The sequence below is a fragment of the Lethenteron reissneri genome, chromosome 26 (genome assembly GCF_015708825.2).
Source record: "Lethenteron reissneri isolate LAM-NWPU_2019-01 chromosome 26, ASM1570882v1, whole genome shotgun sequence".
NCBI lineage: Eukaryota > Metazoa > Chordata > Hyperoartia > Petromyzontiformes > Petromyzontidae > Lethenteron > Lethenteron reissneri.
In genome coordinates, this window is record NC_083804.1 from 19444473 (window position 1) to 19566368 (window position 121896).

The following is a 121896-nucleotide window of genomic DNA, read 5'->3' on the forward strand; positions in this document are numbered from 1 at the left end:
GAAGACCAGGTCTGTCGGGGAGACAGCGTCTGAATGACATTTATTCATTTATTATTTCCCTTCTACGTGACTTTACCGAAAGAACCAAGAAGAAAAAAGTGAAACGAAGTTGTCGCGCGAACGAACGTGGTCAATGTGTCACTGCCTCGGGCAGCATCACCGCTGCGATGGTCGAGATCAATCCGCACACGTTAACAACTGGGCAGTCTGACGTTTCTCTCGTCCGTTTGATTGTTGTTGCCAATCCTTGCCAAGGTGACGTAGCTCCTAATTCTTAGGTTTTTTTCGGTAAAGTCACGTAGGTAAAACATAAATTAAAAAAGTAAAAATCACGGCGTTTCGGAGGCAACACAAGCCTCCGAAACGTCGTGATTTTTATTTTTTATTTTATTTTACTTTTATTAATTTTAATGTTTTACCTACGTGACTTTACCGAAAAAACCTAAGAATATGAATCCTTGCAGTCACGAAAGCTTCAAATCTAGAATTAATGACGTAGCTCCTCTCACCATCACCACCATCCTCTTCATCATCACCATCATCCAATTGATCTTCATTAAGCATCCTGGGTACATAAACTAAACACAAGACCTGATACTTATCATTATTGCCCGTCTGGGTGAGGGTGGACGAAACATAAAATGTTAAGGATGCATCATTATCATCATTTCACTGGGGCAGGTAAACTGACTAAGGTGCGATGAGGTCGTGCTGCTGTGAAGTGAAAAGGACAGTTACGACATTTTAATGGCAGATAAATACACCGGACACGCGGTTGTTGAACACCTTCCACTTAACCAATCACTATTCACACCACGGCGTGCAAAGAATTAGCCTCAGGCCCCCCCCAAGGTCGTCCGCTTGGCCTTCCAAACCATGTGCTAAGATGTTATTCAAACGCACTTGAGCAAGAGGGCCCTGTTTAATTACGGCACGTACACAAATTTAACATCCATTCATTTATTCATTCTAATCACTCAGAGCTACAGCTATTGTTCGTTGGCAGTCTGTTGGACGTAATTACTCCCATGATGGAGTGGAAGATGGCAGCAGCCTTCGCGATGCCCCACTCTTGTTTTTGCGTGAGAAATCACGACCAATGGCATCAGCGACCCGGCGACCGAACATCGATCAACGATCATCCGGCCCTCCCAAAACACCAATTACTCAGGCCACCGTAAACACCCTCATATCCGAAGGGTCCAAGCGACACGCTCTCAGATACGGCCCTGGAACGAGGACCGCCCCCCCCCCCCAACTCAACATTGAGGGGGACTCAGCCGCCAGACGAGGTACGAATATTTCACGATCATGTTGAAGACGCGTAACATCGGCGTCCTCACGCCTCCGGGAGAAGCCCACGTCCCCACCGACCAACAGGCCCAGTCGCGACCGTGTCCATGGATAACAATCGAACGACTGTATAGCCACTAACACCCGAAATATGGCCTGGCCACATGCGTACGACTTACTGCATCGTGGTTAATTATATCCGTGTATTTGTGCTTGTGGCGATTTTTGCGTATGCTCAAGACTAATTCAGCATGTTCTTTGGTTCTTTCGGTAAAAGTCACGTAGATAGAAAAAAATAAAATTAAAATAAAGTTAAGAAAAAATATCACGACGTTTCGGTCGCGATAGAAGCGCTCGTTATCAGGCAAATGATGACGAGCGCTTGTGTTGCGATCGAAACGTCGTGATGTTTTTATTCACTTTATTTCATTTTTTTCTATCTACGTGATATTTACCGAAAGAACCAAAGAATATGAATTCCTGCGGTCACGAAAGTCTTAAGTCTAAACGAATTCAGCATTTACCACGACTGTTATACGACTGCTATTGCTCGTAACTGCGTTCAATGAATGAATGGGACTGTAGAAGTGGCACGAGTTGTTCCAAGCCGAACACGGATTTATCCTGGGGTCGTCGAGCCCAGAGAGTGCCTTTATTCATTGTGATCCAATCACTGATGTAGACTACCCCTCGTGACTATGCTCACAGTTGCCGTCAACGACATCAGTGATCGCAATCCAAGATTAGATTTGCGCTGCGATTTGATACGAATTTAAGTAAAAACATTTTTATTTCCACCAGGTGGCTCAGGGATCAGAGAGCCCCGCGACGAATCCGAGTTCCGATCTCTCGTCAATGAGCTGGGTTCCAAAGCGGAGTAAATGGATAATCCCAGCCCGCTCACCCATGACTACTCTGAAATATTTCTATAACATTTACAACGCCAGTTCGACTGCTACCCGTGACGAACATTTCTCTGCAGCAGGTCATGTAGGAAAGTGTACTTCTTGGTGTATCGATTAAAACAAGGTCACTTGAAGGTGTCTCTGAATTAGTTCTGTGAACTTACCTTCTGCGGGCTGTTCTCCTACACAGCGTGATGGACGCACCGCTCTGTGAGCTCACTGTTCATCTCGTGTCCCCGATAGGAGCGATGTGCGACACCCATCTACATTTGGCGAGCCAAAGCAATCGGTGAAAAGGACACATTGCTATGGCAGAAACCCGCCTGCTTATCCCAGGTAAGTCGATCTGCTATCACAGGGGTTTCAGCTCACTCCCCACTGAGGGTGCTTGCAGCTGGGAGCAGAGTCTCTTGATCCCGCGCTTTCAAGGCAATGGGTTTTCGTGGATCACAGACAGATTTGTGAAACTCTCAAAACCTTCTGGGCTGCGAGATGGCCAAGAGGCGAGAGTGCAGCAAAACGGGATCTTGCATCAATTTGCGCGGAGCAGATCGTTGGCTGTGACCCTATCGTTTCCATGGTGTGTTTCTTAGACATGGCCAAACACTACATTGCAGGACCTTCCTGACACCCAGAGGGGCTTGATTGGATTAATAAATGATATGAATGTTATCATCATCATCATCATTATTATTAGGAAACAATCTCTCAGCTGGATATGAATATATACCAGGGTCATCACAGTCCGACTCGTGATCGATGTGAATCTTTTACCGTATTTTAAAGCGTAAGAGTCACTCATCTATGTTTGTGGGGTCATTGCGTGAATTTACCTCTTCCACGTAAGTCACATGCGTGGAGCCATGAACAATCGGTTGCTTAAAGCGTCAACCTAAGTGCATAACAAATATGAATAGAGTACAGGTTTTACCCTGTAACCATACAGTACGTCTCCATTTACGTCGTTCCGCATATACGTCGTCATTTGATTAAAACTACGACCTGGTTTGCGTCGCTTCAACCCACACTTTCGCTGACAGCATCGTCCGTACTTTTGCGTATCCATCGTCTCGGCTTTCACCTCCCCTAGTAAATTGCGTTGATTTGCGTCGTTTCGATATACGTCCTCGCATCTTTCAGGAACGCATCCCTGACGTAAACCGGGGAATTACATTTAAAAAGTTTCAGTTTGTTGGGTTTCTCGTTAAAGCAAACTAAGGCCACGCTGTGTAAATTACACGAGTCGCTCTCCCTGGCCACAGCCTTAGTCCACTGCAGATTATATGTCTGTTAAACACACAGTGTTTCACGATGAGGATTTTTAATAATACCATCGTCAAAATATATAAATACCTTCCCCCCCCCTCCTCGATTCCCACCCCTCGTGAATTAACTTCATGAAAATGTCAGTCATTGCAATAAAATCCCAACAATAAAATCTGTAAATAACGACGCTACGAACCATAACGCCGGGTAGTATGTTTATTGTTGCAATGTGTCATCCGTCATAAATGTGAATTAATAAAATCTAAAATAACAAAACTGTTAGCATTGTGAATACACAGTGAATGAACACGGCAGTTTTTTAATGAATTATTTTAATCGGATTTTACCAGGCAAGGCCCACTGAGCTACATAGCCATTTTTCAGAAGCGACCTGCCCACAAATGGTTCCTCGGCGACGTGGCTTATCATGTGGAACTTTATATCGGCCAAATAATATAAATGCATGATTCTAAACGTGGAGGGAAAACCCGGGGGAGCCTGAGCAAAATCAATGCGACCACGGGGAGAACATGCAAGCTACAAATATATATCGGCATCAGGGTCGAGATCAAACCCATAACCTCCTGGAGACCCGGCGAGGTAGTTAACATCTCACAAGTCGCGTAGGTGTTGGAAACAGAATCCGCAGATATTCGTTCCAAGCGATGTCCCCCAGCTGTCGTGGATTTCAGCGATGGTGTGCGTCGACAGGCACTCATTTACCAATCCCAACTCATTCCTCACATTTACACCATGGTCCGACGTTTCAAATCACCATGCCCATGTCAATCTGAACTCTTGGCTTAACAACGAGTTTCATATGGTGAAATAAAGTAAATTCAATCTTTTTATTTTTAATTCGCAACGAGTAAACATTTCCGCCTAAAAAGAATAATCCAAGTGACGTTTACAACTTGTATCAAGACTAAATATAATCTTAGGTAAAACAAATTTTATCAGGTCTCCAATAAATATTTGTTGCATTTGAGATGCTGCTACTGTTGCTGCCGATGGTGACAACGATAGCGACGAAGGCTGTTGCAGAGTCAGGTGACACGAATGATGGTTTTATTCCAGAGCAATCTCTCGTTTGAATGGACTCAAGTGACAGTGTCACCGTGAAAATGCGAGTTTATCTCTTCTCCATCGCGCATGCCTTCACCCCCACGTCCCTCGCCCGTCTCGCGCCTGTCTCTGCACACAATACGCGACTTCAGCGCTCGCTAAACGCTCCCGCCTACGTTTCGCCCCGAGCCAAGTCCGTACCCTGCCATTAGGGATATCATCCCTCTCTCTCTCGGATGCCCCGTGTGACAGCGCGACACGCCTACCGCAAAGCACGAATACACGCGCGGCGTTTGTCTAAAACATCACGTATGTTACACCACGAGTTTGGGTACGATGTGAAGTATTTTGAATAAAGTTCGACGCAAAGGCCTTGAGCTTGCCCGGCGAACAGGCAGGCCGATCGCCCCGTGGTGAGACAGGTCTGGAAGACTGCAAGTTGGGGTCGTCCCATGCTCGGCCCGCACGGAGGATGAACGATGAATCTCATTCTCTCTCTATGTGAGCCGTGTCCTTTCTCAAAGACATCAGCGGTCATGAGCTCCCTTCCATTTAGCTATGTCCACGTGATTACTTCATAACGTTGCATTAGATGCTCCCGGTTGCATCCAATTGTTCATATTCCTTGCCACTTAATTCCCCGGATTCTTGTGTGCACCTATAATGTTCCTGGTAAAAACACAATTTATATGCTCGCTCTCTTGCTCTCTCGTTACGTGTCCAAGCAATCTGACTTGTCTTTCTATAAGTATACATCGATTCACCAATATATAAGTTTACGGCCACGATAATATGGTGTCGAATTGTACAACTAAGAATCACGATATGTGCAAAGGTTATATTTGAATTGTTATACTGTCACATTTAGACATTAATAGGGGGAGGAGTGGAGAGAGAAAAAAACTGCAACCGAGTCACAACGAAACTGAGAAGCGGTACAGCCGAGAATGTAACAACAAGACAGAGCAACATTGATTGTTGACTCAAATAGAGATCCCAAATTGTGACCATCGGGAATGGGATGTCGCGTCCTGGCCATCGTGAGTGGCGTGCCTACAATTTAAATAATTTGCCGACTGACGCCGAGGCGTATGTGATTCTCTCGGCTCGTCTGACTGTGTGAATGACTGGTGGCCCCAAGCCTAGTCCAACCCTGTTTAACAAGAAACAAGTATTTAAAAATATATCTTTTTGAAAACTTTCCAACTAAGTTTGAATTCGCTTATGCCTTGGGATAATCGGCCCGTCGGTTCATCCGTAGCGGGTGGGAGCACGACGCCGCTTCGTAAAGATGACCTAATATGAACAAAGTATAACGAGTTTTATTTTTTCTTTCAGTGGCTAACCCTATATATATCTTTTAAATATTTTTTATAAAATACTTGTTTCTTGAAAAAAAATATTTTTTTATAAAATCTGGAGAAATATAGCAGCGCTATAAAAAAAAGACCCGCGTCAGAGTCCCAGCCCTGCCGGCAAAGGCGCTCCCTCACCGGCAGAGCCGCTATCCGAGCCCCGTGGTCTCGTTATGGATGGAGTGGTGGAAGCCACCTCGACAACGACTGCCACGATGATGATGTGGCGACTGCAATACTTCCAAGGACAAACGCGTATTGTTAAGGGTTACATAATCCATGCATATGCACGCTTTTTTGCCCATAGATTTTTACACGAATCACCCAAGAATTGCACCACAGCATATTGTTATCTTCGGCACATGTTTTGGTGATACTGAACTGGCAGTGGTGCACAATTAAAATAAACCTCAACACATTCATGCAATGCTATGAAGAAGGGCAAGTGCTTGAAACGTCGCCGATTATATATATATTTTTAAGGTCACAGTTTTATTGTTAGGCTTATTATGCTTGGATGGTTATGAGCAAGGCAGTCCAGACTTTAATAAAGTTGTCTTTGTATCTATTTGTTTTGTTACGGAGACAATAACAAAAATTGATGTTTCTCCTGATATTCTGAGAACGATCTTAACTTTGGAGCTTTCGTGACTGCAGGACGTATTCTTTGGTTCTTTCGGTAAAGTCACGTATAAAGAAAAAATAATAAATTAATTAATAGCATACGACGTTTCGATTTTATGTCGCTATTTCATTATACCTGATGATGATTGCTTGTGTTGCAATCGAAACGTCGTATGCTATTATTTAATTTATTATTTTTTCTTTATATGTGACTTTACCGAAAGAACCAAAGAATAATTCTGAGAAGGTTCAATCGCTTGGCGGAGTTTAGCTCTTCCACCAATGGGCGTTTCCTCTGAATGTATGTTGAACTTTTTTTCTACCCAGTGCTGGATAAACGCCTTCGCGCATTCGTCTCGCGGTGCTGTGCTTAGAGATGGCCTCGTCGCTCCATCTCTACGGCGGTCATCCCTCTTGCAGGCCCTTGCTCCCGCTTATGGCTGACATTCCAACTCTAGGCTCGTCCACCGTTCTCGTGGTGTGTTCCACTTTAGTTCCCAAACATGTCTCTCACATTTTTCGATTTAAAGCTTTCGTAACTGCAGGGATTCATCTTCTTGGTTCTTTCGGTAAAGTCACGTAGAAGGGAAGTAATAAAATAATAAAAATAAAACATAATAAAATAAAATAATATAATAATATAATATATTTTCTTTTATTATGTTTTATTTTTATTATTTTATTACTTCCCTTCTACGTGACTTTACCGAAAGAACCAAGAAGATGTCTCTCACATGACATCAACATGCTTCTAATTTGTGCTTGTTTTATGGTCCAAGCGTTCCTAATTATGTCTCTCACTGTTATTCCCAGCATGCACTTCTCCATACGTCCATCATCGCAGACTTTTCAGGTTTTTCTACCATGTTCCTTGTAAGAGGCCCTACAGTATTTCTGATCCATATGGCAAGTAATATGCACTGATTGAAAGTTATTTTTCAGGCACATCAGTATGTTTAAAACAGTATGTTCCAACCCGTTTTAGGCTCCATTTCATTCCAATTTCCTCTAATAGTCGCCCAAGAGATTTGCAAACACTGTGTTTCTGCCAGTCACGTCTCTCAAGATAACTTATTGTGCACGACTTCTGTTGGTTCTTTAGATTTCTGTGTGTTCTATATTTTGTTTAGAATTTTCAGCCGTTTACATACTTGACCTTTTCTTCAGCATACTCAGCGATTTCAGATAACTTGTCCTGTTTTTAAAAAATAGTTTACCACTCACGTTTAGTACATTGTCCAATTCAATGATATAGTTATCTGATTACAGTGGTGAGATGCATTCAATATTTATTTTCTTCTCCCGTGTCCCTGGGTTGTAACAATCCACCGAACACCTGTGCACGAGCTGATTTCATTGCTCCATCTCCTCGACAGGTGTACTCTCCGACGCGTTCAATTCCTTGGCTGTTGCCTGTCACTCCATCATCATTCTTGACCATCGGTCATCATACCTTGGAGCGACAGTGTCCGCTGAAACTCGTGTACCTTTGTAAACAGTTTGAGTCGTGTGGTCAAAAGTATTATTGTCCGCTGTCCACAAGGTCAGTGTCGACGTAACTCCAGTCCGCGTGAACCAGCAACGGGCTGTCTGCCTGTCCCCTCTTTTCCAGTATTCTACCTTTAAACACAAATGAGGTTGTTATATTTCGATTTAAAGCTTTCGTGACTGCAGGGATTCATCTTCTTGGTTCTTTCGGTAAAGTCACGTAGAAGGGAAATAATAAAATAATAAAAATAAAACATAAATAAAACATAATAAAATAAAAATAATAAAATACAAGTAATAAAAATAAAACGTAATAAAATTGTATTTTATTATGGGTTGGAAGGGGGGGAAAGGGCGCTCCGACCAACTCGCTCTCGTCAAGGGAGAGAGGGAAACGACGCGGAGGGGCGAGGAGGAACCACAGGCGAGGCGGAAGGCAGCCGGCACGACCAAGTGGCACTCTTTCTCTACTTCTGGGGCCTCCCTGTTTTCGAATTGCCACGTGACCTGTACGCCACTTACAACGCAGCAGCATCACCGAGCGATGCGTTCTCATCGCCAGGTTCATTTCCATGATGAACCTGAAGTTTTCCCAAACCACTCTTCCGATTTGCTTGCCTCTTTTTAAATCCTTTATATTAAGTTTGCTTGCTTGCTTGCGTGCTTGCTTGCTTGCTTACGACCGTGCAAATCTTTCGGTCGTTTTTTAACCCACTTCCCGTGATCCAATCGAGCTGACATTTTGCACACAGACTCGTTGTCCGAGACAATTAATGTTCGTGAAAATGTTTTCCAAAATTTTACACTGTTTAGGGAAAACAAATTAAATATTTAATTACCAATTGATTAATACTGGCAGACAATCATCTGACCCATAGGTGGCAGCCATCTCAAGCCAGAGGACGAGAGGACTCTAGCCGCCACGCATATAAAGGATTTAGAGTGAAAAACTTTGTTTTTACGGGTTATACTTTTATTCAAACCGCCTTGATCCCTGTCCCCTATCAGCGGCTCCACCAGTGCACACGTTGATGTGTTACCAGCTACGCGCATGTCACGGATACATCCCGTTGTCTGACAAACTTGTGACGTACGCAACTTTAATTTTTCCGATATTCATCCCAAAAGCCCATTTGTTTGTAGCCTTCTTTACTAAGTTGATCAATCTTCTTGGTTCTTTCGGTAAAGTCACGTAAAAGGGACTTTACCGAAAGAACCAAGAAGATGAATCCCTGCAGTCACGAAAGCTTTAGATCGAAATTTAAGTTGATCAATGTTTTTTTTCTCTCCGTCGTTCAAATGCACCCACCGCTTGTTATAACGACTCATCGTTGGCAACAGCCAGAAACATCAACACAATATATATTTTGATGTAAAGCTTTCGTGACTGCAGGGATTGCTTGTGTTGCAATCGAAATGTCGTGAGAATTTAATTGTTTTATATTTTTATTATTTTACTGTTTCCCTTCTACGTGACTTTACCGAAAGAACCAAGAAAACAATATATTTATTTATTTATTATTGTAAGTTGGTGATGTCAAATGTCCTGCAGGGGATTTGTTTTATATTTGTTTAATTGAACCCTGACTCCGACAGCCCCTTACCTGGGTTTACCCTGCACACCTAAAATACCCTTAAAACACACATCTGGGCCGTCAAGCGAAGCCGTTCGACTTCAGTGTAACAGCTGCTGTTGCTTTCAGTTGCCTAAACGCATCTTTCCTGCTATGGTTACACGGAGCATTTTTGTAGTTGTGGAATTTTTTAAACATGCGTGGTATCTGACACATATGCACGTACACAGACACACACACACACACAAACACGCAAAGACAAAGATCACACGTATAGCCTAGAAACACTGTTCGGGAAAGTGCTGTTAGCGAGCACCAGTGCCACACTCAGTCGCCTTGTTTTCTCCATAGTGACGATGTTTACACACTGCAACAGGTACTCATTTGAGGCGAAGTCGACCTAGGGGGGGTTCAGGACCAGGTTTGTTGCGCAGCGCACTCACCGCTGCACTACACAACAAGACAAAGATTCCCCGTATAGCCTAAACAGACGACTTGGGGGAAAGTGCTGTTAGCGAGCACCTACTAAAGGCAGTATATTACTGTTAATGAGAACCTCATGAGGTTCACCTGTGATATGGGAGTGTGGCCACCAGTACCGGATTAAGCTAGTCCGGGGCCTGTAGTATGTGTTATAAAGGGGCCCTAAATAATAAAAAAATCACGTAAATATGAAAATACTAATGCTTTTTACCTGCATAGTAAAGTAATTGTATGTTTTCATTTGCCATACAGCCATATGCTACGACAAATCGCTAACCTTAAACACCCAGTCGTTCATAAAAGTTGAAGGCGGTATAGTACTATAGTAATAGAGCAAGTGCAGAATCACTGAATCCGGAATTGATAGCTGGAAAGCATTTAGCGCGGGGCCCTTGAAAGTGCGGGGCCCGTGGAATATATGTCGCTACTTTTGCTACTGGGGTAATTCGGTACTGGTGGAAACCACGTCGCAGGACCTGCCTAATTTGCCGCTCCATAATTACCGAACCAGGCACTCATATTAGGCTGAGTCGATCGAGATGAATCCCAATAATCAAATGCCATTTGGCAAGGTTTAGATGGCACAAGCGACTGATGTTGCCTTACTCACTGCTGGGAACAAAGCCCAGGTTGCCATGATCGCGAGCGCGGTGTGTGAACCACTGTGCACCAGCGCTCCGCACGCGAACACGCACACACACACACACGCGAGCTCATGCATTCCTCGTAATCTGGCCAAGTCTTGAACTCCAAAATATTTACCTCCCTATCGCATTTCCAAGGTAACCGGCTTCGACATCGACAGCGTTGTCACCCACGCGGGAGCCACGGACTGGGCTATGGTCGCAGTCCCAAATTATCCGTCACCTGACCACGCGCTCCCCTCTATCCGGAATCCACAATTTACACAGTCGATAATTCGTAGCCTCATATCGCGCGTGACCTGATTACCTTGAGACTTCTAATTATAGAACAGATGATTTCTAAGCATACATCACAGCCTATTCGTGTGTACGCACCCTCAGCACTATCACAGAGTCGATTATCCATAACCCGAAATCACAAACTCTTGTGTTGCTTTGTGTCTTATTATAATTCGCGGTAACTAATGAGAAATCCAGTGGCTGCCTCCCCACATCGCGTCGGTGATGATGTTCTACTGATCATCCGTAACCACTCTGATCTGTGCGGTTCAGGTGTCACTCGCCACTGATGTCAGAGTCGTGAGCGGGAATCGAACTCAGGAGACCAGGTTTCATAGGGCAGGTGCGCTAACCACTTGCCCCACGGTGCCATCCCAAGTGTGTGTGTGTGTACAGCAATTACCACGTCTAAATAAACAGTCGCAGCCTCACGCCTTAAACAAACAGTTGTGTCATCAAACGTCACATTTTCTTGGCGTTTTAAATGAAAATGATCCGCGTCATGCAACCAACGCTTAATCCGTTAATACCACGCCCGAGTTGATTATACGTTTAGGTGGAATGGCCTTTCTGAAGACACAAGTATATTAATTCAGCGACAACATTACTATCCCAAGGCACTATATAAATTACTTTTTTACTAAGAAATCAGAATGTTTATTGAGACTGGAGGAGGAATCCGATGAGCTATGAAGCTCTTTTCCACAGCTGTCCAGTATTCGATACACGGCTAGCACTTGTATTCTTATTCGTATTATTGGTTGCGATGTAAGCAGTAATTAATATTCGATTCCATTATCGTTTTGTCCAAACAATGCAACTTTACGTGCGCGGAGAACACGTGGCCGTATTGTAATCGCGTCACGTGGGCCAATTCAAGCGACTAAACTGACTCAAGTGACGAAGCCGCTTCACGGAGCCTGCGAGTAATCCTCCTCTCCAGTGAGGAGCTCGCATCTGGCTCCAAACTCCACGTGGCTCACGTGGCTCACGTGGCTCACGTGGCTCACGTGGCGGAGACTCAACAGACTGAGAGTGGGTTTCGGCAGATGCAACTTTCTCATGAAATCATGGGGTCACGTAGGTAAAACATTAAAATTAATAAAAGTAAAATAAGTAAAAAAATAATTTGAATGTTTTACCTACGTGACTTTACCGAAAAAAACCTAAGAATATGAATCCTTGCAGTCACGAAAGCTTAAAATCTAGAAATCATCGGGGTTTTGCTCAACTGAACAATGTGCATTTCAGGAGAAACAAGGCATGGGTCATCTCCTGAGATGCACCGCAGCTCCACATTGCACTCCCTCACTATTTGTAAATGCCAACACCAGAAGCGATGGCCTGTGCAGAATATTGGGGAGATACGAAATATTAATCTTCTAGCGGGACCCTTATGACGGGACGTCATTTTATGTCTGTTGAAGGTGAACGACAAGGCGAGATATTCCTCTCGACGAGCTCGATACGATGCGCTCATCAAAGTTTTGTTTCTTCTGCGCATTCGTCCTCGCTGCTGCTGCGCTTGGACACGACATAACAGAACGAATGTGCGCGGTGGGACGGAGTCACCAAAATAAATACATTTATTACGATTTTGACTTCCGTTTATTCGGGATCCCGGGGTCCCGCCACAAGTTTCATGTGTTGGATAGGAGACACGAAGAAGAAAATACATTTTCTAATTCAATAACTCGTATGCCAACAAGTTAGGTGCGCACTGCACTCATCTGTGCAATTATCCAAGCATCCCGATGAAGGATCCTCGAATAATTAAAAGACATGTGTATATACAGTGCTTGTCCGCTATGTTTATCCAGGATTGCCCTCGAGTTTTTAAAATGAATGTGTTATAGGAGAGTGCTGCGTTGGAGCTGTTTGGCCATTTCCATGGGGGTTTGGCACGCGGCACGAATCTGGAAATTTTCCACAGAAAACCCTCTCCTCTAAGGTGATAACAAGCACACATCCGTACAGATGGATTCAAGAATCAGCTGTTATCTCCCTGGTCATCCAGCAGTTGAAGCTAATGTTGTACTCATGAGTTCTAACGAGGCTGAACGCTGCAATTCCATTATTGCTCATGATGGCAGCAAGCAGCAACAGCAACAATATGTTCAGGCGCTAAATGCCGTTGTCGAGGCCTGCTAACCGCGACGAAGAGGGCTTCGCGTATCATTAGAGGTCGTGTAGCTTTGCCATTTCCATCTCTGTTGAAGGAGGGCAAACTCCAGTGGTTTGCAATGTCGTCCATAGTTTGGGTTGCGTGGCCACAGCCGCACCGTGGCTTGTGTCTTTATTGTTCTATTCACGAAGAAGATGTGAGCATCGAGCCTGTTGATGTCCCAATGCGGTTGATGGTTCCACCAGCAGTGGCGTCGAGGAGGAGGAATATCAAAGGCAGTAGGTGAACGACTTCTGGGTCCCGAGCGAGGTGTTTATTCCCGACGTTCGCGTTGTTCCACTGCTGTGGATAACGGCCGGTACTATTGTTTTCACGAAGTGAAATCAACACAGTTATTCTCGCAGCGAGGTGTGCGGTCACTCGTGGCGCATCGGGGCGCTGCCCGTGACCCCGAACGAGCGAGCAAGAAGCCTCATCCGGCGTGAGGCCTCGCCCTAGTAGGTGACGGGTGACCCCCACCCCTCTCCACCCCCCCCCCAATCGACGAGAGGTTTAAAAAAAAGAGTTGGTTGTGACCGCCGTGGGTGCATAAACACTTAATATGTCAAAACTACTCACACTCAACAATGCTCTATTTGTTGTTCTTGCCAAAAGTGCGGTCAGTAAAGTTGCAAGCAAGTCTTCTTGGTTCTTTCGGTAAAGTCACGTAGAAGGGAAGTAATAAAATAATAAACATAAAACATAATAAAATAATTCTCACGACGTTTCGGCTACAACGCAAGCAGCCGTCTTCAGGTGATTCTTCACCTACAACGCAAGCAGCCGTCTTCAGGTGATTCTTCACCTGAAGACGGCTGCTTGCGTTGTAGCCGAAACGTCGTGAGAATTATTTATTATGTTTTATTTTTATTATTTTATTACTTCCCTTCTACGTGACTTTACCGAAAGAACCAAGAAGATGAATCCGTGCAGTCAAGTGTCAACTTACTTTTATACCACTACAAACAAGTAGTCCGCTAGGGTTATACGCGCGTGGCAGTGATTCAGTCGTACAATGTGAAGGCAACGTCACTGGGAAAACATGTGACAATTAATAAAACTGGGTCAGATCAGCTCAACCTTAACGACAGGAGGATGCTGGATTTATGTGCAGCCTAGGGCCGTTTTGTTAACAGCATCCTATAGTCTTTCGTTGTTTCGGTAAAGTCGCGTAGGTATAAAATAAAATAAATCACGACTTTTCGGGCGCAACACAAGCGTCTGCTTGTGAAACGTCGTGATTGATTATATTTCATACCAACGTGACTTTACCGAAAGAACCAAAGAGAATGTATTCCTGCAGTCACGAAAGCTTCAAATCAAGGTAGCATCCTGTTGCATATTCGGTACATCCACGGCGTGTCGGGTCCAAGCTAAATCATCTGCAGGTGCTCTATAGTGAAGGAATAAAGAATCCGTGGTCTATGTCCTTGACACCAGCACCTACCATGGAGCTGATCCGCCCACAGGCAATTGGTTGCCGTTATTGCACCGTGGCAGCAGATATAGTCTCCTTGCTTCCAATTCAACCTCACAATAAGCCCGCTCTCAGCCAGCCGTGGCAAGACGGAAGTGAGATCGCGATCACTGATGCTGAGCGGAAAATGGCGAGGTTTTAGGACCGTGGCTTTTGATGCTGCTGCTGCTGCTATGTCAGCTCATTCAAAGACAAAGACGCACCCATTCATGCATGCGCACAGATAATATCACTCGTATAGCCGCATTGAACGAATGGGACAAGCGCTGTTCTGAAGCGCATGCCACGGTCGCAAAAGCGCACAGGGGCACAGTGTGGTCAACACCCATATGCCTGGCTGCTCTCGTTTAAGAATGGATCCACCGAGACTCGGGTCTTGTTCAGTTGTTACATTCCCACTGATGTCAGCCGTGTCTGCGAATTCAACTCGGGTGTCTCGGTTTGTGCCACTCGGTACTCGTTTGAGGCTGAGTCGACCTAGAGGAGGTCCGGAGCCGGTTCAGATAATCGTCACTGGTGTTGGCCGTGAGCAGGAATCGAACCCGGGTAGCCAAGATCGTAGCACAGCGCGCTAATCGCTACACCACCGCACCCCCCGGCAACACACACACAGTTACACAAAGACAAAGATCCCCCCGTATAGCCTTAACAGACTGTAGGGGCAAGTGCTGTTATAGCGAGCACCACGCCCGACCGCCTTTGTCTCCCTAGTGGCGATGTTTACACACCGCACCAGGTACTCATTTGAGGCTGAGTCGACCTAGGGGAGGCCCAAGACCGGTTCAGATAATCGTCACTGGTGTTTGCCGTGAGCGGGAATCGAACCCGGTCGCCAGGTTCGTAGTGCACACACAGTAACACACACACACACAGTAACACACGCACACACAGTTACACACAAAGATAAAGATCCCCCGTATAGCCTGAACAGACTGTAGGGGCAAGTGCTGTTAGCGAGCACCTATGAAGGCCGGAACGGTACACGAGGGGGTGGGTGGTCAGCACCACGCCCGACCGCCTTTGTCTCCCTAGTGGCGATGTTTACACACCGCACCAGGTACTCATTTAAGGCTGAGTCGACCTAGGGGAGGCCCAGGACCGGTTCAGATAATCGTCACTGGTGTTAGCCGTGAGCGGGAATCGAACCCGGGTCGCCAGGTTCATAGCGCAGCGCGCTAACCGCTACACTACCGCTCCCCACTCAGTAACACACACAGTTACACACACACAGTAACACACACACACACACAGTTACACACGCACACTCAGTAACACACACACAGTAACACACACAGTTACACACACACAGTAACACACACACAGTTACACACGCACACTCAGTAACACACACACAGTAACACACACAGTTACACACACACAGTAACACACACGCACACACATTAACACACGCAGTAACACACACACACAGTAACACACACACACACAGTAACACACACAGTTACACACGCACACACAGTAACACACACAGTTACACACACAGTTACACACACACACAGTAACACACACGCACACACAGTTACACACGCAGTAACACACACACACAGTAACACACACACAGTAACACACGCACACGCAGTATCACACACACAGTAACACACACACACAGTTACACACGCACAGTAACACACCACAACACGTGAGGCACCGGGGCCCGTGAGGGATAGGTTTTAATGTAAACTCGACTCAACAACGGGAGCCTCTCGCTGGCTCGCAATAAAAGAGACGCGCAAGCTTCAGTCGCCTCGATTCCATGTCATCGAATAATCCTCCCCCCCCCACCACCACCACGACGACGACACCGCCGCCCACGACGACGCATCACGAGTGTGCGGCACAACTTTACGCTGAACGCGGTGGGACCCTTCGTGACAGCTGGAAAACACCAGCAGCATCGCTCAAACAGGACGGGCCGCTCACAAGTCGAGTTCAGTCCAGAGATTCCCTGCCAGAACAGACTCTGCGAGATCTTAAATTTGGAGCTTTCGTGACTGCAGGAATTATTCTTTGGCTCTTTCGGTAGAGTCACGTATAAAGATAATATAATAAATTAAATACTAGCATACTTCGGTAAGGTCACGTATAAAGATAAAGTAATAAATTAAATAACAGCATGCATGTATGTATGCTATTATTTAATTAGATTATTTAATTTTGGAGCTTTCGTGACTACCGAAAGAACCAAAGAATAATCCTGCAAAGTCACGTATAAAGATAAAATAATAAATTAAACATAGCATACTTCGGTAAAGTCACGTATAAAGATAAAATAATAAATTAAATAACAGCATACATGTATGTATGCTGTTATTGAATAAAATTATTTAATTTATTATTTTATCTTTTATACGTGACTTTACCGAAAGAACCAGAGAATAAGACTCTGCGAGATCATGCATTTGGCCCATGAGGCCACTTGGCTGACGGGTTACAATATCTACTTTGGCTACGCGGAGACCGAATCGTATCGATTACTTGGCTATTTTCAGTAACGCCGTCTTCAAAGTTCAATCGACGGCGTGGCGTCTCCTCGCGAGGCCTCGAAGTACATCGCCTCCGGGTCGGATCCACACAAGTTGCGGCCGCCAGTCATCAACAGACAGCTCTCGCACAGATGTGCACGCACACACGAGCAAAGACATCACAAACGTGTTTCCGAGAAGATCGCTTGATAGTCGAGTCACGGTCGTCCCGAGACAAAGACGCACGCAAAGCGTTCAGACTTTGTGCAGTACGCGAAAAACCATCAGCTAATTCCTGCGTAAGTGCTTCGTGGTCGCCTCTTGTCTGAGGTCACCATCACAGTAAATGTAAAGCACATGATGACAGACAGACTGACTGACAGGCAGAGGTGACACGGCGCGAGGCAACATGCGGGGCTGGTGTTGTCCTTATTGGGACTCATCGGTGGAGTTCTGGTCACCAATGTTCAGAGGCTACGATGTCTGCCTCCGAGATCCATACACCGCACGTGCAGTGCTCACACCGACACCACGGTGCCCATCAGCTCGGCTAATGCCAACGATAATGATCTGTTACGTTGAGTTGGCTCGTCGTGTACACATTTGACGATTGTTTTGCGTGGCAGGTGGCTTCAGCTCTCATTTCACTGACCAAGCGGCGGTGGTGATGGTGGAGGAGGAACGGGTCTGATGGTTTAGCCGCCTGCCGGGCAGGATGCTCGTGTTGGTGGGGTCAAGTTAGGGGCACGCGTGGCGGCCTCTCCCGTGACGCTGTCCACAGCATGGGGACAGAACAACACCAGCAACTAATGTCGAGCACAACACCGTGGTGATCGCTTTAATCGGTCTCAGGAGCAGAGTCATTCCGATTGGGGGTGGTGATGGTGATGATGATTTGATTAGCGAGGATGAATACGATGATTGTTTTACGACTGATGGCTACGTGACTTTACCGAAAAAAAACCTAAGAATATGAATCCTTGCAGTCACGAAAGCTTCAAATCTAGAATTGATGGCTATTATCATAATGATGGTTATGGCCTATTTATTGCGATGATGGTGACAATTATGTTGCTTTACTCAATGCGCTGATAAAACGCCTCCTCGTCAAGTACCAAAACGAGACAAAGATCTTTTTCCCGCCATCCTCGTAGCCTCAAGGGTGCACCGCTGATAGCGAGCGCCGATTACAGGCGGCACACGAAGCACGTGGAGGTCTTGCGACCGAGCCACTTCCGGCTGCCTTTGTACCCCAAACCAAGTACTCATTTAAGGCCGAGTCGATCTAGGATATGCTCAGGGCAGTTTCAGACACTATTTTATCTCCGATGTTCTGCGTTGTAGGGAATGTAACCCTGTAATTGCTGGTGCGTAACGAATTAGACAAAAATCACTGCGTCACCATTCCCGACACGCACGCTGGTGCATGGTGCATGTCTCATCTCGGAGAGCTTTACCGAGACTCAAGACTCGTGTTCAGGAGGGCCCCATACTAGGAAGTGGCCCATTTTTTATTTTTCTTATTATTATTACACGCTTTCATTCAACTCACTATCTGTTGTTGTTGTATCCTCAAATCTTGTAACTCAATTTTAACCCACTTCCCAATGTGGTATCGACTGCAAACTTGGTATACTTATGTCATACTGATGACAATACTATATTATATCAATTTTTTTTAAGCATTCATTTTATATGTTATGTTTCGGTTTGGGTCTAATTATCCACGGTCAACTGACGTTGCCTGTAATTGGCCACGGCACCTTTACGTTATGGAAAGCTTCGGGGCCATTTCTTGGAGTCGTGGAGTTCTTCCATTACTAGTACATTTCATAAAAGCGTGTTTTAAAAAAGTTATTTTTATATTACTTATTTAAGTTTCTTTTCTTTTCGTAGGAGGAAACCAGACTGCCCGGAGCTGTCCACACATGAGCGGAGATCGCTCAACCATCACTTCACGCAGATATTTTAACACGCCGGCTGCATCCAAGAGACAGAAACCACCCTGGCCCTGCATGGCGATGATGTCCCCCTTTCCATACGATCCACCCAACCCTCAAAGAATTAGTAGTCTGCATCACTGCCATACTCAATACACGTACTGTATATACTCATACAAAGTTGTCAGTATAACAGACAAGAGTATGTTTCATCGCCTACAAAAATAAACTCGCGTTTTATTCCATCACCCTATGCCTTTCTCGACAAGTGTTGTTCAGCAGCAACATTTAAGCAAACACCCACCCTCTGGACTGGTTTTAACTTCTTCTACGAGTTCGAGATTTGAAGCTTTCGTGACTGCAAGGATTCATATTCTTAGGTTTTTTCGGTAAAGTCACGTAGGTAAAAAAATAAAATTAATAAAAGTAAAATAAAAATAAAATAAAAATCACGACTTTTCGGAGGCAACACAAGCTTCCGTCTTCAGGTGGAACCGTCACAGCACAGTACGTGACTTTACCGAAAAAACCTAAGAATATTCTTCTACGCGTCTCATCCGCAGGGAGTGACCAGTTGAACAAATGCCTCCGCGTTGCGTATTCTGCCTCGGCAAGAGTCCTCCGTGATCACCATGGGGCACACATTCAAGGTCAGTGTGTTGGACAAACATGTGGTCCAGAACAGCGACGCAGCGTGAGTGGCATGGCACCCCGTGTCCAAATTTGTGTCCTCTTCACAATCTGGCGCTTAGGCGACCCTCCACTCTGGTTGGGCCCGTGCAGTTGTACCGTGCTCTTGGTAAGCGGACTGAATTTTGTTGAAGTTACTATTGGCGCTAAAATAGACCTCTGTGATTATGTGTTTATACATTTTGCTGCCCGCAATCCGCCAGGACGCGGCACACAGCGAGTTGGTGGAGGATTGTCACGTCGCCTGGTAGCCCACAAGGCCACCAGTAACTGCACAATAATTATGCATATATATACACACACGTTATACTTTAGAATAAGGCACGTGGGTTTCATTAAAGTCATCTCCGCGCGCCGCTCTTCTCGGCGCGTGCGGAGAGGGGGGCCCGCCACCCGGGGGGGGGGGGGTTCCCGCTGGGGTGAGATCTCACCCCGTCCATCTCCAAGCCCCGCTTTAGAGACGGACGCTGTAGAATAGGCCGACGTTTTGGGCAACGATGAGCCCGCAGCACAAAGAGGAAGACAGAACGATTGTAACCGTTCGTCGCTCCCTGCTCTCTGCGCTCTGAAACGAAACGTTTCTGGTACCGACGTGTATCCACTCATGGATGGGGGGGGGGGGGGGGGGGGGGCGCTTCCCCACGCCATTCGGGTCGTGGGGGTTGTTTGACCATACTTCACCACGCATCGTCAGTGCGCATTGGTGACGTCGGAGAGTACAGAAGTGCAATACAACGAATGCTGTTGCTGCCCGCCGGTCTTCTGCGTCCGACAAAGTAGCCCGACAGACTCGAATTAAACGTTGCCCCGACCGATGCGCTATGACGGTGCAATACAACGAATGCTGTTGCTGCCCGCCGATCTTCTGCGTCCGACAATGTAGCCCGACAGACTCGAATGAAACGTTGCCCCGACCGATGCGCTATGACGAAGGCCACTTGTCTTCTTCATCTGTGACCTACGATACATGTGTTGGTGCCCAGTTTTTAGGCAGTGCTATATTGAAGAACGTATTGGCGAGCGATTGTTCACAATACAGTTTTGTTGGGTTAGATCGCGTAAATAAACACACACGCGTCGCAAATAAATATTTACACGATTTAGCACGGAAAAAAAAACACCTGTACGATGGGTATTGGTCGCGAAAGCCGACTGACTACCTGTGAAACTGAGTAATTGTTGATTTGAAGCTTTCGTGACTGCAGGAATCCATACCCTTTAGTTCTTTCGGTAAAGTCACGTCGGTAGAAAATTAATAGATCACGACGTTTCGATCGCAACACAAGTAATCGTCATCAGGTGGGACAACCACAGCAATGGAACATTCAAGACACAAGCGGTGCGATGGTGGCCATGCGACCCAAACTATGCTCCCGTATAGTGAACAACTGCTGTCGGCGCTCCTTTAACAGAGGAAACGCAGAAACTAGAACTCTCTCTCTCGGTCTCGTCTCTGCTACTGCAGCACGCTTCCCCTGCAGAGGCGACCTCAACGTTGGCATTTAGCTCCTGAACGCGTTTGCCCATCGTGAGTAAAAGCAATAATTAGGCGACGGTTCTGCTAAACTGTGCGCCAGCCCAACTCGTGAATGATTATTCATCCATTCTTCACACTGCGGACGGCTGTGTGGGGGGCGACGCCCAGACTGGCTCTGCCTGCAGGCATTATCCACGGGGGGGTGGGGGGGGGGGGTGATTTACCGATGTTCCCCTCTCATCACCAGCGGCGCCACGCCATGCCGCCGAGACCAATTGGCCCGGGGTTTCCCCGCATAGCACCCACGGTCCTGGCGACCTCAACCACGGTCCGTCCACCTACTCGTGCCTGACCAACCGTGTCGGTTCAAATGCAAACCAAGCCAACGCGAGCTACGGGTCTGCGATGATTACAAAGCACGCGCCACGTGACGGTATAGAGAGCGAAGGTGTACAATGAAGTACTCCCGATTTTACCCACACGCACATAAAGTGTTACATACACAATATCGCTCTCTTAAATCGAGGGAGCGCTCCCCTCCACGTCGCACGTGACAAAAAACACAAAGATCCCCCAGATAGCCTTTAACAGACTTGGAGCAAGTGCTGTTAGCGAGCACCATACGAAGGCTGGGACGGTGTGGGACGTGCTGATGTTTACACACCCGACCGGGTACTCGTTTTAAAAGGCTGCCTCGACTTATGGGAGGGCCCGCGAACGGTTCAGATCTCACTCGCCACTTAGATTAGCCTTGGCCAGGAGTCAAACTCAATGTGCTGGGTTTGCTAGTGCAGTGCGTGAACTGCAGCGCCTCTGCTCCCTACATCACATGTTATACAATCATCAACACGATTTGTGTCTGAACGGCAGAATATACGTAACATGAAAAATAAGTACCAGGGTAGGGAAAAAAAACATCGTTTAAAATGTGGTGAAATACAATGTGAGAAATCTATAAATATATACAGGCAAACCCCGAATAACGTCGGGGATGCGTTCCTGAAAGGTGCGACGACGAGTATGGAAACGACGTCAATCGAAACGATAACAGGGTAGGAGAATGCGAAGGCTGAGAGGCGACGGATAACAGACAGGACGGATGGCGTCAGCAACGTAAGTGTGGGTTTAGGCGACGCAAACCAGGTAGTGGTCTTAATAAAGTGACGACTTATTTGCCAAATGACGTAAAAGGGGGAGACGTAATGAAATGTGGGAAGTGGTAGTGTAGCGGCTAGCGCGCTGCGCTACGAACCCGGCAACCCGAGTTCGATTTCCTCTCACCGCCAACGCCAGTGACGATTATCTGAACCGGTCCTGGGCCTCCGCTAGATCCACTCGGCCTCAAATGAGTATCTGGTGCGGCGTGTAAAATCATCGCCACTAGGGAAACAAAGACGACCGGGCGTGTTGCTGGCCACCCACCCCCTCGTGCACCGTTTTAGCCTTCAAAGGGCGCTCGCAAAAAGCACTTGCCCCAACAGTCTGTTCGGCTATACAGGGAATCTTTGTCTTTGTCCCTTCTAATCAATGCGGCCCCGTTGGTAGATGTGGTTACTCCCGCAGTAGACAACGCTGCTGCCCTAAGCTAGACGCTGCTGCTGCCCGCTCGGGTGCCGCTGAAGAGCCTGGAGCGCGAGCAACTGCCCTGGTGGTCACGACTGCGGCTCGACATGGCAGCGCCCCTCCCCTCGAGGCGTCGTCGTCGCATGTGGCTGAAGCTGGTGATGACAGAGTCGGATTTGTGGCTGGAGTTGAGGCTGCAGCGGGAGAAGTAGCACCACCAGCAGCAGCAGCAGCACCAGGCTCCCTGGCTCCAGGAGACGACGCAGTTGAAGAAGCTTGAGACGCAACTGAGGACACATCTCCGGAGAGTGATGTCGATGCAGCAGGAGATGATGCTGCTGCTGCTGCTGCTGCGGCTGCGTCAGGAGATGGAGAGCTGGGATGGCTTTGGTCCGTGGGCGTTGGGCTGGGGAGGAGGGGAGAGCTGAGCTCCACCTCCTGCTCCATCTGCTGCAACCTCTCCAGCTGCTCCAGGTCTCGGCTGGACGGAATTGAGTCCTTACGGGGTCGACCCTTGGGCTTCGTGGGGGAAAGCAAGCCGCTGCCTACCACCTGTAGAGGCACACGAAGGGGAGACTCACTCAAGGAATCCCTCGGCAGATTGCGAGCCCAGTTGCGCGACCACTTATGCATGCATGGATGTACTGAATGTTGAACTTCTTTCGCACCGTACGTAGTCAACCATGGTAACACTCACTAACACAATTTGTTTTCCTGGGTACTAAGTGTTATGTTTTATTGCTTATGCCTAAAAAGTACATAAAATGGCTATGATTCCCCACAAAAATTGCTTTTGTGACCAGGACTTTATGTTAAAATAGGTAAACTTCTAAATAACAATGTCCTGGTCACAAAAGCAAAGTTTGTGGGAAATAATAGCCATTTTCTGTACTTTTGAGGCATTAGCAATTAGGAAATTTCACTTACTACCCAGGAACAAACATCGTTTTTTTTGTTACACAGTGTTATCGGACGTGTGGAGGAAGGACGAGAAACGAACTCACTCGTTCAGCTACACACTCGCTAGCTCCAAACAGCCTCATGTCTAGACTTGGTGCATGCCAAGCCGTGGCTGCGAGTGTTTATTCGGCCTGTACACTCGCCAGACATTGTGTCATCACGCCTGCTGTGTGCTTAAGGATCATCGCGTCTCACTGGAAGATTAATTCCTGTCCGAGGAGTTGCCCTTCCTGGGGATATTAAGCGAGGGATCAGAAGATATCTGCCGGTACTTTTATGAGCAGTCAAGATGTACCCCAGTTGCGTGTTGATCACCGACACGGCTGGCTGTGATGCAGCCCCGCACATCTGTCTGATCCACCACCGTGTAACGAGGACCATGATAGCATCCACACTTCCTGCCATTGAACAAACTGTGGATTAAAACGCGGGATTCATCGGCCATCGCACTGATTGTGGCCTCATTTGTAGTCCTGGAAGTCTGTGCTGTACTCGATTCAATCTCCACTTAATTAATTGTCCCTATTAAATTGCTTCGCTGTAAAGATCTGCGTGCTATTTTCCCACTGGTCTCGGGATTCTGTCTCTATCAATGCCAACATTTGCTAACATATCTATCTTGGCAATAACCAAGCTTCCTGTAAATACGTATACAGGAAATCAGTTATGCGAAGGTGAGATTTTATCAGTGAAATGATGAAGGAATAGTCCTTACAATTTTCTTCCATTTCATGCGCCGATTCTGGTACCAGGTTTTCACCTGAAGTTGAGTCAGGCCCAGACATCCGGCCAAATCAATCCTGTAGGGAGACACGACAACACCAAACAACAATACTCGCAAACACAACAACACTCAAACACAACCATCAACTCATAAAAATAATCACCACAACAACACTCCAACTGTTGTGGCAGTTATTGGGACTATTTCTAACTCGTGCATTATCTCGCGGATGGTGGGGTACATGGCGGACACGTGAACTCTCATAAAGACAATGCGCATGAACGAAACCCGAGTAAAGAATTGCCTCTCTATTTGGGGACGTTACGCCATCGTAACACAGCAGCCAAATTAATCAAAGGGTTTGCCCAAAACGTAAAACCATTCAAAACAAAACCGATGTTATCATGCTTCCGAGAACTGGCGCACGCTGGAACGCATTACAAGAAGAGCCATTTGCCGTGACCCGTGATCCCGTGCACCCCGTGATCTCGTGCACCCCGTGCACCCCGTGATCTCGTGCACCCCGTGATCTCGTCCCCCCCGTGATCTCGTGCACCCCGTGATCTCGTGCACCCCGTGATCTCGTGCACCCCGTGATCTCGTGTACCCCGTGATCTCGTGCACCCCCCTTGCTGGTGCCAGTGGCTCCCCCCCGCCACGCGCGTCCTGCACGGCACGCGGGCGGTTTCATCGCAGCTCGATTCGGCAAATGCTGCTCGAATATTCGCTTAGGGGCCGTCCATAAATGACGTCACGCGATTTTGGACGATTTTTTTACCCCCCCCCCTCCCCTTGTCACATGGCGTCACAAATAGTCAGACCCCCCCCCCCTCAAATATGACGTCACAAAGCTCTGCCCTATATAATGGAAGGGCCAAGTACGGCACAATTTTTTAAAAAAAAGTGTGCCGTACTTGGCCCTTCCCGTCTTCAACCATTATGCATACGGAGTAGTAACTCTTGCAATCTCTCATTTACTTGATACAGCTGTCGTGGCTGTGACGGTTCCACTTTTATTAATTAAAAATTTTTAGCTACGTGACTTTACCGAAAAAAACCCTAAGAATATGAATCCTTGCAGTCACGAAAGCTTCAAATCTAGAATGAATGATCATCCCGTCGTCGCTGTCGCCCTAAACTCGTCTTGCCGCGGTGACGAGATGTGATCTCCCTCTGGCCTGCTATGCAGAAGGGGGGGGGGGGGCGTGTGGTTCGATACTGAATGGATTTTAATACCGGGAGCAAGTGGAGGGCTTCACCATTGTGGAAAATTGCCCGATGACGCTGGATTGTAATTACCAGCGAAAACGTCGTACTCAAAATTGTAAATGATGTTGATTCACTCTTCAACACACAGGTGGAGCTAAACTAGTGAACTATTTGTCTTTTGTAAACGTGACATTTTTTACCGTTTGGCCGTGTCGGGTAGTGGAGGCTTACGACACATTTATAAAAAGACGCGATCGGACCCAAACACCTTTATTATGAATAACATTGCTCGCGAAAGCCTACGTGTTAAACTGGGTCTAAATGTTAGTGTTGTTATTTGATATTGGCACATTCATTCACCAATGATAGAATTTCACACGTTTATAAATCACTTCACGTACCCCCGGTCACGTGGCTACGTACCACCTGGGGTCCGCGTCCCCCCCCCCCGTTGAGAACCACCAGTTTAACCCCTGCTGAACTCAAGAAACGTATCAACTCTCACCAATTTCATCTTTCAATGCTGCTATTTGTCCCGAGCCGTTGAGCATTTTTTTTGTCCTTTTGGCAACGTGTTAAGCAATTGTGTTAAAAAAAAATGTTCACCGCCACCACACGCGCTCCGACTCACCTGTCGGGCGTGGAGAGGTACTTCTGCTTCTCGAACTTGGTCTCGAGGCACGCGAGCTGCGACTCGGTGAACACCGTCCGGTTCCTGCGGAGCCGCTTCGCACAACGGTCCCGCGGGAACGGCGGGGACACGGCGGGCACCGCAGCACCCCCCCCGGGGACCACCGCACCCCCCACGGGGCCCACCGCACCCCCCACGGGGCCCACCGCACTCCCCCCGGCTCCGGCCTGGGCCCTGGGACCTGGGTCCGAGGAAGTCGCCGATCCCCGAGGAATGGCGGGGATCACCCAGCGCGGCACGGGGGACAGGAAGGTGAAGGGTGCTGAGAGGGAGAGCGGATCGGGGTAACGGGCCGTGGGGGAGGAGGAGAGAGCGGGGGGGGGGGGGGAGTGAATTACGGAGACAGATGATGAAAAGAGAATGGAGAGATTCAACAGACGAGGGATGATGAGGGGGTGATAGCGAGTCGCGCCACGACAGATGTGAGTAGAGACAGGGAAATCACGAGACAGATGGAGAGAGAGACAAAGGCAGGGAGAAAGTGACAGGCACACATCGGGAAAGACAAGCAGAAACGGTGACAGGGAGTGACAGGGGGAGGCATGGAGAGGGCAGGGAGTGACAGGGAGAGGGCAGGGAGAGGCAGGGAGTGACAGGGAGTGACAGGGAGTGACAGGGAGTGACAGGGAGTGACAGGGAGTGACAGGAGAGGAAGGGAGTGACAGTGCAGAGGTGACAGGACGAGGCAGGATTGACAGGGAGAAGTGCAGGGAGATGACAGGAGAGTGCCAGGGAGAGTCCAGGGAAGGGAAGGATGGACAGGATGGAGAGTGCAGGGAAGTGACAGGGAGAGGACAGGGAGATGACAGGGAGAGTTGACAGGGAGTGACAGGGAGATAGGGACAGGGAGGTGACAGGGAGTGACAGGAGAGGACAGGGAGTGACAGGGGAGGGACAGGGCGATGGCAGGGAGTCAGTTAGTGACAGGGAGTGACAGGGAGTGACAGGGAGTGACAGGGCAGTGACAGGAGAGGAAGGGAGGGCAGGGAGAAGTGACAGGAGTGACACGGAGTGACAGGGAGTGACAGGGAGAGACATTGGAGTGACAGGATGAGTCAGGGAGAGGGCAGGGACGTGACAGGGAGAGACAGGGAGTGACAGGAGAGGAGGAGTCGACCGGGAGAGGGCAGGGAGATGGCAGGAGGCAGGAGACAGGGAGATGACAGGAGCTGTCACGGGAGCTGGCCAGGGAGTGACAGGAGAGGAAGGGAGTGACAGGGAGAGGGCAGGGAGAGGCAGGGAGTGACAGGGAGTGACAGGGAGTGACAGGGAGTGACAGGGAGTGACAGGGAGTGACAGGGAGAGTGACAGGGAGTGACAGGGAGTGACAGGGAGTGACAGGGAGTGACAGGGAGTGACAGGGAGTGACAGGAGAGGAAGGGAGAGGGCAGGGAGTGACAGAAGAAGAAGGGAGTGACAGTGACAGGGAGTGACAGGGAGTGACAGGAGAGTGACAGGGAGTGGCAGGGAGAGGCGGGAAGAGAGTTAGGAGCACTCGCGGAGAATGGGCAATCACCACAACGATGACCACGCGCATCTCTTCCGCGGCTCTCGATTCGTTGAAGCGCTTCCACGCTGAATGTGACGTCAGATGGTCACAATCGAGTTTCTATTGCGTTGTTATAAATACATTTTACAATTAAAGGCCATTAAATTATACCAACTATCAGGGACAGACACACATCCATCGGTGAAATGTAAATGACCGTGCAAATGACCTGTAGTGAACGGCACGGCAATTCGTCGCGATGCGTCACGATTTCGTGACCATGTCTGGCGGTTTTGTTACGAGCCGCTGAGTCGAGGCTCGTGCTGCTGCATCGCTAACGTCACCCGGCGGCTCGCTGCGTCTAACAACGTCGCCGTTGCCCTCTTTAAACGCGGTGGTCACTTGGGTGAGCATCAACTCACCGTCCCTCGGGTCAAAGTTGAACTCCACCATGACGTCGTGATTCTCCGCATCCCTCGTGAGGAGGGGTCGCTTCTGCCTGAAGTCAGACGAGCAAGTCGCGGTCACAGCAATGCCGACTGCAATCGTCGCGGACACGGACTGCAAGGGTGGAACGATAGACCCGCTTCTCCGCGCAGAGACTTCATTGACACGGTTTAAACACGTGCGCTTTCGCGAGCCAATATTATCCACGAGGTGTTTTTTTTAAGGATTGATCGCGTTAATATAAATGCGTCGTTAAATCTGCCAACACCCGACACAGCCAGTTAGTAAGTTTGTCACGTAACCAACACATGCCAATTCGTTGCTCGTATAGCACGCCGCAATTATTGATTGACGCTGCACGGCACCGCCACCACAATTTTGTTCAAGAACCGCTTCTCTTTCTCCTCGTTTCTATCGTTTGCTCTGTTCCCTCCATTGGCTAAAATGTAGCAATTGCAGATGGCATGCGTATCCAGAATCAGGATCTTTCTTTTATTTTGGAGGAATCCGATGGAGCTGTAAAGCTCGTCTTCACAGATGTCCAGTCGGGGCGGGTCATTAAGTGACAACAAACAGTACAGCAACAAACAGTACATCAACAAACAAACAGTACAACAACAACAGTACAGCAACAAACAAACAGTACAGCAACAAACAAACAGTACAGCAACAAACAAACAGTACAGCAACAAACAAACAGTACAACAACAAACAAACAGTACAACAACAAACAAACAGTACAACAACAAACAAACAGTACAACAACAAACAAACAGTACAACAACAAACAAACAGTACAACAACAAACAGTACATCAAGAAACAGTACAACAAACAAACAAACAGTACAACAACAACAAACAGTACAACAACAAACAAACAGTACAACAACAACAAACAGTACAACAAACAAACAAACAGTACAGCAACAAACAAACAGTACAACAAACAAACAAACAGTACAGCAACAAACAAACAGTACAACAACAAACAAACAGTACAGCAACAAACAAACAGTACAACAACAAACAAACAGTACAACAACAAACATACAGTACAGCAACAAACAAACAGTACAACAACAACAAAAAGTACAACAACATAACAGGAGTGCAAAGGATAAGAAAGGTAAGCAAATCACCAAAAAAAGTTTTTATTTTTTATTTTTTTAAGTTTGTATGCTTACCTTGCCTATACTTTGCACTCCTATCGTGTTTTATTTTAATAAAATAAAAAATAAACTTTTTTTTACATCTTACCAGAAAAAGCTCACTTTAGCGATTAATTTTTTTTTTACAGAAGCAACTTGGCCACAAATGGTAACTCAACGAAGCGGCTCATCGCGTGCGAATGTTTCGCAGAAAAATAATCGAAATAATCTAAAACGCATGTTTCGAAATGTGAAGGGGAAAAAGCGGAGGAGCCTTGAGAAAAAAATCCACGCGACCACGGTGAGAGCAGCCGTCGGGGTCGGGATCAAACCACCGACCTCCTGAGTAGCAGGCGAGGAAGGTGACGTCACCTCACCGTGGCCGCCCCGTGAGTAGAGGAATATTATTTGACGATTTGTGTACTTAGCAAATAATAATTTCCTACACGAACGGAGCTTGGGAACAGATTCACGAGCATTATCTCTCTTCAGGTCTTCTTGGTTCTTTCGGTAAAGTCACGTAGAAGGGAAGTAATAAAATAATAAAAATAAAACATACGTGACTTTAGGGAAGTAATAAAATAATAAAATAATAAAAATAAAACATAATATTTTTATTTTTATTATTCTATTACTTCCCTTCTACGTGACTTTACCGAAAGAACCAAGAAGATGAATCTCTGGAGCGGTGGTGCAGCGGTTAGCGTGCCGCACTACGAACCCAGCGACCCAAGTTCTAAGCCCGCTCACGACCAACGCCAGTGACGTTTATCTGAACCGACCCTGAGCCTCCCCTAGGTTGACTCATCCTCAAATGAGTACCTGGTATGATGTGTAAATATCGCCACTAAAGGAGACAAAGGCGGTCGGGCGTGGGGTGTTGGCCACCATCGTGTGTCGTTCACGCCTTAATAGGTGCTCGCGATGAGCACTTGCCCAAAAAGTCTGTTTAGGCTAGACGGGGGATCTGTGTATTTGTCTTTGGTGAGTAACTGGAACGAACAGAGCATGGCTCTGTTCTGGGGGTGGGGCTTAGTCTTCAGGGGGCGGGGCTTAGGCTTCAGGGGGCGGGGCTTAGTCGTCAGGGGGCGGGGCTTAGTCTTCAGGGTGCGGGGCTCAGTCTTCAGGGGCGGGGCTTAGTCGTCAGGGCTTAGGCTTCAGGGGCGGGGCTTAGTCGTCAGGGGGTGGGGCTTAGTCTTCAGGGGGCGGGGCTTAGTCTTCAGGGGGCGGGGCTTAGTCGTCAGGGGGCGGGGCTTAGTCGGCAGGAGCAGGGGCTTAGTCTTCAGGGGGCGGGGCTTAGTCTTCAGGGGGTGGAGCATCGCCACCTCTGCCCCTCCCCCTTACCTCCCCGTTACCATTTAAACCCCGCCAATGCATTATTTATTGGCGTTTCTCGATCCGCCTCTGTAAAGCCGTGAATTACAAACGAGCGTCTGATAATGTTCAACAACGACCCGTGTCCTTCACTGATCTCAAGGCTTCTTTCAAGAGGGTCCTGCATGGGGATGTTTGTCCAATTCCTTTTTAAAAACGAGGAATTCGTTTTTTTGCCCATTTGTCGGAGGACACTGAAGCGAGTGTTCGGAGAAATCCCGCCAATGCTACACGATGAGATAACAACACTAACGGGCTCGGCTTGCTGTACTGCCGCCTTCTATCAACCTCGCACACCCAGCGGGGTTTGTGAGTTTCACAAATCTTTACGTGATCCATCAAACCTCTCGCCTCCAAAGCGCTGACTTGCAGCCCCGCAGAGACCCCCCCCCCATCGTTAGCCCCGCGGCACCCGTGTTTCTGCTGTTATTGTGTTGTCATTGCCGTCCCTGTATTGTTTGTTGTTGTTGTCGTACTTGCGTCTGTCCGATGTCGCCAAGTCCACGAAGGAGTCGTCCTCGCTCTCCCGTCCGTCGCTGTCGCCCTTCAGGATCTCCTCCACCATGAACGATATGTAGCGGCGCCTCGGGGCCCCAAGGGCACCTGGGAAGCGCGGGGGCACGCCGGCACCGACGCTGCCCGAGGGAGGAAAGAGACCATGGGTGCCCGAGGGGTAGAAGAGGTCTGGGATCTCGTCGGGATGGAAGTGCCCTGGCGGCGCGAGGAGGCCTCGCTTCTCCAGGGTGGCGAGCGCTCCGCCCAGGTGTCCTCCTCTCATCGCTCGCCCCGGGGGCGTCAGCCGCAGGTCCATGGGGGAGTGCTGCAGGTCACGTGACATGTTGGGGGCTGCGAGCGCAAAGAGTGAAAAGGGTTGTGGGGGGGGGATTTAGCAACCACGGAACGGCTCATCCCTCTACCGTACCCTCACCCCATCCCATACAGAACTCTCACCCCATCCCATACAGAACTCTCACCCCATCCCATACAGAACCCTCACCCCATCCCATACAGAACTCTCACCCCATCCCATACAGTACCCTCACCCCATCCCATACAGAACTCTCACCCCATCCCATATAGAACTCTCCTCTCACCCCATACAGAATTCTCATCCCCTCCCATACAGAACCCTCCTCTCATCCTAAAAATAACCTTCCTTCCATCCCAAACAAAAACATCCTCTCATTCTAAACAGAACCGTCGTCTTACCCGATACAAATGACCATCTAATAGTTATGAGGCATGTGCAGCGTGTAGCGGCGACCTTGCATGTGAACGCAGACGACGAGTGCACCTGGTTAGGCGAGCGGTGGTGACGGAGTTTGGGAGACCCTGGCAAGATCATCCCGCATGCACTAAGCGGCCACGCGTGGCGTGTATCGCCTCTGCTCAATCGATGATGATATATCATTGTACATTTTTTTTAACAATGTTTGTTTTACCTTTGTGTTAATGATGGGTGCATTAACATTGGATTACAGCGTTTCCAGATGTCCGTTCAATTAAATGAAATGCGGAAGGGATTGTTTGGACACAGTTAGGTAGTAAATCACACACATGCAACTATGTTTTTTTGTTGACCGGATTAATGATTAGAAACATTCGCGTTGGGTGCCCAAATGTTCACCCCCGCGGCGTGCAGCCAGCGCAGGTAACACACAGCTCGGTCTGCCGGAGCCGTGCGTGAGTTCCCAGCCACGTGTGCACCTGTGCCCTGGTTGGTGGATCGTGCAAAGATTGATCCTGGGTGATGCAATTCCTGTATCGGGCCCTGCATGAGGTCGCGCATCTCAGAGCGCGCGGTGATCTTTGCACGATCCACCCACCCGGGTGTCCCGGGGAGTATTTAAAGCCGAGATAAAGACCCACATTTATAGCCCAAACAGGGACTAATGAGGCAAGTGCTATCTTAAATTTGGAGCTTTCGTGACTGCAGGAATTACTGTTTGGTTCTTTCGGTAAAGTCACGCATAAAGATAAAATAATAAATTAAATAATAGCATACGACGTTTCGATTGCAACACAAGCAATCATCATCAGGAATAAATGAAATAGTAACAAAAATCTAACCATAAAACTATAGACAGACATGTTACTCTCGCTCTCTCTATGTATCTTGGTGATATCTGTCTGCTTATATGCCTGTCTATAGTTTTCTGGTTAGATTTTTGTTGCTATTTCATTTATACCCGAAGTTGATTGCTTGTGTTGCAATCGAAACGTCGTATGCTATTATTTAATTTATTATTTTATCTTTATACGCGACTTTACCGAAAGAACCAAAGAGTAGAGGCAAGTGCTGTTAACGAGCACCTATGAAGGCCAGCACGGCACAGTGAGCATTGGGCGATGTTTACTTGCCGCTAATAATGCCCTTCCTTCGTTGCGTGATCCTCGAGATCTGTTCAGGAGGAGGGTGCTGCCTGCATTCGGGAGGCTTGGACAAATTACATTTGTGCGTAGTTGGTAAATGTGGGAGGAATTTGGAATTCCCGGAGAAATCCACGCGATACGGAGCGATAACCACTCGGGCGCACAAACGGAACTTACTTTGTGCTGCCAAACCGCACATGCGTATGATGCGGACGATTTGCATAATCGTGTGACTGTATGCGTATATTCTCGGTGTAGTGTGTGCGCCAGTAAATTAGGCATATATACACAGACACACACTTTAGGTGCACATTGCACCGCTACGTGGCCTGTATAGCGAATTTGTATAAACTGCAAGAGAAACAAAAATAACGCTGATAATTATACAAACCACCACCACAATCGTAAGAGGCCAATTCGAATTGCACCTTTGTTTTCACAAGGGAGAGCTGGCCGAGATAACACGGGTACCGCCATCACGGTCACTCTACGGACAGAGCAGCGAGTTCAACGCAGCGCACCTTGAATCAGAGGCAAACTCAAACTTCGCGTTTAACACGTCGGCTTTCGCGACCAATATTATTCATCTTCTTGGTTCTTTCGGTAAAGTCACGTAGAAGGGAAATAATAAAGTAATAATAAAACATAATAAAATTCTCACGACGTTTCGGCCACAATGTAAGCAGCCGTCCTCTGGTGAAGAACAGGGCTGTTGGAAAGACAGCGTGTCATTTGGACGCTGTCTTTTTACCGAAAGAACCAAGAAGATGAAACCCTGCAATCGAAATATTATTCATAATAAAGGTGTTTTGGGTAAGATCGCGTGAGTATAAATGTGTTGTCTTCTTCTTCTGTCGTATGGCATTGTGAAATGCAACAGTTTACAATTTTTCTTTTTGATCGCCATAAATGAATGCAAAGGTTCCTCATCCAGTCCAATGATGTGATTGACGCAGTGTGGATTTCAGTGATACTGCCACGATGTGCATGGATGGAGCATTCATTGGTGACGTGCTTGATGGTTTTGACTTCTCCACAGTCGCAGTTGGGCGATTATTTGATCTTCCATTCATGTAAAGTGTTCGCACATCTGCCGTGTCGTGTTCGAGCGCGGTTCAGTGTGGCCCCGCTGAAGCAATTGTTTCTTGCTGTGGTTGTCCCACCTGATGACGGACGCTTGTGTTGCGCCCGAAACGTCGTGATTTAATTTATTGTATTGTATACCCACGTGACTTTACCGAAATAACCAAAGAGTTCCTTTAGATCTTGATGGAGCGGCAGAGTGAAGTTCTTCATGATCTCGTTGTTGTACTCCGGTGTCGTCGCCAGCACAGCAAGCCACGGGAGTGGAGTAGACTTGAGGCAACCGCTGATGATACGAAGCGCCTTGTTAATTTCGGCGTCGACAAGGTTCGTGGGGGGGGGGGGGGGGGGGGGCTTGCACCCCACACCGGGGCACAGAACTCCGCAGTGGAGTGAACAAGGGTCTGCGCATCGATAATCTTCAACGTGCTGGCATTGCTTCCCCAGGTTTTTCCTGCCAAGTTTTTGAATAATATTCACTCGTGCTTTCAGTTCACCTTTAGCTTGTTTGAGGTGGTGGTGGTGGCAGTTAAGCGTCCGATCCAGGGTAACTCCTAGATACACCGAGGGTGTTTCGTCATGCCTTAGCTTCGCCCCGCAGAAGTTAACGTTCACCGTTTTCGAAACTTGTCTGTTGTTCAGGTGGAAGGCGGAGACGACACTCCGCCATTAAATCACGTGGAAATCACGTTACATCACATTTACTCAGTCACATCCCACGACTGGATGAGGACCCGCAACCGCCCAGCCCCCTCCCCTCCCCCGCTCCCCACCGGTGCCGGATAATCCTCGTAGCAAAAGTAGATACATATGTAGTAAGTAGTAGCGACACGTGTAGTAGCTACGGGTTCCGCACTTTCAAGGGCCCCGCGCTAAATTATTTCAAACGATCAATTCCGGTTTAGTGATTCTGCACTTGATCTATTGCTATAGTACAATACTGCCTTCAACTTTTATGAACAACTGGGTGTTTAAGGTTAGCGATTTGTCATATTATCTGGCTGTATAGCAAATGAAAACATGCAATTACTTAACTATGCAAGTAAAAAAAGTACGTGTTTTAATATTTACGTTTTTTAAATTTAGGGCCCTTTATAACATATGTTACAGGCCCCGCACTAGCTTAATCGGGCACTGCCCCCTCGTGCCGTACGGATTGTGTGGGGTTGGCGAAGGCAGGGAACATAGACGCGGTAACAGAGGTAAAGTACGTAAATCTATTGTCGCTACGATGCCATTAACTCCTCGTAAGCCCGCGAGCTCTATGGGCAACCTGTGTGTGCGCGCGAAGTGGCCACTCGACTGAATCCGCTGCGCACAAGTGACGCACACGCGGTGATCGAGATGCGAGTGGCACTTCAACAGAGCCCGGCGTGAGAATGGCTAATTACAGGCCGACATCAAACATCGAGCCCAGGAGGTATGACAATGCGGACTGCGTCTTAAGCGTATTTAATGTGGCGCTGCACTCTGATGTTGTAGGAGAACACGTTTATTTAAAAAAAAGTATATTTAATTAAGTAGAACGTGTTGTCTATATTTATTTAAAGTTGCGGATTTGGATGCGACGTCACATTTCTCAAATAACCCCCCCCCCCCCTCGTCACACATCGTCACAAATGTCTGACCACCCCCACCCCCCCCCCCAGGTGCGTGACGTCATTTATGGACGGCCCTTTATCCGGTTATCTGGTTCGATCAAAGGAGAAGTCCTTTCTCACAAAGCATCGCGAGCGCACGTGCGGCGTCGCTAGCGCACCCACAGTGTCGCACTGCTCGACATTGGAATGAATGACGGCCCCGAACTGTAACCCGAGAACGGACACGAGATTACACAAAGCGCAATTAAAGATGCCACGGAGACAACAGGCCCGTGAACAGGGCAGCAGCAACAGCGGAGAGAATCACTGATTGGTCAATGACAGCGGTGGCCTTAGCAGCGCGAAGAGGAACCACGGTGGGTGGACGGGTGGAGCAGGAAGATTCCATTGCAGATCGCAACAGCGACGACAAAAACGCATCGTCGGGAGGAGAGCCGTCTCTCTCTTCTCTCTCTCTCGAGACGAGAGCGAGGGGGTATTCAAGTTGTGACACAAACAGAAGCAGCTGCTGCCCTCCGCGAGACGGAACGCGTGGAGAGGTCTCGGAGCAGAAGGATTAAGCGAGTCAAGCTGTAGGGAACACAAGCGAACCGATTTGATAATACCTCAATCGTGGAATTATATCTCTCAATCATACTGTTTAAAACGGGGGAGGATACCGATTTGAATAATGAAAGACCCGTTCGCCTCATACAGCGAGAATATAAATGCTTCACCACGATCAAAGAGAGGCGAATTATTAACCGTTTCGAGGCAACCGATGTAACAAAGCAGGGTTTAGAAAATAGCGTCTACCATTTAACGCGAACATACCCTCCGAGAATACAGGTAATTAACTGCATAGTATTCTCTGTTCTTTCGGTAAAGTCACGTAGACGGGAAACAAAAAAATTATAAAAATATAAAACATTACAATTCTCACGACGTTTCGACTGCAACACACAAGCAATCGTCGTCAGGTGTGATTTTTTTTTTTTGAAAAAAGTGGCGTTTTTTTCTTAACGTTTAAATCAAATTTTAACTGCATAGCATTGCAGGCCAATGACAAGTGTCGACTTCTATTTCAGGAGGCTCTTGCGTTTGGGCGATTTGGCCAACTCCACGTGAATGACGAGCGCGAGTTTGCGTTGCGGTGGAAGCGCCGGTACCCAGAGGGACCACGACGCACAGACGAATTCATGAAACGACGTGACGTTCGCAAATAGAGTAGCGTGCGTAAGAACAACTCTTACACTAGGAGACGTCCTTTACCAGTGGCAAAATATAGGTGATAGGTTTTTTTTTTTTACCCTTTCAACTGGTAACAATTATAAAGGTGTCAGTTTTTGTAACAGTTGAAAAGGTAAAAACCCTATCACGACAAATCTTACGTTATACTCGCAGGCGGGCATGACGAGAACGAAGCCTGTGCGGTCACGATCACGCGTTCCGCTCCATGAACCTGCAAGCTTCTACATCTTGGACGACACCCCGTGACTTCGAGTGTGACTCGAATGAACGATGAAGACTTCGCCCAGAGGCTGGCACTCGTCGTCTTTCAGGTGGCACTGACATGAAAACACGATGGACCACACATGCAGTAAAACACTGTGCTCTGGGCTCCTACAACGGAGGAGGAGGAACAGCAGAACCACACGAACTGGAAGTCCTGTAGTTCTTTCTAGATTTGAAGTTGTCGTGACTGCAATGATCCATACTCTTTGGGTTCTTTCGGTAAAGTCACGTGGGTGAAAATAAAATAAAATAAAACATTCTAAATTCACATGGTTGACAGGCCTCGACATTGGCATTCAGCTCATTTTGCCATCATGCGCGAGAACAGAATGGGATTTATATATATATATTTTTTTTATAGAATGGGATTTGATCATTGTAGTGGTGGTGGTGGTAAATGAAGTGCAGATGCGACGCGTATAGCCCCTGCAATTGTTGTATCGAGGTTGAATTTGTCTCTATTGTTGACTCGGCTCTCACGCAAAGACGTTGGCAACAGTCTCCTTCTCAACGCGTATTTGTTGCCGATTCTGCGAATATCACCATTGGCTATTTTGTTAAGATAGCCAAGCACGCGTGGTTATCGATTTTCATTGTGTGTACGGTGGACTTCCTTCGCACCGTACGTGGCTAGCTGTGCTAATTAGAGGTGCGGGAATTTTTTTTTCGGTAGTATCGTGGGTTGTATATTAATAACATCAGTTTGATTTGTAATTAACCGGTACGTCGTGCTATGTCACAATATTTGATGATAATAATAACAATTACATTAATCGGTTTTAGCGTCACACTCTACAGGAGACGAACTCCTCTGTTGACCGACGATGTCGGCATGTTGGAATACGCGAGAGACTTCGAGAAATGCGAGACCTTTAGGGTGACTCCTTGTCTTGCGGGTGATACCAGTCAACCCCAAGGCTCAAGTGTCTGGGAGCCCCACATTCGGATTGGGTGGTTTTAGGATTTATTTTTTAGACATGAGCGCAGACTGGACTACATTGCTTGTCACAGATGTCAGCTGTCTAACGCTTCCAGAATAGCATTAGAATTTACATCAATCAGCCACGATCGTCTGAAATGCATTATGCATCGCTCAAAAAAAAATTAAAGACGGATGCATACGCTCTATATAAACTCACATATATATATATATAAAATATGGAGTGGATACACGTCATCGTCAACTTTCCTTGGTCGGTGAATTGCACACCAGCGCGAGAGAGATTATTGTGTGTCGTAGTGGACACTATATCTCATCTCTCTAGGCCGACTCGCTGGTCCTCACCGGTGAACCAAGCGATTCGTCTTGCGCGCAGTGTGACCCTGAAGCCGACATAAAGCGAGGAAAGCCCTTGCCATCTGTTCCTATAGCAGGACAAGACCAAATATAAAGTTTCCCCGTCTCGCATTGACAGACTTTTTGGAGCAAGTGCCGTTAGCGAGTACTATTGAAGGCCGTCATGGAACACGAGGGGGGCGAGTGGCCAGCACCACCCATGACCGCCTTTGTCTCTCCAGTGGCGATGTTAACACACCGATCCAGGAACTCATATGAGACCGAGTCGACCGAGGAGAGGCCCAGAACCCGGTTGAGATAATCGTCACTGATGTTGGCTGGAGGCGGGAATCGAACTGGGGTTGCCAGATTCATAGATCAGCGCGCTAACCGCTACACGACCACTCACCACAAGACGCACATGCGCGCGCACGTACACACGCGCACACACACACAAACACGCGCAACCACGCACAACCACGCATCCACACACACAACCACGCACACACACACACAACCACGCACGCACACACACACACCACGCACGCACACACACACACAACCACGCACGCACACACACACACACACAACCACGCACGCACACACAACCACGCATCCACACACACAACCACGCACCCACACACACAACCACGCACACGCTCTGGCTTGTAGCAGTTTAGACAAACGCGATTCGCACCGAGGCACGGCCATTTAGAGTGTTTAGATTGAATTGTTGATGTTGGACTACGGTACATTTTACATTTTGTACCTTATATGATCATACGAGTCACGGTTAATTTTAACAAAATAAATATAACAAATGTAATTTCATAACATGATAAAGGACAACACATACGGTGTATGCACAATATTGGCCAATTATTGTTTTAAGTATGTTCCTGTTACACGTCGGAATAAATCCGGAACAGCCGGAGAAACCCCACGGCCACGCACACGAAACTGGGGCACTCAAAACCTCACACAGATCTCTTTAAGAACCCACCGTCCTGCAATCCCGGCCGAGGCCACCTCGCATCCTAACGAGGTTGGGAGTTTCACAGATCTCTACGTGACCCACCAACCCATGCATCCAGACAGCCGCCGGCTCACACGGGTACACCGATCCATCGCGCCCGACCACTCTCCACCCGCAGTCTGTAGAACAGTTCCAACGACTACCCCCCCTTCCGAAATTCTGGACATTTGCCAAAAACGATCATTTTAACTAACTGTTTAACAACTTACGAACAAGCAACTTTGTTTTTATTAGACCAGGTAAGGCCCACTGAGCTATATCGATATTTTTCAGAAGCAACATGGCCAACAAGTGACCGGCTTATCACGTCGAAATTCAAAGCAGCCAAATACTCTACACGCATGTTTATAATTGTGGAGGGAAACCCCGAAGGACGCCGAGAGAAAAATCCACGCGAACACGGGGAGAACATGCAAACTTAAAATAAACAAGCGTCACGGTTGGGATCGAACCCATGTTCTCCTGCATACCTGGCGAGGGAATTAACATCTCGCCACCGCTTGCATATCCCATAATTGCCTGGGTTTATCATTGTTTACTTACTGAGTAAAATAAACCCACGGTGATAATTCACTCGAAAGGAATTGGGGTGGAGTTGGTGGCGCAACGGTGATATAATTAAGCGATCTGCGCGATAAATCCGGCCAAGTTCGATTCCCGGGCCATGTCCGAGGCGTTGCTGGGTCTCCCCGTCATCACCATCCTGGCGAAGTGTGACCACACAACTCCCACGACCGACACAGCCAGCGTGGCGAGAGGCCTCCATCCAGCAGTAGATTCACCAAGGGCTCTCTCAGCTATCGTGCCATTATTAGTTTGTGAAAATAGACTGGGAAGAGTGTGACTGGGCCAGTTTCTCCCGGTGAAGGTGCATCCACCCCCCCTTCCCGAGAGAGGCGGCGATCTACCTCCCACTCGCTTCACGAGGTCACCCCCCGTGTCGTCGTGCGCTACACTCTGGGCTCGCAATCGGGAGCGGGATTTTCCCGACGTCGCGCCTCGTAAAAGGCCAATTATATGGTTCACCGATGACGATGGTATGTGTCTATGTACACGTGGCGAACACGAGACGGAGTGCGATGTAGCTCCAGGTAGAGACTGACCCTGCCCTGTGATTTGAAGCCGTTCATTCTCTCTCTGGGGCCGTCATTTCTTTGGGGGCCTCGAATTTGTTAGAAAAAAAATAAACTCAGTTTAATTGTATTCATAACGATGGACTCGATTATGTTTGTCCTATGTTTCAGCGCTCTGTAGCTTCGAGAATGCCACTAAAATCAGCGCCGGTAACAGTCGTCTATGCGTTCTGTAAATGACAATATTTAGATATTGTATGCGAGTGAGGTATTCGATATCCCCGATGATATGTACGATATTGTGATTGTAAAAAAAAAAAACTTTAAAAACACGAGTTTGGCCTATTGGACCACGTGAAGGTATCTCGCTTGAGACCAGGCCGAACGGGTCTCTGGGAAGAGTGATGCCAAGTCCCGAGTGCTCGGTTGTAACGTGGAATTGCCCACCAATACGGTCGATGGTGTCACACGAGCGCACTTGGTAATCAATGCCATTAGCGAATAGTATGGTTACCTTTACAGACATGACTGAACGATGCGTACATACATACATACAGACGTACGTACCTACACGGACACATGCATCCAGACACACACACGCACGCACTCCAATACATTACACACATGTGCAGACACTTACATACAGACACAGATCCCCCGTATTGCCTTCACAGACTTGTGGGATAGGTGCTGTTCGCGAGCACCAATGAAGGCCGTAACGGCACACGGGATGGTAGGTGGCCAGCACCACGCCCGGCCGTCCTTGTCTCGGTGTTGGCGACGTTTACAAACAGCACCAGGTTCTCATTTTCGGATAAGTCGACCTAGGGGAGTTCCCAGGACCGTTTCAAATGTTCGTCACGGTTGCTATTGGTCGTGAGCGGGAATCGAACTCGGACCACCGGGATCCTGTAGCCAGTGCGCTCACCACAACTACCGCTCCCCGCACACCCACACGGACTCGCACACCCACACGGACTCGCACACCCACACGGACTCGCACACCCACACGGACTCACACGGACTCACACGGACCCACACGGACCCACACGGACTCACACGGACCCACACAGACTCACACAGACTCACACGGACTCACACGGACTCACACGGACCCACACGGACCCACACACGGACTCACACACCTACACAGACTCACACGGACTCACGGACACAGATGTCGATGCACTCGGCACGCTCAGCGATGCCACGCGAACACAACTTTTCGCAACTCTTCTAATGCGCACTTAAACGAGTGACACACAAACCTCGACACTGATATTAGTTATTAGCCCCATCACCTTTTCATGAAAGGTCCTTCCAATAACCAAAGTACAGCCACGGCGTACTTCAGTACAACCACCGCACATTCCTACTAGCACAAACATTTCGTCGTTTAAATAAACCGCCCATTTCTAAAAACCCACGCATTTTTTTATCTAGCATTTAAAACGACATCGATTAACTTAACACACCGCGCAAAGAAATAAATACATGCAAGTACAAGCCAAGAGGAATGAGAGGTAGAGAGAGAAAAAAATCCGAGTTGAGAGACGCGAAAGAGCTTGATGATGGTGTCGGAGAAGTGAGTGAGTGAGAGAGAGAGAGAAGGCGGGCACCCACCGTACGCGAGTCGGGACCGTCTGTGAGTCTCTCTCCTCGCCGCTCTCTTCCTCGCTCGCTCCTTCACCCAGGTGAGCTCACCTGCGCAGCTCCCCCGCCCACAGCCCAGCCCCGCCCTGCAAGCGGTTTGCCCGCCCACGAGAAGTTACGTGCGGGGTCCGTGTCGTCGTGACGTCTCGCGCAGGTCACGCTTAGGAGATTTCGATGAGTGGTGCGGAGTGTAATCACGATTCTCAATCATCGCCAGCAGCACCAGTAGCACCAGCAGCAGCTGCAGCAGCCATGATCCATCCCCTGCTGGGTGACGGCCTCCCCTAGCCGCCACCCTTCACGATCTTGCCACATGCGAACAATCCGTTGCAGCCAGCGCGTGCACAAAAACAGATGTTATCGCTACATCTCCCTCGGGGGACATCCCTCTCGGACGCGTTGGCTGCCACTCCATCATTCATCTCGACCATCGTCCATCATCCTTCCTAGCCGCGTGTCCTGCCCAAGCGCGCTTACTTTTATTTCGGACGATTTCATTCACCGGCGCACGTTCTCAAATCCGTGTGTTCTTCTCCCTGTCTCTCAAACGCAATTCCAATCACGCATCTCGCCATGCTTCTCTGCACACGCTCAAGCCTGAGTTCCGTATGGCTCTTTGGTGACCGCGTTTGTCATGATTCGTAGATTTAAATCAGGTGCTGGCCTTCATCATGCGCGAGGCATCAAAGTGCACGGTTGATAATCGATTCTATATCCGATTCGCATACAGTACAGTACGTTGTTTTCATGCTAGGCATGGGTGCACAGAGCGACGTGGAGCAAGGCGGCTTCCACCCGCACCTGCGATGGTCACGGTTCAACATGCATCTCCTCGAGGTGTGGGCAGGTTTCTCTCCATGCTGACACTGGGTGTGACTGCACTAATCGAGCAATGTCTCGCTGTCCGGGGCACTCATTGGCGAGAGACGCATGCGCGGCAGTCAATTGGGTGCGACTGAGCAGTGTGATTGGCTGAACTTGCACGTGTCGGGAAGCGGACGATCACTCGCAGAGCAGCAGAACGGACACCTTACTCGCGATTGGTGGTGGGACTCGCACGTGCGATCGAGGAATGAGTCATTCCCCACGTGGCGCTGAGTCGACGTTGCACTGCCTCCAGCGAAACCACCGACTTCGATACCTACTTCGACAGTGCTCGTTATGGCACGTGTGGCGTGTTTACCAAGCATCAGGCGCGTGCCGCGTGTTACAGCTTGCGTATTGAGCGAGAAGATTGGTAGCGAGGGGGTGGCAAGGGCTGGAGTCAGGGTTAATCTGACCTCCTGACTTAAGCTCATACTGTTTTGAACAAGTCACCTAAGCTGAAAAGCTGGTGGACTACAGCTTAAAACAATTTAAATACTAATACGGCCATGTTCCCCCTTCAAGTGTTGCGATTATTTCGGATCATTGTGTATGCACACACCAGGTTGTGTGCTGGAGCGCACCACAATTAGTCCCCATACACACACTTGTGCACACACACACAAGGCCGTTCATCTTCTTGGTTCTTTCGGTAAAGTCACGTAAATTTTATTTTATATTATTTTATTACTTCCCTTCTACGTGACTTTACCGAAAGAACCAAGAAGATGAATCCCTGCAGTCACGAAAGCTTTAAATCGAAATAATAAAATAATAAGTAGAAAACTATTTTATTGTTTAAATTTTATTATTTTACTATTTTCCTTCTACGTGACTTTACCGAAAGAACCAAGAAGATGAATCCCTGCCGTCACGAAAGCTTTAAATCGAAATATAACACGCCCGTTCTTGCATCTCGCAGCGTCCTCGCAATCCTGACTGGAAGCGTTGGGGTCGGTGTGCAGAGTGGACCCCGCGCAGGCGTTTTGGTTTAACTGACAGACGAGGCTGGGAGAGGCACCCACCTGTGCTCCCTTGCAGTGCCACCTTGCTGTCTTGGCCACCCGGCACTCTGCTCGATCTTAATTTTGGAGCTTTCGTGACTGCAGAAATTATTCTTTGGTTCTTTCGGTTAAGTCACGTCTAAAGATAAAATAATAAATTAAATAATAGCATATTACGACGTTGGTGTTGCAATCGAAACGTCGTAATATGCTATTATTTAATTTAAAATTTTATCTTTAGACGTGACTTAACCGAAAGAACCAAAAAATAACTCTGCTCGATGTTGTGAGCAACACTCCTCTGCCTCCCGTTGTTGCTGGAAGGTAGCTGCCGTCAAATGCCCCCAATGCCCCAATTCAGCAATTTGCAACATACGCCCTCCACAGAGGCCAATCCTGACACCGCTGGTACCGAATCATCCGAAAGCCACTTTAACTCAACTTCAAGTCTATCTCTTATTTCTCCCATGCTGCATCTGTTCAGACCACTCTACCCAATTCGAGATTTGAAGCTTTCGTGACTGCAAGTATTCATATTCTTAGGTTGTTTCGGTAAAGTCACGTAGGTAAAAAAAATCTAAATTAATAAAAGTATTATATTATTTTATTTTTATTTTAGTTTTATTAATTTTGATTTTTTTACTCTACCCAAGTCAAATAGCTGCTGTTTGGGTACAGGGCCGTATTATTCAACATGCACAGTAGCTACTGTGCGTGCCTAGGGCCTACTAACAAAAACGTTAGCAGGTCTTTGTTTGTATGATAAAAAATGTAGGCAAGATATCTTATTGAAGAAATATATTTAATTACATTTGAGTAAATTATTCGAAATAAGAAATACACAAAGCAAGAAGCCAATAAGAATATCTGAACAGCTAGACCTAAACAGGAATATAAGACAGAGACTTCTAAGAAAGGAAACATTATACTAGAATTCTATTAAGTAGAGACCTAAGGGCTAAGGCGCTGAAAATGTTTTCTCATTTATTCTAGATTTGAAGCTTTCGTGACTGCAAGGATTCATATTCGTAGGTTTTTTCGGTAAAGTCACATAGGTATAACATCAAAATTAATGAAAATAAAATAAAATATTTTTATTGATTTTTATTTTATTTTATTTTCATTAATTTTGATGTTTTCTCATTTAGCCTAAAAGAGCAGTCAAGTCGCCATAGTCCCTGATACTTCTGAAATGATCATATATAAGGTAAGCTGGGCGAATATGGCAACTTATTTTTCTATACAGTAATTTTGACAAAATGTTGTAGTTTAGAATAAACGAATGAAATGTTTCGTTTCATTCTTTTTGCCACTTAATGTTGGCTGCTCGTTGCAATTTCTTTGTCGTGGTAACATGTCGTTGACTCCTTGTAAATTAGGCATATTACACCTAAAATAACATTGAAACAAATCGTTAATCTTATACTAAAGTAAACCAGCATTACGCTCGCCACGCGGTCATGTCAGAACACTGAATTTGTTATCGATGAAAATAAACGGCATCCTTTTAAAGCTGCGTCATCCGATATGATAATCATAGTCAAACTAGTTTAATCAATTTTCGCTTATAATATTTTTAGGGTTACCTTGTTTTTCTCTGTCATTAATTTCATCCCTGTCTCAACTCAAGGTGAGCAGGGTAATAGCTTTGACTGACCGCCAGATATCTTGACTTGGGCCTGCACACTCTCATGAAGGCCCTTCATGATCGTGAGTGGAATATCAGACACCGCAGAATGATGAAGCCAACCTAAAACTCTGGGCTCCTGATAGTATTGGAGGCCAACTTAACACCGCAATATTCTCTCACACACACCACACTCACTGACAAAGATCCCCCGTATAGGCTTGACATACTGTTGGGCAAGTGCTATTAGCGAGACTTTATTAAGGCGTGGGTGACCAACACAACACCCGGCCGCCTTTATCTCCCTCGTACTGATGTGTAGACAATCACATCAGCTACTCATTTAAGGCCGAGTCGACCCAAGGGGGGCACAGGACCGGTTCAAATATTCACCACTGTCATCGGCCGTTATTGGCAATCGAATTCGGCTCGCAGGTTTTGCAAGTGCAGTGCACCAGACCACGACGCTACCGCTCCCCCACTCGCTGACACGGCTCACACTCTCGCACAAACACTCGCGCACAAACACTCGGCTCACACTCGCGCACAAACACTCGGCTCACACTCGCGCACAAACACTCGGCTCACACTCGCGCACAAACACTCGGCTCACACTCGCGCACAAACACTCGGCTCACACTCGGCGCACAAACACTCGGCTCACACTCGCGCACAAACACTCGGCTCACACTCGCGCACAAACACTCGGCTCACACTCGCGCACAAACACTCGGCTCACACTCGCGCACAAACATTCTGCTCACACTCGCGCACAAACACTCGGCTCACACTCGCGCACAAACACTCGGCTCACACTCGCGCACAAACACTCGGCTCACACTCGCGCACAAACACTCGGCTCACACTCGCGCACAAACACTCGGCTCACACTCGCGCACAAACACTCGGCTCACACTCGCGCACAAACACTCGGCTCACACTCGCGCACAAACACTCGGCTCACACTCGCGCACAAACACTCGGCTCACACTCGCGCACAAACACTCGGCTCACACTCGCGCACAAACACTCGGCTCACACTCGCGCACAAACACTCGGCTCACACTCGCGCACAAACACTCGGCTCACACTCGGCGCACAAACACTCGGCTCACACTCGCGCACAAACACTCGGCTCACACTCGCGCACAAACACTCGGCTCACACTCGGCGCACAAACACTCGGCTCACACTCGGCGCACAAACACTCGGCTCACACTCGCGCACAAACATTCTGCTCACACTCGCGCACAAACACTCGGCTCACACTCGCGCACAAAACACTCGGCTCACACTCGCGCACAAACCACTCGGGCTCAACACTCGCGCACAAACACTCGGCTCACACTCGCGCACAAAACACTCGGTCCTCACCACTCGCGCACAACACTCGGCTCACACTCGCGCACAACACTCGGCTCACACTCGGCGCAACAAACACTTCGGCTCACACTCGCGCACAAACACTCGGCTCACACTCGCGCACAAACACTCGGCTCCACTCTGCGCACAAAACACCTCGGCTTCACACTCGGCGCACAAACACGTCGGCGCAACACTCGGCACAACTCGCGCACAAACACTCGGCTCACACGCGCGCACAAACACTCGGCTCACACTCGCGCACAAACACTCGCGCACAAACACTCGGCTCACACTCGCGCACAAACACTCGCGCACAAACACTCGGCTCACACTCGCGCACAAACACTCGGCTCACACTCGGCGCACAAACACTCGGCTCACACTCGCGCACAACATCGCCACAAACCTCGGCCCGCACAAACACTCGGCTCAACACTCGCGCACACACTCGCGCACAAACACTCGGCTCACACTCGGCGCACAAACACTCGGCTCACACTCGCGCACAAACACTCGCGCACAACACTCGGCTACAACACTCGCGCACAAACACTCGGCTCACACTCGGCGCACAAACACTCGGCTCATACTCGCGCACAAACACTCGGCTCACACTCGCGCACAAACACTCGGGCTCACACTCGCGCACAAACACTCGGCTCACACTCGCGCACAAACACTCGGCTCACACTCGGCGCACAAACACTCGGCTCACACTCGCGCACAAAACACTCGGCTCACACTCGCGCACAAACACTCGGCATCACACTCGCGCACAAACACTCGGCTCACACTCGGCGCACAAACACTCGGCTCACACTCGCGCACAAACACTCGGCTCACACTCGCGCACAAACACTCGGCTCACACTCGCGCACAAACACTCGCGCACAAACACTCGGCTCACACTCGCGCACAAACACTCGGCTCACACTCGGCGCACAAACACTCGGCTCACACTCGCGCACAAACACTCGGCTCACACTCGCGCACAAACACTCGGCTCACACTCGGCGCACCACACCACTCGGCTCACACTCGCGCACAAACACTCGGCTCACACTCGGCGCACAAACACTCGGCTCACACTCGCGCACAACACTCGGCTCACACTCGCGCACAAACACTCGGCTCACACTCGCGCACAAACACTCGGCTCACACTCGCGCACAAACACTCGGCTCACACTCGCGCACAAACACTCGGCTCACACTCGCGCACAAACACTCGGCTCACACTCGCGCACAAACACTCGGCTCACACTCGCGCACAAACCCTCGGCTCACACTCGCGCACAAACACTCGGCGCACCGCTCGCGCACAAACACTCGGCTCACACTCGCGCACAAACACTCGGCTCACACTCGCGCACAAACACTCGGGTCACACTCGCGCACAAACACTCGGCTCACACTCGCGCACAAACACTCGGCGCACCGCTCGCGCTCGGCTCACACTCGCGCACCGCTCGCGCTCGGCTCACACTCGCGCACAAACACTCGGCTCACACTCGGCGCACCGCTCGCGCTCGGCACCCACGGAGGGTCGCGAGTGAACCACAGCGGCGGGGCCCAACATGAGCAGCCGTGCGTGCGATGGGGATTACGTGGCGCATGATCGATTCGTGACGAGCGCGCGCTCTTCGCCCGATTGTTCGGTGCGAGTGGGGGAGGGGGGCGGTAATTGCTCTGTAATGGCGATGCGGCGCTATTATCGGGATCATTAGCCGGGTCAGGCGAATAAGGGGAGTCCCACTCCCGCTTCCAAAACATGAATTATCTCCTCCCTCCCTCTCGTTGTTCTCCATTATCCATCTTTCACTCCCTTGCCCTTCAAATGCCTCCATCCACCTCTCCCTCCTCCACGGACCCCCCCCCCCGCCCCCCATCTTATCAATTTCTCTCATCGCCCATTCTCCTCCCTCTCTGTCAGCTTGCTTTTGGGATGGACCTTCCCGTCATCGAATTGAGAGGCCAAACTCAAGTGTCACGCTGGCTCGTGGGTGCGAGCACACAGGAACTCGCTGTCAAACTCCACTGTCAGGCCACAAGCGAAGCTCACAAAAACGCGCGCGCGCACACAATCATTCTCATCGAGATAATTCTCCTCCAATTACGCTCTAATTATATCGCTCGCATTGCGTCACGATACGAGGACACCGACTGTTTTGATCTTTGGCCACTGAAGCGAGCGTAGCGTGGCCCTGGAAGATGACATCACAGAACTACAAAAACATTGTTATCCAAGCGAGGCACACCTTTTCATGTCCCGCACTGCGTGTTCACAGCACGTCAAACTGGAATTGTCAAGTGTCACAGCTGGATTAATCCAAATTAAGGGGGGAGGGGCGAATTTAATGCGATGGCTTTTTTAGTACAGTTATTGGTAACCAACTCGCTGGTGGTGAGAACCTGGTTTCATCATAGGGGGGGGGGGGGGGGGTCTGGATGTTAACCCCCAGGGTCTTCGTGGTGCCAGCTGCGGTTTGACCTCTGCCGAAATGATCGTCTATTAAAAAAAAACCGTAACATTAAATACATAACATACAACTTACAACAATCGATCCCCAGAGTAGTACAGACCGTTTCAACCCATTTACATTCAAATTCCTCCACAAACGCCCGGTGTTCACTGTGGACCCCATGTCAATGTTCATCAGGGTGCCGGGTCTGTGACGTTCCTCTTGAGATGTTCCCGCACGCACTGCCCGGAGCTTAGCACCTCGTCCTGGCGCAGTGCACGAGCTCACTCTTCGTTCTAGATTTGAAGCTTTCGTGACTGCAAGGATAAAGTCACGTAGGTAAAAAAAATAAAATTAATAAAAGTAAAATAAAATAAAAATCACGACGTTTCGGAGGCAACACAAGCTTCCGTCTTCAGGTGGAACCGTCACAGCCACGACAGCTGTATCACGTACTCCTGCGCACCACCACCACCCTGCCCTGTGTGGGTTCGCTGTCCCACTGCCAGCACGCACACGACTCACGACCGTTCACACCCAGCGCCTCGGTCGCAGCTGCAACGGGTGACACACAACACGGCCAAGCACACGTGCTCGAAACGTGCACGGTTGGGCATTGAATCTGGCGTTGTTCACCTCCCACACTCACATTTCTCTCCCTTGTGATTCTCATTTTTATTTTCTAATTCCTGGCGTGTGTTTCTAACAGTAACCTTATTATACACATCATGGATCGCCTACTAGAAAATCCAAATAATATGAAATACCATTTGTCTGGCCGTGTTGTAGACTATGAAAAGACACTAGGTTTGGTGAAGACCGACAGTCATCAACAACTCTGACAAACCAAGACCTTGTTGAATACGAATGTCAAAACAATTAATAAATGTGTAACAGCTGCACTGACATTACATAAACAACAAATGAGACCAGGACTTTGGCGAGAAGATGTGCTGGCACCCAGCATATTCGCTGGAAATTGGGTTGGCGAAATAAAGACAGACATGACAGGAGAGTGATATGCATCATCTCTGAGAGGACCATGTAGAATTAAAACTCCGGTGCCATCAAAGTAACGCTCTTCTACCCATCAGGCCACCCCTCTGTATCCACCACTTTGACAGGAGCAGACTCTCTCTCTCTCTCACCTGAACTAAAGTAAACAAGCCTGAGGTTTTTAAATCCCTCACCGTCCATGCAAATTTATTTCACCAATATCACCCGACATTTAATTGCCGCTCACAAGGTGGCAGCCATTATTAACAGTTATTTCATTGCAAAACACATTTTAATCCATAAATTAGGCCACTTAAATACGATATTTTGATCTCACCATGTTTGAGGTCTATTTTTTTAAACACGTATTTATTAGGTGGCTTTAGGGAGAAACTGCTGATGATAGGGAATCTTATTCCATTAGTGCCGGGGTGATCAGGGTGGTTCCCACGAGTGCTCAACCTGTCAGTTCACCCAAGTTTAGCGGTGACGACATTCGGGGAACACGTGAAGAGGCGCTAAAAGATCTCCCGTGTAGCCTTCACAGGCTGTTGGGGCAAGTGCTGTTAGCGAGCACCTATGAAGGCAGGCACGGCACACGAGGGGGTGGGCAACCAGCACCACACCCGGCCACCTTTGTCTCCCCAGTGGCGATGTTTACACACCACACCAGGTACTCATCTGAGGATGAGTCAACCTAGCGGAGGTCTCAGGACCGGTTCAGATAAACATCACCGATGGTGGCCGTGAGCGAGATTTGAACTTGGGTTGCTGGGTTCATAGCACAGCGCACTAACCACTGCAGCACCCACTCCCCACAGAAAGACAAAGATCCCCCGCCTTAACCGATTTCTGGAGCAAGTGATGCTAGCGAGCGCCTATGAAGGCCGGCACGGCACGCTAACCACTGCACCACCGATCCCCAAGTACACACACTCTCCCACACGTGACCCACACGTACAACGACCCCCCTTATAGCCTTAACAGGGTCTTGGGGCAAATGCTGTTAGCGATGTAGTGGGTGACCAGCACCATGCACCAGTCGCCTGTCTTCCCAGTGGCGATGTTTACACACTGCAACAGATACTAATTTGAGGCGGGGTCGACCTAGAGGAGGCCCAGAACCCTGTTCAGATATTCGTCAGTGGTGTTGGCCATGAGTGGGAATCGAACTCGGGTTGCTGGGTTCGTAGCGCAGCCGCTAACCGCTGCACTACCGCTCCCCACGTGACACCACACCTCTTGAAACAGACGCCGATGCAAACAGGAAGACCTCTCGTAGTGGACGGGAAATATGATGGTGAGGGCATCTCTCTGCTGAGCCGTATTAACGTGGAGGAAGGGGCCTTCCTTTCCTTGCTGCTCCGTCATGGCGTTGCGACCGTGTCATTGGACAGCTCTGGTCATGGCACACTTGGGAAACCGTCATCAGCAAACCATCTCCATTAACGCATTTATTGTGAGCAACATCATACGGCAGTGCCACAACAGGGCGACAAGAGTTCAGTCGAGTCATTAAAAAACACGAGTTTTTGCAAGAAACGAATGTACGTTTGACGTTTGCTCACACAGCCTAGGCATAGTCACGTGACCCGCGTCTTTGTGTGTCCGATTTGAAGTTTCCGTGGCAGTTTTCAACGAGTGCGAGCTTTTGGGGGAAACGAAATCATTCACTGGTAGGCATCGGCAAAGCAGTGCCAGAACCATCTTCCGTTGGGTGGGGTGGCGGCTTCTAGTGCTTGCGCTTGCGTTTCTCAAGACGCTCCTCCTTGCGCTGGAAGTAAACCTCGGAGCCGTCGATCGGGTGCCGGTACAGCGCCGAGAAGCTCGACCACGCCGACTCTGAGAGCACGCACCACGGGGGTAGGGGTCGCGCGGGTGAGAGGCCGCATGCTTGCGCGTGTTAATACAGCACACGTGCTCCCTGGCAGGAAGTCCCTAATGGGTAGCGATGGGGTCGATTCGTCGACTGTGGAGAGTATAGGTAATTAAAATGTATACGCAGATAATGCCCCCTTCATAAATCTGTCCTTTGTCATGAGGACCGACAGATAATATGAAGGAGACACCGTCTGATTACCTAGTACATCAATAAGCGGTGTTTGCAAGGTATGTCAAAACTATACAGATGTGATGTGTGTGCATCACAATAGTTCGGCTAGCTTTTAGCCAGCATAATCTCTCCCTAGAAATACAAATTTGAAAGCTTATTTCCTCGGAATGCTTCCGCGGGTCTTCAAACCTCACTTTCTGGGATAGTGGTGGCCTACTTAAGGTAGCAAACTGTGTCCAATATGTATTACGAACCTGGTAATTCTTCGGGCATCTGTGCGAGGGAGCGAGACAATGACTCCGCTTCAGACAGAGGAAGAAGCTGCAAGAGAGAGGTGGGTGTATCACCGTCACCACCGCCTATCAATGCCACAAAAATCCAAGCTGTAACCACTCCTATAAATTAGCGATATAAATTACCAATATAACCTGTGACCAAGACCAACACACCCACCAAAACCCACCGTCTCCACCATCATCATCAGCAAACCACCATCAGCAACAACCCCCACCACAATCGCACATCCGGGCGTGTGCCGTGTGGAAAACCCGGAGCCGGCGACGCACCTCAAATTTCCCTTCATGCCGTGCAGCGTAGACACGCACACAGAGGCAGGGGCGGCCGCCCAACAGCCAGAGCCGTGATTGGCCGTCAAAGGAGGCACTCATCACAGGCCAATCAGGAGCGAGCATCTCGCCCAACCTGTGCATTGTGGGATCTCTGCCTTCCTCGTCACAGTTCACCAAGTGGAGGAGGTGAACTCCAGGAAGTCTGCGAATAGAAAATAAAATGAGAATCGGAGCGAGAGGTGAGAGTGTGGGACGTGTAGAAAGCTTTTGGACTTCTTCTGAGCTTCCCTTAGAATGACTTGGCATAAAGTTAGTACCAAACTTTCGCTAACTGCATCCACCATAAAGGATTATCTTTGTGTATGTGGGCGAGTGAGTGAACTTAGCTTGGCACAAGCTCTGCGACAATATAACCAGCACTTGCAGGCGAACGGCAGCTGTTGCCGTGTGTGTTGCGAGTAAGAGTGGGTGAGCGTGGGTGAGCATGGGTGAGCGTGGGTGAGCGTGGGCGAGCGTGCTTGATGCTGCTTCTCACCCTTCACAAACAACGGCGATCATGTCCGACGTCGCCGTGTGCGCAACGCAGGACACGGGATGCTCCTGTACACATCAAAGACAAAGATCCCCTAGATAGCCTTAACACACTGAAGGACAATGTACTGTGTACTGTTAGCGAACACCTATGAAGGGCAGCATGGCACACGAAGGGGGTGGGTGGCCAGCACCACGCCCGGCCGCCTTTGTCTCCCGAGTAGTGATATTTGCCTATTGCACCAGGAGGCCCAGGACTGGTTCAGATAATCGTCACTGGTGTTGGCCGTGAGCTGTAATCGAATTCGGGTCGTAACGCACCAGCGCTCCCCTGTACACACCACGACACAACCACCACAACACAACCACAAACACCACAACATAACCACAAACAATCGATATTTTGTTATTGTTTTAGTGTTCCAACCTTATTTGCAGTTTGCATATCATCCTTATCAGCTCCAATCCAATTGACTTTTTCTTCATTGGTCAAAAATTTACGTCAGAGCACAATTTGCATATTATCCGTATAACTGATCGATGGGCTCACAATGCTTAAATTCCATCTCGCCGTTCAACCGATGAATCATGACAACCCTCGACCCCTCTTCGTGACTCTACGAGACAGGTTACATGGGGATGGCCACCAGGCAGTTCTCAGTCTCGTGTGCTACGTGATTATAAGCACATGCCAAGCCCTGCTTTAAGTCAATGGACATCTCATATCCATCATTAACACATAACGGCCTCCCATTCAGACTTACACGGCCTGTAGGAGTGCAAACCAACACAGCTCATACAACGCACGAGGCGTGTTGTCGCCATCACCTTATCCGATATGTACTATGAAGAAGGGCCATTGTCTGAATTGTCACTTATTTTTATTTTCTTTAAGACCGCAGTGTTATTGACGAGCAGTACCACCAAACGAGTCCATGTAAAACAAGATGAGCATCGTGTGTGTGTGTGCGTGCGTAGCGCTGCGAACTCGGCGACCCAAGTTCGATTGTCGCTCATGGCCAACAGCAGTGACGATTATCTGAACCTGTCTTGGGCCTCCCCTAGGTTGACTCGGCTTCAAGTGAGTACCTGGTGTGGTGTGTAATCATTGCCACTGGGGAGACAAAGGCGGCCCGGGCGTGGTGCTGGCTACTCACCCCCTCGTGTGCCGTGCCGGTCTTCATTAGGTGCTCGCTAACAGCACTTGCCCCAAACCTGTTAACGCTACGAGGGGGATCTTTATCTTTGTGTGTGTGTCACCTTGTGCTGCTCGGTAGGGCTTGGGTTGAGGTTGCAGGAGCTGATCTCCCGGCCAGAGGTCAAGTCCCACAGGCGCACTGTACCATCCTGTTCCGTGGATTCATTTCAGCGTAAAGTGCGAGATACAATTTAAAGTACCTTTTAAGACTTATTTACAAATACACAAAATCATTTCCAAGTTAGGATTTCCATTGGATCGGACAAATTGAATGGAAAGGTGACAATGTCATTGTTCTCCGAAACACTATTCGTAGAACAATGAGTGCAATACATTTAAACATTATGATTTCTAAAATACAGAAACGCGACTGCATCTCAAGGACACTGTGACTTGCACCATTACACAAAATGGGAAATCGGGGAATTAAAAACATGGGGCGTAGATACGGGAACACACGCAGAGTGGGAACATTACAACTAAGTTTCGCTGCAGTGAGAACATGACAATTGGGAATGTTTACATACAGCAAGGATATGTGCCCACCATACACATAACGGTGTTATAGACGGGGACACGTTGTCACCAGAGGGCAATGCATTGTCGTGCTGTACGATGCTCTGCCTATACTGTCTGGCTTCCCCAACCGACACTGACCAGCGTGTATTATCTGCCTTGAACACCCGAATGTTAAAGTGTTTTTTTCTCTGCATATACATCAGCAGCCATACGAAACATAATTGTTGTGAAGTATGGTCAATTAACCCCCACAATCTACACCACATTGGGAGGGCGTCATCCAGCAGTAGCTTGACAAACGGGCTGTACGTGTACACGTGTTGATCATCCACGATGCCTGCGTCTCTGCACACCCATCCTATCAGGTCACTGTCGCCCTCTGCACGCAAAATGCAGCATTGCCATTAGAGACCCTTCAAATGCCTTCACGGTTGTTCGTTGGAAGAGTGCACCAACCACAACGGGGTAAAACGATGAATTCACAAAGCACTGAACAGAGATAAAGCCGCACATTTTACATGGATGACCCATGATTAAGGCTATGAGTTTGTCACAACGTTCACGCAAATCGTCAATTAATAATAATAAAATCAGTGAAATTGCAGTAAAAACTAATTAGTAGGGGAGGTGTTTCCATGGTGGTAATGGTGTGAAAAAACCAGCTATGGCAACAAAGGTACAGAGAAAGACACGGAGACACACATGCACACACGCTGAAATACACACATAGAGACAGGGAAATACAGAGAGACACACGCACGCACATAAATACTCGCCGAGACACAAACCCACAGAAATACGCATGTAGACACGGAGATATACGGACATGCAGACAAAAACACAGACAGAAAGTAAAAAAAAAGCCTTTCCTTTTTTCTTAATTTTGGTGTGCCATCTCAGCCACAGAATGTCATTACATAGCCACCCGCGTGCCATTGCTAGTGAAGCCCTCTGTGTACTATCACACGCAAAGGATTCACTTCGATCAGAGTCACTAAAAAAATTAACCCGTAAAAACAAAGTTTTTCACTATAAATCCTTTATATGCGTGGCGGCTAGAGTCCTCTCGTCCTCTGACTTGAGATGGCTGCCACCTATAGGTCAGATGATTGCATTGCACCATTAAGCAATTGGTAATTAAATATAATATTTTTGTCCTAAAAAGTGTAACATTTTGGAAAAAAAATGTTCACGAACATTAATTGTCACGCACAACGAGTCTGTGTGGAAAATGTCAGCTCGATTGGATCACGGGAAGTGGGTTAAAAAACGACCGAAAGATTTGCACGGTCGTAAGCAAGCAAGCGAACTTAATATAAAGGATTTAAAAAAGTCTCACCCCAGAACCTGTGAGGAGCTTATCTGGATGATTCTTCATCAGAGTCACTCGGCTCACGAACCTGAAGCGACACACGCAACGCACAAAGCCATCGTCACGCGCAGAGTACAGTGCAGCGGATTTTTCTGCGGTGTAGCACGATGTGGCGCAAGTTCAATGTGTGCCGAGTATGGTGGGGAGAACATGACGTCAACCGGAAGCTACTCGACCTTTTCACGTCTCGAAAATGAATACGCAAGACTCAGCCTGGACAGTATTTTATCGTCACTATTATTATGCTTGCGTAGAGGAGTAAAATGGGGACGTGACTTCAGGTGTGCCCCGTTCAGTGCGATGACGTCACTTAGGGGAGACCCCGTGACGTGAGCGGGGTCACTGTGGGAACGGGTAGAGTAAGAAGGGTGAAGAGGGAACCAGTGGGTAGAGAGAGAGAGGGATCGAATAAGGAGTCAGGGGAGCAGCCGGTGGTAGTAGCCGTAGAGGTGCTTCTCTCTCTCCGGTCGGTGGAGTCGGTAGAGTCCACGATCCGACACGAGAGAGAGAGAGAGACCTGAGCTAGCCGGCAGGGACCCGGACTCAGAGTAGGAGCCCTAGCCCCTGGGAGTTGTGTACCCTTGTGTATTATTATTAAGCTTTAATAAACCCTGGCGAAAGCCCATACCTTAGCTCCGTCTCCGAGTACGTCCGTGGGGACTTCTCTACACTTGTTTACCCAGGAAAGATTCACCGAGTCTCGTGACTCTCTTTCAGTAGGGTTCTTTCGCAGTAAGGAGGAGGTCATTGCTACGTAAATACCAACGGAGAACTTTACGGGTAATTTATCAAACGTGTCAAATTTGGACCATGATGCCGATGCACATTGGTCCACTCTTGCGAATGACGTCAAGGAATCTTTAATGTCCAATAAAAAACGGGACGGTCAAAACGAGGAAAGCAACGAATAGATTATTAAAAATTTGGCCACCTAAAGTCATATGTGGTGATGAGTAAGGTGGTGCTGTGGTGCGTAGAGATGGATAGTGTGCTGGTTTTGCGATGAGGTAACATAATGTGTGGTGTAGTGCGGTATATCGGTGTGCGTTGTTACGTGTTGCGATAAGGCGGTGGTGCGGTGGTGTGGTGGTGTGGTGGTGTGCTGGTGTGGTGGTGTGGTGGTGTGGTGGTCGTGTGCTGGTGTGGTGGTGTGGTGGTGTGCTGGTGTGGTGGTGTGCTGGTGTGGTGGTGCGGTGGTGCGGTGGTGTGCTGGTGTGCTGGTGTGCTGGTGTGCTGGTGTGGTGGTCGTGTGCTGGTGTGCTGGTGTGCTGGTGTGGTGGTGTGGTGGTGTGGTGGTGTGCTGGTGTGCTGGTGTGGTGGTGTGGTGGTGTGGTGGTGTGGTGGTGTGCTGGTGTGGTGGTGTGGTGGTGTGCTGGTGTGGTGGTCGTGTGCTGGTGTGGTGGTGTGGTGGTGTGCTGGTGTGCTGGTGTGATAGGGGTGTGCTGGTGTGGTGGTGTGGTGGTGTGCTGGTGTGGTGGTCGTGTGCTGGTGTGGTGGTGTGGTGGTGTGCTGGTGTGATAGGGGTGTGCTGGTGTGGTGGGGTGTGGTGTGCTGGTGTGCTGGTGTGTTGGTGTGGCTGGTGTGCTGGTGTGCTGGTGTGAGGTGGTGCTGGTGTGGTGGTGGTGGTGGTGGTGTGGTGGTGTGGTGGTGTGCTGGTGTGGCTGGTGTGGTGGTGTGGTGGTGTGCTGGTGTGGTGGTGTGCGGGGTGCTGGTGTGGTGGTGTGGCTGGTGTGGTGTGTGTGCTGGTGTGGTGGTGTGGTGGTGTGCTGGTGTGGTGGTGTGCTGGTGTGGTGTGGTGTGGCTGGTGTGCTGGTGTGGTGTGTGTGGTGTGCTGGTGTGCTGGTGTGGTGGTCGTGTGCTGGTGTGGTGGTGTGCTGGTGTGCTGTGCTGGTGTGGTGGTGTGCTGGTGTGCTGGTGTGTGGTGTGCTGGTGTGCTGGTGTGCTGGTGTGCTGGTGTGTGGTGGTGGTGTGCTGGTGTGCTGGTGTGGTGGGTGGTGGTGTGCTGGTGTGCTGGTTGTGGTTGGGTGGTGTGCTGGTGTGCTGGTGTGGTGGTGTGGTGGTGGTGGGTGGTGTGCTGGTGTGGCTGGTGTGGTTGGTGTGGTGTGCTGGTGGTGCTGGTGTGGTGGTGTGCTGGTGTGCTGGTGGTGCTGTGTGCTGGTGTGGTGGTGGTGGTGTGCTGGTGTGGTGGTGTGCTGGTGTGGTGGTGTGGTGGTGTGCTGGTGTGCTGGTGTGGTGGTGTGGTGGTGTGTGGTGTGCTGGTGTGGTGGTGTGGTGGGTGCTGGTGTGCTGGTGTGGTGTGCTGGTGTGGTGGTGTGGTGGTGTGCTGGTGTGGCTGGTGTGGTGGTGTGCTGGTGTGGTGGTGTGGTGGTGTGTGGTGGGTGGTGTGGTGGTGTGGTGGTGTGGCTGGTGTGGTGGTGTGGTGGTGTGCGCTGGTGTGGCTGGTGTGGTGGTGTGGTGGTGTGCTGGTGTGGTGGTGTGTGGTGTGGTGTGTGGTGGTGTGCTGGTGTGGTGGTGTGGCTGGTGTGCTGGTGTGGTGGTGTGGTGGTGCTGGTGTGGTGGTGGTGGTGTGCTGGTGTGGTGGTGGTGTGCTGGTGTGCTGGTGTGGTGGTGTGGTGGTGCGCTGGTGTGGTGGTGTGCTGGTGTGCTGGTGTGGTGGTGTGGTGGTGTGCTGGTGTGGTGGTGTGGTGGTGTGCTGGTGTGCTGGTGTGCTGGTGTGGTGGTGTGGTGGTGTGGTGGTGTGCTGGTGTGCTGGTGTGGTGGTGTGGTGGTGTGGTGGTGTGCTGGTGTGCTGGTGTGGTGGTGTGGTGGTGTGGTGGTGCGCTGGTGCGGTGGTGTGGTGGTGTGCTGGTGTGCTGGTGTGGTGGTGTGCTGGTGTGCTGGTGTGGTGGTGTGGTGGTGTGCTGGTGTGGTGGTGTGGTGGTGTGCTGGTGTGCTGGTGTGCTGGTGTGCTGGTGTGGTGGTGTGGTGGTGTGCTGGTGTGCTGGTGTGGTGGTGTGCTGGTGTGGTGGTGTGCTGGTGTGCTGGTGTGGTGGTGTGGTGGTGTGGTGGTGCGCTGGTGTGGTGGTGTGGTGGTGCGCTGGTGTGGTGGTGTGGTGGTGCGCTGGTGTGGTGGTGGTGTGCTGGTGTGGTGGTGTGCTGGTGTGCTGGTATGGTGGTGTGGTGGTGTGGTTCCCACGCGGTATGGCCCAGGCAGAAGGTGTGGATGTTGTGAGGAGCGTCCAGTAGAGACACGCGCACTTTCTCATCGCGGTCAGACGTGACGACAAAGCGAGCATCCTCCGTCACTGCCTGTGGACACGGGGAACACGGGGGATGTGAGAGATGAGGAGACGTGAAGGTACGGGACACACAGCAGACATGGGGTATGCGGGAACGCGGGGACACGGGACATACGGGGAATGAGGGACGATAGAGGCAAAACGGGCATGAGGGTTACAGACACTGGAACAGGCAGAACGTAGCGAGCATTCAGGTATGGAAGAGATGGAGACATGAGGACCGAGGAGACAGGGGTACAAGAGATGAGGTGAATGCAGTGAATATGACAAACACGTGGGCGTTGGGAGAGTGGGGACACTTGGGAGAAGCACAGCACGGGGACATTTGAGACACCAGGACACAGGGAATGCAGGAAACATTGTAAAACAAGCAAGTTGCAGGACACGTGGAAATACAGGGAGGACACGGGACAATCGTGACATGTGTGGAAACAGAAAGGTCAAGCTCACGTACACCCACTGCCAGCCAATCGCAACTGAATTGGTTAGTCGATGATTACACAATAAAACTCATCTTGCCCACGCCCACATTATTTGGTCTTCCTATTATCCACACGCATGAATTGACCTCAATGTCCAACGTATAAATGCATCTATAATCCACGGACAAACTTGGAAGGGGGGGCCAAATTATTTTCTCCTTTAGAATAGACTCTCATTTGGCAGTTAAGGTTCAACTATGACGGAATTGGTGGCAAAGTCATTCTAATTATCCATGAATAACCATACCGAAACGGGAGTAATTTTTTGCAGATAAATATGAATAAGAACATCAGAGAAGAGCACCCCCTCACATCGCCAAGGTGCAGTGAAGTTTTGCTGCAACTGTAAATGTGTGCGAGTCGGCGCCACGTGTTTTACCAAATCTAACAGCATGGAAAGATGTCCCAGGAGGGGTTGTCCATTGACTGCCTCCTCCGCGATCCGGGCCGGCGACCCCGGAGTGACTCGGAAGTGGTACACATCCCCGGCACGGTCAGCGGCCAGCACGATCGCCCCCCCAGCCGCGTCTCTGGCTCCGCCGTTCTCACCGTTGGGCGCCGGGGGCCCATCGGGAACCAATGCCAGTGCCGTGCAACAGCGTGGGACCGAGCTGCAGCGGGGGAGGGGCGGAGGAGTGGAGTGACAAGTTTCATTTATTCGGTATAGCCTTGTGAGGCATGCGGCTCTTGAGTCGGGTGCAACCGCAACAAACAAAATATGAACAGAGAACATCTTAAAGCGACGACGCGCAACAGAAACATCCTGGGATAAACCGGCAAATCTTCCGGGGAAGACAGTGAGGGATGAGGGGTGGATTTGGGCGAGAGATGCGCATATCATATCTAAGAGGCAAGTGACGATGCAGAGATGCATAAATTAAATTACTTCTTATGTTTACATGCACCGGAACATGTATGTTATGATTGTTTATAATTTGTGTGAATTTTATGAAAACTATTTGGCGTTATTAACGTTGGAGCTTTCGTGACTGCAGGAATTATTCTTTGGTTCTTTCGGTAAAGTCACGTATAAAGAAAAAATAATAAATTAAATGCTATTACTTTATTTATTATTTTTTTCTTTATACGTGACTTTACCGAAAGAACCAAAGAATATTTGCCGTTACATTTTTTTCTTCAACTTATATATTTTTTAAGATTCACTCATGAGAGTACAATAAAGACTTTGTTATTGTTTAAGTCTCCTTGCTCTGTTATGTACTTGTACCCATGTGTAACCATTCCTTCACTGTAAAATTATTCATTTGTATCAAGTAGTCATCTGCAAGCAGCGTCCAGTACAACAGAGTTACTGGGGCAGCAGAGTTGGAGGGCATTCCTCAAATAACTGCGCAGATGAAAATCGAAGTGTGCCAGATCTGGGCTGTATGGGAGATGGGGGCAGCAAAGTGCAGACAACCTTTGCATCACTCTCCGATGTTCCTGGGCTCGTGTATGGCCCTGGCATTATGATGTTAGAGATTGAGGGGTTATTTGAACACACTTCACCATGCTGGTTAGTGCAGCTTGGCGAAGGTGGGGAGCACAGACAGGCCAGCAGAGAAGCACAGTACAATAATGGATTTCGAAGCACTGCTCTCTGTAACTTAGCACTGTAAGTCACTCAGAAGAACGATGATGATGATGATGAATTTTGGCCTCACAGGCCTTGTCCATTAAACACGATGGAATGGTTCAGTGAATCAGACCAGAAGGGATACATCGGGCGTTGCTGCTATTCAAATCTTTGTGGTGCAAGTTAAATATGACATTTTTTTCCAAACCTGTATTCTGTGACAAAATAGAAATTATCAAGCAAAATCAAATTATTATTGCCAATCCATCTGTTTGTGTTTTGAGTCCGTGAAGGGAGGGGTTGTTTTCCACGGAAACTCAAATTTCCACCAACTCGCAAAACACTCTTTAAGGAATTGGCAAAAATCCCAATGCACAATCCCTCTTGCGGGAGTCATGAATCTTAACGAGGTTCTCCTGGATAAACAAAGGGAAGTTAGTCCTGCATCGCGTTGGGTACCAGCACGTGAACCAAAGAGCCGGTGGGTTTGGCCTGCGTTTTGAGTGCGGGTCAGGTTGTGTTCATCATGGGACACTCGCAGATGACTCGCGATGAACCACACATAATTTATTTTAGATTTAGCGTACACGACTACTCGTCTAGAAACTGGGCACCACTACATTTTGAGCAACTTGAAATGTAGGTTTTACACTCTCACTTTCGTGAAAAAAATAACACATCATCCAAACACAAGACGTCAATTCTAGACATGTTATTTGTGCATCGATTTCAGGTCAAACGGCGGTATTGAAGTGGGTTACGGATTCGGGTGAGGTCAGAAAGTCGCGGGTCGGGTCACGGGTCAAAAAGTTCGAGTCTCGTCTACGGATACTTGCATGCAGTGCTGTGCACACAACCTGCGAACGATTGCTGTGCGCAGTCAACGAGCGAATGCGTGTGGTGTGAACGCACCAGGAGAAAAGCCTCTCCCAGGAGGACCGCACGTGGAACACGCTCAGCCGTTTGAAATCGTCGGCTATGGCGATGAGATCCCCCCTGGACGAGAGGCAGGCGGCCAGGATCAGGCCCTGCGCGCCCGCACTCACACTGTCGTTGGCACGTGCAGAGGGAACGCCATGAACATAGTATTAGAGCAGTCGGTGTGTAACATTGCACTGAATCGTCACATTGAAGTATTCATCACACTCACTATACTCTTTGGTTCTTTCGGTAAAGTCACGTAGAAAATAAAATAATATTTTCAACGGGACTTTACGGAAAGAACCAAAGAGTAATTCCTGCAGTCACGAACGCTTCGAATCTAGTTTTACTCACTATACTGTAGACGCATAATTGCGTTGAAATCGGTCACTTGCTTTACACGCAAATAACATAATATTGTTAACGTCAAGCTGATGAAGTGGACAAACTACACTAGGGGAAAAAAAGAGCAAAAAGAATTCAACCAGATGGTAAAAATTAGACCAGAAATACACTTTTGAAAAAAATCATGGCAATTCAACCTAATTGCTCTGGGGGGCAATCGTGTATTACACTCAGCGAGGCTGGCACACTCTACTTGAGGGGGCTATCCACGGAGTTCTATCACATCGCAGACTCTATTGTGGAGTAAAATAGACGACTACAAATTGCTACAGCAATTTTACTTGAGCAGTGACGCCTGATGACGGAGGCTTGTGTTGCTTCCGAAACGTCGTGATTTAATTTATTTAAAAAAATTACCTACGTGACTTTACCGAAAAAAAACCAAAGAGTATGAATCCTTGCAGTCACGTAAACTTCAAAATCTAGGACTAAACTGAAACCATCAATCCACTGCAAGGTTTACTCACAGCGTGCTTAACCTAGATCTGAACCCATGACCCCCAGCCGTGCTGCCTCTGCTCCCACAACCGATCCGGCTCGTGCCTTCACGACCAGACGTGCTCCGACGGCACACGGGTAAAGGGGGGCATGCCGTGGTCAGTAACACTTTGTTGAGACTCACGTGCCCGGCGCTTGCCCCTGCGTGTCCGAGCGTGTGTCGAACTCCATCACTCGCGCTTCTCTGGCACAAGACGGTGACACGGGCAACATGTTGGAGAGGTGCACACAGAGACAAAGGTTGCCCCCCCCCCCCACCACCGATAGCCTTCAGATTGTTGGGGAAAAGTGCCGTTTGCGAGCGCGCACACACACGCAGAGCTTCATGGAGTGATGGGTTGCCACTTTTGAGCTGCACCGCAACCAAAGCCACCGCAAGCGACGTGCTGACGTCACCACGGCGCCTGTGCCAAGCTAGGTGCACGTTGAGACCACCAACGTAACAGACCCAGGTGTGTACGGGCTCTGGGGTGGATTGGCTGTACAGCCGCCGTCACCGCAGGCACCGCGGTGGGTGGGGGGCGTGCACCCCCCACCCGCCGTCACATGTGCGCGATACGCGCCGCACCCCACAACCCCCACCACGTACCCCCCCCCCCCACGTGCCCCCCACCCCCCCACGTACCCCCACCACGTACCCACCCCCAACCCCCCACCCCCATCACGTGCCCCCCCCACCACGTGCCCCCCCCACCACGTGCCCCCCCCCACCACGTGCCCCCCCCCCACCACGTACCCCCCCCCCACGTGCCCCCCCCCCCACGTGCCCCCCCCCCCCACGTACCCTTCGCCGAGGGGGGGCGCGAGGAGCAGCGCGCGCGCCCCCGCGCACACGAGCACGCGCGAGTCGCGCGTCCCCGCGCACAGCGACGCCATGGCGTGGAATGACGTCACGGTGTAGGGATGACGCGCCGGCGCGCGGATGACGTCATGTCGCTGAAAAGTGTCGTCGCGCGCGCAGCGGCGTCTGACTGGAAGGTGACGTCACAGCGAGCGTGGGCGATAGTGACGTCATGCTAAATTGAAAAATGTAAATACCAATAAGTTTTCTTTTACATATACCTGTCTATTCACATTAAAATTAAAGTTTTTATTTTATCCTTTAATGGTCGTAATTGACTATGATAATGTAAGTGCTGTATATAGCATAGGGGCCGTCCATAAAAGACGTCACGCGTTTTTTGACGTTTTTTGACCCCCCCCCCCTCGTCACACGGCGTCACAAAAAGTCAGACCCCCCCCCCCCTCAAATATGACGTCACAAAGCTCTGCCCCCCCCCCCCCCCCCCCCAAAACCATATTTCCATTTTGAAAATAAAGCATGCTTCAAGTCGCTTTAAACTATTGTCATTGTAGTGCGTATTTAATGTGGCGCTGCACTCTGATGTTGTAGGAGAAAACATTTATTAAAAAGGAGGCGTTGGAAAGCTGAAATTTTGCATAAAATTCACTTGAAAATATTCATCGTCTAACTAAAACTGCAGATGTTCAGAATATTATATTGAAATTCTCCTATAATTATCATATATTAAGAGTAATTATAAATATAAAAACATACTGTACTTAAAACTTTGTAGTAGAATGAAGCAAAATGGAGAGTACAATTATAACAATCACATATTCATTCTACAGAATGAAAAGCCCTGGTAGAATCATTAAAATCAAAATGTTTAATAACTAAATGTAAGCTTCTCCATTCTCTGATGGAGAAGCAAAATTCTCCTTCATGGAATAAATAAAAGGTGACCTTAGTCAATTTAAATAATCAAATAGTTAATGATGAAAATTAATTTTAAAAAATAGTGTCTTTCTAACAATTATATTTCATTAAGTAGAACGTGTTGTTTATATTTAAAGTTGCGCATTTTGATGTGACGTCACATTTCTCAACCACCCCCCCCCCTTGTCACACATCTGTCTGACGTCTCACCCTCCCCCCCCCTAGGTGCGTGACGTCATTTATGGACGGCCCCATAGGCGGGTGTGGTGGTAATTTTCATCTTGTCCAGCGTTTTGGAGGCAGGGGTTGATGGATCAACGCAGATCTTGTGAAACTCCCAAACCCGCTGTGCTACGACACGGCCAGAAGATGGCAGTACAGCAAGTGCGGTTTCCTCGAATATGTCGGATTTTTTTTATTTAACAACCTCGACAGTCCTCGACTTGCGAACGTACTCAGTTCTTACGCCCGTTCGTAAGTCGAATGCAACACTGCAAATTGCTGCATTTAAATGCACATACGGTCAGTGTTATGGTTCAACAAAATAGGGAAGCATTGTTAAACTCAAAAATAAGAAAAATATCGTAAGTTGTCACGTAATATATACCGTATAGTAAATAAAACATAACGTAAAGTCTGATAAATAGAAAAAGTCATTATACTGGCTTTCCTGCCGGAAGGGGCGTAATGAGTCCTCACAATTGCCCACACATGGGGGGGGGGGGGGGTGGAGGCACGCACACATTTCAACGACGACGATCCCTGTGTAGCCTAAACATTATCCTACACAGACTGTTGGGGCAAGCGCTGTTAGCAAGCAGCAGCTATGAAGGCCGACACGGCACACAGGGGAGTGGGTGGCCAACACCACGCCAGGTCGCCTTTGACTCCCCAGTGGCGATGTTTACACACCACACCAGGTCAAAATTTTAGGCTGAGTCGACCTAGGGGAGGCCCAGGACCAGTCCAGATAATTGTGACTGGTGTTGGCCATGAGCGGGAATCGAACTCGGGTGGCCGGGTTCGTAGCGCAGCGCACGAACCGCTACACTACCCTCCCCACTACAGCTGTACAGATGCACACTCACTTTCACATGTGTGGTGACACAGCGCCGACTGCTGTGCAACAGCAGCAACTGCAGGTGGACACAGCGCACATGCCGTTGATTTATATACACAGGTGTGCCGGCAGGGTGGAGGGACTGTGACAAGGGTCACGGTAGACCTCCTAGGGAGGCCCCTGGAACCCTCTGGTGGGTTCGAGGAGGGAGGCGCGGCTAGGGCGGAGCCAAGCCGCGCCGAGAGCGAGAGCTCCTGGCTGCCGGTTCTGGGAGTGGACTCGTCTCATCGTCGCTGTCGTCATCGCCGCCTCCGTTGCTGCCGCCTTCACCTGATTATTGCGCGACCGGACAGTGGTTGGCTGTCTCGGTTGATGCCGCCGGTGTAACGCGGACAGGGTTGTGTCTGGGCCGGGTCGTACGGCAGCGTGGTCGTGAGAGAGGAGGCGGTGCCTCCTGCGACCACCTCGTCTCCGACTGAGTGTATGAGCCGCAAGCTCCAACACTACAATTGGTGTCAGGAGTGGGGTATTTAAAAACCCACCTGTAGTGTCGTCGGGACGAGAACGGAGAGACGGTCATCCCTCTGACAGCCCTGGGACTCGGGACCCGGGACTCCGGTTACGAAGCCCGTTGGCTGCGAGGCTGCGCAGAGCCACAGCGGATCGGCGCGGCGGCCGCTACGCATCTGTGGGACAGCCGCTGCGCTTTTGAGGGAGAGCGGCTACACACAACGGCGAGAGCAGCTGCACGTCGACGGAAAGAGAGCGGCTGCACGTCGATGGAGAGAGAGAGCGGCTGCACATCGACGGAGAGAGCGGGAGCTGCACATCGACGGGGAAAATGGCTGAGATTTTCCCACGGTCACTCCCCGACCAAGCAGCATGGCGGAGGACCACCATGTGGAGAAGGGCGCGGGGCGGCACGAGGAGCGTACCCCAGGGGATGGTGGGGAGGAGAGCGGGGAAAATCCAGCGGGAGCTTCCATAGGAGCGGGAGCAAGGGGCTCCGGACGGGGGTCCGCACACATGGTGGGTGCCATTTTGTCTCGGGAAGACCTCCCGTGGCCAGCGGGCGCCATTTTGAGGCGAGCATGGGAACGCGCGGAGGAGGTGCTAAGAGTGACGGAGTTGCAAGAAGCTGCTCCTGAACTGGCACAGGAGGCTTGCACAAGATTCCTCCAAGCTTTACCAGATCTGCCATTTACATGCAAATTTCATCTCTCGTCCCTCCCACTGACCCTTGGGCTACACCCATCCCAACACCTTTATAACTCCTTACCTTAGCAGCGCTCCCACCATATATTCTCAGCAGCTCTCCCGCGATATTTCTCACCTGATGGCGATTGCTTGTGTTGCGATCGAAACGTCGTGATATTGTAATTATTTTTTATTATTTTTTATTATTTGATCTATCTACGTGGCTTTACCGAAAGACCCAAAGAATATATATAACCTTATACTTTACTTTAGTCAGGGCAAATTTAATCTCTCTAGCCATGTTGACGGTGCCGGCATTGTCACCACGCATACGTATATGTCATACATATATGAGATGATGTGTTAACAAAAGCTCAAGTCTTACCACATAGACGACTATTGGTGTAAATTATTTTTCTGAGAAGGGACTGCACGCCGAATGCTATCCTGTAGTGTAAATGTGCCGCTAAAGTCAGTAAAAGCGTATGAGGTCTGATACAATAATTACCCGCGTGTAAATACATCCAGCAGCGCGTGCAATGTATGCACGCATAGGGCGACACCTTCCGTAAACAAGACACAATGGGTTGCCCGAGGAGAATGAGGTTATTAGTGGGGCTGTCTGTTCAAACACAGCGTGCCGTCTAAAACAAATACGGTGGCCGAGCTTACCCGCCGCCCTCAATGCTGGCTGCATTGACGTCATGACATGAATGTTGAACTCTAGGAATCCAAAAAGGTGTCCCCCCCTCCCCCCCTTCATTCCCGGTCTACGCAACAAGTCGCAGGGATTCTACGAATTGTCAAGATTCAGCGTCTAAGATTCGATTCTAAAATCGCGTCTGGAAAGGAGCCACAGTTACTGACTGCAGCGTCAAGGATCGCAACACACCTGGTAGCACGATTGGAATTGGGTAGAACACGACGAGAATTCGCCCTGCTTGGATTTGTGTAAAATCTCATCTAGTATTATTACAGACCATTGTAATGTTCACTGGACTTGTTTAAATTCTTGCTTTTAATTCAATGTAAACTATTATTTTCGTTGTTGTTAATACATTGAAAGCTACTTATTTGCATTGTGCTTTGAGATGTTATTCGTCGACGGAAAGTTTTACATCATACAAGGTTTACCAAACTCCAGTAATCGCGACCCACCACAAGACGTCTTTCCGCATTTAGCAATTGAACCCGCCCTATTCAAATACCAATTAACTCGTGACGCGTAGGCGATTGTTAAACACACAGGGGACGTAACTGAGTGCGTGTCGTGTTATATGATACGGCCAGATGCGGTCAGCTAACGGCCAGGTGAACCCACGGAGCTCGAAACATGACCAGGTGATTATATCTGTCCGCCTCGGGCCACTCCACACGGTCGCAGGGGGCCGGGTTCCAGTTCCCTCCGCAATGTTGCCCCTAAAAAGCGCGGCGCCCACCCGAACACCCTCGCTGAGCTACTCGGACATCAGACACGAGGCCGTAGCTCAACTCCCGCTCGTGCTGCACGGGTGAGTGATGGCTACAACGTCATCGTCAACAGTGGCAGCGCTTGCAACAGCAACATTTCAACATCAGCAAAAGCGGAATTCGTCAGCAGCAGCAGTGTTAGTCATCAAAACAGCAGCAGTTACCATCAGCAGCAGTAAAAGTATCAGTATTCATAATTATCATCATCGCTATTTCACCACGAATTTTCATCTTTACCACCATTTTATCGTCATAATTGGCATCCGCGCCACCAGTAGCAGCAGCTGAAACAGCAACACCATTTATCGTAATCAGCAATAGCATCCTTAAGCATTGCCATCAGCCAGGGTCAACTCCGTTTTTAGAAACACCAACACAACCATCAATATCGTTACGATTATAATAGTCTTTGGGTCTTTCGGTAAAGTCACATAAATAGGTTCAAATTAATAAAAACAACATAAACAAAAAACCACGACGTTTCCATCAGAACACAAGCGATCGTCATCAGGAAATATCTTATAGTTAAGTGGAGATCAATATTTAACCGCCTCTACGGGGAGGGTTTCCACTAAACTATAGGATCTTTCCTGATGACTATCGCTTGTGGTGTGATCGAAACGTCGTAGTGTTTTTTTGTTTATTTGATCCATTTTAACCTATCTACGTGACTTTACCGAAAGACCCATAGAATATGAATTCCTGCAGTCACGAAAGCTTTAAGTCAAGATCGTTACGATTGCCAAAGTGAGCACGCCAATACCAAAAGCCCACAATCATGGCTGTTTGCTGGACACATTCATAGGTCATGATTTCATGCTTTTCCAGTCGCGTAGACGGCTTTGGCTCGCTCAGATCTCAAAACCTGTCCAAGTGTATCGTGTTACATAATGCGTCTTGCAAGAGTATGTACTAATGTACGTGCTTGTGTTTTTGCTTTGTGTGGTTTGTCTTTGGTACATGGCAATGTGGATAGTGTAGTGGTTAGCGTACTGCGTTACTAAATCGAGTTTGAGTCCTGCTAACAGCCAACACCGGTGACGATTGTCTGAATTTGTCTTGGGCCTTGCCTAGGTCGACTCAGCCTCAAATTTGTAGCCTAGTGCGATGTGTAAATATCGCCACTCGGGAGACAACAAAAGCGGCCGGGCGTGGTGCTGGCCACCCACCCCCTCGTGTGGACCGTGCTGCTGGTCTTCACAGGTGCTGCTAGCTAACAGCGCTTGCCCCAACAGTCTGCTAAGGCTACACGGGGGATCTTTGTGTTTTTGTACACAGGGAATGTTTGCGTGCTCTGCAGGATCATCCACAATGGGCGGCACGCTGCTCTGGCTGTGCGCGTTGACTTCGGTGTCTTGGGAAGTCGTCTCGTCCCAGGACTCCGTCTGTAAGCGCCTCGCCCTCCCCAGGCACCAACCACCACGCGCACAGCGGCGCTGGGGATTAAATGACACCAGTGAGGAGGAGGAGGTTGAGGGGGAACACACAGCGAGCAATCCGGCTAGCGCAGTCGATTCTAACGGAGCTTGTTCATTGTTAAGCGTGTCCATGAGTTGTATCGATACACAGGCACTGGACAAATTCGTACGTGCGACGTCATGACAGCCCAGAAAACAGCAAGTTTCAATCAATGCACACATGTAATAGAGTTTTTTTTTTATTAGATCGCGTAAATATATAACTGTGTCGTTAAAAACCGCCACCACCCGACACAGCCAACTAGTAAGGGTTGTCACGTAAACAGAACGTGGCCAATTCGTCACTAGTACAGCATTAGTGTGTAGTGTATAGTAGTGTAGTGTATAGATTAGTGTAGTGTATAGATTAGTGTAGTGTATAGTGTCGTGTATAGAGTAGTGTAGTGTATAGTAGTGTAGTGTATAGTGTTTTGTATAGTTTATTGTATAGTGTAATATACTAGTACAGCACTAGTGTATAGTGTACTAGTGTAGTGTATAGTGTAGTGTATAGTTTAGTATACTAGTACAGCACACTGGTGTGTAGTGTATAGTGTAGTGTACTAGTGTAGTGTATAGTGTAGTATATAGTGTAGTGTATAGTGTAGTATACTAGTACAGCACACCGGTGTGTTGGAGAGCCAAGCCACAACATTTACAATCCGAGTACGACATTTCGCCAGTAATTACAACTAGCTTCATCAGGCGGCAGCCAGATTTGTGGAGATGTCCACCTGTTTCGTTCCTTTTATAGAGGCGTAGATGTGGTGAGCACGCTTCTGCGCCCTTGTGCAGTACAGCGTCACTAGTACAGCACACCAGTGTGCTGTACTAGTGACGAATTGGCACGTTCTGTTTACGTGACAACCCTTACTAGTTGGCTGTGTCGGGTGGTGGCGGGGTTTTAACGACACACTTATATATTTACGCGATCTAACCCCCAAAAACACCCAATTATGGATGACATTGGTCGCGAAAACCGACGTGTTAATACACAAATATTCTGGAAAGAGCACTCAAAAGCAAAAAAAATAATGCTTAACCGGGTGTTTTTTTTATGCATCCTCGTGTTGTTTGTAACTTACATTGTATTTCGATTTAAAGCTTTCGTGACTGCAGGGATTCATCTTCTTGGTTCTTTCGGTAAAGTCACGTATAAGGGAGGTAATACAGTGAGAATTATTTTATCATGTTTTATTTTTATTATTTTATTACCTCCCTTCTACGTGACTTTACCGAAAGAACCAAGAAGATTACATTGTATTGGCAAGCAGCCTGTAACGTTTCGTAGTGATGAGTTGGGGCAGTTTTTGGGTTCATGTCGAAGACGGGATCATTGTGTGCGCGGGACACCATCCTGCAGGGTAGTCACGTTCATTAGCGAGGCAGTGGTGCAAGTTGGTTGTTGGCCTGCCTATCGGGACACACTTTGAAGTATTGTCCTCCAGCATGTGGGTATTGCCTTCGATTTCGACTACGTGCACACAAAGGAATTGGTCGATATTCACAACGCAGCACCCTCCAGAACGAGCCTTGAGACTCGGTGAGGTCTTCCTCGGCAAACAAATACATTGATCTAAATCAATAATTTGTACTCGAGTAGCGTACAGCAGCCCTTCGGTCTTTCACAATCAAGGTATTGTGTTTTTTTTTTGGTCGTCCCATGGATATCCTGGCTCCCGCCAAAGCAATGAAGGACTTCCACTATTGGTGCTGGTCTGCTAACAGATTTGACCACGGTAGCCCAGTGTCCGTTTGAACAGTGCGATTCTCTTGCGCACCGCGATTTCAAATCTCCGGGAAAGTGTTCGTGATCGGTAGGACCAATGCACGTCAATTCAATTCGCGCGTCCTTTGTGTATCCACTGCTCAATGAATACCTCTCCGTGTCATGTCGGTCATCGGGGTTGTTTGACCATACACATCACCCATGCCTGGTTGATGATGGTTAAGGGTAGAGCTGTAACCCATCGCCTGCCACGCTCACGATCCAAGGTTGCAAACTTGATCCAGGAATGTTTGTTTTATTACATCGTGGTAAATGTAGAAGCAGCACGGGGGTCACAAACACATTACATACGACATGTACATTGAAAAACATGGATTTGAACATACGCAATTCCATGCATGTACCACAAACTTTAGAGTTGACATTGATGAATCGATTTAAAGCTTTCGTGACTGCAGGGATTCATCTTCTTGGTTCTTTCGTTAAAGTCACGTAGAAGGGAAATAATAAAATAATAATAAAACATAATAAAATACAATTCTCACGACGTTTCGGCCACAACGCAAGCAGCCGTCCTCAGGTGACGCTGTCTTCCCGACAGACCTGTTCTTCACCTGAGGACGGCTGCTTGCGTTTTGGCCGAAACGTCGTGAGAATTATTTAATTATGTTTTATTTTTATTATTTTATTATTTCCCTACTACGCGACTTTACCGAAAGAACCAAGAAGATTGATGAATCGATGAATCGTTGCACCCCTCGTCGCAGAACCTCGCCTCCAACGAGCGCGATAGCGAGAACTCACCGCTCGCTCCTCTCCGTGCGCCTCCCAAACCTCCGTGCAGATCACAACGTCGCACTGGGAGCTCAGGCCACGAGCACCGTCATCACGGACGGGAACAAGGACACGTGCTTGCCGATGAACTGGAAAACGACGGACATTCTGCAAGTGTATCTGGTCAACTCGACCGCCGTGCACGCGGTGTCCATCGTGTGGAACATCAACAACTTCTTTTACATCACTCCCGTGGCCTCTATTCACGTGGGCGACTCCCTCGGCCAGCAAGGGAGCAATAATACCAAGTACCGTGCGCGAGAGGGCTGTTACACCGCGACTCGTGGTCCTGAATATCTCGCGCAATTACAATTTATCCTCTTCTTTCGTATGGCCGATGTAGATTCAGAACAACAACTGCAGTTTCACATTCAGGTGGTCAAGGCACAATTTAACTTCAACATATATAAACTATTCTCCAAAACTTGATTCCACTTATGTCCGTTGGCATCAAGTCGTAACACGAGACGAGTTAATCATTTGGAACTTTCACACAGCTCATGCGACCACCGTGTTAGAGGACAACCCCACAGAAGTAGATTTCATAGCACTCCTTCCGAGGTCCCTTTCCGATGACAAATCTATCGGGAGCTGGGTATCAATTAATCGATTCACATCTACTTTGTCACATTTCAAATTGAGAATAATTAATGAGTCACCATCCGGGTCATGATTCAAGATTTTTAGGTTTTATCGTTGTCGCGCATGTCGGGTTACTAATTACTGAAGAGGTCAGGTCAACCAGTTCTATGTTGAACTTATACTGGTAGGAACCACCTGGTTCCACTAGCCCACAGGGGATTATTGTGTCCGTCCGTCGTGCATCAAAAAATGGGAGGGGTGGGGCTGGGTGGTGAGGGGAGGGTGGGGAGGGTGGGGCTGGGTGGGGGGTGGGAGGGGTGGGGCTGGGTGGGGAGGGGCTGGTCACCCCGTGGTGCCCTTATAAAACTCAACGTTTAACCTACTCACGCCGGCTTGTGCCCGCCCTCACAGTCGGCCATATTTGCGGAATACACCACGCCGCCGTTGACCCTGGCCATTGACCGAGCAACCCAACGTTCCTACCAGCTCCCTCCGCAGGAATGTGTTTTCGCACCGGACACAGCCAACCGTGCTAATCGGAGGTCCGAAATATGTTGATACTATGACATTGTTCAATGTAAGGTCCAAAAAATTATTATACGTAGGCTTTCACGACCAATATTGTGATTCGCAATATCCCAATTTATCCAAGGTTCATAATTAGTTTATTTTGGGTTGAATCGCCGTGTAGGTATAAGATCCATTTTAATTATAACCGTCCATCACCCGACAGGGCCAATCAAATCAAGTTGTCACGTGGGCGAACATGCCAATTGATTCGTGTTTTTTAGCAAATCCGGAGGAGTGTTTAAATGCATGTAACATTTGGAACAATGTTATACAACGTTTCGCTAGAGAGTACAACCAGCATTATCAGATGTTTACAAAAGTTCAGCTCTCGAAAAATAACATACAAGTAATACATAATAATTAATTACGAAAGTTATAAATAAATAGCTCTTAACCATTAAATGAGTGCTTTACAAAATGTGTTTCGGAGTATTTGACAGCATGGTAGCTCAATGACCGAACAATTTGTTTAGTTTAATGTGGTTTACATCTTCACTTTAAGCTTTCGTGACTGCAGGATAGGTAAAACGAAAATTACTAAAAACTACGACTACGACGTTTCGATCGCAACACAAGTGGTCGTGTTTAACAGTTGTGTCTCTCTGCTTGTGTTTTGATCGCAACACAAGTGGTCGTGTTTAACAGTTGTGTCTCTCTGCTTGTGTTGTGATCGAAACGTCGTAGTTTTTTGTTATTTTTTTGTACCTATCTACGTGACTTTACCGAAAGACCCAAAGAATAGTAATGTAGTTTATCTCTTGTGTAACCGTCAGAAGGTGTGTTATAAGCAATAACGATTTAAAGGTGCAATAGTTGGTTGAAAAAACTAGTAAGTGATCTTCATTAGCACCGGAAGTACAGCACAGCACGAAACAATACAATAAAAAGAAAATGTGAACTAGAATTATGTTTTGGGAAAGTGATATCATGATGAATGTCATATGAATGAAGAAATAAAAAATATATTGTACGGTTTTGCGAAAAATGATATCACAGCAACCGGAGTCGGTTCCCTCCTTTGGCTTCCATTATATCATTAGTCTCGACCATCAACAAAGTCTATGTCCTACTCTTAGATTTTTTCGGTAAAGCCACGTAGGTAAAAATACATAAATAATAAAAAAATACATAATGAAAATAAATGTAGGTCAGTTATTTTTTATACACTACAGTTATTTTGCGGTGCCTTTTTACACCTGATGAAGGAAGCTTTGTGTTGCCTCTGAAACGTCGTGATTTATTATTTTATTTCTATTATTATTTCTATTATTTTTATTATTTATGTTTGTTTTTTATTTATTTCTACCTACGTTACTTTACCGAAAAAACCTAAGAGTATGAATCCTTGCAGTCATGAAAGCTTAAAATCTAGAAGTCTATGTCCTGCCCAAGCTAACTTACTTGTCTTCGTCAACAAGACGTCTCCAATTTTGTATTTGGTCTCCAATCATTGTGTTCCTCCTTTGATCCCATGAGTGGAATTCCAAGCATGCATATTTCGCTATGCTTCTTCTCTGTGCACTTTTCAGCGTTGGTTCCATTGTCTTTGTCAGTGAACCATGTTTCTGATCCTTATATCATCTGTGGCAATTTGCAATGATTGAAAACTTTCTTCTTTTAGGTACGTTGGTATGCTAGTTTTCATTATCAAGTTTCTATTTATTTTCCCAACAGCACACAAACCTGCTGTCGCTTGCCTGTTAATATCATCATTTTGATTCTGGACCACCTTCAATCATTGTCGCGTGTTTTACAGTTGTGTCTCTCCAAAAAATAGAATTTCGTTTAGCGAACTTGATGTTACATGACCTTTGATTTTCTATTCATCTAGACTCTAATTTTTCAGCCTTCCTTGTCAAGTTTTACAATCCAGTCATTATAATAACTAATACAAATTCATTGCATCAATTATTTGGAGAACTTACAACAGACACGACTTGAAAATTATTTAGTTTTACGCTTGTGATTCAATGAGGGTATGGCAAATAATTTTAATTGGTGAACTGATGCGTTGTTAGGCACGATTATTACATATCTTTGAATGTTACAGCAGACCTATGGAAATCTCAGAACCTAATAGACCTCTTAGATCTCACAGAATCCACATGATCTCCTGATCCCTCAGAAACCTCAACATCTGCAATCTACACTATGGGAACCTCATTTGCCAGTAAAAATATGATAATTGTTTTTTTACCCTTCTATTTGGCAACAAAACTGACACCTTTTTACAAGGAGTCATGTTTGCATAGACCACAATACCTGCAGTCATAATGCAAACAAAAAACATAACTCTGATAATGTGCACTGTCCTTGAAGTTGATTGGTCCACACCCGAGACAGCTTTCCTTAGAGCCTAGTCTCACATGGGTTGGACCAGATGACGCCAAAAGGCGCACAACTCAAAGACAATGCACCATCAGAGTATGCAATCTATTTGTGCAAATGTGCTCGTGTCTCTGAGTGCGCAGGTGTCAGGACATAAAGATGGATCAAGGAAGCAGTATGTCCACCTACAACTGTGGAGGAATAAATGGCAGATATGTGACATTGAATTTAGACAGCATTGCGACGTCTTACATTTGTGAAATCATGGTATCAGCGACTCCACTGAAAGAGGGAACTCGTGAGTACTAATTATGACTTCATAATAATCTTGTGAAAGTATTGTAATGTGCTATTGCAGTGTTGATAATGAAAAGTATTAACATTTTTACAGAGGGTACTGCATTAGGACATTTGATCAGTTGTGTAATAACAGCGCCACCGTCACCTGGATTATTCATGGGGCATGTATTTCATTCTTCAGCCATACTTATCCATAGTGGGATTTATATCTGGGTGACAGTTGAGAGGCGGTTCCACCAGGGAGGCTTCGGGAACGTTCGGGAAGGTTCCAGAAGGAGGCGTGGCAAGAGGCGGGGCTTAGACCTGGGTAGGGGGATATAAGCAGGACACGGAGCAATGCGAAGGGGTCGGTGTGTCGAAGACTGAAGAGGAGCCCCGTCGCTGCTGCTCCGCCATCTCCATCAACCACGTGGTGGCTCGTCCTTCAGCTGCCCAGCCGCTCCTTAGCGCACCGTCAGCCAGCGGTGTGCGGGAGAGCGGGTGAGCGCCACGTGGCGCGCGGCAGCGTAGCTCCGCAGAGAGTGGAAGCCGCAAGCAGGACGAGGGAGACGTGTGGCTGTACCGAGCTTTTATTAAATAAACAACTTAGCCCCTCACCGTGTCGGAGACAACTCATTTCAGTTGTATTAATGGACGTTTGGCACGAGGGAGAAGAAACCCCACAGATAAATGGGGAGCTCAGCGAAGTGATATTCAGCCCATTGCCGTAGCGGAATCTCCCGGCCACCTCACAGCCCAAATTGACAACACCTGATATGTATGTGTGTGTGTTTAACTTTTTTGGCACCGTACGTAGCCAGCCGTGTCAATCAGAGGTGGGGGAGAAGGATTACACACTAAACACAACAATCAGTTGTAAATAAATTAGTTTTTCAATTTCCCCAACGATCTTCTACTCACAAACTCAGCGGATTGTGGGAGTAGTGGCCCTGGCGTTAAATAATCAAGCTAACAGCCCCTCCTGGTTGGGTCAGAAATCCACCTGCGTCACTGTACTCTAAAGGCTTCATCTCATTGGTAGAGAAAACCGAGCTGCTCTACTCGACTCTCTCAACCCCACATCCCCTTACAGCCACCAAATGGCAGCCCAATTGATGAAACTTCTCTAACCACTCGACCTGGCCACAAATGATCGCTCAACGAAGTGGCTTATTACGTGGAAATTTAAAGCAGCCAAATACTCTAAACGCATGTTTCCAAATGTGGAGGGGAAACCCGGAGGACCCGGATACAAATCCACACGACCACGGAGAGAGAGAGACTCGTAAACTCCAAATATACAGCAGACGTCAGGGTCGAGATCTAACCCACGACCTCCTGCATACCAAGCGAGGTAGTAAACACCTCGCCACCGTGGCGCCCATATGAATATATGAATATTCTTCGAATAAATGTCCAGCGCCGGCTGTGGTGGCTGCCTTGTCTTTACTGAACGCAGAGGTGCTGATGTACGGAGTGGCGTCTCAGTCGAGCAAAGTGGCGCCTGGTGCAGGGCCCTGGAAGGCCCTGGACAGCCGCGTGGACAACGCCTCGGCCCCCACGCTCTGCATGGCCTCAACGGCGGTGACCGCGGGACACGGGTGCAGCATCACGTACATGGACTGGGAGCCATGGTGGCGCCTCGACATGATGCTGCTGTAGGTCGTCCTGACTCGTCACGCGTTGCCATGTTACACACTCCATTTGTGCCATCAGTGGGATGTAAATAGAAAGTACGTGGCGTTTTCAAAGATTCGTAGAGCTCCACTGTGCCACGAAAAACCCTGGCAAATGTCACGCCTGCTCCTTAAGACATCTTAATGGGCATCTTTATCAACAATATAGCAGCATACCTTAAACAGGTACCTGAGAAGTGCATTCAGCGCATGTCAATCAAATCATATGTTTAAAACTCACAGCTGGAATGAGCCAAATTAGGTGAACGCCTCAATCACGGTTGCGCATACAGCCATGGGCGTCTGCGCTCGTCTTTCCCTCTGTCCGTCCTCGTGCCTCCTCTTTCCGTCTTGTGCCGGTTCCGTAACTCCTCTCTGTGCCCTACCTCCTCGCCCAACGGGGCCTCTCGTTCGAGCCCCACACCTCCTCGCGCCGTCTTCTCTCCCGCAGCTACAGAGTGAAGAGCGTCACCATCGCCGGTCGTGGGGACATCAATGGCCTCCGTCTGTTCGGAGCCGAGATCCGCGTCGGGAACTCGGTGACTCGGGAAGACAACGGCATGTGAGTTGTCCCACGTTACGAGGCGGTGTGGAGTGTATTGTTCCTTATTAACCTCCCAAATCTGCTTGCTTTTCGACATTCCGGGTCGCTGTGAAACCAAATCAATTGGCATATAATTTGCCAACGTGACCAATGAATTCGATTGGCTTTGTTGAGTGGTGGAGGGTTACAGTTACAAGCATTGAAATTGTAGCTATATGACGGCCTGAGCCCAAATAAACTCATGATCAATGTAGGTCGTGAAAGCCTACGTGTCAAACGAACTCCACTGCAATGGTGTCGTGTACTGAGGTGACGGATGGGATTTCGATTTGGAACTTCCACAGCGAGCAGAAGCAGCAGCAGTTCAGCAACCTCTGGCAGAGAACAGCCCTGGAAGATCACGTCACAGAATTGCTTGTGAATTGCTCACAACTGTATACCCCCCTCTTTATCCCCACGAGGGGCACAGTTAAAAAAAACCCAACAGCCCAAGACGTGCTCCACGCTAAGATTTCTGAAACTCCACTCATCGCGGCACTCTACATATCTGCCACATTTACCATGTTTACTTTCCTTCAAAAAGTAATAAAGTGCAGTCTACGTCATGCGTGACACAGGAGAACGCATACACAAGATGTCTGCCTGAATTTGAATGAGCGCTCTCCGAGTTATGCGGGACGTGTTTAGCAAGCGTCAGATGCGTGCAGTGTCTGACCACCTCATCATGATTGTTTGAGCGTATTTGGCATTTTTTTTGCCATTCTTGTAACGCAAGGCTTATCGCGATGGAGGACATCGTGTTTCACAGAGGCGGTTGCTTTTGTGTCGTTCCAATTGAGTATTTTGCAGGCCATTTTTAAAATTTGGCAAATTTGGATCTTGACGCCAGCAGACACTGGCCAAAGTGTTTCTAATGACATCAGGGGACATTTAATGCCCACTGTGAAGCAGACGGTGCGTTTGTATCGTCATGGTTAATACACCCGCAGTAATAACCAGGGCAGCCTGCCGTTTTCAAACCACGAACCTCGTCAACAAGCGGCGAACGCGCGGCCACTGGGCCCACGTCATCGCCAGGTGACTTTATTGGTATTCGGTCACCGTCACGAGGGCCTTGCTATGGGAATGGCGCAAATACCAAAAGTCTTTAGAGGGAGGTAGATTGGTGAACACGTGTCCCTGTGGTCAAGGAGCACGACTCTCAATCAGAAGGAAATTCTATTAGGGTGTTGGCATATCTAATTTTTCACTGTCGGATCCATGCAATGCAGAGCACAACTGAGTAAAGAGTGGTCTCCTCATGGGCAGCCTGGCCGCGCAGTGGAGCGGCAGTCAATGGAGAGGACTCGAATAAAGAAACGACCGCCTGCAGAGATGAAATCCGCTCGCACAGCAGTGAAGCGGATTGTGGGGAGGTATTCATCCAGCAGTGGATATACTCTGGCCGATGATTCAATTGGTGATAAATAGGACCAAGACAAACGACGGCCTTGTCAATAGTGCCGACCAATGGCAGTTTTGTGTTGTTTATGATGTCATGATTGAAACTGATATCAATGAAGTATTGCTAATTAATTCATCAATGTAATATTTTAATGAAAGCCAATGATGATGTTTCACGGCGCAGATGTGACCAGGATATATTCGTGACTTCTGGACAGTCGATGGAGTTCCATTGCCCGCCCTGGCTGGTTGGCCGCTTCCTCACAGTGGCCTTGCCTGGGCGGGTGGACAGCCTGGGACTCTGCGAAGTCTCCCTCCTGGCAAACCCCATGCTTAAGAGTAGCATCTTCTGGAAGAACGGCATTATCAGCACCAGCGATTCCACCACACCCTACTGATGCACCTCCACGGGGCGGTTTATTCATTTAGGCACCACGTAAATGGTGGCCATTTTGTCATCATCAATCTGTAATAAAGCTCGTTGAGGCGACTTCTGGAATTCGTCTTTTATTCAACTTATCTTGCAGTTTACTTCACGCTGCTGATAGGCAGCGTGAGAGGGACAGATATATAGAGAGAGACGCACTGCCACGTGGCAACTCGGAGCCCCGCTCCCACGTGGCCTACCCCCTCTGTTCGTTCCCGTTCTGACCACGTGTCGTTCGTCTCCACCCCTATTTAATACCCAGGTCACGTGGTACGTTTCCGCCAATCGTCGTTAGCCTGCATGGAATCTTCCAGGCTCCCTCGTCATCTCCCGGGACCACACTCCTGACTCATCTCCCCATTGGCTGTGGCCAAAGCCAGCAGAACCAATCCTTATAGCTGTCACCTTTCCGTCACGTCAGGGCCATGCCCCCAGGGTTCCCCCCATTGGCTGTAAACCAGGACCGGCAGAGCCAATCACCATGACGAGTTGTGATACGTCAGTGAGCCGGATATATCCTCACATTACAAATCAGTACCATTTTCATCCACTGGAATGTGTTGTCATGATAACCACCGCGACCATCATCGTCGTCAGAAAAATCTGCGCGTATAACCACTTGAATCACAAACAGCACGAGCAGCATCCTCGTCATTGTAAGGCCAGTTAACAGCAGTCTATTCAACTGAATGGTAGCATAAGTACACTTGACAGCTTTATCGTTGTCATCAACATCAACAATACAATCACCGTCATCATCAAGATTCATCATACTCTAATATATTATATAAGACTTCTGTAGAAAGCAATATTGATAACAGTGAAAACAATTACTTGGAATTATGCTACATATAAATCATATGGATATAAACAAATTGGAATGCATTCTACAGCTAATACAATATTACGTGTGCGGATTAGTGTATAACATTGTATGGTTTTATGCATTCTTCATCATCATCATCAGTACACCAAATCATCATCCGCAATCACCCACAATAAAGATGTTAAACATATACCACTACATTTTCTGTCACCAACAGTGCCACTATGGGACCTTCTTTACCAGTGGCAAAATATAGTAGTAGGTTTTATCCTTTAAACTGGTACAAAACTGACACCTTTATACAAGGCATCATGTTTGCAATAACCGCAACACAAGCAGTCAAAATGCAAACAAAAATAAAGATCTCTGATAATGATAATAATATGCACTGTCCTTGAAGTTGATTGGTCCACACCCGAGACGGCTTTCTTTAGAGCCTAGTCCCCATTGGTGTTGGACCAGATGATACCATAAGGCGTACAACTCAAACACAGGGCAATATCAGAGTATTGAGAGCTCGGGGTAAGCATTTACTCTATGAGATCTCTTTTACCAGTGGCAAAATATAGTAGTAGGTTTTTACCCTTTTAAACTGGTACAAAACTGACACCTTTATTAATGGTAATTATCAGAGAGAAAGCTGTCTCGGGTGTGGACCAATCAACTTCAAGGACAGTGCATATCATTATCATCATCAGAGTTGTTTATTTTTATTTGCATTTTGACTGCTTGTATTGCGGTTATTGCAAACATGATGCCTTGTATAAAGGTGTCAGTTTTGTGCCAGTTTAAAGGGTAAAAACCTACTACCATGTATGTATAGTGTATATATCGGTTTCGTGCAGTGGGCGTAGATTGCCGAGTGCGCAGGCGGTTCAACTGCTCTGGGGCCAATGAGCCGGAGGGGTGACCCTGGCGCCGGGCTACACAGAGGGGGTGGGGGGGCAATTTGGTCAGAAGGGGCCCCCTTCATTCCTTGCACCAGGGACAATGGCCCAACACTCGATTTGACCGCTAGAGTATTTGGCTGCTATCAATTTCCGTATGATAAGCCACTTCATTGGGCGATCATTTGTGGCGATGTCTGTTGTGCAAAAAAGAGCTCTATAGTATAGCTCAGTGGGCCTTACGTGGTAACTTTAATTTTTAAATCATAACCAAGTACGCAGTCGATGCGGTGGGTAAATTATATTCTTACGTTACGGTAGCCCGTGCATTGATGGTCACTCTGTGTGTGTGAATGGACTGGGTTTTTTTTATCCGAACTTTTCCGAACTTTTCACTCTTGTAATATATCGTGACGGGTCGGGGGGGGGAGGGGGCTGGCACAAACACCCCATCACACACCAAAGACAAAAATCCTCCGTATATATTCTGAACAAACTGATAGACTTATGTGGCAAGTGCTGTTAGCGAGCACCTATGAAGGCCGGCACGGTACACGAGGGGGTAGGTGGCCAGCACCACGTCCGACCGCCTTTGTCTTCTCAGTTGCGATGTTTACACACCGCACCGGGCGTTAATTTACGGTCGGCTACACTGAGACATCTCCTTTACCAGTGGCAACATATAGTAATAGGGTCTTACCCTTTCAACTGGTACAAAAACTGACACCTTTATACAAGGCATCATGTTCGCAATAACCACAACACAAGCAGTCAAAATGCAAACAAAAAGAAACAACTCTGATGATGATAATGATATGCACTGTCCTTGAAGTTGATTGGTCCACACCCGAGACAGCTTTTCTTAGAGCCTAGTCTCCATTAGGTGTTGGACCAGTTGAAAGGCTAAAACTCTGTTACTACTACTTAACGGCCGGCTGTTAATTTGAGGCCGAGTCGACTTAGGGGTGTCTCAGGACCGGTTCACATATAATCGTCACTGGTGATAATTGTTTTTTTACCCTTCTATCTGGCAACAAAACTGACACCTTTTTACAAGGAGTCATGTTTGCATAGACCGCAATACCTGCAGTCATAATACAAACAAAAGAACATAACTCTGATAATGTGTACTGTCCTTGAAGTTGATTGGACCAATCAACTTCAAGGACAGTCTCGTCACTGGTGTTGGGCCGTGAGCTGCAATCGAATTCCGTGTTGCCGTGTTCGTAGCGCAGCGTAGCGCTCACCACCACACTACCACTCACACACACACACGGGGGGTGGGGTGGAGTGGGGTCACACGTATCGTTGTGTGGTGTGGTAGACCCCGACACAGCCGCGGTCGCACACACACCTCCCATCCCCCGGCTCCCTCCCGTCGCGCCCGCCGGGGAACTGGCCCAGGCTGTAGCTGTGTCTGCTCACCCCCCCCAGCTCACCACGCGACCCCGTCGCGACCTCTCCTCGTCCGCCTCGCTTGCGCCGGGGACCCCGTGGGCTGTCCTCCAGCTCCACGGCCGTGACCCTCAGGGTGACGATCATCACCCGCCGCCTCCTGGAGGGGGAAGGCACCAGCACCATTTTGGTGATTTCGAAAAGTGTATTGGTTTAGCCATGTTTGTTTGTTGTAGTACAGAGTTAGAATGATGGCCTTAATCTAAGTTGCCTTGTGGTTGTTGTTGTTGTTGTTTGACTTGCATCCCACTGGGATGTTTGCACACAGCGTTGGTGTACTATTTTGCTGTCTTTTCTTGGATTTTCTGTTTGCACTTAGTCACATATTCACTTTAAGATGTTTTTTGTTCGTGTTTTTGTTTGTTGCGGTTGCACCCGATTCAAGAGCCGAATGGCTCACAGGGCTATACCTAATACATGAACTTGAACTTGAACCACACGCGCTTGATTTGAAGCTTTCGTGGCTTCAGGAATCCATAGTCTTGGTTCTTTCGGTAAATTCACGTATTTTGGCTACACCCAATTTTAAAACCTTTTCAAACAGTCTGCCTCAGCAGCAGGCCATGCTGTCCCACCTGATGACGGGCGCTTGTGTTGCACCCAAAACGTCGTGATTTCTTTTACTTTATACCTACGTGAACCAAGAGTAACAATGTAAACCTGTTTAACACGCGACCAATATCATCCATAATAGAGGCTTTTTTGTGGTTAAATCGCGTAAATGAATAAATGTGTCGTTAAAACCCGCCACCACCCGACAGCCAACTCGTAAGGGTTGTCACGGCAAAAAAAACTAATCCTCACCACCGCTATCACCAACATTTGCTTCAATAGTTACTCTTCTATAAGAAGCAGAATAGTTAATGAGCCTTCGTCATAGTCACTACAATAAATTATAATCAACATCAATTATCTGGCTTGACCACCTGCATGTGAGATGGAAGTTGTTGCTCTGAATCTACATCAACCACACTAAAAAAGAACATCACTGTCACCACATCCACCAGCTTCACACCATCATCATCACCACTACATTTCAACCTTCACCCTCATCGCCACCATCTTGGCCCACCGCTATTGCCGCACCTGTGTACACATCTCCTGAGGACGAGGATGGCGAGAGGCGTGAGGAGGAGACACAAGACGGCCGAGACTCCCAGGGCATGCGGGGGAGACACGGCTGATCCAGCATCTCTGTCACCTCCAGCACCACCACCAGTAGCTCCTCCAGCAGCAGCTCCACCATCACCTGCAGCAAGTCTACCACCACCTCCATCAGCAGTGCCAGCAGCTCCACCTCCATCAGCAGCTCCAGCAGCTCCACCACCTCCATCAGCAGCTCCACCACCACCTTTAGTAGCTCCACCACCACCTCCAGTAGCTCCACCACCAATTCCAGCAGCTCCACCACCACCTCCAGTCGCTCCACCACCTCCATCAGCAGCTCCACCACCACCTCCAGCAGCTCCACCACCACCTCCAGCAGCTCCACCACCACCTCCAGCAGCTCCACCACCACCTCCAGCAGCTCCACCACCACCTCCAGCAGCTCCACCACCACCTCCAGCAGCTCCACCACCACCTCCAGTAGCTCCACCACCACCTCCAGCAGCTCCACCACCACCTCCAGTAGCTCCACCACCACCTCCAGCAGCTCCACCACCACCTCCAGCAGCTCCACCACCACCTCCAGTAGCTCCACCACCACCTCCAGCAGCTCCACCACCACCTCCAGCAGCTCCACCACCACCTCCAGCAGCTCCACCACCACCTCCAGGAGCTCCACCACCACCTCCAGCAGCTCCACCACCACCTCCAGTAGCTCCACCACCACCTCCAGCAGCTCCACCACCACCTCCAGTAGCTCCACCACCACCTCCAGTAGCTCCACCACCACCTCCATCAGCTCCACCACCTCCAGTAGCTCCACCACCACCTCCATCAGCTCCACCACCACCTCCATCAGCTCCACCACCTCCAACAGCTCCACCACCTCCAGCAGCTCCACCACCACCTCCAGTAGCTCCACCACCACCTCCAGTAGCTCCACCACCACCTCCAGCAGCTCCACCACCACCTCCAGTAGCTCCACCACCACCTCCAGTAGCTCCACCACCTCCAACAGCTCCACCACCACCTCCAACAGCTCCACCACCACCTCCAGCAGCTCCACCACCTCCAGCAGCTCCACCACCACCTCCAACAGCTCCACCACCACCTCCAGTAGCTTCGCCACCTCCAGCAGCTCCACCACCACCTCCAGCAGCTCCACCACCACCTCCAGCAGCTCCACCACCACCTCCAGGAGCTCCACCACCTCCAGTAGCTCCACCACCACCTCCAGTAGCTCCACCACCACCTCCAGCAGCTCCACCACCACCTCCAGTAGCTCCACCACCACCTCCAGTAGCTCCACCACCACCTCCAGGAGCTCCACCACCACCTCCAGGAGCTCCACCACCAATTCCAGTAGCTCCACCACCTCCAGAAGCTCCACCACCACCTCCATCAGCAGCTCCACCACCACCTCCAGTAGCTCCACCACTACCTCCAGTAGCTCCACCACCACCTCCAGTAGCTCCACCACCACCTCCAGCAGCTCCACCACCTCCATCAGCAGCTCCACCACCTCCATCAGCAGCTCCACCACCTCCATCAGCAGCTCCACCACCACCACCTCCAGTAGCTTCGCCACCACCTCCAGCGGTGTCGTCACCTCCAGCAACCCCATTACCAACTCCAGCAGCTCCACGACCATCTGCAGCTCCAGCAGCTTCATCACTGTCTACAGTAGCTCCACCATGACCTGCAGCAGCTCCATTACCACTTCCAGTAGCTATAGCAGCTCCAGCAGCTCCATCTGCCTCTCCATCCCTTGATTCTGTGGTGTTGATGTCATTAGGGTTATTAGGAGAGTCATCACCCCTTGCCGCCTCGTTATTGCCTTGAGGATGGGGCAGAGTGTCTCCATCATCACCAACATCAATGTCACCATCACTACCATCTTCACCACGGCCCACCACTTTGGCGTCTCCATATGCATTGCTGCGACCACCGCTGTCAATGTCGCCACGGTGGTCGTAGACATCAACATTGAAGGGGATGGAAACATCCTCCTCGTCCCCTCTTCCGATGCCATCATCCTCATTCTCCGGAGCTCCATCCCCTCTTCCACCTTCCCTAGAGTGTTCATGCGCTTCACTCAAAGCATCATCATCATCATCGCTAGCACTGCCACCACCACCACCCAAATCATCACCATGACCACCACCAGCGGCTAGTTCATGATCATTAGTGTTTTCTGTGACTTGTGTTACTGCTGATGCAGTAGTCGACAAGCTGTTGTTATTCATCACGCTGGCTGTTAGGGTATTTGCAATTGTCACTCTCTGTCCATGTGGTCCTGTTACTGAGTTCACATCAGCGTTATTGTGAGCTCTTACCTGTGGCATGCCTTCTTTTGGCAATATTAACTCTGTCGATGCTGACGGTGAACTGTCTGGTAAAATGGACCAAGACATCGTTGATGTTGCTGATAGAGAAGAAGATGATGGTGATGATACTTCTGTTACTTCTGCTGATGATGTTAATGATGATGTTGTCGCTGCTGCTGGCGATGTTATTGTTACTTCTGATAATGATGCAGCTACTGTTGCTGCTTCAATTTCTGCTGCTGATGATGGGGATGACGCTGGCCGTGTCGATATCCACACGGTAGACTTTTCCATTGGCCACGTTCCACCCGTGGTCAAACCTCCTGGAGTTTCACCACTCGTGAACTCATCATCACTCCACGCCAAGGTGGGCACCTCCTGGAGATGTCCACCTTCAACTCGACCACCTCCTGCAGCTCCCTGCTCCGCGACGTCTGCAGTCTGAGTTGCCTCGCCCAGCTTGTGGGTGACGAGTTCAATGACTGCACGGGGCGAGTCTTCACTGACTTCCGCAGTGGTTGACGGAGAAGTCATCATCAGTGTCGTCACCATCATCATCATCGTAGTCATTGTCACTGTAGCTGCGGTCTTCGCCTCCTCTCCCCATCGTTGGGTGGGAGTCGAAGAGGCTTGGAGGTCTTGGTGGACGGGTAGTGACGACGCGTTGGTGGTTCCTCTTAACAGAGTGTAATCATCACCATCATCGGCTTCACCATCACCTTTCCCGTCACCTCCGCCATCATCAGCAGCGAGGTCGATCTCGTTTTGGACGCTGTCGTCGCCGCTGGGGTCGTGGTGAGCGCGCAGGATGGGCGACTCCACGTCGGACCAAAACACGAAGTAGGACTGCACAATAGAGGCCCTGCCAGACAGACGTGCGGGGAAGCAGAGTGAGCCGAGAGTACAAGACACGAAGATAATGATGATGAAGGTGAATCACTATGTCAAGAAACTCTGAACACGTCTCTATCTTATATCAGTGTAAACTCGGTTTTAAATTAAAAAAAAAATGTGGCAAATGCGGCATGATTCTGATGCCCATGTGCAATGTTTGCTTCCATAGTTCTATAACATTAGCGACAAATGACAGCCCAATGCACCCCGCCCTTAACCGTCCACCTGATTGGCGATGGCATGGATTTCGATTGAGCAGGTTAAACTATGAGAACATGGGATTCTGCCGATTCCAAGCTCCGCCAACTCTTCTCCTTACATTTTCGTATCCCTGTTCCGTTCATCTGCCGATAGTGGGGCAGTTTTAACAGTAACCCCTTTGCAACTGGCACAATCGAGGCTGCTGGTGTCTTCGCAGCACGGGTGGTTTTTCCACCGGCTATTTCTCGTGCCGAGTCAGAACGAAACCATGATATACTGGCCTCACAATACATCTGAAACCGTCTGCGGGCCAAGCAGGGCCATGCACAGGGTTAATGACGCGTTCATTGCATGTAACATCGGTCAGTGCATTGTGATGACACAGCGCCACCGTGTCGGATATTTAATTCCGTGTGGCGTCGGTGGCAATGTTCGGCTACTGCGGTGGAAAAACATCGATCTGGCGCCTCGAAAATCGGGCAAGGGTCGGCTCAGCACGGCCTCGGCACGGCTTGATTGCACAGTGCATAGAGACGTCAACGTAGATTTATTTTTTTCCCAACAGTACCACAATGGAATGGCGATGTTCCTCCAAAAAATATCGACACAACAAACGACAGGGGTCATTCATTCCGTATTTAAACAACGCCGAATATCATTTCTTCTAGATTTGAAGCTTTCGTGACTGCAAGGATTCATAATCTTAGGTTTTTTCGGTAAAGTCACGTAGGTAAAAAAATAAAATAAAAATTAATGAAAGTAAAATGACAACTCACGACGTTTCAGAGTCAACACAAGCTTCCGTCTTCAGGTGGAACCGTCACAGCACGATTGCTGTATCAAGTATACAGCTATCGTGTATCAAGTACACAGCTATTGTGTATCAAGTATACAGCTATCGTGTATCAAGTATACAGCTATCGTGTATCAAGTATACAGCTATCGTGTATCAAGTATACAGCTATCGTGTATCAAGTACACAGCTATCGTGTATCATTGCGTTTGTCCACGTGGATGTGACACCACCGACGACTGTGACCCACGGTCCATCCCCGTCTCATGCCCGTCTCTCACATGAACCTCACGTCTCCGTGTGCGCCGTCCACGGGCGCTCGCCACACGAACGACAGGTTCCGCTTGAGCGACTTGTCCGTGTGCGTGACGCTCGCTCCGCCCTGCGCCAGCTGCGGCTGCCCCCCGTCTCCCGGGGGCTGCCCCCACGCGGGGCAGCGCAGGAGATGCGTCCCCGCTGGGCGGTGCGTGAACGTCCCCACCAAGCGCACGTCTCCCGGGCCGCTGGGACAAGCGGACAGCGCCAGAGACGGGGAGAGGGCACCAGAGGATGGTTGGGGGTCAGTGATAGGGCTGGTGGTAGTAGTGTCTGGTGGGCGAGTGTGCTAAGGGGATAGGGTTAGGGTCAGTGATAGGGCTGGTGGTAGTAGTGTCTGGTGGGCGAGTGTGCTAAGGGGATAGGGTTAGGGTCAGTGATAGGGCTGGTGGTAGTAGTGTCTGGTGGGCGAGTGTGCTAAGGGGATGGGGTTAGGGTCAGGGACAGGGCTGGTGTTAGTAGTGTCTGGTTTGCGAGCGTGCTAAGGGGCTGGTGTTAGAGTACATGTCCATGCCAAGCAGCTTCGGGTCACGGGGCAACTGACCTGTCTCCAGACACACGGGGCGTGGGGACGCTCCTCGCCTGCAACAAGAACCCCATGAAGTCCCGCGAGCTCCTAATGATCACTGAGTGGGGCAACGAGCGGAGACAAGGGGGACTTGAGCCACGATGGAGCAGGCGGTCTTTAGAATCGTCGTCTTGAGGCACTGTCTCGCTCCAGGTGTGTCTCGGCCGGTGGGCTTGGACTATGTCTCACCAGGTACCTATGTGGCCAACGCTCTCGCCGGGTGTGTCTCCCTACGTGTTGTGTGTGTGTTTCCATGCGTACCATCTCCGAATGTGTCATTGACCACTTGTGCCCCGGCGTTCCACCATTTGTGTCTTAAGGTCTTTCTCCCAAGGTGTATGTGTGTGTGTGCAACCACGTTGTGCCTGTCACCATGTGTGTTTCTGTGCACACAATCCAGGAATTTGGTACGGTGAGGAGCGCAGATGGTACATCTGCCAGTCCTCTCCATCGGTTAACCCATTACACCTGACCGTGTCCCGTGGCATCACGGCAGTGAGCTCTTGATACTTCATATGGGCTCAAGGTGCACCTAGCCTGACAAAAGCGCCGTGTTGCCGTCACCAGCACTTAGTGGTGCTAGGAGATTGTTTTCATCTCTCCGGGTGTGTAGCCCTGCGTGTCTCTCGATGTGTCTTTCTCTGAGTGTGTGTCGCCAGGTGTGAACGACAACCTGAGCCGAGGTGTGTATGCTCACGTGACTTCGGACGTGTCTGACCACGTGGCGCCAGGTGTGTGTCTGCACACGTAGTCCCACGTGGTGTTACCGTCCCGTGTGTGTGTGTGTGTCCCCAGTGACGCGTCTCGTCTGCCCCCACCCGGCACGTGTTCCCCGGGCCGGTACCGCGCCTTGCCCAGGACGATTCGAGCGGCCGCGGTGCCGGGAGGCTGGGTCCGCGCCCCGACGTGTCGAGGCCTCCCATCCAGGCAGGCAGCAGGGTCAGCTCCACGTGAGAAGGCGAGCGCGGAGGGCAACAGCTGCAGCAGTAGCAGCAGCAGCAAGAGCTGTGCCCACAGCCAGCGTGCCCCCACAACACGCTGTCTCTCTCCTCCTGCCTGCTGCGGGTTGAACTCCCACACAAACACAAGGATATCTTGTGCAGACCGATCGCCTGTGTTGTAGTTACAAGTGCAATACTGACTTTGTATCCCCAATTGCATGTGTTTATACAACGCACCAGCTTATCATTTAAGACTGAGCCAACCTAGGGGAGGCTATCGACAGCGTCAGATTCTTTGTTACAAATCGCATCCAATTGTATCGCAATGCACGAACCACTGCACGCCCCACCGCTCTCCGCCACGAATCATGAAGTTGGTGAGGTTTGTCAAATTTCAAACGTTGGGGGGGAGGGGGTGGGTGAGACAAAAAAATATTTTACCAACCCGGAATGACCAGTGTGAAGTATGGTCAAATAGACCCCACGATCTGCACGGCATTGATACACAAGAACGGACGCGTTTGGCAATTATCGTTGTGTTTGGACGTGTGGCTGGTGCCCTATACGTATAGCTAGAGACGAATCATTACTGAGTTGAGTAACATCATAATGTTCTAGAAGGGCTTAAAAGGCAGACATTTTACACGAGGCAATGCTGATACTTATATAAAGCATACGTCCGAAATGTTTGAAATTTGGGCTCGAAAAATATATGCGACAAAAATCTTTAACTTTTAAGGTTTTTTTTTTTGGGTTTGTTTACCCAAGCCTACGCGAACGATTGTGTGTGGGGGGTTGTTTGAAGGGAGCTGATGCCAAATATTAACATCGCGAGGGCACGAGAAGTCCGTCACTGGTCACCGTGCAGGGATAGAAACACCGCGGCCCCGTGACAACTCACTCACAGGCAGAGGGGCACGTGATGCTGCTACTGCTGCACGTCAATCATAGGGAATTGCGTGACCATACTTCACCACGATGGTCGGTGCGGGTTTGTCAATTGGGAATCTCAAGACCAGTTCAGAAGTCAATGTTCGCCGTGCACTCGCGAATTGAACTGAAGGCACCGGGTAAATAGCGCAATGCGCTAATCACTGCGCCACCACTCCACCCCGACTTGCACTTCATATGGATTTAAAGACTATGCACACTTTTCTGGTGTTAATCAAATAGCTTTTTTAAACCTCGACACATTCATCAATAACACCGTGGCCTTAAACGGAAACATCTGAAATATGCGACATTGTGGGCAAAATGTTCCTTCTTCATAACTCGCAATTCGAGAAGCCAGAGCGATTCTGAAGACAACAATAATTTTATTATGTTTTATTTTTATTATTTTATTACTTCCCTTCTACGTGACTTCACCGAAAGAACCAAGAAGATGAATCCCTGCAGTCACGAAAGCTTTAAATCAAAATTTTAATCTGAAGACAACAGTTGAAGACTGCACTTTACACGACGGGTCAAATGAAAAGCAGTACATTTTACAAACGCCACCGTTTCAACTCGGCGTATGAAATGTCCGAGTCTGCTTGCCATGTACGTGTTGACACCGATTGGAGGAAATACCAAACAGAGCAGGTTACACAATTCTAGATTTGAAGCTTTCGTGACTGCAAGGATTCATATTCTTAGGTTTTTTTCGGTAAAGTCACGTAGGTAAAAAATTTTAATTAATAAAAGTAAAATAAAATAAAAATCACGACGTTTCGGAGGCAACACAGGTTACACAAGCCGAGTCGCCAACATCCACAAATCTCGTGCGAGCCGACGGTTCAGGCACGAGCACACGACGTTCTGAACCAGCGTACGGCACGTCAACATCACACGCGCGTCAACATCACACGCGCGGTTATTATATTCCACACCCCACGAATTTATGAGTTGGGGAAAACCAAAGTGCGGAATGTTTGATGAAGTTGCAGCAAGACTTACGAAAAATGCCATTCCACCGACGAAGCGCATGCGTGTGCTCGCGTTGGAGAATGTGTGTGTGTGTGTGTAGGCATGCGTGAGCGGCGATGGGGTGTGTGTGTGTGTGCGTGTCAGGGAGGGAGCGGTGTGTGTGGCTGTGTGTGAGAGTGTGGGGAGCGGTGGCGCTGTGGTTCGCTCTACGCCGCGCTACGAACTCGGCGACCGGAGTTCGATTCCCGCTCACGGCCAACACCACCAGTGACGATTATCTGAACCGGTCCTGGGCCTCCCCTCGAGGTCGACTCAGTCGCAAATGTGTACCTGGTTCGGTGTGTAAAAACACCGCTACTGGGGAGACAAAGGCGGTCGGGCGTGGTGCTGGCCACCCACCCCCTCGCGTACCGTGTCGGTCTTCATAGGTGCTCGCTAACAGCACTTGCCCCTGCAGTCTGTTAAGGCTACACGGTGGATTTTGTGTCTTTGTTTACGCGTGTATGCAGAGGAGCGATGTCGCAGTGGTGAACGCACGGCGCTACGAACCAGGCAGGCTACCTGATTGTAATTCCAGGCAACAACTGACAGCGAGCGGTGTCTTATCCTGAACTCGTCCCTCCCCTAGGTTGACTCAGCCTTAAGTTAGTACCTTACTGGTCTATGGGTCAGAGAAAACATTGGCACCACTAAAGGTCGCCAAGGTTTCGTAGCACCGACGCATTTATATGGCTAATAAGAGTAAACGATTAGATGACACACTCATTTGCGATGGTTATCACGCGATTCACTGTCATTGGTCACACCAAGAAAGTGGAACCATGACCGTTGTGCCACCCTAGGTGTACCAAAAGTGAGATCAGGTCTGGGCACACATTGACTGCTGGGATGCGTGAGGACCAGCAGCAGTATTTATGTACGAGCACAACACCGGCATGTATTTGGATAACTCTTAATCAAATATAATATGTTGTGGAAGGAACGCAACTGGAGGACACTGCCGTGATTCGTATCTATGGAAATGATTCAAGGCGGATCGGGATCTAATGAGATGGCCGAGGTTTAGAGCGATTTCTTTTTTTTTTACAATTGGATTAATGAAAAGCACAACACGACCAACTTGTTTAAAGAAGAAAGTTTTCAACCAGTGCATCTATTTCTGCTGTTGCATTTGTTGCATGAAACGGATAATAGTCTGAAACGTCGCCTGTTATACATTCCGTTTAAGGCCACAATGTTGTTGGCAAATGTGTCGTGTTGTTTGTGATTGCTTACGGATCGCAAACAGTTTCACCGACAGAGAAAAAAACATAACAAAGGCTGAAAAGTGTGCGAAGAAGATTGCGAGCGATTCGTGCTGGGAATGACACTGAGAGACGCAATGAGGAACGCATGGATTGGAGACCTCGTGATGGGGGGGGGGGGTTAAGGGAAGTGAGCGTTCGCTTGGGGCAGGACACATCGCTAGAATGTGGTCGAGACTAATGAAGGAGTGAAGGAGCAATGGAGACTGTTCCCATGGTGCGGGAGTGGCAAGGATTGTGACAGGCGACAGTTTTGGGAGGGCTTCGTCCAACGGTTGATATAGATCAAGGGTCGGGAACCTTTTTGACTGGGAAAGCCATAAAAGCCAAATATTTCTAAATATATTGCATTGAGAGCCATATAGTATTATTATTATTTTTTTTACGTATTTTTAACGTATAATAAATTAAATATGTCTTACTTTTAATGCAACTTCTGGTGCTGCATGGTTTTGCTGATGGCCTTGTAGTCTGGTTCTCACGTGGTGAGGCTGAGCTTCATGCAGGCGTGACCCGTGACCCGTGAAATTTATCTTCAAAACTAATTTCTGTTTACTTTAAAATGACACGGTATTATTAAGCAATATCACAAGTATCTTAAAATCAGTTCCAAACTGATTTATTTTTATTTTTTTCAACTCACAATTGTCTGGGAGCCATATGCCGTCACCAGAAGAGCCATATATGGCTCGCGAGCCATAGGCTCCCGACCGTTGATATAGATCGTGGCTGATTATCACTGTACAACAAACACATGTTTTTGTTCCCGGATAGTAAGTGTTATTTCCTAATTGTTTATGCCTCAAAAGCACAGAAAATGGCTATTATTCCCCACAAACTTTGCTTTTGTGACCAGGACAGCGCTATTTTGAAATGTACATATTTTCAACGAGAACGCGTGTGTATTTGTGTCACGTAAAGTCCTGGTCACAAAGGCAAAGTTTCTGGGGAATAATATCCATTTTCTACACGTTTCAGGCATAAGCAATTAGAAAATAACACTTACTACCCAAGAACAAAAATCGTGTTACATAGAGATCTGGCCGGTAGTGTGTGGGATCGTTTGTGGTGTGTTTGCGTGTCCGGCCGTGCGGTGCACCTGGGCGGTGGACTCATGAGTACCTGGTGTAATGTGTGTACCTGGTGTAGTGTGTGTACCTGGTGTAGTGTGTGTGCCTGGTGTAGTGTGTGTACCTGGTGTAGTGTGTACCTGGTGTTGTGTGTGTACCTGGTGTAGTGTGTGTACCTGGTGTAGTGTGTGTACCTGGTGTAGTGTGTGTACCTGGTGTAGTGTGTGCACCTGGTGTAGTGTGTGTACCTGGTGTAGTGTGTGTGCCTGGTGTAGTGTGTGTACCTGGTGTAGTGTGTGTACCTGGTGTAGTGTGTGTACCTGGTGTAGTGTATGTGCACCTGGTGTAGTGTGTGTACCTGGTGTAGTGTGTGTGCCTGGTGTAGTGTGTGTACCTGGTGTAGTGTGTACCTGGTGTTGTGTGTGTACCTGGTGTAGTGTGTGTACCTGGTGTAGTGTGTGTGCCTGGTGTTGTGTGTGTACCTGGTGTAGTGTATGTGCACCTGGTGTAGTGTGTGTACCTGGTGTAGTGTGTGTGCCTGGTGTAGTGTGTGTACCTGGTGTAGTGTGTACCTGGTGTTGTGTGTGTACCTGGTGTAGTGTGTGTACCTGGTGTAGTGTGTGTGCCTGGTGTTGTGTGTGTACCTGGTGTAGTGTGTGCACCTGGTGTAGTGTGTGTGCCTGGTGTAGTGTATACCTGGTGTAGTGTGTGTGCCTGGTGTAGTGTGTATACCTGGTGTAGTGTGTGTACCTGGTGTAGTGTGTGTGCCTGGTGTAGTGTGTGTACCTGGTGTAGTGTGTATGCCTGGTGTAGTGTGTGTACCTGGTGTAGTGTGTGTACCTGGTGTAGTGTGTGTACCTGGTGTTGTGTGTGCGCCTGGTGTAGTGTGTGCACCTGGTGTAGTGTATACCTGGTGTAGTGTGTGCACCTGGTGTAGTGTGCGTACCTGGTGTTGTGTGTGCACCTGGTGTAGTGTGCGTGCCTGGTGTTGTGTGTGCACCTGGTGTTGTGTGTGTACCTGGTGTAGTGTGTGTACCTGGTGTTGTGTGTGTGCCTGGTGTAGTGTGTGTACCTGGTGTAGTGTGTGTGCCTGGTGTTGTGTGTGTACCTGGTGTAGTGTATGTGCACCTGGTGTAGTGTGTGTACCTGGTGTAGTGTGTGTGCCTGGTGTAGTGTGTGTACCTGGTGTAGTGTGTACCTGGTGTTGTGTGTGTACCTGGTGTAGTGTGTGTACCTGGTGTAGTGTGTGTGCCTGGTGTTGTGTGTGTACCTGGTGTAGTGTGTGCACCTGGTGTAGTGTGTGTGCCTGGTGTAGTGTATACCTGGTGTAGTGTGTGTGCGTGGTGTAGTGTGTGTACCTGGTGTAGTGTGTGTACCTGGTGTAGTGTGTGTGCCTGGTGTAGTGTGTGTACCTGGTGTAGTGTGTATGCCTGGTGTAGTGTGTGTACCTGGTGTAGTGTGTGTACCTGGTGTAGTGTGTGCGCCTGGTGTAGTGTGTGCACCTGGTGTAGTGTATACCTGGTGTAGTGTGTGCACCTGGTGTAGTGTGCGTACCTGGTGTTGTGTGTGCACCTGGTGTAGTGTGCGTGCCTGGTGTTGTGTGTGCACCTGGTGTAGTGTGTGTACCTGGTGTAGTGTGTGTACCTGGTGTAGTGTGTGTGCCTGGTGTTGTGTGTGTACCTGGTGTTGTGTGTAAACTTCAGCACTGGGGAGACAGTGTCGTGCCCGGCCTTCATAGGTGCTCGCTAACAGCGAGGAGCGAACAAAAGTGCTGACAGCACTTTTTCCAACAGTCTGTCAAAAGGCTATACGGGCATCTTTGTCTTGTGTGTGTTTGTGTGTGTGGTGTGTTTGTGTGTGAGAGGGAGAGAACGGATGTTTATCTTTCGGATTCTGGATTTCTCTTTTCACCAGCGAGTGTGAGGTTGTCTGTGAGTGAAAACAGCGAATGTCGTGTACGCTCCCACACACACACACGCACCCACACATACCCACCCACCCACACACTCCCACACATACCCACCCACCCACAACAATCCACCCACACATACAAAGACAAAGATCCCCCGTATAGCCTTAACATTATTTTGGGGCAAGTACTGTTACGAGCATCTATAAAGTCCGGAACAGCACACGAGGGGGTGGGTGACCAACACCAGGCCCGGCCGCCTTTGTCTCCCCAGTGGCGATTATTACACACCGCACTCGGTACTAATTTGAGGCTGAGTCGACCTAGGGGAGGCCCATGACCGGCTCAGATAATCGTCACTGGTGTTGGCCCCACACATACCCACCCACCCACACGCTCCCACACAAACCCACCCACCCACACACTCCCACACATACCCACCCACACACTCGCACACAAATCCACTCGCTCACACACTCCCACACATACCCACCCACCCACACACTCGCACACATACCCACCAACACGCATCTCGTCTCTAATCGCGACGCTCATAGCTACCGTGGTCTCGCTCTAATCGCGTTAGACTGTTAAGATCCCACTGTCTCTCTCTCTCTTCTTTATCCCTCTCATTCCCCTTCTTTGCCTCTCGTCTCTCTCCTCCTTCTCTCCCATCTCCTCTGTCTCATCCCACCTCTCCATCACCCTCTCCTCTAACTCAGTTGAGTCACCGCGGAAAATCCGTCCAGCTGCTCTGTTTATTCCTCTTATCGACGATATCAAAATGCCACCAAATATTAGCTCTCGATTTTCTCTGTTTTTCCAACTCTCTTCCACTCTCTCCCTCCATCTCTGGTTAGTTTCCTCCCTCTTAGCTCCTCCATCTCTGGCGATGTTTCACCCTGTTCCTGTTCTATGTCTGCACTGTGTTGAACTTCTTTCGCACAGTACGTGGCCAGCCGTGTGAATCGGTGGTGCGGGGGAAGGACAATAAACTAAAACACATGATGCAGTTCTAAATAAATGAGTTTTCAATCTAGATTTCGAGGTGTATAGCTCCAGTGGCTTCCTAATATCGGAAGCAGGAGCGTTCCAGACGGCCACAACGGCGCTTCTAAAAGCGCAATACAGTGACCGTTTTTGTTCGATGGTGAGCCAAAAGCCGCTACGAGGATGACCGGAGTTCACGTGACGGTTCATGCTCCGAGACGAGAGAATAGAGAGATCGACGATTCTCTACCAAGGTCACTCGTCCAAATTAGACCTCATCCTGGTCTCTTTGGTTCATCCCATCTGGTTAAATAAAATAAACTTGAAACCTTTCTTTAAACCCATGCAAGAGCACAACTTGAGTCGAGAATTATCTATTTCCTGCGAGCCCGTTCTCTCCCGTTCCCTCTATCAAAATGATCCCCTCTTCCCACTCCCCCCTACCCCCTTCTCTGCTCTCTCCTCTCATCCCGGATCCGGCCCCGTCGGGGGAGGGTGGGGTGGGGTCGCCAAAGTCAAACAACACAAGAGAGGAGAGAGAGAGCCCCGCTGAGTCGGTTACCACGGGACGAGGGTTCGCACCCCGTCACAGGCACGCGCGCGCGCCGCACAGTGGCGGCGTCGGCAGCCGCGTGACCAATCTCATCCCAGCCGCGCGGCCACGCGGGGGGGGCCAGATTCATCTCCAGAATTGGGTTTTTTTTTCGGGGTCTCGTTTGTGTTGTGAAATGTTCTTGCGTGGAAATATATATATAGTGTGCACTTAGTGTGCATGACGTGTCACACGTCACTGCCCTAATCCACTGCTGGATGATGAGCACCATCCATCCCACCACCACGCCGTCAGGGGTCGTTATTTGACCATACTTCACCACGTTGGTCACTGCGGGTTTGGTGAGGGTGGGGAGCACGTGACGTCGTGTGCGCACAGAAGTTTAGTGCAGCGATTGAATTCGCTGCACCGCCCCCTGCTGTTCCCGCCACGTAGACCCACAGCAGCCGATAGCAACCCGCCCTTGCATGGCCGTCACACCCATCATCATCAACATCAGCGTTCAATCTCTCTCGAGACATCGTCACACATCGATCTACCCACTGCTGGATGATGGACTCTCCAAGCCGTTGCCATACCTCACAACCGATTAGCATGCGTGTGTAGTGTAATAGCGCCACCTGGTGGCCAAACAGCGCACACGCGGGTGAGGGTGTGCACGGTGTGCTGGCAGAGAGGGGATCCAGGGTAAGCGTCACGGAGGACCCCGTCTGGAGGCCCCTGGAACCTGCTAGCGGGTTCGATAAGGGAGGCACGGTCAGGGCGGAGCCAGGCCGCGCTGGGGAGCATAAAAGGAGCCGGGAGCGAGGAGCTCCAGGCTGCCGGTTCTGGGAATGGACTCGTCTCGTCGCCATCGTCGCCGCTAGATATTGCGCTACTTAGCATAGTAGATGGCTGGTCAGCGGCGTCAGTGTTAGACAGCTGGTGTTGTGTACAGGCTACTGTGGAGAGTGTGTGAATGAGACCGTGAAAGTTGCCTCCTAGACACTGTCTCTGAATCGTGGACACTACACTCGTATCAATATGTACAAAGATGTCCATATAGTCTTAAACAGACTGTTGGAAGTTCTGTTAACGAGCACCTATGGAGGCCTGCACGGCACGAAATGGGGTAGGTGGCCAACACCACGCCCGGCCGCCTTTGTCTCCCCAGTACTGATGTTATCCCATTGCACCAGATACTCATTTGAGGCTGAGTCGACCTAAGGGAGGCCCGAGAACGGTTAAAATATTCGCCACAGTTATCGGTCGTGAGCGGGAATCTAAATCAGGTTCGTAACACAGTGCGCTAACCACAGCGACACCGCTCCCCACAATATGTACAAAAACAATGACCCCCCGCCCCGCCCCCCCCACCGGCTAAACCTCAGCAGACGCTTCGTGAAAGTCCTGCTAACGAGTAGCAATGAAGGTATGCACGGCACACGAGGGAGTAGGAGGGGGGGGGGCAGCATCACGCCCGGTCAAGAATCAGAAATAAAACACATACACGCCCACACACACACAGACAAATAGCTAAACTTCCAGAGAATGAGACAGCTAAGGCAATATTTGCGCGAGATTGTCCAGGACACACAAAACACGCGCAACCCGGGCCACGTGCCCGCACGCACACGTGCGCTGACGCGCGGCGCTCGCTTTGAGATGGCAGTGGGAAATCCCACATCACGTGCAATTTTCCCGTAAACGCCTCTCAATGTCCACCCCACCCCTCTCTCCCCCGACCAAGGCCATCCTCCGGCTGCTGTGATGTTGACTTTGGAAGGAGTTGACGCCAACCGAGTGCGTTAAATAGCGGCGGCGACGCCCGGCGCAAGAGAGGAGAGAGACAGAGAGAGAGAAGCAGCCAGCGGCACGCGTTCTCTGGTGAGAGGGCCCCTTGCTGATACGAGAACCTTCGTGATTCGCGGATTAAAGTGAACTAAAACTAAACTCTTTTAATGTCTCCAAGTGAGACCCACTGAGCTCTGTAGCTGTTTTTCAGAAGCAACATGGTCATCACCAATTATACAGTTCGACGAAGTGGCTTGTCATGTGGAAACGTATAGCAGCCAAACACTCTAAACGCGTGTTTCTAAATGTGGAGGGGAGGGGGGGGGTAAAAATCTACGCGACCACGGGGAGAGCATGCAAACTCGAATTGTACGGGCGTCAGGCCTCGGGATCGAACCTACGACCTCTTGCATACCAGGCGAGGCAGTTAACATCTCGCTTCTGGCCCGTGGACATCGATCTGGAATTCTAGCAGCTTTGGTGCGGCAGGGCGGGCCTGCTATGCCGATGAGACGCTGTCGGTCGTAATAGGTCTGGAGTTTGATATTTGTACTCTTAGGTTTTTCGGTAAAGTCACGTAGGTAAATTTTTTTTAATAAAAGTAAAATAAAAATCACGACGTTTCGGAGGCAACACAAGCTTCCGTCTTCAGGTGGAACCGTCACAGCACGCTTGTCACAGCACGCTTGTATCAAGTACAGCAAGCAGGCTGTGACGGTTCCACCTGAAGACGGAAGCTTGTGTAATGCGGTTGTAAACGGCCCTTCTGAGGTGCCGTCAGGGGGGGAGGAGTTAGGTCACGTGGGGGGAGAGGGGTTGAGTATAGAAGGAGGGGAACCGGAAGAGCAGGGGGAGTGACTGGGAGCCAGGAACAGAGGAAGGCCACGTAGGGCGAAGCGGGGTGTGGCGAGATCGCCACGAACACGGGGGAAGCGAGGATCGGCACCGTTGGCCAGCGGTGACCGACCCGAAGCAGCAAGGAGGCTGCAGTCAGCAGCGGGGCTGCACAGAAAGAGTGGGCAGCGGGTCTGCATACAGTGACAGCCAGAGGGTCTGCACATAGGGGTAGCAGCGAGTCTGCAGGGAGAAGGTTACAGTAGATGAAGCAGAGAGTCAGAGGGGTGAGGAAGCTATAATAGCAGTGAATAGCCGGGGGCTACAAATACAGGAGTTATAACAGAGTGCCGTGTGGGTAAAGACGTGAACCTGAATAAAGACACGAAGACAGAAAGAAGTGTTCGAGTCCTTTTATTACACTGGAGTCAGAAGTGAAACGGCATGGCGAAACAACTGAGGAAGAAGAATATCCCATCTCCGGCGTCGGCTTCATCATCGGACGACGACGATCTTCCTCCTGAGGTCGGCTTCACTTCGGCGGAGGGAGAGATCCGTGAGGGCCCGGGTGTGGAGGAGGTTGCCGCTGCGCCCGACCCATCTGCGTTGAAGGACGAAGATTTAAGATGGACCCGGATGGCGGAGCAACTGGCGACCCTAAAAACCGTCATCACGGAGTTGTGTGACCTTGTCACGCCAAGGGCGGCGTTGGAAGGTGATGGTGGTGATTGGCAGGAGCCCGGGTCGTCTTCGATGGCGCCGCCATCGACCACGCGGCGTGAAGACGCCATCTTGGGCGTGGCGCACCACGGAAGGCGGGAAGCCGCCATCTTGGGGCCGCCACGAAGATCGTCCGCCATCTTGGCGACACCGCGTTGCGACGCCTTGCTGAACTTGCTGCCGGAAGAGTCGGTGACGGACGGAAGCAGGCCAAGGAGCCGCAGTCGTCACCTTACAACTGTTAAGGAGTTCTCCATCGGGTGCGATTGGAGTGCGTTCGCTTGTCGATTTTTGGCGGCGGTACGAACGGCAAGGTGGACGGACGCCGAGGCGCTGGAGGTGCTTCCGACTCTCCTTGACGATGAGTCTGTTCGTTTTTTTCGCTCTATAAAAGCTGCGAAGAAGAAAACATTGCGTGGAGTGTTCGACGAAATGGCGGACGCGTACGAGCCACCGGATGACGCCCATCGCCGCTTCGTGCAGCGGCAACGCGCACCGGAGGAGTCGCCTGTAGCGTACAGGGGCGCCGTGCTGGAACTCGCGATGGCCGCTTACCCGGAGACGGAGCCTGACCTGCTGGAACCTCTCATCTTGGGGAAGATGTTGGAGTTATCCCGGGATCTGGGCATTCCTATGCCGGCTTGCGGTCACGAGAAACTCACGTCCCGGACCGCGGCTAAGTGTTTGGACGCCCAGTTCAATCTCCGCCGCTGGAAACAAGTCACGGCGTGGACGGGCGGTCCTGTCGTCGATGGGGGGGCCGTAGGGTGGGACCCTGCAAAGGCCGTGTACGTGCCGGATGCGACCGGCCCAAAGGAGCTGTCGGCCGCCTCCACTCCGTGGCCGGCTCGAAGCGAGCCGGGGCCGCGGGCTCCGCCGCCGGCGCGGCCACGTCGGGACGGGGTGCCTGCTGCGCGCCGACCCGACGTCGACTGTTTCCGCTGCGGCCGTCGGGGCCATTATGCCAGGGACTGCTGGGCCCGGGTTCCGGGGCCGCCCCAGCAGGAGGCCTCGATCGCGGACGTCCCAAAGAAAGACCCTCCGGCACAGGCAAGTCGGTGCGCACCAGACACCCGGCAAGGCCTGACACCTCACTCATCGCCGTTGTTGTGCGACGCGGATGTTCTAAAATATGGGAGGCCAGTATCTGCGCCTTGTCGCTCGATAACGCAGTGGCGTAAGTTGGCTCGGCGGGTTGTCGCGGCCGCTACAGGTTCGTCCACTGTACCGGGGTCGATCCAAGGGGTGGACGTGCGTATTTTGGTGGATTCCGGGGCGTCCGCGACCATTATTTCGGATGTCATATTCCATCTTTTGAACATCCCACCGGGGGCCGTGAGGCCGGCTTACGCTTCCTGCATCGCTGCGAACGGGGGTAGTATGGGCATCGTGGGACAGGTGGACGCTAATATTTCTATCGGGGGGGTCTCGGCCTCGGGCGTTGTGTTAATTTCGAGGTCCCTGGCGGTTCCTTGCTTGTTGGGCACGGATTTTTTGGCTAAGATGCCCATTTTAATTAGAATCAATGAAAATTGCATTGAACTGCCAGGGGGCCGCAAATTGGCGTTTTTACAGTCCACCTGGGGGCGACCGGCTCCGGTTGCCCAGGTGCAGGCGTTATCGGAAGTTTCAGTTGATATTCCACCTGGCTCGCAGATGCTCATTCCCCTACGATACCGGAAGCCGGTTCCGGGTCGGCAGAGTGCTTGTGGAATTTTGCTGTCGCCGTCCGCCGCTGTTACGGGCGGATTGGCACTGGTGGGGGCGCAAACCATTGTCCGTCCGGATCAGCGCCCGTTTTTGCAGGTGTTAAATGCGACTTCTGAAAGCGTGTGTGTGCCGGCTGGTACCGTTGTGGCACACGCCACTACGGCGTTTACGGCTCAGAGTGACATTCCGGACGGGGGGCTGGTGGGTGGTGTTTCACACGACGGAGGGGTGGACGATCGTTGGATCGCCGAATTATGTGCGGAAAATTCGGCCCTTTCCGCTGAGCAGCGTTGTGCGATTCATAAATTATTAGCGAGCTATTCCGATGTGTTTAGCTCGGACGATTTGGACTTGGGACGCACCTCGCTGCTCTCTCATCACATCGAAACGGGGGACGCGGCCCCTATCCGCTTGAACTCGCGTCGGATGTGTCCGGCTGAGCGTGAGCACGTTCGAGGGGCAGTGGAAGACATGTTGAAAGCGGATATTATATCTCCGTCTAATAGCCCGTGGGGTGCGCCTGTCGTGTTGGTTAAAAAGAAAGATGGTAAATTACGATTTTGTGTGGATTTTCGGAAGTTAAATAAAGTGTCGGTGGCAGATGCGTATCCCCTGCCGCGTATGGACGATTCTCTCGACGCCTTGTCAGGGGCTAAGTTTTTTTCAACGCTAGATCTCTCTTCGGGCTTCTGGCAGCTTCCCCTTGACGAGCCCTCGCGGGAAAAGACAGCGTTCCGTACGCCGCAGGGGTTGTTCCAATTTAACTGTCTGCCGATGGGGTTGAATGCAGCCCCTGCCACCCTTCAGAGATTGATGGAGTTGGTATTGACGGGGTTGCAGTGGGAGACATGTCTCATTTATTTAGATGATATTATTGTCTTCAGCCGCACATTTGATGAGCATTTATTGCGGTTGGAGGCCGTTTTTGCCAGAATGCGTTCTGCTAATTTGAAATTCAAGCCTAAGAAATGTCATCTACTGCAACGTTCCGTTCGATACTTGGGACATATTGTTAGTGCGGACGGGGTGGCCACGGATCCAGAGAAAACTGCGTGTGTCCGGGATTGGGCAACCCCCGCCACGGTGGGTGATGTGCGTCGGTTTTTGGGGTTCGCCTCATATTACCGGAGGTTTGTTCCGAATTTCGCTACTATCGCCAGGCCTTTGCATCTCCTTACTGGGAAGGGGCACAAATTTGTGTGGGGACCGCCGGAGGAGGCGGCGTTTCGGAGCCTGCGCGACCTACTGGCTACTGCGCCGACGTTGGATTATCCGGATTTTGAACATCCCTTCATTCTGGATACTGATGCGAGTGGCACCGGGATTGGGGCGGTGTTGTCCCAGTCAAAAGGTGGTGTTGAGCGTGTGGTGGCGTACGGGAGTCGGGTTTTGTCTCCCGCGGAAACTCGTTACTGCGTCACTCGCAGGGAACTTTTGGCTATTGTGTATTTTCTCCGCCAATTTCGACCGTATCTGTACGGTCGGTCGTTTATTGTCCGAACGGACCATGCGGCCTTGCAGTACGCTCTTAAGATGGACCAGCCATCCGGACAATTGGCGAGATGGCTGGACACGTTGCAAGAATTCTCCCTCCAAATTCACCATCGGAAGGGTGTGCGTCACGCTAACGCGGACGCACTGTCCAGGTTGCCGCAACAATCCCCTTGTGCGTGTGCGTCGGGGACGCATAGGTGTGGACCGGCTCAGCCCCCCCCTCAACCTGTCGCGCGGGCAGTGGATGTTCTCGAACCTCCGCTTACACCGGGACCGGTTGAAGGGGGACCGGCTGACGGGATTTTGCGTCTTCCAAGGTCTGTGTGGATTCGGGAGCAAATGTTGGACGATTCTTTGGTGTCGTTACGGAAACGAACGGAGAAGGCGGGTAAGGAAGTCGGTGCGGGTGGTAATTCGGAAACTGCTCTCCGAGATGGGTTACTGATGTGGAGGGAAGGGATACAGGAACACTGGCGTCTCGTTGTGCCTGCGTCATTGCGCTATGAGCTGATTAGATCCTTGCACTGTGACACACTTTTACACCTGGGGGTGCAGAAAACCCTATTGACGCTGCAACGAGACTATTATTGGCACGGCATGACGACGGATGTCGTCGGTCACGTTCGCGCGTGTCCCGATTGTGCCCGCCGTAAGCCGCCTAAACATCCATATGTTCCGCCGATACAATCGATTAAAGTATCTCGGGTTAATGAGTTGGTGGCGTTAGATATTTTGGGACCCTTTCCGCCATCAGCTAAAGGGAATAAGTATTTACTGGTGGGGGTGGAGTACCTCTCTCGCTGGCCGATGGCCTGGCCTTTGCCTGACCAGTCAGCGGCGTCTATCACGGACGCCTTTCTATTTGGGTATGTAATAGACAAAGGGGCTCCGGAGAGGCTCCTTACGGATCAGGGACGTAACTTTTCGTCTAAATTGTTGGGGGAGGTGTGTGCGGCTCTTGGAACTAAAAAGATACGGACGTCCCCCTACCACCCGCAAACGGATGGTATGGTGGAACGGTTGAATCGGACTCTGTCCGCCATGCTGTGCCATACAGTCGGGGAAAACCAATCTGATTGGGATTTGCATATCCCTGGGGTGCTTTCGGCGTATCGCATGACGCCGCACGCGGCTACTGGATACTCGCCGTTTTTCCTTATGTACGGCCGTGAGAACGTGCCGCCGATTCATGACCAGTTGGGAACCGGTGCGAGGGGGCCTGTTAAGCCTCTTCCTGAGTATATTAAGGACAACGTTCGGCGTGTCGCTGAGGCGAGGGAAAATGCCCGCATGGCTACTGCCAAGGCTCAGGCCAGGAATGAGCGGTGTGCCCGACGTTCAAAGGGGGAGTGTCCCTGGAAAAAGGGGGACCTGGCCTGGCTTCATTGCCCACAGGTGCGGCCAGGTACATCTCCTAAATTACATCGACCTTGGCAGGGTCCGGTCCGCCTCATTGAGGTTCCCAACCCACAGTCGGCGCGTGTTCAGGTTGGTGCACGGCGTTGGTTCGTGCACACGTCCCGGTTGAAGCCATACATTGCCCCACGGCCGGATGCGTCATCTCCCCAAGTTGCCTTGCCGGGGTCTGTTGCTGCCGACTCGCCCTTGCCTGTGTCTGCTGACCTTGCGAGAGCGCCTGTCGTACCCTTCACAGACAAGCCGGCCGTGACAGCGCAGGGAGGAGGACCTTCCGCTTGTGGGACGCCAACCGGAGCCGCAGAACCCACGGGACCTGCAGCTCTTCCTATCCCTCCGCGGACGCGAGTACGGGATGTTTCTGGACGCGAGCGGGACAGTGGCGGGCCTCCAATGGCGACGGAAGAACTTGCGCCCGTCGCCCCTAAAACCCTTCCACGTTCCCGCTCGGCGGGTGGGCCGCCGACCGTCCGGGACGGCCCGGCTACCCGTACTCGCTCGAAATCCCTCACGTTTCGTTAGATTGTGTTGTGTTGTGTTATTGTTATAATGTTCTTCAATGCTTCATGTCTTTTTGCGTGTTGGCCCTTTACACCCGCATTGCTTTTCAGGTTGCAATTCAGCCGAGGTCGGCTGGATTTTCTTTAGGGGGGAGGGTGATGTAATGCGGTTGTAAACGGCCCTTCTGAGGTGCCGTCAGGGGGGGAGGAGTTAGGTCACGTGGGGGGAGAGGGGTTGAGTATAGAAGGAGGGGAACCGGAAGAGCAGGGGGAGTGACTGGGAGCCAGGAACAGAGGAAGGCCACGTAGGGCGAAGCGGGGTGTGGCGAGATCGCCACGAACACGGGGGAAGCGAGGATCGGCACCGTTGGCCAGCGGTGACCGACCCGAAGCAGCAAGGAGGCTGCAGTCAGCAGCGGGGCTGCACAGAAAGAGTGGGCAGCGGGTCTGCATACAGTGACAGCCAGAGGGTCTGCACATAGGGGTAGCAGCGAGTCTGCAGGGAGAAGGTTACAGTAGATGAAGCAGAGAGTCAGAGGGGTGAGGAAGCTATAATAGCAGTGAATAGCCGGGGGCTACAAATACAGGAGTTATAACAGAGTGCCGTGTGGGTAAAGACGTGAACCTGAATAAAGACACGAAGACAGAAAGAAGTGTTCGAGTCCTTTTATTACACTTGTGTTGCCTCCGAAACGTCGTGATTTTTATTTTACTTTGAGAATTTTTTTTTTATTTACCTACGTGACTTTGCCGAAAAACCTAACAGCATGAATCTTTGCAGTCACGAAAGCTTCAAATCTAGAATTTGATGTTTGTGTTGAGACAATGATGCTGATAGGATGCGTAAAAACCAAGTGCATTGTTGTTTCACGCGAGAGAGGTGTATTGTCTGAGTGGTTTCTTATTTCGTGATTGTTTTGTACAATTATATTATTGCGCTCACGACACAATGATGTTCTCGATGTAAAACGTATTTAATAACGCGCGTAGCGTGAATCAGTTACGATGTATGCACATTGCAACTTTAAGCCGATGTGTCAATGCACACACACACACACGTTTAACATTTGCATTGCAATCGCCTGAAGTACGTCTTAAAGGAAACCACGTGATTGTCGGGGTTTTTAAGATGTGCGAGATCGCAGCTCACCGTGATCTGCGCGCGACCCACCAGCCCTGCCTCTAAAATCTCGGGATTGCAAAGGCGTGCGTATCATTGCTGTTGCGTTATTTGCGTTGCTAACAGCTTGTACTCGTCCTGACCCTAGAAATGTGGGAGCTCCGTCACAGATTCTGAACCGCTTGTTGCCGTTGGGGCACCACCATTGTGCGATGTGCTGACCGTGGTCATCGTCTCCCCTCCTCCTGACAGGGTCTGCACGGCCGCGGTGACAGGCTCGCAATGGCCACCTCTTACCACGTGCTGCTGATGAGCGCATGCCTGGCACTGGGGGCGCACGGCTTTACGAGGTAATCGAATGGACACATACCACTGCGTAACAAACACATGTTTTTGTTCCTGGGTACTAAGTGTTATTTCCTAATTGCTTATGCCTCAAAAGTACAGAAATGTACCTATTTTCAATGAGAAACGTGTGCGTTTGTGTCATTCCTTCACAGAAATTCCTGGTCGCAAAAGCAAAGTTTGCGGGGAATAATATCCATTTTCTACACTTTTTAGGCATACGCAATTAAAAAAATAACACTTAGTACCCAGGAACAAATTTCGTGTTACATCGCGTGATCAAAATGAGAATGTCATCGTCACTCTTATCATCGTCGCTGTTGCGACACGTGGCTGGCAGCTGGGCATGAGCTTGCCGGAAGGGTTTTGGACGCCGACACCGACAAACCGCTGCTGCTGTCCCCGTGAGAGACGCGATCGACGCGGTTGTCCCTCGGGATGACCCAGCCGTACGCGTCCTCCCTGCACGTGCGCGCTGGGGACTTGCGGAGCAGCAGCCTCGCGGGAGTGGTCTTAGTGAAAGAAGGACGTGGAAAAAGTGTCTTACTGTTAAGCTCGTAGACTGCAAATGCCTGTAGCGTTTTACCCGAGCTGATGTACAACTGCTGTACTCCGCAGAGGCGAATGCCCGTAGCTGCTGTAGCCGAATCCACCGGTTAACGAGAGAACAAGAAGCGATTGCATAAGATCGCCGCCCATGCAGGGGACCGGCTCTGTGCTCCTGCCGTGGTGGCGAGATGTTAACTGCCTCGCCCGGTATACAGGAGGTCGTGGGTTCGTGGCTTCGATCCCGACCCTGACGCCTGTGTATTGTGAGTTTGCGTGTCTCTCTCTCTCTGCGTGGTTGTGTGGACTTTTCTCCGGGTCCTCTGGATGTTTACTCCACATTTAGAAACATGCGTTTAGAGTTTTTTGGCCTCTACAACATTTTTCACGTGATAAGCCACTTCGTTGAGCCATCAAAAGGGTCGGCAATTAATTTTTTTATTTTACAATTCGGTAAAATCTCGATTTTTTTTTTCATGAGCCGCAATGCACGTGAATCCGAGACGGTCCTTGATGAACAGCGTCACGAAGAGATCCTCAAAGAACAGCAAGCGACACCCTGAGCTGTTATTGGTGGCCAGGTCGCTTCTGAGAAAGAGCTGCATAGCTCAGTGGGTGCTTACCTGGTAAAACATGTTTTTGAAATATTTTTTCATAGTTGTTTTTAGTTTATATTCTTAGGTTTTTTCGGTAAAGTCACGTAGGTAAAACATCAAAATTAATAAAAATACGTGACTTTACCGAAAAAAACCTAAGAATATGAATCCTTGCAGTCACGAAAGCTTCAAATCTAGAATGTTTTTAGTTTACCCAACGCTGTGAAGCCAATTCGTCACTAGTACAGCACTAGTGTGTAGTGTGGTGTATAGTAGTGTATAGTGTAGTGGACTAGTACAGCACTAACCGGTGTGTTGGAGAGCCAAGCCACAACATTTACCATCTGAGTACGACGTTTCGCCAGTAATGACAACCAGCTTCATCAGGCGAGAGCCCTGATGTACAACTTGCGCTTGGCAGTCACTACACTCCAATGCCCCCCTCGCCAACTCCTCCTGGACCCCCCCCCCCCATCTCCTAGCTTGTCCCCACCCATGGCGATTCTGCGTCTCACAAATTCGCAAATGCATGTCCCCGCTGAGCCCCACTCTTGTTGTTAGTGTTGTAATCTATTCGTTTGTGTTGAGAAGAAGGGCCATTGCCCGAAACGTCGCCGATTTCTTTTTTTAAGGGCACAGTGTTCATTCTAGATTTGACCACAGTGTTGTTGACCAGTGTGTTGAGATTTCATTCATTAATTCGTAAGTGCGGCGCAGTGCCCAGAGCGCTTGGCTTGCAGTCTGCTGGGCCGTGCAGAGTTCAAATCTCGGTCAGGGCCGAACTTTTGCCCATTCATCGGAAACTACAAAAAAATTAAGTTGCACAGAGATAACGAACATTTGTTTTAACAGTCATTGTCATTTTATATCATTACAGCAGGAGATTGATGACAGAAGTTGGTTCAGGTAAGAAGCCACGTTGATGCATGTGTGATTTTGTGTAGATACAGGATGTCTTCTTTGTGACCAACTTTGAGTTCATCTAGACCGAATGTCTCTTTATAAAGGCAGACCCGGGAGATTAACGTGTATGTGTGTAGACTGTACGGCAGCCAATAATATAACAATGTTGCCTACCAAAAAGGGCCTCACAGTGCGGAGAGTTTGAGTCGTCTCCTGAAATTCCACTTCTAATGAGTGGCTCCATGTGGAGAGAAAACCACAATACCCAGAGAAACCCCGACACACGCAGGTGTGGCAGATGTATGCCTCCTGTCAGTGGAGCCATGTCGACACCGTAGTCACGCCACGTGGGGTTGTCCCTGTGCAGGGTTCACGGTGCGCATGTACGTGGATGGAGACCGGAGTGAGCGCGTGCACGGCGAGGGGGTGAAGGTCATGTGCTCCGTGACGGGCCCAACGAGCGCCGACCTCGTGTGGCATCACCCAGACAGCGTGGTGCGGCGAGCTGTCACGCCGTGACGCACACGATCATGAAATATATCATGACGGGCATCCCTCACACACACCCAACTACCCCCCTAAATCCCACTCGACCACCCAGCCATCCATCAACACGAACACCCACCCACCCATGCACTCACCTACCCACTCATTCACCTGCTAAACTACCCTATCACACACCCACCCACCAAAAATCCACTGATCTAACTACTCACCTGAGCTATACCCTCTTCACACATCCACCTTGAGGCATTCACGTTCACCAATACACACCAATCATCAGAATCACACACCCACCCACCCGCCCATTCGTCTGCCTCACCTGCGTCGCCCGCCGCCGTTCTGCGCTCTGTTGGCAGACGGGGCGAGTGACCATAGGTGCCAGGAAGGAGCAGGAGGTGGAGGAGGAAGGCGTCGTCAAGAGCAAGGTGCAGGAGGTCCTGCAGGTGGGGAAGCTGAGCCTTGGAGATGGAGGAGCCTACGGGTGCCACATCCTGGACCACAATGACCTCAAGGGCAACGTCGATATCGTCGTGAGAGGTTTATTCAATAATTTTACATCTCCCCCCCACCACCCCCCCCCCCCCACCAAATGCTACACATATCGTGCTGTCAGTATCGTGCCACGAGATTAAAGACACGTTCAGAGATCTCACCGAGGAGCGCATGACCACATGCACCCGAGAATGGCCCGCAGAAGTTGATATCTCTGAATTGCTTGTGAAATCCTTTAAATTGCCAAGCTGGAATGTTTGTCACGTTAAGCACGAGCAATGTGTTGTTTTGTGCAGCCATTGGTGACCAGGCTGAGCCCATCAACTCACTCGACTTGAGATGCTGGTTTAGTCGCAGGGGCCATGGCCCTGAGTCAGCACCGCTGAGGTTCTGGGATTTAACGCGGAGGGTCAAGACACAAAATTGTGTCGGTATTGATGATGGTGGTGGTCGTGGTGATGGTGGTGATGATGATGGTAGTGGTGATGGTGTTGATGGTGGTGATGATGGTCGTGGTGATAACGGTGACGGTGTTGTTGGTGTTGATGATGGTGGTGATGATGGTGGTGATGGTGGTCGTGGTGATAATGGTGATGGTGTTGATGGTGTTGTTGGTGTTGATGATGGTGGTGATGATGGTGGTCGTGGTCATAATGTGTGGTGTTGATGATTGTGATAATGATGATGGTAGTGGTGATGGTGTTGATGATGGTGGTGATGATGGTGGTGATGATGGTGGTGATGGTGGTCGTGGTGATAATGGTGATGGTGTTGATGGTGTTGTTGGTGTTGATGATGGTGGTGATGATGGTGGTCGTGGTGATAATGTGGGGTGTTGATGATGGTGATAATGATGATGGTAGTGGTGATGGTGTTGATGATGGTGGTCGTGGTGATAGTGATAATGGTGATGATAATAATGGTGATGATGATGATGGTAGTGGTGATGGTGTTGATGATGGTGGTGATGATGGTGGTCGTGGTGATGGTGTTGATGATGGTGATGATGATGGTAGTGGTGATGGTGTTGATGATGGTGGTTATGATGATGATGATGGTGGTGGTGATGTGTGTAATAGTGATGGTGGTGATGGTGGCGTTGTTGTTGATTATGGTGATGGTAATGGTGGTGATGATGATGGTAACCATTATATTCCAGAGCACATCGACATCCCAGACCGATGTGAGGAGGGAAATCTAGATGCTGTTGCCAGCTCCTTAGATGGGATCACGTACATCTTCAAAGGTGAGGCAACGCAAACAAAGATACTTGCTCGCCCCCTGCCTAAGATGAACACTTGAGGACAAATTTCATCTTCTCGTGGTTACTACCGTCCGGTGCGTGTAGGTGTCAAGGTACGATGGGCAATGATCTAAACTGAGGGAAATGTGCAAGTGGGTAAGAGCACAGTGAGATTCATCACCATCAGGTCTTGCGGGGGACAAAAACGAGAGTTTTAAGGATATCATTTTTTGGTAGTATTATACGAGGCGGTCCCAACCTGTTCTATAAGCTTTACCCTCCCTCTCCCGGTCACCTTTGATCTCACTGGGATTTTTCAACGAATGAACGCTATATTGCATTGTTGACCTTCAACCTCCAGAAGTTGTGTTTTTCCGCCACCACTGCTGTTGAAATGTACCCAGAGAAACCCGCACGTGCAGTGAGGTGCAAGAGTCCGTTGCTGAACTACTATCTGCCAGGTCAGCTTGCAGCCCAAACCTACAACACCTGCCATTCCCAGCAATCTCCCATCCGAGTATTAAACCAGGCTCAAATATCGCATAGCTGCGAAGATCTGGCAAGATATGATGCGTTCAGGGTGAGTAGGTGGTAGGCGTGATGATGTGCAAAAACAATAATGATAAGGCAACGTTGACGACGATGATGGTCATGTTGACGATGTTGATAATAACATGATCATCACACTGAGATTTCATGATGACCACGACGATGCTGATGCTGAGGGCCATTACAGCGATCGTCAAGAAGAGGGAGACGTTGTTAACGACGACATCTTCTCATCCCCCAGGCCCCGTCTACTGGAAGAACTTCGGGCCCAACGCTTCCATGGGGTTCATCGATTCGGACTGGAAAATCCCGAACGGCTCGATTAGCGCGGCCTTCAGGCGGCACTCGAAGGGCAACGAGCATCACTACAAGACCTACATCTTCAAGGTGCCGCTCGTTTGCCACGTGTGCACACGCGTGTCCACGAGGCTAATCGGTGGGCTCTGCACGTTTGATAGAATTGCAGAATACCAATGGATCTGACAAAATATCTCAATGCGAGACCCTCCTGAAACCAACGTTTTGAGACTCCATGTCATGTGTGTGATGGTTTTTACTTGGGTTCTAATATTTCCTCCCACATGAATCCAAACACTCGTTAATTGGAATGGCCAACATCCCAGTGATGGATCCTCTTGGTAAATAATCTTGAGACTCAGGGAGGCTTGCTCGAATTAAAAGGACTATATTATTATTATACCGCATCGAGTAACGCATCACGAAACAGCGGCACTTCACCTTCCGCCATCGCGCGCCTTGGTCTCGTCACTGTGCAGCGCTCTTCCTCTCGGCCGTGTTCACCCCCATGTCTCAATTTGGATGTTCAATGCACGTACCTTGGTCTCGGCCTACCCGTGTCTCCATGTACCCGTGTCCCCATGTACCCGTGTTTCCATGCACTCGTGTCTCCATGTACCTTGGTCTCGGCCTACCCGTGTCTCCATGTACCCGTGTCCCCATGTACCCGTGTTTCCATGCACTCGTGTCTCCATGTACCTTGGTCTCGGCCTACCCGTGTCTCCATGTACCCGTGTCCCCATGTACCCGTGTTTCCATGCACTCGTGTCTCCATGTACCTTGGTCTCGGCCTACCCGTGTCTCCATGTACCCGTGTCCCCATGTACCCGTGTTTCCATGCACTCGTGTCTCCATGTACCTTGGTCTCGGCCTACCCGTGTCTCCATGTACCCGTGTCCCCATGTACCCGTGTTTCCATGCACTCGTGTCTCCATGTACCTTGGTCTCGGCCTACCCGTGTCTCCATGTACCCGTGTCCCCATGTACCCGTGTTTCCATGCACTCGTGTCTCCATGTACCTTGGTCTCGGCCTACCCGTGTCTCCATGTACCCGTGTCCCCATGTACCCGTGTTTCCATGCACTCGTGTCTCCATGTACCTTGGTCTCGGCCTACCCGTGTCTCCATGTACCCGTGTCCCCATGTACCCGTGTTTCCATGCACTCGTGTCTCCATGTACCTTGGTCTCGGCCTACCCGTGTCTCCATGTACCCGTGTCCCCATGTACCCGTGTTTCCATGCACTCGTGTCTCCATGTACCTTGGTCTCGGCCTACCCGTGTCTCCATGTACCTGTGTCTTCATGTACCCGTGTCTCCATGCACCCGTGTCTCTGCGTACCTGTGTATGAATGCGCATGTCCCCCCTCGACCGTCGTGTGTGCTCGTGTGTGCCAGGGCGGTGAAGTATGGCGCTACGTTGGGACGACACTGGAGCCCGGCTTCCCAATGGCCATCTCGGCCGCGTTCCCAGGGGCTCCGGCCTCGCCTGACGCCGTGGTCGAGTGTCCCGCCGAGGACTGCCGCTCCGACTCCGTGCTCTTCTTTAAAGGCACGGCCCAACGACAGAAAACAACAATTCTAGATTTGAAGCTTTCGTGACTGCGAGGATTCATACTCTTAGGTTTTTTCGGTAAAGTCACGTAGGTATAAAATAAAATTAAATTAATGAAAGTAAAATAAAATATCACGACGTTTCGGAGGCAACACAAGCTTCCGTCTTCAGGTGGAACCGTCACAGCATGCTTGCTGTATCAAGTAAAGCAATCGTGCTGTGACGGTTCCACCTGAAGACGGAAGAACCAAGAAGACGGAAGCTTCTGTTGCCTCCGAAACGTCGTGATTTTTTATTTTACTTTCATTAATTTTAATTTTATTTTTTACTTACGAAACTTTACCGAAAAAACCTAAGAGTAAGAAAACAACAACCCAACCCTGAACAGCACGAAGAGGGAGCAGGGGGTCTCTTGCCCCCCATTTGGCAGACTGTTCATGCGAACAATTGACTGTAGGCCCCCACATCATCGCCGTGCACAGTTGAGTCAAGTGAGACAATCGTCGTTTAGCGGCAGATTTTCCGTGAGTTGTGTTAACGTGCACGGTTTCGTGTTCAGTAGCATCCCTGGTGCGGCAAACTTGTCACACGCTACCAATCACTTACGTTAAAAACAGGGTCGCGGGTCCTTCAAACTGCCAACGACTCTTCTGCTGCCGTCGATGAGCCTCGGGACGAGGCGAGGCAGAGAGGTCATCACAGATCAATGCAGTGGACTCAAAAGTGGTTCAAGCAGATTGATGAATGCTGGTTGGTTGCATGAACACGTGCATGGATTTCCGTAAACACGTGGATCCATTGCCGTAAACACACGCCTATCAATGAAGGTCAGCGGTAGAAACCGAGCGTGCCGTTTTATGCAATGCAAACGGAATGATGCATTGGGCCCTAAATTATTTCAGTAGACAGGGCCTAGAGGATTAAAAGATGTTATCAATAACATCTCCCTCTGCATGATCATCGCTGTAATCACCGTCAGCATCGTCGTGATCAGCATTGAATCTTAGTCATTGTCATGATCATGTTTTTATAAACAGTGTCAACATCATAATTGGTTTTTTACCCTTCTATCTGGCAACAAAACTGACACCTTTTTACAAGGAGTCATGTTTGCATAGACCGCAATACCTGCAGTCAAAATACAAACAAAAGACATAACTCTGATAAAGTGCACTGTCCTTGAAGTTGATTGGTCCACACCCGAGACACGGCAGCTACAGGTGCGGCCCAGCTCAGATCTGGCCCAACATGGGTTGGACCAGATCTGGTCCAACCCATGTGAGACTAGGCTCTAAGGAAAACTGTCTCGGGTGTGGACCAATCAACTTCAAGGACAGTGCACTTTATCAGAGTTATGTTCTTTTGTTTGTATTATGACTGCTGGTATTGCGGTCTATACAAACATGACTCCTTGTAAAAAGGTGTCAGTTTTGTTGCCAGATAGAAGGGTAAAAAAACAATTATCATATTTTTACTGGCAAATGAGGTTCCCATAGTGTCAACATCGTCGTCAGAATCAATGTTTCCTTTTAACATCATCATCATCAGTGCTCATCAACATCATGGCCGTTTTGTGTAATGCAAGCCAGACTCTCCCCGGTGTCTCGAGACAGCGCGCGGGGGCCAAATGGAGGAAGTCGAACTCGTCGTGTCGCCCGCTCAGGTGGCGAGGTGCTCGCATGCGACCTCTTCACGGGCGCGTGCAAGCGGCGCTCCTTCCCAGCCCTCCCCGCCTGCTCCGCAGTCACTCGCTGGCTCGGCCGCTACTACTGCTTCCACGGACACGAGTTCTACCGCTTTGAGCCCATCACGGGCCTCGTGCCGCCCGGCTACCCTCGCGACGCCAGAGTCTACTTCCACCACTGCCCGGGTACGAATGAGGTGGATGGCTTCGCGCGTCTGTCGATCCGCCACTAATGGGCAAGGGGCCTCCCCGTGCCGTGCGGGTCGTGCCCTCTGCTAATCTGAGCTGGGCCGCACCTGTAGCTGCCGTGTCAAATGAGCATCGTGATGCCACCACGATTTATATTTGCCACCTTTTTTCCGCACTGTTTTCCCAACAACTAAAATAACTACTATGAAGCTCATAGGGGTTTTTACCCACCCTAATAATTCTCGATTTGCATCTCCCACACGTCACCCGGGCATCTGCGAGTCACAGCTCTCTCATAACCTCCCACTGATTGGCATGTCGCAGTCCGTGCCCTTGCCGTGCACCACCTGCCATGAAACTCATGACATCTCCACCATACGATGAGGCTATTGTGTGTGTCGTGTGGGTTTGTGCCACCACTCCTGCTCCCCGGATGGTGGTGCTGGGTGTCACGGGCACCCAGCAGACCACGTGCACAAGAAGGGGAGCAGCCGCGACCCGTGCCACGACACCAACGGATGCAGCGGTCGCAGCCTGGATGCCCTCTCCGTGGGCCCCGACGGGAGGAGCTTCGCCTTCCGAGGTCCACACCACTCCTGCTCCTCCTCCTCCTCCTCACACCTCCTCTTTCTCACGCCTCTTAATCAGGTCCCGAGCCTAGTCCCTGCCATGAGGCCAGACAGAGCTGCAACACGGCCTGCTGACGGAGACAAAGGACATACTATATTCAGTTGAACACGTCGGCTTTCGCGACCAATATCATCCATAATAGAGGTTTTTTTGGGGTTAGATCGCGTAAATATATAAATGTGTCGTTAAAACCCGCCACCACCCGACACAGCCAACTAGTAAGGGTTGTCACGTTAACAGAACGTGGCCAATCCGTCACTAGTAGAGCACTAATGTATAGTGTAGTATACTAGTACAGCACACCGGTGTGTTGGAGAGCCAAGCCAGGTTGTAAATGTTGTCGCTTGGCTCTCCAACACACCGGTTAGTGCTGTACTAGTGACCAATTGGCACGTTCTGTTTACGTGACAACCCTTACTAGTTGGCTGCGTCTGTTGGCGGCGGGTTTTAACAACACATTTATATATTTACACGAACTAACCCAAAAAATATATATTATGGACAACCGGGCGACCCGAGTTCGATTCCCGCCCACGGCCAACATCGGTCACGAATATCTGAACCGGTCCTAGGCCTCCCCTAGGTCGACTCACCCTCAAATGAGTATCTGGTGGACTGTGTAACCATCGCCACTACGGAGATAAAGGTGGCCGGGCGTGGTGCTGGCCACCTTCCCACTCGTGTGCCGTGGTGACCTTTATCGGTGCTCGCTAACAGCACTTGCCCCAACAGCCTGACGAGGCTATACGGGGGATCTTTGTCTTCATGCCTGTGCAGGAGCGTGGTTCTGGAGGCTGGACACCAGGCGGGATGGAATGCATCCATTCCGGATCACAGACTCCTGGCCCGGAACTCCTCTCAACCCGGACTCGGCCTTCGAGTGGAACTCAAACATGGTGTTCACCAAGGTGTGACGTCAACAACAATAACAACAACTCACACCAACGCATTTGTGTGTACATGCGTCTGCGGGGAGTGGCAGCGTATTGGCACAGTGTGCTACGAGCCCAACAACAATAATGGTGACGAATTCCTAAACTGGTCCTGGGCCTCACCTAGGCTCGACTTAGCCTTTCAAAAGTCGGTGTGGTGTGTAAACATCAGCACTGTGGAGACAAAGGCGGCTCATCTTGGTGCTGGCCACCCTCTGGTGTGCTGTGCCGATCTTCAACGGTGCTCGCCAACTGCTCTTGCCCCCAACAGTCTGTGAAATCTATGAGGGGGTCTTTGTCTTTGTTGTGTGTCTGTGTGTCTGTGTCTGTGTGTCACACACACGGTGGTGTAGCGGTTAGCGCTACGCTGCGCTATGAACCCGGCGACACGAGTTCGATTCCCGCTCACGGCCAACACCAGTGACGTTTATCTGAACCGTTCCCGGGTCTCCCCTAGGTCGACTCAGCCTCAAATGAGTACCTGGTGCAGTGCGTAAACATCGCCACTAGGGAGACAAAGGCGGTCGGGCGTGGTGCTGGCCACCCATCCCCTCGTGTGCCGTTCCGGCCTTCATTGGTGCTCGCTAACAGCACTTGCCCCTACAGTCTGTTAAGGCTATATGGGGGATCTTTGTCTTTGTCCCCAGGGCGACCTCGTGTGGATATTTAAGGGCGAGGGTTCCTTCGTGCTGCTCTCCGGGTTCCCAAAGCCAATCTCCACCGAGTTCCCTGGGCTCCCTGCATCCTGGGACTCAGCATTCATCTGCAGCGCTCACCCCAACATCCTGACCGTAACCAAGGGTGAGTTGCACACCCCTCTCTCCACACCCCTCTCTCCACACCCCTCTCTTCACACCCCTCTCTCCACACCCCTCTCTCCACACCCCTCTGTCCACACCCCTCTGTCCACACCCCTCTCTCCACACTCCTCTGTCCACACCCCTCTCTCCACACCCCTCTCTCCACACCCCTCTCTCCACACCCCTCTCTCCACACCCCTCTGTCCACACCTCTCTCTCCACACTCCTCTGTCCACACCCCTCTCTCCACACCCCTCTCTCCACACCCCTCTCTCCACACTCCTCTGTCCACACCCCTCTCTCCACACCCCTCTCTCCACACCCCTCTCTCCACACCCCTCTCTCCACACCCCTACTCTCCACACCCCTACTCTCCAACTCACCAGGTGAATCATCATCCCTCAGATAATTCCACCTTGTAACTTTGTCACGCCACTGAAGAGCATCCCCGCTGCGCGCTGCCTGTAGGTGGAGACGTGTGGATGTACGAGCTGACCTCACGCACGGTCGCCTGCCGGGGCACGGTGCCAGGCCTGCTGGGAGGCAACTCGGTGAACGCGGCGTGGTGCTCGCACGCCTCTGTGTCGCTCGCGCTCGGGGACGAGCTCGTCGCGCTCACGCACAGCGGGGCGCGTCCAGCCGAGCCTCACTGCGGCCTCGCTTTGGCCCCTGGCGCAGGAACGGGCTCCGTGGCCAAGGAGCTATTCCACTGCCCTGCGGACGCGGCAAGGTGCCCGAGCCCCGTGGGCACAGCGTGATGTAGCGATGTGAACCTTATGGCGGGACCCCCCCCCCCCCCCCGGGGGTCGCGAATAAACGGAAGTCAAAATCGTAATTGATTCATTTAATTTTGGCGACTCCGTCCCACCGCCACCCACCAGAAATCAATCCTCTCGTTCTTCACCAAGCACCCGTCGTTGCCAACATTTGATTAGCGCATCGTGTAGAGCTCGTCGAGAGGAACAGATTGCCGTATCGTTCGCCTTCAACGGACATAAAATGATTTGGTCAGAGACAATCACGTCATCCACCAAAGAGTCATCATCAATTACCAGCGGCACTCCCAGCAACATAGTAACTACCACCAGTATTACATCATCTTCAACGACACCAGCAGCAGTATCTGCATCACAATCCCTCAGCAGCAACAGAATGGGCATCATCACTGTGATGATCTCCGTGCACATCACCACTACCATCACTTGAATTTTATGGCCACTGAATGGAGTTTTTCTGCAGAGAATACAAGGATTCGATGGCAGTATAGGGTAAAGGATTCTAGATTTGAAGCTTTCGTGACTGCAAGGATTCATATTCTTAGGTTTTTTCGGTAAATCACGTAGGTAATTTTTTTAAATAAAAGTAAAATAAAAATAAAATAAAAATCACGACGTTTCGGAGGCAACACAAGCTTCCGTCTTCAGGTGGAACCATCACAGCACGATAGCTGTATCAAGTGACAGCTGTATCAAGTGATACAGCTATCGTGCTGTGACGGTTCCACCTGAAGACGGAAGCTTGTGTTGCCTCCGAAACGTTGTGATTTTTATTTTATTTTTATTTTACTTTAATTAATTACTTTATT

The 121896-nt window shown here is 49.7% G+C and overlaps 5 protein-coding genes across 6 annotated transcripts; 2 read left to right on the forward strand and 3 right to left on the reverse strand.

Moving 5' to 3' along the window:
• Positions 1 to 20338: 20338 nt before the first annotated feature.
• On the reverse strand, positions 20339 to 42548 carry LOC133347805 (homeobox protein BarH-like 2). Its single transcript, XM_061560427.1, has 6 exons — positions 42370 to 42548; positions 31287 to 31656; positions 28263 to 28339; positions 26292 to 26613; positions 24443 to 24527; positions 20339 to 23319 (listed from the first exon to the last, which is right to left on the reverse strand). Exons 2-6 carry the CDS (start codon positions 31646 to 31648, stop codon positions 22756 to 22758), a joined length of 1410 nt encoding a protein of 469 aa, XP_061416411.1. The 5' UTR covers positions 31649 to 31656; positions 42370 to 42548; the 3' UTR covers positions 20339 to 22755.
• A 9607-nt stretch (positions 42549 to 52155) lies between these two features.
• Positions 52156 to 65050, reverse strand: WDR4 (WD repeat domain 4). The gene is given in 12 exon segments (XM_061560428.1): positions 52156 to 52558; positions 53024 to 53090; positions 53336 to 53540; positions 53874 to 53938; positions 55130 to 55216; positions 56926 to 56986; positions 60134 to 60246; positions 61098 to 61329; positions 63207 to 63341; positions 64243 to 64302; positions 64903 to 65014; positions 65017 to 65050. Coding segments are annotated over 12 exon segments (1281 nt in total). The 3' UTR covers positions 52156 to 52448.
• A 4507-nt stretch (positions 65051 to 69557) lies between these two features.
• On the forward strand, positions 69558 to 81497 carry LOC133347807 (uncharacterized). The gene is made up of 8 exons (XM_061560429.1): positions 69558 to 69606; positions 70844 to 70952; positions 73596 to 73833; positions 77209 to 77363; positions 78804 to 79002; positions 79472 to 79582; positions 80836 to 80979; positions 81192 to 81497. Exons 2-8 carry the CDS (start codon positions 70847 to 70849, stop codon positions 81403 to 81405), a joined length of 1167 nt encoding a protein of 388 aa, XP_061416413.1. The 5' UTR covers positions 69558 to 69606; positions 70844 to 70846; the 3' UTR covers positions 81406 to 81497.
• Positions 81498 to 87438: 5941 nt separating this feature from the next.
• Positions 87439 to 93706, reverse strand: LOC133347969 (reelin domain-containing protein 1-like). Its single transcript, XM_061560732.1, has 6 exons — positions 93687 to 93706; positions 91626 to 91866; positions 90784 to 90865; positions 90206 to 90427; positions 88756 to 88898; positions 87439 to 87476 (listed from the first exon to the last, which is right to left on the reverse strand). The coding sequence occupies exons 1-6, from the start codon at positions 93696 to 93698 to the stop codon at positions 87439 to 87441; spliced, it is 738 nt and encodes a 245-aa protein (XP_061416716.1). The 5' UTR covers positions 93699 to 93706.
• Positions 93707 to 101223: 7517 nt separating this feature from the next.
• HPX (hemopexin) lies at positions 101224 to 121689 on the forward strand. Of its 2 annotated transcripts, none has more exons than XM_061560431.1 (13): positions 101224 to 101348; positions 109302 to 109399; positions 111414 to 111442; positions 111807 to 111934; positions 112300 to 112480; positions 113595 to 113681; positions 114469 to 114614; positions 115920 to 116073; positions 117740 to 117946; positions 118413 to 118532; positions 119357 to 119487; positions 120159 to 120312; positions 120780 to 121689. In XM_061560431.1, exons 2-13 carry the CDS (start codon positions 109332 to 109334, stop codon positions 121067 to 121069), a joined length of 1695 nt encoding a protein of 564 aa, XP_061416415.1. In that variant the 5' UTR covers positions 101224 to 101348; positions 109302 to 109331; the 3' UTR covers positions 121070 to 121689. The 2 variants fall into 2 exon arrangements, with proteins under 2 accessions (XP_061416415.1, XP_061416416.1); XM_061560432.1 differs by having other exon boundaries at positions 118416 to 118532; positions 120780 to 121688.
• Positions 121690 to 121896: the final 207 nt, after the last annotated feature.

Coding starts and splice junctions, on each gene's coding strand:
- LOC133347805 (XM_061560427.1), bottom strand. CDS start 31,648: ATGTCACGTGACCTGCAGCACTCCCCCATGGACCTGCGGCTGACGCCC. Junction 28,340..31,286: donor GCGACATCGGACAGACGCAA/GTACGACAACAA, acceptor GTCTGACTTCAG/GCAGAAGCGACCCCTCCTCA. Junction 26,614..28,262: donor CAACTTTGACCCGAGGGACG/GTGAGTTGATGC, acceptor TCTCCCTCTCAG/CACCCTTCACCTTCCTGTCC.
- LOC133347807 (XM_061560429.1), top strand. CDS start 70,847: ATGTTTGCGTGCTCTGCAGGATCATCCACAATGGGCGGCACGCTGCTC. Junction 79,583..80,835: donor ACTCGGGAAGACAACGGCAT/GTGAGTTGTCCC, acceptor CATGCAATGCAG/AGCACAACTGAGTAAAGAGT. Junction 80,980..81,191: donor GTGAAGCGGATTGTGGGGAG/GTATTCATCCAG, acceptor TTCACGGCGCAG/ATGTGACCAGGATATATTCG.
- LOC133347969 (XM_061560732.1), bottom strand. Junction 90,866..91,625: donor GCCCGGGGAACACGTGCCGG/GTGGGGGCAGAC, acceptor TGCCCCACTCAG/TGATCATTAGGAGCTCGCGG. Junction 90,428..90,783: donor CCCCGTGTGTCTGGAGACAG/GTCAGTTGCCCC, acceptor CGCTTGTCCCAG/CGGCCCGGGAGACGTGCGCT.
- HPX (XM_061560431.1), top strand. CDS start 109,332: ATGGCCACCTCTTACCACGTGCTGCTGATGAGCGCATGCCTGGCACTG. Junction 113,682..114,468: donor GATCACGTACATCTTCAAAG/GTGAGGCAACGC, acceptor CTCATCCCCCAG/GCCCCGTCTACTGGAAGAAC. Junction 117,947..118,412: donor CTACTTCCACCACTGCCCGG/GTACGAATGAGG, acceptor ACGGGCACCCAG/CAGACCACGTGCACAAGAAG.